At 38.9% G+C, this 144,179-nt stretch overlaps 4 protein-coding genes across 4 annotated transcripts in view; 1 reads left to right on the plus strand and 3 right to left on the minus strand.

Annotated features, from left to right (window-relative positions):
* Positions 1 to 962, minus strand: part of iqch (IQ motif containing H) — a 24,920-nt gene extending 23,958 nt beyond the window's left edge. Inside the window, exons 1-2 of the mRNA XM_084410001.1 lie at positions 857 to 962; positions 603 to 725 (exon numbers count right to left, since the gene is read on the minus strand). Coding sequence (XP_084266127.1) covers positions 603 to 725; positions 857 to 907 — 174 coding nt within the window. The 5' untranslated portion in view covers positions 908 to 962. The remainder of the gene's footprint in view (positions 1 to 602; positions 726 to 856) is intronic.
* Positions 963 to 1,168: 206 nt separating this feature from the next.
* Positions 1,169 to 5,989, plus strand: aagab (alpha and gamma adaptin binding protein). The gene is made up of 10 exons (XM_084409316.1): positions 1,169 to 1,391; positions 2,185 to 2,375; positions 2,458 to 2,554; positions 2,633 to 2,722; positions 2,810 to 2,893; positions 3,121 to 3,200; positions 3,663 to 3,753; positions 3,902 to 4,006; positions 5,284 to 5,333; positions 5,415 to 5,989. The coding sequence occupies exons 1-10, from the start codon at positions 1,298 to 1,300 to the stop codon at positions 5,490 to 5,492; spliced, it is 960 nt and encodes a 319-aa protein (XP_084265442.1). The 5' UTR covers positions 1,169 to 1,297; the 3' UTR covers positions 5,493 to 5,989.
* A 71-nt stretch (positions 5,990 to 6,060) lies between these two features.
* smad3b (SMAD family member 3b) lies at positions 6,061 to 26,364 on the minus strand. Its single transcript, XM_084409315.1, has 9 exons — positions 25,929 to 26,364; positions 14,647 to 14,840; positions 14,377 to 14,505; positions 13,475 to 13,549; positions 13,335 to 13,385; positions 9,667 to 9,879; positions 9,442 to 9,579; positions 9,139 to 9,283; positions 6,061 to 8,321 (listed from the first exon to the last, which is right to left on the minus strand). The coding sequence occupies exons 1-9, from the start codon at positions 26,129 to 26,131 to the stop codon at positions 8,198 to 8,200; spliced, it is 1,272 nt and encodes a 423-aa protein (XP_084265441.1). The 5' UTR covers positions 26,132 to 26,364; the 3' UTR covers positions 6,061 to 8,197.
* Positions 26,365 to 63,134: 36,770 nt separating this feature from the next.
* On the minus strand, positions 63,135 to 98,977 carry smad6b (SMAD family member 6b). The gene is made up of 4 exons (XM_084409829.1): positions 97,477 to 98,977; positions 94,522 to 94,578; positions 92,922 to 92,999; positions 63,135 to 64,076 (listed from the first exon to the last, which is right to left on the minus strand). The coding sequence occupies exons 1-4, from the start codon at positions 98,261 to 98,263 to the stop codon at positions 63,535 to 63,537; spliced, it is 1,464 nt and encodes a 487-aa protein (XP_084265955.1). The 5' UTR covers positions 98,264 to 98,977; the 3' UTR covers positions 63,135 to 63,534.
* Between the last annotated feature and the right edge of the window lie 45,202 nt (positions 98,978 to 144,179).

A 144,179-nucleotide genomic window follows, 5' to 3' on the forward strand; every position in this document is an offset into this window, starting at 1 on the left:
GGTTGAAAATGAAAATTGTGTTGACGTCAGAAACAAACATCAGTCGGGTTCTAACGTTTTAAGTGGCCAAGTGGTTAAGTGGTTCTAACGCTTTCATTTCCAACCAAAATCATCCCCTGACTACGTTACTACTTTCTACTCAAGGACCTTGACAGAAATGTAGTGGAGTAAAAAATACGATATTTGTCTTTCAAATGTAGTGAAGTAAAATGTTTCCAGAAAAAAATAATACTCAAGTAAAGTACAGATAACGTTACTCAAAAAGTGTACTTAAGTAACTTACAGTACTCAAGTAAATGTACTTTGTTACTGTCCACCTCTGACCACATTACACATATTTGTATGTTTTATTGCATGAATATTACAAGCCATGGACTGCAAGATGACCTAAATAGATTTAAATTCGGTTAAAATAAAATAATAAAAAAGTTGTATTTATTTATTTAGCAATTTTATAAACTCCCCACTCTTTGCACACTGCCCCCTACGGCAATACAAACATTTGGTCACGTAACGTTATGCTGTGTATAGGACATACAGACCTCAACTAAGTTATACAGATATATTCTAGTCAACTTGTCATAAAGTCGTGATTTATTTACCCTTATTCCATTTTCTGTCCTGCTAATGGCTGTATCCAGAGCTTGAATGTCCAAAACTTCCCCGTTCTGTTGCACAGTCATTCGAACAAGATTCTTTTTTAGTTGTCTCAAATCATCCTGCACCTAACACACAAGAAAATCCACAAGAATAGTCTTACAAACGTAACTATGTCATGATATTCAATTATTATATAATGTAACTAGCATAGTTTCGTATATTTAACACTTAAACAGCTGTCAGCCTGTTACATTACCTGTACTAAAATACGCCCAACTTCATCCTTATTTTTAAGCACGTCGGCCATTTCTCAACTAAATAACTCTTTTGGGTTTTCAAGACACATTTAAGTACAAGTCTTAATATTTTTCTAAACAAAGGTCTGGCCGTAACTATGGCAACACGACGCTCTGTGAGAAACACGGGCATTAAGTATAATAATTTTTTATTATTATCATTTCATTATTAAGTAGTATGTATCACCGACTGACTTACGCTATTTCTAAACCTATTCACTGAAAAGCCGCTTTGCTATAACTATAAAAGTAAACTTTAGATTTTCTATTCCACACACGACACGCGCAGACACGGAAGTAAGTTGAGGTTAGAGGTGAAAGGTTTCCTGGAGGAGGTTGACAGCTGTTGCTAACGTGCTAACTTTCATTTGGAGCTGTTTTTTAGTGTCTACACGCATAAAATGGCAGATGATCAAGTAGATGAAGTACCTGCTCTGCCGTCTATCTTAGTCACAAGTTGTGATTCCAGCTTTAAAGAAGAGGAGCTCATTAGACGTGAGTACAAGGGGGAAATGTATCCTAGAGTCGTTAGCCTTGCAGCTATGCTAACGTTAGCTGTCAACAAGAAACATCCATCGTAGTGTCTCTAATTGCAAACGCGATAATAACTATGTGATTATCAATTGCATAAAATGTACTGTGCATTAATGTATTGTGTAACTATAGTATAAAGCGGTATTTTTTGTAGAGATTACCCAACTGTCATCTTACAAATCTACATCTGGCTCTTTGCTCGTTTCATGTAACATGCAGTGTTTCATTAAAGTCAAATTTCTTTCTTTACACGTTTGTCTGTCATATTGGTTTTCTACAAATACCTTGTTCTTAGAGTATTGATACAACGTGATATAACGGGACAATATGTGTGAATAATTTCTGGTATTTGCTAATATTCTTCATACAGTGATACACTACATAATACGTGTGCAATATATAGCATGACACAAACATAATATATGTTCACACTGTGCATGTATGAAATCCTGTAAAATTGGGTGATTAAGGTGTATTCTTGTCAGTGATGTTTATATTATTTAGTCTAATAATAATTATCTATCTATCTATCTATCTATCTATCTATAAGTTAGCGCTTACTTTTAGTACATAAAAAAAAAGTAGTGATTCTTTATATCCAGTGTTTTTTTGTTTTTGTCCAGCAGGCGGCAGTGTTGGGCTTCATTTTTTTTACTTATAGCTTATTTTAGTGGTTGTTTTCACTGCCAGTGTTTTTTAAATTCATGTCAAATACACACTTGGTCAATAACAATTTTGTCTGTATTTATTCCAGAGATACTGGGCTCAGAATCACTGCCACAAGCTGCCAAAATAGAGGAAAGAGTTTCTTGGTTTCCATGGACAATTAACAACAAATACTACACAGCAAATGTCAGTCTATGTGTTGTTTCAAGTAAATTCGACATGAATGCAGAGGTCGCCCGGTCTATGCAAGCATTCATCGTTTATTTTGACAGCAAAACTGTGAGTGATGGACAATTAGACGTATTTGACAATTTCGCCATTTTATGCATGTGCCCATGATTCACCTCTTTGTGTATTTCAGAAAGACGCCCTTAACAATGTCAACTCCTGGTTATCAGTAGTGGAGGAACTGGCTCCAGAAGTGCTGATCCTAGTGTGTGACCATGTGTGTGACAGCGGTGAGTGTGTTTGGTATCTTTCATTGTTCATTACGTTTTTTTTTTTTTGCTAAGTTTGGTGTGAATATACCGTTGCAGGTGTTAGCAGACAGGAAGCCCAGCAATGGTGTCTGGCTCACGCATTTGAATTAGTAGAGCTCAACCCTGAAGATCTACCCGATGAAGATGGTGAGAGAGAAGACATAGTGAAGTCATGATTATGCACAAAAATGCTTTTGTTCACAGTCTTTTTTTTTTACTTTGCGTCTCCCGTAGATGACTTCCCAGAGTCCACAGGAATAAAAAGAATCCTGCAGGCCCTCAATGCCAACGTGTGGTCCAGTGTCGAGATGAAAGATGGTGAGATTGTACTGCCCTAATGCAAAATGTACAATGTCAAGTCACCTTTATTGTTATTGCATTTTATACTATTTATTTTAAAGCAGCTTCACAGTAATAACAGGAAAGTAACAGAATGTATTGCTATAAAGCAGTTCACATTATTCATCTACAGCAAACCATATTCACAGATTCATTCTAAGAGATGTTAATTAACTTGTCTTTTGATCATCATTTATTCCCCTCAGTACATAATCAGGGATTTGGGCTAATGAGCAGCCTGGTGGCCTCTCATCACAACAACCCACGGCCCAGTCAAGAGACACTGGTTAGTCTTTTCTCACTTTCTACTATTTAAAATATGTAGATGAACATTATTCAGCTTTGTCTGGGTATGTTAGAGTCTTAAATGGGATATTTCGCCCAAAAATGAACATGCTGTCATCATTTACTCACCCTCAAGTTGTTTCCTCAGAGTTTCTTTCTTCTGCTGAACACAAAAGAAGATATTATTTTAAAGAATGTCAGTAACCAGACAGTTGATGGACCCCATTGATTTCCATAGTTTTTTTTCTTTTCTTTTTTTCATCCAATTGATGTCAATGGTGTCCATCAACTGTTTGGTTACCAACATTATTCAAAATATCTTCTTTTCAGCAGAAGAAAGAAATTCATACAGGTTTGGAAAAACTTGAGGGTGAGTAAATGATGACAGCATGTTCATTTTTGGGTGAACTATCGCTTTGAGGTCATCTCGTTGTAACAGGCTGTTTTTTCCCCCTGTTATTAGTCCTCTCATTCCCCATCCAACAGTACAGATGAAGGCACTGAGAGCCAGAGAGCAGAGAATAACCAGAATAATGCAGTGGACACAGTAGTTGGTATGTACTTTTTATATTTATAGTCATTTTGGAGGTAAATTAATGGTAAAATACCATAAAAAGTACAAATGGAACAAGCTATTTTTATATATATATTTGAATGTACTTCTGTTCAGTGTTTAATTAACTATTTGCCAATCTGTCACAGATCCCATGATTGACATAGATATCCAAGAGTTGGCTAATCTAACAGCTGGGGATGCAGATGTGGAGAATTTTGAACGACTCTTTACAAAATTGAAAGAGATGAAAGGTTAAAAGGACTTATTTATACACTACTGTTCAAAAGTTTGGGATCAGTAAGATTTTTAAAGAAGTCTTTTATACTCACCAAAGCTGCAATTATTAGCAATATAATACTCCTGTAAATGGTAAAGCTGGCCATTACTCTAGTCTGATTTGCTGCTTAAGAATAATTTTTAAAAATTATTATTATTGTCAATGTTGTAATTTTTTATTCAATTGAATTTGTCCTTGCTAAATAAAAGTATTAATTTCTTTTAAAAAAATAACTTGCTGATCTCAAATTATATATACAGAGTACAGACCCTATACAAAATTAGAATATCATGGAAAAGTTTATTTATTTCCATAATTCCATTCAAAACGTTAAACAACTTAAACCATTTCAAGTATTTAGTTGTTTATTTGTACATAATTTGGGCTTCCAGCTCATAAAAAATTAGAATATTACATGAAATCACACAGTAATTAGTTACACAGTGATACCATGGTCACTGAACCAGGTTTTGGTTCTTTTGGCAGTGTGGGCAGGTGCAAATCCTGCTGGAAAATGAAGGAAGCATGAAGTGCTCTGAAAATGTCCTGGTAGACGGCTGCGTTGACTCTGGATTTAATAAAGCACAGTGGACCAAAGTCCTCTTTTCTGACGAGAGCAAATTTTGCATCTCATTTGGAAACCAAGGTCCCAGAGTCTGGAGGAAGAATGGAGAGGCACACAATCCAAGATGCTTGAAGTCCAGTGTGAAGTTTCCACAGTCTGTGTTGGTCATCGGCTGGTGTTGGTCCACTGTGCTGTCCACTCAACGCAGCCGTTTACCAGGACATTTTCAGAGCACTTCATGCTTCCTTCAGCAGACAAGCTTTATGGAGATGCTGACTTCATTTTCCAGCAGGATTTGCACCTGCCCACACTGCCAAAAGAACCAAAACCTGGTTCAGTGACCATGGTATCACTGTGTAATTACTGTGTGATTTCATGTAATATTCAAATTTTTTGAAATCCTGTTTTCGTGGGTTTTATGAGCTGGAAGCCCAAATTATGTACAAATAAACAACTAAATACTTGAAATCGTTTAAGTTGTGGGCCCTGAATCTATAATCTATGGAAGTTTAACGTTTTGAATGGAATTATGGAAATAAATAAACTTTTCCATGATATTCAAATATATTGGAAAGGGTCTATATATATATATATATATATATATATATATGTATATGTATATGTATGTGTATGTATGTGTGTGTTTTTTTTACAAATAGTATTCACTATTCTTAAATTTCTTTTAGACAAGGCCTCTTCGTTGCCACATGAACAGAGGAAAGTGCATGCAGAGAAGGTAGTATTCTGTAATTAACACTAATGTGAATACTTTTTCAAATCCAAAACTTGAACTAACAGTAGATTTACCCTCAATCAGGTTGCTAAAGCATTCTGGATGGCTATTGGTGGAGACCAGGATGAGATTGAGGGCCTGTCATCAGGGGAGGAGAGTTAATGCCCGAGTTACTCTCAACCAGCTTCCACTGTTGATACTCATCCAACCCTTCGAACCCCATCATCCCAAATCTGCTCAGCCCAGCCCAGCCCTGTCCTGTCCCGCCCGAGAAACCAAGATCCGGCATGAGGAACATGCAACCAGCGAGCAAAAACAGCAACTGAGATTTTCTGCTGTTACTATAATATGAACTTCCAACACCTCAATCAGGCAGTACAGAGTCATTATGGGCTTTTGGCTTTAAACATTGTAATCGCAGAGCCATCGAATGGGTTGCAGGGGGGAAAGATTGTTACGCTCTCTGGCGGTTTCAGTGCAAGCCACATACAAGGATGAAGCCCATGGTTCTGTCAAGAGTTGTAAATCATATGACAGATGAGCTGACAAAAATGGATTGTTTTTAAACTTATTTTTCCTTGATACAAGTCACAATTACGGACTATGCTTGAGCATGTCATTAGCTCTTCATCAATTAAAAGAATCATCTGTCGAATCAATTTAGATGTTCTTTTGTTTTGTTTAGAAATAGATTTAACGTGAAATAAAACAAAGGCAGTGCAAAAACTGATGCTCTTAAAACATTTTATTATTAAAACGTACATAAAAGTCAATTTAACAGTGAATGCAAGAAAAGCGAAGTCTTCGTGAGTGTACGTTACAGAAAAGCAAAGGGGAAATTCAGGGAAAACAAGAATTAAGCACCAGTTTAAGAATATGAATGAATTAACTAGACAAATTATTAGACAAAGAATGTTGTATTTGCTTCCAAATCAAGAGTGCAAAGAAAAGAAACAGGAGACAAGCAATATTCCAGCAATAATGACAAATCTAAATAATATCGCCAGTCCATTGTGTGCTTTGGCCCTGTTAGTCACAGATGAAGAGCCGGCAAGATTCAGAGCAAAAGACACAGCTTAGGGGAATTAAACACAAGCATCAGTTGTTCCATGAGATATCCGTTTGATTTTCAAAATCAAGGCAAAGATTGTCAGGATTTTCACGAGCAATGATTCAGTGCTTATTCCTTGAGAAACGCTTACGGACTGCTGATTTCTGACCACGCATCGAGTTGGATGTTAAATGTCAATACTAACAAATTCAGGGATTAAATAACCTAAAAAGCAAAGTGTACACATAAAAATCTAGCCGTTTACACTATTCTCTTGTGAAATCAATCTTTATGTAAAAATAATAGCTTTCCAAGAGCTGCCAGCAGTACTTGCCCTCCATTTTTTTTCTCTGGAAAAAAAAAAACAAGCCAATTTTTTTTTACCCTCTCAAAAATCACTGTAAAATAATGTAGTATGTAGAGATATGAAATGCTGTTATTTGTTAGATGACTTCATGAGCTCAAAAATCAGTTTAATGGATTGACAGTCCTGAGTCTAAACACATCTCTTTCACACACCAATCATACACAGAAGAGAATCGATGAAAGGACAATGAAATCAAGTGAATGTTTGAAAGAGAAATGTGATGCATCACATTTACCACTGTTTGGCAAATTTTTGCATGCAAAATCCAGTCATTTTGATATGAAATCCACACGATTGGGAATTTACGAAAGATTTCCCTACAGGTTCCAGTTGGTCACATGGATTCGCCCGTGAAAGTGACTTCTGTGTGAGCAGTGCTTCATACATTTACATTTATCAGACGTTTTTATCCCAAGCCTTCCATACAATGGACCATTGAAATCTTGCTAACATTTTTACCCCCAAATTTTGCTTATGTTTTCTTCAAATCCATGTATAATATGACAGTGATGACCTGCAGATCTGAGTGATAAATACTTTACTACACAATCTTAATTACAATACTCTAGGGCAGCGGTAAAAATAAACTTTCGCGATCTCCATTCGGTTTATTATGCAAAAATAACTTTTTACAAAAATGTCTTTGCTGAGCAAAATTCAAATGGTAACCATCAAGTTCAAGAAAGATGGCACTATTAGCATTTGTCGTTGACAAATTTCCAATACTATTTTCTTGTTCGCGGCGTCATTGGGTTGTAAAAACAAGTGCTATTCATAATCGAGGCAAAGTAACTTTATATCATTTTTACGCAGAAGTATAACCTGGTCGACCGTGTGCGTTTGAGACAGACAGCAATCGCAATTACATTGCATTGTCCTGTCCAGTGCAGTGCAATTTACTTGAGCACAACTACACACAAACAACTAGACAAAGACATACTGTAACAATTCACACAAGACCCCTTCACTGAAGGTGGTGGAAACAAAACACTCTTCTCTTGTCTAGTTCTGCACTAAGTCGCCAGAAATGTCTACCACGCAGGACATTTATGATTTTGAGCAATCATATTATGAGCCCATGATTCGAATACCTTAAGATCAAATTAAATGCGTGATACACTTCTTGATAAAAACAAAAAATGACAGAATCATAATTTCATTATCACATTTAAATTCACAATGAGGAAAACGCCTCATTTTAAACTCGTCGCACTGAGGAAATATAATCCGTGTTCCATGAGTGTCATAGTTCAAAGTGCTTCAACTGTACGTGTCCATTTTTGCCCACAGCAAAACACTGGGATCTGTAATTGATAAAGTGAAACTGAGGAGTCCAGCGGGTGTTTTCGGCCCCGTCCTTGATTTTGCGCTGTTTGTTTGCTTGGCATTAAGCAGCAATTGAGGGTGGGTCCTGGATGTCATTAAATGGTTATGGGCTGAGGGTTCGTCCTATGACACGCTTGAGCAGCGGAGGTTTGGAGAGCCCATCTGAGTGAGCACCTTGTCCAGCCATTGCAGGGGGCCGTTGAGATGCAGCTCTATCCAGCAGGGGGTGCTGGTCACCGTCTGCCTCCTGCAGGAAGGAGAATCTGGGTCAGTAATGTGCTTCCAAGCCTGCCAAGCATTTTTAACACACTACAGAGCAGCTCGGAATAGCCGTTTTACATAATCAAGGGCAACCATTAGCTTTTTGTGTGCTACTGTCACAGAAATAAAGTGATTAAATGCCATTTGTGTGTGTGTTTATTTTTTTTATTCAGCATTTACGTGTACAGAGCAATTTTTAAAAAGTGATGCAGATATGAACAGATTCAGAAAATCTCTAAGCCGGTTCTACATTTGCATATGCAAATTACATTTTAATTCATACACACATACACAAAATATAAAATAATATCAAAAACACACCAAAAAAAAAATATTTTAATACATTTTCAAATAGAGTTTATTCCTGTGACTGCAAAGATTTATTTTCAGCATCATTACTCCAGTCTTCAAAGTCACATGATCTTTCAGAAATCATTCTAATATGCAGATTTCTCACTCAAGAAACATTTCCTATTATAAATGTTGAAACTTAATATATAATGTGCTGCTTAATATATTTTGTGGAAACCATGATAACATTTCTTTCAGGATTTTTGGATGAATAGAGAGTTTAGAAGCTTTTAGAGAACAAGCATTTATTTGAAGTAGAAATCTTTTGTAATTAAGGTTAGGTAATATTTAAAATATCTTCACTGTCATTTTGATGAATTTAATGATAAATCAGAATAAAAGCTTTTATTTCTATAAAAAACATATTGACTCCAAACTTTTGAACGGTAGAGTATATATAATTTGTGTGTGTGTGTGTGTGTGTGTGTGTGTGTCTGTGTGTCTGTGTGTACCTGTATTCCGCCCCCCAGCCTTTGACAAAACTCATGCGAATGGTGCACATGCGGGTTAGCTGGTACACGGCCTCGAATCCCTGATTCACTGATTGGGCCAATAGAGCTGCAAATTCCTGATTATTGAAGATCTTCAGATTACAGCCTGAGAGGAAGCAAAAAACACACACAAGTATGTACGCTTGAGTGCTTCTATGAAACATAATGAGGAAGTCTGAAACTAGAACATGCCTGAGTGACTCATAGGATGTATATATACACAGCTGCGCATTCATCCAATCACAGCGTACAGGACTGACTCACCTGGAGGAATCTTACACACTGTGGCGGGGTGCCAGCCATACCGCTGGTTACAGTTGGGACTCTGGACGAAAATAGCACTGTCGCTCAGACACTCGGCAAACACCTCACCGCCGATGTAATACAAACGCACGCCTCGGCCTGGGGAAAGGTCATGAAGTTTATGAGCAAAAGCAAATTTGGTTCATTTCAGAATCTCTAATCCCAGTATTTTTTTAATAAATGTACCGATGTGTCTGCGAGTCAGCTCCACGGCTGCGTTGCGGTTGACGTTGGACAGCAGGCCCAGGCAGAAGCGCTCTGCGTTCGATGGGTCCGTAAAGCCATCCACGGTCAGAGACGGTTGCGAGGCGTGGAAGGTCTCGCCCACGCGCTGGTTCAGCTCGTAGTAGGAAATCGAGCACCAAAATGCGGATTCGCAATATGTTACCGGCTGCAGATCTAAAAAACACAAATATATGGGCATGAGAGAGGATCAGAGAAACAAAACAAGTGCAGAACAAAGTGTGAAACAACAGGAAAGGCACTGGGCTTTGGGTTCAGTGTGTAGTGATCACACTGTTGACAGAATGTGGCCCTTTGAAAACAGCAGGCTGCTCATGTGGAATTGGTTATTTGTTATTTTTATTACAGGGCCCTCCTGGTGTCTCACTGCAGAGGTAGAACAACCCAGCGACAGGATATTATTATTATTACATTATCCTGGGCTGACTGAGAGGACAGAAACAAAGGCTTCTTTTATATGAGGTTTCCTTTTGCACAGCTGAGAGGCAAAGCCTGGGACACAGGGTTCCCTAACTATTATACACAAGACTCCATTCAGGGATGGCTTGACTGTTAGCTTTGTAAATATATCTATATTCATTTTTAAAATTCAATATTTAAATCATTTTTCAATCATTTAAATAACTAGCTATTTATCCTATTTACTGTATCTACATTGATATGTATAGGATATATTACGTTTTTTTTTTAAATTATACTTTTATTCATCAAGGACACATTAAATTGATTAAACGTGACAGTAAAGACATTTATAATAATTCAAAACATTTCTATTCCAAATAAATGCTGGTCTTTTGAACCTTCTATTCATCAAATAATCCTAAAAAAGTATATCGTGGCAAAAAATGTTATTATGGTTTCAATAACAAAAACATTATGCGGCTGTTTTCAACACTGATAATAATGAAAATATTAATAATAATAAATGTTTCTTGAGCAGCAAATCAACACATTTTGAAGGATCATGTCATGTGACACTGAAGTCTGGAGAAACGACTGCTAAAAATTCAGCTTTGACATCACAGGAATAAATTAGCCCACATTTTAAAGTGTACTAAAACACTTGAAAACTGTTATTTTCAATTTGATCAAATTTAGCAATATAACTGTTCTTCCTGAATTTGATTAAATAAATGCAGCTTTAGAGAGCATCAGACTTCTTTCAAAAGCGTATTTTTGAAAGGTAGAATAAATCCTTCAGAAATGTATCTGACTGGCGTCTGAAACCATGACCCTATGCTCATAGGCGTCGATTTTGGGGGGGACGGAGGGGACGCGTACCCCCCAGATTTCGTCATGAGTCATTTTGTACCCACCACTTTTAACTTCCGTCCATATTAATTTGACTTTTGGTTCGATTTTTTTTTACCGTTTTCAGTGGTTGTGAGGAGCAATATGAGAGAGAAATTTGGTAATCATTGTCTGACCCAACAAAAAAACATCATAATATTCATTTTATTTTATTTTCCGTGTTCGCATTTATGAGGGAATAAACAACATGTCAGTTCTCGGTTACGGACGTGAGCGCTCTGAAAGCGGCACTAAAAGACTGCTTTAAAACTTTCACAGAGACCTCAAACAGAACAGCTGCCTTTCTTTAAAGTGAATTTCGTTTTGTATTAATTATATCTTCATTTTAATCAATGTTTCATGAACCAATTGCCTGGATTTAATAAATAAGAAGTAAATATAGCAGAATCACGACATGGAGGTGCCGGCGAGTGAACTGGAGTTCGTCTCATAAATGAACCGAAACTCAGCGTATAATGCACATTCACATTCACAGCGTATTTAGACACATTTAGACGCAGTCATAATCATTACTTTTACCGGTTCTTTGTGGCAAGCTTTATGCGTGCGGTCGTGCGCTTGAGTGCGGCTATATTATGTAAGCTCATTATCCTGTAGGGCAGGCTATATAAGTAATTCAATTAATATAAAGGGTCGATTTGTCCACGAATGACTTAAATGAACAACTAGCCTACTAGTCGACTAGGAAAAAAACTTTTAGTTGGAAGCAGCCCTTATTCCACATATTTTCGAACCAGGCAACAGGACATCTGGGTTGAGCGAGCAACCCTGCGGAATGAACGAGCGGAGCGGAATATTCAGAAATGCGCTCTCCACTCACGAGCTCTGATCGGAACAAACCCGAACCTCACTGTCTGCTGAACTTGCGCAGAAACATCAAAATATAACCAGCTATTTAAAATGGTTTTTAAAACTAAACACTATTTTAGCACAAATTATGAGCTTATTGGCGATTTTAATTTTTTTTTATAATTATTGACAAAATTAGAATATAGTAAAAAAAAAAAAATTTTTTTTGGGTGGGCCTGTTGAAAAGTGGGGCCGTGCCTGAGCTACAGGACATCGTCTTTCAAAACATAACCTGCACGAAAGAGAAAAAAAAATGAATGCGCCCAGCACTTCTGAAAATGCACTTCCGAATGCGTCTCTGTCCCCAGCACATTTCAAACCAAACTGACGCCCATTCCTATTCTAACACCATTACATCACTCTTCTTAATATGACTAGTTATTCAGAGAACCACCTCAACTAGCTGATTTTGAAAATATATGCACAAATCCAATTTTTATATGGCCAAATGATCCAAACCGCTAATGGGTATAAATAATATAATATATATATATAAAAAAAACGTTGTCTCTTTTTTTCATGCCTTGCTATTGTTAACAATTGTAGCCTTGCTAAATGAAGATAGTAGAGGATGCTGGTGATGTCACTCATCTGTTTTACCGGCAGTGACTCGTCCTAGTGTTTTCTCATGGGCTTACTGAAGCAGACTTCCGTTTTCACTAATCACCTCACACAGGACCAGGCAGGCACACCAACGTTATGGAGATAATATGTCAGAGATAATCCAACCAGATTAAACTCCGACTCACAGTGGGGTGGGAGTATTTACAGAAATGACTCTCCGGGGTTCCCATCGCAACAACACTTTAGAAGGAGATGATTGTTTTCATGGAACAAACCAACTACGCATCCAAGGGAAAAGGTGCCCAAAGTAAAAGCCAAAGTTGCCGCCTTTTGCAACAAACAGTGCGTTTTAGATTATGGGTGGCTCGTCCGTTTGGGGAAGTTCCACTCAAAAAGACTACAACTTCAAATTATACGGTTGCGCTGCACATAACACTTATCCATCAGTATGACTGAATATCAATCACTTTTAATGAACATTTTTGATTAATGCAATGTATTTTACATAATAAAGAGATACTGTATATTACTACAGTGCTATTTAACACGTCCATAATAGTGCTGCGTAAATAATCGGGGGTTATTCATGGTCTGTTGTAGAATTTTGTTAATGCTTTTACACTTTTAAATGTATTTTTAATGTTCGCTGACTGTTTACAGTTTAACGGAAGTTACACCTATAAAAAAGCATCATGGGGCGTAGGAAAAAGGTGGATAAGATGGCTTCTACAAGATTTGTTTCAAGTTTCAAGTATAATTCCTAAACTAATTTTATTAATTTGACAACTTTACTATTACTATTTTCCACATGTTAGAATAATAGTAAAGAAGGAGTAGATGTACAAACGTTTGGTCATCTATATGACTCTGACTATCTGGGATCTTACCTAGGTTGCTGTTTGCAGGAGAGACAGGGTTGGGTGAAAGATTTGGGGAACCTGAAAAATAGAATTAGAAAATTATAAACAAATATATTCAGCTCTGGTATCTAATAGCAACTGCTTGTTTGTGATCCCAGGGCTCTAACCTGTGTCCATGCTGTGGTTCATTTGGTGGTCACTGGTTTCCCCATCCTCACTTAGGTAGCCTGGAGGAGGGGTCTCTGAAGCATAAATCAGACACAGTGTTATTAAGCACCACACATACGCCAAATATACAATACAAGGCATAATTTGGTCTCCCTGCAGAGCACATATTTAAAGATTCAACAGTTAGTGGTGTGTTGACCATTTATTTACAGCCTTAAATGGTTAGATATTTCTGTCATTAATTACTCACCCTCATGATGATCCGAAGATGAACGAAGGTCTTACAGATTTGGAATGACATGAGGGTGAGTAATTAATGACAGAAATGTAATTTTTGGGTGAACTATCCCTTTAATTATGAATCGACATTGTCGATTGTCATGGTACCAGAGGCTGAAACTGTATCAAAGCCAAAATCGTGTGGATCCAACAATACTAGTTGCAGAATTAAAATATGAAAGGGTGAAAGCTCTCTTTGTAGCATGAGCTTGGCTTTATGAAGAACTTTACTCAAATGCCACAATGAAAATGTGTCCTATAGTGAGAAGGTTTGCCTGGAAAAAATATATATTTTCCTCAAGTCATGTGAAACACTTTACACCAATAGTCTTGAGCCTCAATATGATGTTACCAGTCATGAGATCAGAACTTTGATCTCTCCTTGTCTTATTCTCTTTTACTAACTTCATTAAGACGCCAGACTAAACGCTTTGATTTAGACAAAACAGCTTAAACGAACAGAGACACGACAAAATCAACTCAAACAGATGTGGCTATGGACCAGCGTGTGTGTGTGTGTGTGTGTTAGAGTGAGTAATGCCTGTTGTGTAGTCCTGAGGGCATGTCTGGGTGAAAGTTAATGTGTGATTTTTAGAGAGAAAACAGAAAACATGTTTGTCACCCGGTATATAGTTGCTCGGAGGCTCAATGCCCGCTGGGAATATGGTGTTCTCAGGGATGGAGTAATCATCCAGCGGAGGGAAATCTGTGGGGATCTCAGCATGCCGAGGAACCAGGACCGGAGGCAAAACTGCACACACACACACACAAAAAAAAAAAAAAAAAAAAAAAAAGGAATTATTCCCAATAAATAACTCAACGTAGTTTCATATGAAAAACTGATTATGAAAGTGACCAGTCATTCAATGACTGAAACACCTTCGGGACTTACCTGGTGTCTCCACACGTTGGTAATGGTAAGGGTTCACACACACCTCGTCCTTCTTCATGTGGAAAGCAAACTCGCACAAGTCTACGGCACGCAGTTCATGGTGGGACTGCAGGTCAGGCCAACGCCACAGCCGGCAGTAGATCACATGGGGGAGGCCTTTTCTGTGAGAGACCTGTAGACGGCCATCCAGAGACCTGCACATACAGTTCAGGAGACAATTAAACACCAGTCTCATGAAAGTTAACACAATAATCATTCATCATCTTAATACTGACAGAACGCTAAACATTCAACATGACTAAAAAAACAATGACTCTTATGAGCTGTTTTTTTATTATTATTATTGGACATAAAGACACATATTACTAGTTTGAATTCATTTAATGAGTAACTTGCTCACTGAATTACTAAATTGAAGTTTTTCAGTGAGTAATTTATTAATGTCCAATTCAAACTAAGAACTGTGCAAGTAACCATCCTGTTTTACTTGCAGCCCATGAGATCTAAATCAGTGTAATTATGAACAGTTTATAAAAAGTAAATATTCTGAACAGAGTTTTGTTGTAATAAATAGTATTCTAGTTAAAAGGGAATACTTAGAAATATGTACATGAGTCAAAATCTGCTAAGGGGTAATAATGGAACAACAGTTTTAAAAAGTGATTTTTCACTATTATTTACAACAGGATTTGCATTTTCAAGGGTTTAAATAAAATATATTTGTTAAGAGGCATTAAAACATAAAAACCCTTTCTTGGTATAAAATGAACTTGATTTTCAAAGGTCAATGAATTTGAAACAGCTGAATGTAACATTTTTGACAAGCCAAACATGTCAGTCTCGGAGCAACATGGAATTTATTTAAGCCACAAAATAAACCTCATTCCCTAAAATAAGTCAAATGAACTATGCAAAATGCATTTGAAAGTTTCCAGCACGTTTTATAATTACCCATGTTATAATGAACTTATCTCACCCCTCATGCACATTATCATGTCCGTCAAAAACTTTGGCTGGCTATTGGTTGGAATACTAGAACTAAAAGCATTGACATAACACACTAATGGCCATCAGTCACTTCACTGAATACTTGCCGGCTAAGAAATAAATAATCATTACCTTACGATCCATCCGTTTTCAAATCCACATCATTTAAATATCACAACATCGATGTCTGTCAAAAAATAACGTGCACAATTCGAGGTATTTACTGTACGAGAAGCATGAGGTGCAGGGAGTACACGCATTTCCTGAAAAACCCACACTACCAGATGTTTTGACTACATCATCGCTTTCCGTGAAGAGGGAGAAAATTATATTAAAATGATGTCTGTCCTAGACGATAACGTACGTAATACACGCGAGTATACATTTTTTCTATACTTGATGAAACTGAATTGGAATGATCAGGGAACTGAGTGAAATACTTCACACTGCATGCTAAAGAGAATAAACACCAATCCAAGTTAGCGAACATCATTCAACGTGTTGGTTTCACAAATTCAAAGCGATGGAATCATTAATGAAATTATTCAGTGGAACAGAATTTAAAAACATATTAATTAAATTCCTTATGATTACCATCCCTATAGTAGTTGAAAATAAACAATGACAAAACTATTAACATTAATTCACTGGTTTTCTATTCACAGTCTATTTGGATTACAAAACATTGTTATATAATATAAATATTATATATTTTAGTGGTGCAAGGGATCACAAAACTGACGGTTCAGATCATATTACGTTTTTTGAGTCATGGATCGGATCATTTTTTTCGGATCGGGGGGCAAATGTAACTTTACTGCCTAACTAATAAAGTTCAAACATTACAAAGACAACTGAACAATCAGAAATAATAAGAACACACTAATTACAAGCATAGATAAATACAATAAAACAAAGTTACAAATAAAGTAAAGTCTAACAGTAGTATTCTGGTACAGAACTGCAATAAGTGTAAAATAATTTAGTGTTCACAGGTCACTGTATAATTTAAATATAGATTCATCTTTGTTAAATCTTTTGTTGTTTGATTAACAGTGACAACAGGTATTTATAGGCTGCTGTCACTTTAAGAACTAATATACGGATCCAATATTATGATACACATCCTTTTTCTTTCTCCGCTGTTTACGTTCGACACATCCGACTGCATTTACTAGAACACTTGCTGAGATGGGTATTTTGACAATTTTGTGTGTGTTTATTTAAGTGCAAGGTACGGTGACCGAGAGAGCTCAATGTGCTGCAACTGAAGAAAACAATGCAAATAGAAAAAACACCAGCAAATTAAGAAAACATATTCATCAGTACATGTACAGTATCAACACATGTGCTACAAAAGTTCACAACTCAACCAAATACAGAAACGCGCTGCAAATAGCACAGACCGCAACAAAAATGTTTCAAGGGGACCCCAACAAGTGACGAACCTGGCTGGGACCGCTTATTTTTCAATGTCTACTCGTCAGTGGTGTGGTCAATGACCTGAAAGCTACGTTTTTTGTTTATCTTAACATCCTGATCGTATATGAGTTGTGAGTATTTGCAGCGCATTTCTGGAGTTGGGTGCGTTGAGTGAATAATTGCAGCGTGTTTCTGTATTTGTGTGCGTTGTGAGTATTTGCGGTGCGTTTCTGTATTTGGATGCATTGTGAGTATTTGCAGTGTGTTTCTGTATTTGGGTGCATTGTGAGTATTTGCGGTGCGTTTCTATATTTGGATGCATTGTGAGTATTTGCAGCGCGTTTCTGTATTTGGATGCATTGTGAGTATTTGCAGCGCGTTTCTATATCTGTGTGCGTTGTGAGTATTTGCCGCGCGTTTCTGTATTTAAGTGCATTGTGAGTATTTGCCGCACATTTCTGTATTTAGGTGCATTGTGAGTATTTGCAGCGCTTTTCTTTATTTGGGTGCATTGTGAGTATTTGCAGCGCGTTTCTGTATTTGGGTGTGTTGTGTGAATATTTGTAGCGCGTTTCTGTATTCCGGTGCGTTGTGAGTATTTGCAGCACATGTGTTGTCAAACTGATGAAGCTGTTTTCTTTATTTGCAGCGCATTGAGCTCTCTCGGCCACCGAAGCAAGGAGACGCGAAAGAGGAATCAATTAATTTTTCGCGCATCTAAAACGCACCTCTCTGTGTGAGCGCACTTTGAGAGTGTGCGGATAGCATTCTCTTTCGCCTCTTCTTGCGCTTGAAAGGTTTAAAATTGCCTGAATGTGTAAATTGGTCAGACAAAACACGTGCAAATGATACATTTTCACTGATGTGTGCCGAACCGTGGGGCCAGATCCGTGGGATCAACTGCGATCTGCTGCACCCCTAGTATATAACTGCAGAAAACAATTCAGTTAAAATGTTATAACCTCACTGTTTCTAAAACATAATGTGCTTCATTGCACAATGAACAACATAATTAAAGTGAAAGCCCTATAAATCTTGCCCTGTGAGTCTTTTAATAGCCTTGCAACGGGTCATTCATTTTTTCGCAGAAGTCAGGATATTCAAATGGTGCAAGAGACCCTTTTAGTGGAAAGTGAATCAGGCCTTATTTTCATATAGAGGGGAGAGGTCACCGGCTGTGAAAAGAGAAAGCCGCAGAAAAAGCATGAATCATCCTCATGCGATTGTGGTCTATGCATGCACAATGGCAGCCATTGCTAATGAATTTCATCCCAATAATGCATTTTCACCCTACATCGGGATTATCCTAATTCTTTAAAAAGCTCAGAGGACTGACAGAAGATGAACAGGGAAAGCGAGCGAGTGAATTTAGGGAAGTATCTAGCTTGAGTTCAGAAGGAGGGGAAAGACAGCGTGGCAGAGCAGACACTGAGACGAGTGTCGGCACACTTTTCCAATGTAATGTTTACCTATTCATTCAGCTATGCACCAGCAGTGTGAATGCCAGCATTCTGCACTAGAAATGTCTGTATTTGCCAGACAGAGGAAAAATATCAACCCCAGAATTTAATGTGCTGTCTATCATCTTTTACGTAATATGTTTGTGAATTTAGCTTTAACCCAATAGCACTTAAAAGTAGTGGTTGACTGAGTTTTATAATGGTGGAAGACTATAAATAGAGAACATGAAATGACTGACACTCTACAGAATTACCTGAATAAACCACTTTTTTACATCAATTTGTTATTTTTGCTTATAGAACAAATGTAAAAATATGTATTTAAGACAAAAAATATGAATTCTGAAACTCTGAAAATATGAATTCAGTTTAAAATTTCTAAATTACAATATTGTGCACCGCATTTAATTGGTCGTCCAATTAAAATATTTAAATCTTTAATGCTAAAAGATGGATTTAAAGGGATGTTTAGCCAAATTTTTTAAATACTTTCATTATTTAGTCACTCTTATGTCATTCCAAAATGGAATGCTGTATTTTTTTTTGTCCATGGAGCACAAAAGGAGAAAAATTGAAAAATCTTCACACACATGTTTTTTTCCATACAACAAAAGCTCATAGGTGACCACATCTATCAAGCTCTAGGAATTACAACAAATACTATGCACGACCATCACAAGTCCTCAGAAGCAATATGCTGTTTTTGTGTAAAATTTCACTGTCACTGCAAATCTTGCCCTCAACTATAGCTTTAAAATATGGAGCCTTTCAATGGATTGCATCAGGTTGGATGCCAATTACATCATTTAACCATAGTGGAGTTGAGAACTAGAGAAGGGAAGATTTTAAATAAGGATATCTGGATCCTGACTGTCACTATGAAGCTGCCTGATTATTTTCAAAAATGATCTTTTTATGTATAAAAGGGAAAAATAACAACACGACTGTTTGGGTGAACTATTCCTTTAATATTGCTCTTTAAACATCTACACCATTTAAAGAAATAAGTCAGCCGACTGCATATGCCTTGTATGCAACATCAGACAAGGCACAACAAGCTGTTGACCAGACCCTCTGTGAGTTTGCAACCTGACAAAGAGAAGACAGATTATCATGTTGTCTGACTCAGTCAATGGAGACAAAGCAAAGTCCTGGAGTCTCCCACAGTCACAACCACAGCTCAGCTGAAAACAGACACACAATTTCCATTCCTTCTGTTCAAGTTAAACTGACCTCCAGACTGACCTGAAAGTCACACACAGCAGAACTCATTCACCCTTCTGTCAAAGCCAAGAGCAGGCGTCTTTCTGTGCCACCCCCTCCAGTACACACACTGCCTCTCTAAAATCAACACTGGAGTCATACACGACAACAACATGACTAAAACCAGATATCAACATGGTAAATAAATTGGGTGTTTAAAAAAAAAAAAAAAAGGGAACCGGAGAGAGTTGAGGAGGGAAGACGGGGAGTGTGTGGCTCACCAGTAACCTCAGAGCTTCCTCTTCGAGCAGCGGTGTTTGTTGTCCCACATAGGCCTACCTCACACAAATTCACATCTGTGGAGTCACACTATCCATTAGTCATCATCATTGCCCCTAACCTGACCTCAACTCTAACCAGTTTTGCCACTGAATCTTAATGCTGTTGACATTAAGGAAAGTGTTTCATAACTGTCATGCTAAATTATCTGAAAGTGAAATATCTGAAATTACACTAATAATTTCACTTACAATTGCATTGTTGTTGTCAGTTCACACTTAGGGTTAGCAATTTCTATCCCTATCCCATAGTATTAGGGATGCACAGAAATTTCAGGCGTTGAAAATTATCGGCCAAAAACGGCATTTTGGGTTTTTGCGCCGAAAGGGAAATACATATATATTTAACATATATTTATTTATATATATATATAGGCCTATATATATATATATATATATATATATATAAACATCTATATTTATATAATTTTCATTTCGGTGCATCCCTACTTAGTATAAAACTTCAAAGCTTGTCCATATCATTTGTGCTATGAAAATGAGAAAAATCCAAACTTATAATAAAAATATTACGAACAGATAGAACGATAAATAGACTGACATACTACAATGATAGATTAGAATGATAGATAGATAGATAGATAGATAGATAGATAGATAGATAGATAGATAGATAGATAGATAGATAGATAGATAGTCCAGTGAGTTTGTTTCAGAAAGTCATGAATTACAGACTATAGACAAACTCAGACAATATTAAAAGACATTTTCAGCAGTTAACATGTCTCACTTTGGTTAGTGGCTCTCAGAATATCTGTGCACTATTTGAATAAGCGAGTGGAGCAGGAAGTAGCGTAACCTCAGAGAAGCCTATGAGCAGGTGATGATTTCCTGCTCTTGATCTGTTGCACACATGTGCAGTCTTCCCTTTGCCACCCAGCTGGCCACTATTGTGTAGGGACTAGTGTTGTCACCATACCAAAATTATTGTTTCGATACCGATACCAAGTCAAGAATTACGATTTCGATACTTTTTCGATACTTTTTTCCTGAGAAATGAGAAACACTCTCAAATATCATTGCTGTGCTTTATTTTAAAACCGGGACAACATTCTAATCATATAACACACTAATAAATGAACATATGAACAGCAGATTAAACATTTGAACAAAATATGAAATATCAAAATATACAAAATAAATTAGAATAATGACATTCAAGGTAAAAAATAAAATAAAAATGATCTCAGTTATCATAAGAAACATAAGAGTTACCGGTAAAAACTTTATCTTGATTCTGAACTTTGAATAAAAATATTCGATTATATTAAACAATGTTTAATATTGGTAACATATGATAAGCCTCATTGGTGATATATTTGACATATGGGGAGAGAGTTGTGGAAGGCCTATACTTCGTTATACATAAATATATAGCAGCAAAGACAACGTCGGCAGTGTTGACGGCAAAATAGGCTACAGAATATTTCGTTCTGTATTGAGAGGTACAGTATTTGAAAATCGATAATTGTTTTTTTTTAATTACATTTATATCTGCATTTATGTCAAAACCTAGACTTTCAAACATCAAAATGTCATTTATTAATATGTATTCGTGTCAAAATGACATAGAAACATCTTTTCCTATTCTATTTTGCCTGGAAACGCTTCCAACACGCTTGCGTGTCGCGTGAAAAATAGGCGTCGGATCTATTTCTAGCTTGCGCATGTGTCACGCAGGCAGTGTGCTAGCTCTTAACATGGGAGCTGAAATAAAAACGGACAAACCACGCAGCCAGTATGTCGCCGGCCTTACACATCTGGAACGCGATCATTCTTAGAAGTATCGATACTAATAAAATTTAGGAATCGTGACGTTTTTAATTTCCGAGAATCAGGATACTTTTGAAGTATCGGTGCATCGTGCAACACTAGTAGGGACTAGGGAGCATCAGGACCTCACAGATTGTATGTCACTATTGTTGAGTGTATTAAAACCAGCCTAACACCAACCTTTCACACTCAACCACAATCCAGAACAACCCACGCCCTCCACAGACCTTACACTGCATTCTTGATCTCTGAATAACCATGCCACATAGTGTGTTAAATAAACACACTCTCAGCTGTGTTTAAAGTACAGAGAAAGTCTGTCTGAGTTTGAGTGTGACACATCCAGGTGAATGTTTTGAATGGTGTTTTGTGGGTATTGGCTTACTATTTACAGGAGATGTCAAAAAAATAAATACCATGAGAGATGACACAGTAGTTTGGAGGTTTGCTTGACAGAGAAGAGATGCAACAGAGAAGCATACACAGTAATTTCCTGTGTAAGCGCTCCTTTAAAAGGGGCAGGATGTATGTGGTCAAACTGTAGAGTGCCAAAATTTAACAACACAGGCGCTCATGTCAGGCACAGCACTCAAACTTCACAATCCTCCTGACACACTTTTTTTAAAGTAGCTCAAGACACTGACAATGCACATGCTGCATAAGTGACAATTTACCAGAGTAGATCACAAATACTACATGTCAAGTCCTAAAGTTCAAGAGAGGTACAACAATAATGAAATTGAATATATTTCTGCATCTATCACGGTGAAATTAACACCTGCCACTAGCCAAATGCAGGTAATTTTTGCACAGGTGACTTGCAAGACCTGTACGTTTTCAAGTTCTGGGGTCTCAAGACTTTTGTCGTAATTGAGGTTCACTGACTTGGCATTTTTTTGGCATTGTTTAATTCCAAATGTTGTGGCTAATATTTGTTTAAAAAATTGTTGTTGTATTAAAAAAATACAACATGGGTGTAAATGGAAAGTTAAAAGATCCCAAAAGACACTGGAGTTCACTTTCAATGCCAGCGACAACGTAAATGCGTAGAAAACCGTTAACTCTTTCCCCGCCATTGACAACATTTTTCGTCATTTATGCCGCAACACTTCTCCACCATTGACGGGATTTTCCAGCAATCCATGTTTTCACTGTTACACGGTAGAAGGCGATATTAAGCATCTTCTGAAGAAATACAGAATCTCCGGATCAAAAGAAGCAGCAGAAACAAGTGATAAAAGCATTGCTTATGCACATGTAATACATGATCAAATATTAAACAGCATCAAAACTGCCTAACACATGAAGAGGTACAGGATTGTGAAGCTTCGGGGGTGTTGATGGATTTGATATACTCGATCTTTGTCCAGACACACAGTAGTCTTTGAAAAAAAAATTGTTTTTTTATTCAAAATGTTACTTTTTTTATGTGTTAATAAAATGTCTGTTTAAGTGTTAATAAAAATAAAATTAAGCTAGAACAAACTCTAATTTGATCGGACAAAAATGTGTGCAGTGAAAAATAATAATATTAATATTGACATATTGGTGAGAATCAATATTTGTACACTAGAAGACATCAAACAGATTAACTAAAAGCCTCAAAGCCTTTAAGGGGCAGTGCTGATATGATTCCTTTGCCAAGCTAGAATGGAGGGATGCCTGAGGAAACCAGAAGCCAAATGAGAAGAAGATGAACAAGAACATATCCCAGTGGGATGCAAGCACAACGAAACGATTATTCCAGCTGATCTGCCATAATCTGTGATCTATAAATATGGAAAACAAGTAGAAGATGAGATAAGATACGAATCGATACAGATTTCTCTGCTCTTATCGACACAGATGGTAAGGTATGCACTTACATGCTCAAATATGTAACCCCAGGCTCAAATGCCGCGTGCTGATATCACCTCTATTTATTAACTCCATGTTAGTCACCAGGGGAATCCCACTGAGATGTCTTGACCTGATTCTCAACCATTTATGTTTACACAGACCTCTATTGGCTTCCAATGAATATGAAAACAAGATAACCAAGAAAAAAACTATTATTGTATTGTATTGCGCTTTCAATTGCAGTGGTGTACTTACGTTCCTCCCTAAATATTATATGTGAGCGTGTACGTGTACGTGTATTTTTTTTATTCTTTTGTATTATTATTATTATTTATTTTGTAAATAAATTATTATCTATTTATTTATCTGTATTTCAGTTGAATTAAGCTATATTTAATTATGGTATATTAATTATATTTAAAATAAAGGACAGATCAATAAATACATGATGTGTCCTAAGTCAATGCGTAGGCTAATCATTTTTAACCATGTTCTCAGAATTGACCAAAATAACAGTGATTATCAATTTTCCTAAATCAAGCAGCCCTATTTATTATAGCCTATATATATTATATATACGAGGCTGAGGATGTGGAAGTCTAGTTCTCTAACCTGGGATAAACATTTAGTAAAAAGCTATTAGTAAGCCATTTGTAGGTTGATTTCCCAAAAAACTGCGGTTTACAGATGTTAATCAAAGAATACCTACCAGTGGAGACAACAACTTTGACTCAACCAATGGCACGAGTTTGGGGCGGGACTATCTGTTTGCCTGACCAATGGCATACAGAGGGAGTGATAGGAGAAACATGTTTGATAATAATTTTTTTATCAAAGTAAATGATACATTAAAAGCCACCTATGTGAAGCTTTTTTTTTTTTTTTTTTGAAATTAGCAACTTTATTTAGCTATTAATGGATCTAAATTATTGAATAAAAATGACATGTAGGCCTACTCTCCATATAAAACTTCATATTATCAAGTAAAAATATGCATATCGCTGTTCTCAACAGCCACAAAGGCTTTGCATTTTCATCTGTAGGGATACTAATTCTCCAAATCCTTTTACCCATGACAAAATGTCCTGAGTACAATTGGATAGAACTACCACAGTGGTTATGATATAACAAGATTTACACTCCTCCATCACCACCATCTAGGGCACAGAGCACTGTACACTGATTTACTGCCAAATTTAATAACACTATCAAGGCAGAGGACGATGTACTTTAGAGTAACACTAAAATACACAAAACAATAGGTAATTAAAATCACCAAATAACATTCAAATTACATAAAGGACCATCACATCGTTGCAGTTATTTGTTTTAATAGTCTTTAATCTCACCACTGGCTAAATAGGCTATTCTCTGAATAACGTTACTTCAATATTACCGCTAATTCTTTATGGTTTGATCTGTAAACAGTAAATGAATACGAGCTCTCAAAAATAATATTTGTAAAAAAAGCCTCAGTCTGGCCCAGATATCACAGACTGTTATATAACAGCTTAGCTTGGCACACAGAGGTGTTTGGCATTTTATTTACTAGTACGAGCCTGAACATTTAACTTTATCGCAGCCGCTTAAACTGTCTGTCTGTTATTATAGATGGGTGAAGTTTATGGTCATCCATATAAGCTTTCAAAACCAACTCAACGGTTAAACGTAACGAATATTTCACCAGAGTCATCAATTCTGGCTAGCTAACAAGTGCTTGTATGAATGCTAGCAAACTGAAACTGGTAGGCTAAATAAGAGAACGTAATATATTAACCAAAAACACTTTTTCTTTTCTCGATACTGTGTCAAACATGATATGACACTGAAAAGCAACAATGCAAAGCAATAATGGCTTTAGCAAGCTAGCCAACTAACGGCGCGCTCACTTCAGTGTAATTAAAATGAACGTTAGATGGTTTAACTGACAAATGAAACGTCATAAACGGATGACTTCATGACTAACGTACTCAACGCATTAACAATTTAAGCAGTGTTAGAAAAGCCTGTTAAAAGGAGAATATCCGCTGGCTTTCACTGGTTAGCAGCATTAGCCGCACAGTTTTTGGTTGTATGCAACGTTATATGTAACGTTACAGTATCTGGGGGGGACACACTAGCGAGCTGTCTACCTAGAGACCCTTTTTGGGAATTTACTTTCGAAACGTTCAGAATGGCAGAATGTCTACCATCTAGGTAGGCAGCAGCTCACTATGTTTTAAACACAGCCTACAGTGTGTACCTCGGTATAGTGATGCATTTGGTGTTGATATTCTGGGTGGTGATGGCCTTCTCCAACTCCTCCAGCTGTCCTGTCTTCTTCAACTTCTTCACCAGACTCTTCACTGCCTTCTCACACCATTTCTCCTCCTGTCCGTTCTGCTCGCCCTTCTTCCAGCCCAGAAGTCTCTTTACAATCGGTGGCGTGAAAGGCAGTATAGACATCTTTAGTAAATCAACAACAGCTCTAAATATATTCCTTTTCTGGGGACAGCAAGTCTCTATGCTTTTAAAGACGTGGCGTCGATGGACCTGTTAAATGGCCAGATCAAAAAGAACAGAAAGGTTTGTTTATGCCCATTAGAGTCACTTTGCCGGATTATGAGAGACGTTCAGCCCCTCATGTCTGTGGAAAGTGAACAGCACACACATGAATCCGGCGAGACGCAGCGCTGTCTGGACCCGCCCCTCCTCCTCCTCTTTACTTTAGAGCTTTAGACTTTAGAGATTTTAAAAATAAAAACATTAATATCCTATGTGTTTAACATTCATTCATTCGTTCATTAGGAAAAATAAGATATAATACATTATTGTGTAAAAATTATTTCTATATTATATTACATTATAGTATTTTAGTCAGTATTAACATATTAAAAGTATTTGCACATTATATAGGCTAATTGTCTTCTAGAAATCTAGAGATTCTGGAAATAAAAACATTCATGTCAAAAACCCATATCCTATGTGCTTGACACATTTATTTATTTATTTATTTAAGGCAAAATGAGATACATTTTGAATATTTTTGATATTAAATTATCCGCAACCCTAGTATCTTGGGAATGAATGCACACTATATTATATTATATTATATTATATTATATTATATTATATTATATTATATTATATTATATTATATTATATATAGTGCTGTTAAATCAATTAATCACGATAAATCGTATCTAACATAAAAGTTTGTTTTTACATAATGTGTGTGTATATATATATATATATATTATTATTTATACTGTATATATATATATATATTTACTTATATATTTCTGTGTGTTTATGTGTACACATACTGTATATACACACATTTATACAAATATATATAAACTATTTTTTGGTTATGCATTTACTTTTATTTGCAATATGCCTCACATTTAATACAATTTAATTAAATTCCATACATATGCTATTTTAGGTTGTAACACAAATCAAACTGATGGAATGAGTGGATGAGTTTTCTGAGACATCGTTATTTTGACCTGAAGCTCTGGTTTAAGTTGTGTACAATGGTTCTGGACTCCAGACGGGGGTGGGAGGGAGGAGCAGTCCTGTGTGCACTTGCATACATATTCAGGCCTGTTGCAGCTTGTCCTCGGCAAGCACATACTGGGAATGTCCCGAATCAGTTCACGTTCATTCAAGAGGAAGGCTGTCAATTCATGCCAGCTGGAAGGAGTACAAGGGCTTTGATTCCACAGAAATCCATCTCTGTCTGACACTGTCCCTCTGTGATACATTAATCAAGACATTTTAAAGATCACATCTATGTTTGGATGACTCAATTGGCCAAAACGGATAACAAAAATATGACCAATTTTATCACAGTCACTACTTAAATAACACCTGTTCTAAATAAATCAAATAACTTTAACTGAGAATCCCATAATTCTTTCAACATTCATAGTTTAAATATTAAGCAAGAGCAAGACCGGATTCCCTGAAAACACTGCCTTATCACCTAGTGAAACAAAAACAGGGTCTTTTTTAAAGCCATGTCCAATGAGATCAACGTGCTATCAGCATAGTAAAGAGAAATGGCATGTTGGTTGTCCCAGCATGTGAAGTGTCGACACATTCCCTGTTTTACAACCCACAATGTAAGGTCCTAAAATAGAGGACACCTCTCAGGCTAACCCTTTGATCCCCCCAATAAAAGCGATTTAATTTCACCTTGAATGCATCCTGTGGAAATTGTTAAGGTGACTGGGGTGGGGGTATTTTGATCTGTTTGTGGGCTGTTATTCATACTGAATACCATCCCCCTCCTCCTGCACTTAGGATATAAATAACTCTACCCAGAGGCCTAAACTGATAGTCGCCCCTTTCCTTTTATCTAATTTTATCGTACCATCAATGGACACCATGTAATAATTTCATGCTGTGCTCTGGCATGATATCATACCTCTTCAATCAGATCTAAAGAGAAACTCTGAAGTCAAATTATTCTCTCTGTTTTACAAGTATATCTACAAGATGTAAACAATATGATTGTTAATAAGATATTAGTGTGGGGAGAAAAAATACCTTACTAACCTTTTCTGTGCAAAGTTGTATCCAGTTTTACAGCTTCAACAACGTAACACACACAACACAAAACGACCATAAAAAGTGAACATCTTTAAATTACAGCTCAAAGAGTAAGTAAGTTTTAATAGAAGGATTATTATTTTCATATAATACTATGTGCTGCAAAAACATTTCTGCTTCTTATCCTCCAAAAATTGTCCACATTCACTTACATTGTAAGTACCTCACCGTAAACCCAATTTTGGCCTTTTTTAAAGAAAACAAGGGATGAGTCAAAAATATTTTTTTGAGGTAATCATCATTATGCCACAAATGCTGTCGACTGAGCAAACACTGTAAAAAATTTGTAACACTCCCCAATCAAAAATTTCAATTGACCGATAACATCTAAATTTTTCAATTGGCCCAAGTGAAAATCTGTACATTTAATTTTAGAATTTACAGAATTTCACTTGGGCCAATTGAAAAATTTAGATGTTATCGGTCAATTGAAATTTTTGATTGGGCAGTGTTACAAATTTTTTACAGTGAACCTGGTGTTGTGATTACTATCTTGTGTTGTGGACTCTTATTTTGAAGTATAGTTTTGTTCCTATTGTTCCTGTGTTATGACTTCCTGTGTTTAGTTCCTGTTTCCTTTGTTTCATTACCTGCCTTATTAGTTTATATAGTTACCCTTGTCGGTTGCCATAGCAACTAATCAGCTTCACCTGTTCCTTGTTAGCCCTTGTTATCTTGTGTTTGTTTTCCTGTCAGCCATCCTTGTCAGTTGTCCGAACCAAGTGAACCGAACTACAAGTGTGAACACACCCTAGTCCTTGTCCGCTTTATTACGTATGTTTCGCGTCCAAAACATTGCTGTGTGCTGGGATAAATGTGCTTGTTGTATTGTGCGTAGCCTACGTATGATTGTCCGCTTGTTTGGTGCGCACCAGAGTTCGGATGGCAGCGTTCACACTTATTCAAATGAACCGCACTAACAGAGCAATTGCACCAGGGTCCGTTTTAACCGAACCAAACGTGCCAAGTGTGAGCATACCAGGAGCACTTGATAATTACAGAGAGGTGCGTTGGATCCGCAAACTTTTGAATGGTAGTGTAGTTTTATTGCATCTAAAAAGAACTCCAACATCAAGTTCATGTGTTTTTGGGGAGGGTGAGGAGGAGGAGGCAGCGTGTGCTGCCTGCCATGTGCCGTCTGCTTCAGCCCGCACAAGTCCAGCACCTGTTTCCACCCCAGGGACTTCACCGGGACAGCTGGTACAGAGTGTGGACAGAGTGTCAGTGTGTGTGAGTTGGGGGCAGATGGGCTGAGGCCGAGCAGGATGGGAGAATGGCAGAGTTTTAGGTCCATGGCCAGAGTGAAAGATAGCTGTAGACAAAAGGCAGAGTGGATGGCCGAATGAGTAATGACCGCAGACAATCCGATGGATAACAATGGTATTGTGCCGGACTCCACACTGGGTATATGGGAAGCAGTTCGGATTTGATGGGGAGTGGGAGGATCAGCTGGACTTTACACAATGGTGTGAATAGGAGGGGGCAAAGGATTATGGGGCTTTTGTGTAACCACAATAAAACTTAATAACACTGATGGAAACCTAAAAGTGATTGTGTGCTTTACTGCGAACGATTAGATTAGTTTAGTTTTTAGTTTTTTTTTTTTTTTTTGCGTGTGCGTGTGTGTGTGTGATTGACATCCATAGATATATTTATATATCAATTAAGAGAAAATTGAGTTTAAAATATGTCAAGAAAATGTGTACCTGTTAAAATGTGAAAAATACAGATATACAGGTTTTAATTACACAAATTCTGGATGGGTAAGCAGGGCGCCACCTAAGACTTATAACAGACATTAGTCGCACCAAACTAAATCTGGGGCAGCATCAGTTTTGTCTGAGCTGTCCCCCACCCACACCCCCATCACATATCATTCTCCTCTGACCCCATAATAAACCCCTCAGACACACTCCTCCATCATACACACTGCCCACCTAATAATCTGTAATCCCAAATACCATATTTACTTATATCCTCACAGACTCACAGATAAAAACTAAGCTTTCTGCTGTCTGACTTTGTATCAACTAGCAATATAACCCAATGGGAACCTGATATTAATCAGTTTACTAATTTTATTTTTAAATAGTTATTTTTTTTCCTTTCATTGCAACACTTGTGTTCCATTTACAGTGATATTTTTGCTTAATATGATTAATTAAAAGCACTGAATATGTTACCTACTTTGCAAACTTATAAATATATATAACATACAAAGATATTAAGAGCTTGAAACTATAAGGACTAAAACTCAATTTATGTAAGTCATCCTGTTGCAAAGCGATATGTCTCCACCTATTGGCCAATTAAAACATTGCAATATTTTCTCACGTTATATTAAACATTTATTTTTAAAAATATTACATTCATTTTTTTTCAACAAGCATAATATTTTAATTCCCTTAATGAGAATTCTGTCATTAAAATGTTTATGAATTGTTATTTAAATATATATTGTTGTTTTTAAATGTAAATATTTAATTTGCATACTGTTCAAAAGTTTGGAGAGAGTAGTCGACTTTTTTTTATTTTTAAGAAAGCATTCTTTTTTATCAAAGAATAAAAAAATAAAAAAAAGTAAAACAGTTTCCACAAAAATATGAATGCAGCACAACTGTTTTGAACATTGATAATAACAAAACACCATCAGAATATTAGAATAATTTCTGAATGATCATGTGACGGATGCTGAAAATTAAGCTTTGGCATCACAGGAATAAATAACATTTTAAAATAGATAAAATAAAATAAAAGGTTATTATACATTTGTCATAATATCTTACAATATTACTATTTTTACTGTATTTTTGATTAAATACATATAAGAACATACATACAAAAACATTTTAAAAATGCTAACTAAATTTATAAAATGATCAATATGAATTTTCTATCACACTACACATAGTAGGCCAGCATAAACTGCACAAAAAGATCATGACTTGCTTATAACTGTGAGCAGTTACTCATAAACCTTCATACATTAAACAGATATGAACCTACTTAAATAAGCTTTCACAATCAACCAATCGATACAACCTCAATCAGAGGCTTTTAACTCCGGAATGATTTTTTCAGTAATTAGCCAAACATGATCGTTAACTGAAGCCCTACTGACAGCTCAGCCCCCTTTGATTACGTGTCGAAAACTATTTTAAATTACGTTAGTAGAAGGAAAATGTAGCCTATAGATATACAGTATGATCTAGGCCTACTTTCACACAGCGTTTCTAAAGCTCAAGTGCTAAACCACATTTAATTCATGAGCCAGCGTGTCTCTCTCTGGGGACATTTTAAACTTAACACCACTATTCAGATGTTAATTGTCAATGATCATGCCTATCCATCTCCAGAACAGGCCCTTTCACACTGTAATATCCCAGGAGGAGTCGGAAGGATAGGAATCGTGTTAATGCGTGCATCAGCTTACGCTTTATGGTAAATGAGCACATGACAGTGCGTTTACCTTCAGGCAAGACAAGACAAGTGATTAATGGGCGTCAATGACATTTAACATCGCCGAGCCATCGAAAAACACCAAATACCGTGATGCAATAAGACACGTATGCTGACACACACACACACACACACATACATATATGCAAAATTACCCAACTAACCTAATCATTGTGAAATTACTTTGAGTGCAATCAACCCCACCTCATCCCCCTTTCGCCCCATGCTAGGAGCCACAGTTTCCATATGCATGAAATTGCCAATGTTAAAGTGGGTTATGAAATGGGGGTAATGCTGTGGATAATTCCACTGCACACCCAGTAATGCTTTTTTCCATTAAATTAGGGCCTGTCTCCTTACTGAAGTGGCTGTGCCTTACAGCAAGACGCTTGTAAATTGCCATTTACGGATAATTAAGCATTCCTCATGAACATTAAAACATGCTTATTTTGGAGGGGCAGTGGCTGGGGACGTCTCCTCGTGTGGTGACTAATGTCTCTATGGTGTGAACGGCAGAGCTTCTTCATGGCTCATAGTTGCCGGAGGGCTGTAACAACATTTTTTCCCCCCCTAAAACAACACGGATTGTGTAATTGTGTGTCCTGCGTTTGACTAACTATTCGATTATTGGCAAAGACAGCCTGTCACCGCAGGTTTAGATTTGACTCTAAACGGCACAGCAAAACTAAACCGTCATTTTTGCTTTGAGATAAGTTTGGAAACAACACGTTTCTAAATGGTAATGTCGGTGCATATAAATAAAAAAACATTTTAGACGAAAAAACAATCCCTTAAGCTATCACTACACTTTTACCCTCTCATTTTATATCTTTCATCAGCTTTTTTTCTGCCTCGCTGGCTTGGAGAGGTATTCGGATGCAGCAGTGCATCAATAATCATTATTTTCAAAAAAAAATTAATTGATATGTAAATTGGTCAGCCACAATAAGACATTATAGCAGTTGATTGCTATACAAAAGAGCCACGAATGCATTGTTCCCCTAATCTGATTGATTTCGAAAGCTTCAGGCAATGTAATAAAAAATACTATGGCAATAAAAAGACCAATACTATTTTATGGTTTAATAAACACAATGGATGTAAATTGCTTTGCTTTCATCCTATTGCATATTGAAATGGGTTTTGGTGTCTATAAAGTATACCAGACTAATTCTATCTTGCTCTGCTGGTAGGCTAGTAGTGACGGGTTTAATCTAGTCTCTGAATCAATAATATCTCCTCTTTGGTTAACTGAGAAGTTATTTACAAAGCGAGTAGCTTTGAAAATATAGATTTTCTAAGCTTATTTAATTTTTACATCCACTTTCTTCTTTTAATGCTGCCCGAGGAGCCGCTCTTGGAGTACATTAATTGACTTTTTATGAGCGCATTTGTTCCTCTTCCCCGCTGAAAGGGAGGGCGATGACCTTTCGATGCTCTGCCCACCACAGTTATCCTCTTTACGCTGCTTTATGGGCGGTTTGCTGTTGCCTTCATCTCCCTCCTCTGGCAGAGCAATGAGCAGTCAATGGTATTTCCTGACATGATATGTGCCTGCGAGCGTGTAGTTACATGAGAGCCTGTGTGTGTGAGAGCATATGTGTTTGCATGTAGGGGTCAGAGGTTGAACTACGGTGCCTGGAGGAAAGCAGCTCGGGGTTGAGAGCACTTTAACTGGTTATTGCAACTCTACTGTTTATTTTAGCAGGAGACCTGTAAAACTCGGCTGGTTTGGACAATGATGTATGTGGATATAGCGATGTGGCGTTAGATTTTGCGACAGGGGGAGAAGTTGAGGAGGAGGAGACATGGATTTTGCTCCTTATTCTTTCATTCTCCATTTCTAACTGTTTTCCTGTTTGTTAGATTTTGCATAAACGTTAGAACGAGCTCGTGTGTGAGCTTGTTCTGTCTCATTACACACAGACTGCATAGCTGTGATGGTTGTATGCTCTCGGTTCCATATGTAAACCATTTCCCCCCTTCCCAAAAGCCTGGCCTCATTAGCGCAGCCTTTATGACACGGCTCTACCTAAATGCCACAGATTTTTCCATTCCCGTGCTCAGCCCAAATACACACTGGCACACCAAAAACTCACAATGCTTAGCAAGACAGAGGCACGAAATCAATTCATATGAACAACATGAATGGTCAATATCGCTTTACACTGTCAGTGTATACATATTTATAATTAATATTATATATATTTTGTAGTATATATATATATATATATATATATATGAAGAGTTCAGATGCAAAAGCCTCTAAGTGCCATCTGAAATTTTCTTCTAGAATGATCATTTTTATCAAGCTTGTATATTTAAGTTCAATAATTTCACTTAAATGGCAATGCAAATTACCTATTAATTGTCATTTAAGTGAAATTACTGAACTTAAATATACAAGCTTTATAAAAATGATCATTCTAGAAGAAAATTTCAGATGGCACTTAGAGGCTTTTGCATCTGAACTCTTCATATACACACACACACACACACACACACACACATATATATGCACACACATTGCCGTTCAAAAGTTTGGGGTCTGTAAGATTAACAGATCTTATGTCCATTAAAGTTGCATTTGTTTGATATATATAAAAAAGAAATATTGTGGAATATTAACATTTAAAATATAACTGTTTTCTATTTGAATATATAATAAATTGTCATTTTTTCCTGTGATAGCTGAATTTTCAGCATCATTACTCCAGTCTTCAGTGTCACATGATCCTTCAGAAATCATTCTAACAACCTGATTTGAAACATTTCTTACCGTGGTAAAAAAAGTTGCTTAATATTTCTGTGGGAACTGTAATACCTTTTCGATTATTCTTTGACACATTTCAAAAGAACAGCATTTATTTGGAATATAAATCTTTTGTAACATTATAAATGTCTTTACTGTCACTCTCGGTAATAAAATGATTAATTCCTTAAAAAATAGTGGAATGTCACCTATTCAGTAGAAATTATAATGGTTCTGCATTACATTGAAGATATTACTTCCATATAAAGAGGACTACATGAACTGTGCTAAACCACCAGAAGGTGGGGATAAAATCTCCTTTTAAAGCAGGATCGACGAAGACAATTTCTACAAGTGTGCCTTCAAAAGAGGGAGCCATGGTACTCTGGTAACATGTGTCAGTAACGAATCGTCCCCATGCGATGTGTGTTTGCCACTGACTTATAACAAACACAAGACAGAGTGCCACCTCAGCACTCTTCGCTGTTCTGAGTTTCTAGATCTCTTTTTATCTTTAAAATGAAAAGTGTGCACTTAATGTACATATGCATCCCTTTTCAAAACTGCATGATGGTTAGTCCTTCAAAAACCCACAAATGAGCAACTGAGAAACGAGAGACCCGTAGACTGCTAAGAGAACAAAGGAAAGAGTGAGAGAAAAATACAAATCTCTTTGCAAATTATGTGAGGGCAAGTTTTGTTTAAGGTTTCAGCTGGTTTAAGCATTCCGCTAGTTTCTTTTGAACAAGGAGATGGCATTTCAGCGCTTGTTTTTCCTCTCTGAGAGTAAGACTTGAACTGAATGTAGACCATTTTGAGAGACTTATCCGCTTTCTTCCTCCAACCGCCCTTGAACTCCACACATATGTTTCTGATAGACCTTAGCACTCCACAGCACTCCTACTCAGCCGCTCATTCAGAAAGAAATGGGGGGAGAGGGAGAGAGAGAGGAAAGAGGGGAGGTGAAAAAAGTTTCCACTGAAACACTAAACAGTTTATTTTCTCTCTGCCGTTCTCTGGGGCATGCTTTAAAGACTGCTCAATCACACGCTGATGTGCTCTCTCGGTCACACCGAGAAACAAACCAATGATTTAACTCTCCTCAAGGTCTCTCCATTCACATTTTGTTCCTCTCCTCCATCTTATTTTCATTTTTGCAGCTGAGCTCGGGAACAGTCTGAGTGCAATTTCTTATTAATTAAACATAAATGCATAAATGCAAAAATCAATCTTTTTAATCAGCAGCACATTTTATACATGCATTTGTGCATTGTGCCACAGAGAAATATGAGAACTGTCAAAAAAAAGCTTAAAACTAATTTGTATGCACTGAGTACAGGTATGCATTTGTTAAATATAAGAATATACAGTTTTGTTTACATATGTATTATTTAAAATAGTAAATAATAAAACCTCCATACACACACACACACAGCGCAACTTTATTAGGTACACCTGTTCAACTGCTTGTTAACGCAAATATCTAGCCAATCACATGGCAGCAACCCAATGCATTTAGGCATGTAGACATTGTCATGATGATCTGTTGAAGTTCAAACTGAGCATCAGAAATGGGAAGAAAAGTGATTTAATTGACTTTGAACGTGGGATGGTTGTTGGTGGCAGACTGGCTGGTCTGAGTATTTCAGAAACTGCTGATCTACTGGGATTTTCACACAAAACCATCTCTAGGGTTTACAAAAAGAGTAAAGTTTCCTGAAAAAGAGAAAACATCCAGTGAGTGGCAGTTCTGTGGGCGAAAATGCCTTGTTGATGCCAGAGGTCAGAGGAGAATGACCAGACTGGTCGAGCTGATAGAAAGGAAACAGTACTCGTAACAACCGAGGTCTGAAAAATAGCATCTCCTTGAAGCAGATGGGCTACAGCAGCAGAAGAACACACCGGGTGCCAATCCTGTCAGATAAGAACAGGAAACTGAGGCTACAATTCGCACAGGCTCACCACAACAGGAAAATAGAAGATTGGAAACACGTAGCCTGGTCTAATGAGTCTCGATTCTGCTGCGACATTCAGATTAGGGGGTCAGAATTTGGCGTAAAAACATGAAAGCATGAATCCATCCTGCCTTGTATCAACGGTTCAGGCTGCTGGTGGTGTTATGGTGTGAAGGATATTTACTTGGCTCACTTTGGGTTCCTTAGTACCAATTGAGCATAATTTAAACCACAGTCTACCTGAGAATTGTTGCTGTCCATGTCCATCCCTTTATGACCACAGTGTACCCATCTTCTGATGTCACAAAGCTCAGATCATCTCAAACTGGTTTCTTGAACTTTGCAATGAGTTCACTATACTCAAATGGTCTCCGCAGGCACCAGATCTCAATCCAATAGAGCAGCTTTGGGATGTGGTGGAACGGGAGATTCACATCATGGATGTGGAGCCGACAAATCTGCAGCAACTGCATGATGCTCATGTCAATATGCACCAAAATCTCTGAGGAATGTTTTCAGAACCTTGTTGAATCTATATGCGCCACAAAGAATTAAGGCAGTTCTGAAAGCAAAAGGGGGACCAACCCGAAACTAGCAAGGTGTACCTTCTACCTAATAAAGTGGCTAGTAAGTGTATATGAAATCGGCTATCGAAATTCTAAATTCTATATTTGTGTTATTTTTAAATGATAAAACAAAACAAAAAATATCTATTAATTTCACATGTTTTATTTATTAATTTATATTAATAAGAATAATGAAGAATAACTTTTCACTGGCAAGTGTATTTATAATAAAACTTGAATGTGTACAGCAAGATGTGTGGCATCACATATTTTACCAGTGTTTTATGTAGGCCTACATGCAGTCAGAGAAGCTGAATGCTTTCACACATAAATGTGCCAGAAGCTGCAGCACTGGCATGCTTACACCACACACGTCAACAGCGCTAGTATCTTATACACAAAGTAATTCTTCATGCTTAATTTCCCTTTATCGTCTATAAATCACTACAAGACCTGTGCAGACAGATAGGGAAGTGTAAACACCTGTTGTGGTGTATGTCAGAATTCAAACAGGCAGGAGAGGTGCATGTGTGTGAGCCAGGGAAGGTAGGGCATGATAGGTTAAAAGGGGGGTGTGGGCGGCAGATGGGTCAAATTAAAACCAGCCGAGACATCTTTGCTAGCAGGCTCAGCTGGAATAACTCTCTCTAAAAAGTTACTCTTTCTATCCTGAGTGTGAGCAGATTTGCCTGCATGTCCCAAAAGCCAGGAGGGCAAATCCTGTCTACCTTGTTCAACTCCTTAACACTGCGGCTCAGGAGCCATGCTGATTTTACTGACATCTATGGAGAAAGAAATGCACTGACTTAGTCTTGACTATCAGCACTTCAGTTGATCCAAACGGTATGTGCCTCCCTCCTAAATAATACATCAATTATGAGCTGTCACTGGAGTTCTATAAGTTTCAATAGCTTGTCTCTTATGGCTCAGATTACAGTAAAATTATTTTGGCCTAAAAAGAAGTTTGAATAAGTGCTTTTATGCAATTTCATGACAATTGGCTCTGGCTTTCACAAATGTTCTCGTTATATGATAACATTTTGTGTTACAAAACAGCTCCGCGTAAAACATCATGGGTTGTCATCTCGTAATTACGGTTATGACGTGGCGTGAACGCATAAGCACAAATAGATAGATAGATTAATATATATAATAGGGATAGAATATTAGATAGTTTGATATAGATTGATTGATTTGGGTGCATATAGCTCATTCTGGACAACCATTGACAAACTATTGACAAATTTATCTACAGACATCAAAATGATAAAACCAGCATGTAGTTTGCTAGATACAGTGGTAATATTGCGAGCTATTAGCCTGGCTAACGTCAGACCTCTTTCTCATTGAGACGTGGTCTGGGAACCACATGTTCATTTTCTCGTATTTGAGGCGTGGTTTACGAATGCCCAGAGCCGTTTATTGGGCGCTACGAATGTCTATCAAATGCGCCTGTACGTAGCTCATAGCCAATCGTTTCAATTATACCAGATGACGTATGTAGAGCGACAGAAATTCGACGAGGAAGAAGACGAAATAAACTCGCGTTCTAAACTACTTATCTAAGGCTGCATCGAAAGGTAACTGCTTCGGTGTGTCGCATAGACGTCGTCATCGTCTTGCTGCTCCCTCCCCGTTCTGTGATTGGTTCCCTTTTTGAGGGGAAAATCTGGTCCATGGTGTCCAGGCTGCCTAGCAGCGTGAATAAAATCGCGCTGCGCACAAGGCAGCATGGGGAAACCCAGGCTAGTGAGCTATGGCAATCTACTACATTGGTATATAGAGGCAGTTTTGAAGGGGACTTTTAACACTCAATTGATCTAAAAGACCTGTTTACCTGACCTATCTGTTGAACATATATCACCTACATCTGTAGAAAGATCCAAATTGACAGATTTCAGGACAGAATTTTTGGTATTATTATTATTAATACCAGTTCCTCATGAAACTTATTTTAAAGTATAATTTTTCCCTTTTCATTATAATTTCCACCATAAAAATACCAGTAACAGGCTACAACATGGGGAAAGCGGACAGCTTCATGTTTCACTTGAGTAAATGTCTTTATAAATACTAGAGAATTCCTAAGACTGGGGTTATTGTCACTAAAAACAAAAAAAAAACTAAAAAGAAAGAAAGAAACAGTGTTGTTTTATAAATATTTCTGTCAGATTATATGAGAGAGATAATGGGGACATGTTGACGCTGCTTGGTCATTTACTAGTCCCACTGCTCAATGATCCAAAACATAATAAATCTAACATTTCAAATATGCTAAATGCAAAGCTGTTTATGTCATTGTGTATTAGTATGTGTGCGTGTTTGTGGGTGTGTATGTCTATGTTATGGCCCGCAGGCTGGTTTAGCTGACCTCAGTGAAAGCGAGCCTCATGACAGAAGGTCTGGCATTGTCTCTGTGCCCAGGCTGCTGTGGAGCCAGCCGGTCTGCCGGCCGCCAGCTTTGCTTGCTTATAACTGCTGAGAACATCCGATCCCCTTGGGGAGGCCAGAGAGAGAGAGAGAGAGAGAGAGAGGGAGAGAGGGAGAGAGAGAGAGAGAGAGAGAGAGAGAGAGAGAGAGAGAGAGAGAGAGAGAGAGAGAGAGAGAGAGAGAGAGAGAGAGAGAGAGAGAGAGAGAGAGAGAGAGAGAGAGAGAGAGAGAGAGAGGGGAGACTCTATAGCACTCTACATTCTTTCTTCAGCCATTATCTCTTCTGTTTAGAAAAGCAACATACATTATCCACAGTGACAGTCATGTATGTTTATGTGTGTAATTATTTGAATAGAAGTGGAGAGAAAATCTCTATTACTAAAAATAATAATAGAGAAATATAAAATAAAATAAAAAATGATCCCCTTTGTCATTACTTACACTTGCACCAACACACCACATATCATTTTTGATATTTTTTTATAGTGGGTGCAGGACACTATAGTTCATTTATGTTGAATAGCTAGGTTAGGATAGCAAGGTGTCTGAATAAATTTTAGTTTGACTGTAACCAAAGGTATATATATACCTTCTATATATATAGATATATGATAACAGGTCCTGTTCAACACGCTCCAAATGGGATTCAAACCATGGTCTCCGGCGTGGGAGGCAAGCGCTCTAACAAGGAGGCTAAAGACCACAGCCTCTAGAACGCCTTTTGAGATCAGGGGAGTGAGGTTTACATGCACAGCTCTTTCTGGCCTACGACAGTTACACTAACCCCCCTAAACCTCACTGCCATCCGGATCATGGCACCAAATGTAACCGGTTCTGCTAAACCCACTCCAAACAGGATTCGAACCTTGATCTCCGGGAGGCGGGGGGTCCTACAAGGAGGCTAAAGACCGCAGCCTTTAGCGCCAGTCGTTAGAGCGCCTCTTGAGATCAGGGGAGTGAGGTTTACTCGCACAGCTCTAACTGGCCTATGACAAATACACATACTAAAAGCTGCCAGTAAGATTCGGGTAGCTGTTATTTGACAGTGCATTTGACAGTTCTAGGGGGCCCCCTTGTGGCCTGACAGGGAAAGAAGAATGTATTGTAATTCAGTTGTAGTTAGATGTGACATCATGAAACGCACCTACAAAAAAGGGAACAGTTAATTTGCATAGTTTATTGTTAAAATGTTTTGCATGTAGTTAACATTCTAATTTAATATGTTCAAATTTGTTTGAAAGTATCCCGACCAACCCAGCATAACAATATCAGCTCAATCAATGGCGTGAGTTTGAGGAGGAGCTATCTTGTATGTCTGACCAATGGAAGACATCATGCCATTTCAGGAAACCTGAATTTTTTTTTGTGCAATTTCTCTTTCAGACAGTAGTGCCACGGAAATTACACATTACATTATACTGTCAGTGTGAATCTCATCTTTAGTTGGAGGGCTCTCTACAAGAGCCTCGTTCAGTTACGCTAAATCATCTATCACAGGACAGCCGAGTAGCCCCACACTCTGACAGAAACCAATGAGCTCTAATCGTGACCAGACGCCCCTGTTAGAGCATGAAGCGCTCCACACAGTTTTGCTACTCAGTGTGCAGTTGTCAGCAACTGAGGCGCTTCCAGGACAGTAAAGAGCACATCTTTCATCCAGCCCCATGCCTCATAAAAAAACCTTCTTAAACAGACCAACATGAATAAAAGTATTTACAAAAAAGTGGAAGGGCATACAAAAAAAATCCCATCCAAAATGGAAAATGTTGTTTTTGTCATTACATAACCTTTGGAAGAAGGTACCTTTTTTCAGCTGTATGTTCTAGAAATAGTAAGTGGACTCATTCTTGGAGTTAAGGTTGCTATACTGAGCAGTGGAAAGTAAACATACGGAGAGATGAGAGACCTCTACGATCTCTATGGGAAAGGACAACCGAAGTAGTGCCACTTCTCTGAGCGCATGGAAAAGGCTTCGGCCAAGTGGAGAAGAGGGACACGTGTCCTTCAGTGCGGGACCTGAGGGGGGAGAATTTGGAAAGAGAGATGAGAAGGAAGTGGGAAGCACAAGGGGAAAGAGAGACAACATGACCTTACATGAACTCAGGTAAATGTGGATGATAAACAAGGCACCACAGCTTATTTCTGTGTCTATTTGTTTAGCATTTCTTTGTTTAGAGCACTGTATATGGAAAAAGAAGTGCAGAGCTGCGGAAATGTTGTGCTGTTGAATAAATGAGCAGTAGATGTTAATTTAAGAAGACGAATGGGAGACAAGAGCCCCTTGTGAAGTAGTTTGACTTTTAAAGGTGAGGGTTTTTCCATATCTATTCAATGTTTTCCAATATTTGTAACCAGCCAGATCAGGAGAGAATATCAAATGAAATCTGTCATATGCTCGGCAGACCAGCAGGGTCTGTTCAGGGTAAGTCCTTATTGTAAGAACATGATTCCACTGCCAGACATGGCCCCAAACAGAGCCGCACATCTGGGGTATCAGCTGGCCAGCAGCCCCCTAAAACTCTTGCCTGCTTCCCCTTCATGCTCAGTCAGTTGTAATGCCTTTGGATCTATAGCTCACAACAGAGGTCAGTGCAGGGCTCAGTGACTGATGGCTACTATCCATATCAAAGCGAGTTTTAAAGCTCTTCCTTGCCAACAACACACGGCAGTCAATCAAACCAAACTTACACTTGGGCTGGTTTAGACTGTAGCTTTATTTCTATAAACCTATAATGTTACACAGATTTTTTTGGAAGTCAACATGAAATCAAAATTGAGTCTATTTACTGTCTAACTGCATGCTTCTGGTCCTTTTCTGAACGATCCATCAATGAACAGTGTACAAAATAGTTTGTCTTTATCATTTTTAAGCAAATGTAGTAAATTGTTCAAACTATGAAACAACTATAAAACACTCAGGCATTAACTAACATTAAATAGGCATTAATTAATATTAAATAGTATGTTAATGCTTTAACTCATATTAAATAGTGTAACATTATTGTAAAGTGTTACCAATATCCTGTTTCACTCTGAAATACATTACGGATGTTAAATGGTTTGTGAATGGCAATTCGTATTAACTGTACATTTCAGTATTACAGTATAGTGGCCAAAAGTGATGTCCAGACTAGGAAAATTGACATCTTTATTGAAAATTTATCAAACATTTGTTAAAGATTTTGTAAGCATATTGCCTAGAGTCGATTGATTTATTTGTAGTAAATCGTGCGGACATAATTGTTGGCCAGGCTGTCATAAAACAGATGGAAAAAACAAGAGAGAACCAACAAAATATTAAATATATACTTTTTCCTGTGAGCTTTTTTCTATGCATTTTTTATTACAGTAAAATAAAACCTGTAGTGATAGTTTGCCTTTTTGTAAAATATTTTTTTCAGATAAATATCTTAAAGATGACATATTATTCCCCTTCTCACAAGATGTAATATAAATCTATAGCCCCTTTCACACAGCGCGATGATCCCGGCAAATTGCCAGAACGCCTTCTGTGTGAACGCAAACACGACCCGGGAATGATGCCGGCATCGATGCCGGGTTGAGGACCTAGTAACATTACCGTGTTCAGTCCCGGAACGCGCGCTGTGTGAACAAAAGCTGTAATAATGCCATGTCGTAGTGATGACGCTGAAGCCGGGATCGTTCGCCAGCTGTGAAACGGTACGTAAATGCGCAAGTTTATGATCGAATCAGAGCAAAAATGCACAAGTGTGGTTTCTCATGAGAGAAATCGCAGCTCATAAGCAAACTTAAGACACTGCTGAGACATTACATGTCACGTATGTCACGTGTCTTTACGGGATTTTTACGTGTTGTGTGTGTGAAAGCACTCTCTGATTTCCGGAAAATCACTGGCAGTGTGAATGAACCAAAATCAAACGAACCCGGGTCAAATCCCGTGTCACTTTATCCATGTATTTTCCGGAATCTCTGTGTGAAAGGGGCTTATGATGTCCTCAGAGTGAAATTTCAGCTCAAAATTCCCCCCAAAATGTGTCCCATTTGGTACTATCCAATCAGAATCGCAATATGGCTTCAGTGAGTCTGTGCACTAACATTTGCATTTGGAGCCTCTGTCCCAAATGGAATCAAGCCCTCGCAATCTTCCTCTAAGTCTACATTTTCGTGACATGATGCTGCTTTGACTGTTGGGTAGAAGTTTGCCGCGGAGCTCGCGGGCTAATTTTTTATATTTTCTCCAACAGCCCAAGCATACATACAGGCCTATAGAATAGTGCATAGAACAAATTCATAAGGGAAAAAAACTGTACATAATAAATTAGCTCCATTGCGGATTACATCCGAGTGAATGAAACGGAGGGAAGTTAGTAGGGAAGGACATACTTAAACGGAAATGAGTTCCTAAATGGAAGCCTAAGCCCCCGTGAACTTCCTCTGAGTCCACACTTTAGTGACGTAATGCCGCTTTGACTGTTGGGTAGAAGTTTGTCAGGTAGAAACTTGCGGGCTCAGCAAAAGTGCGCATCAAGAGTACATATCGGCCACAAAGCACCCATCTGAAACCTAAAATGCCAAATGAGACACCCTATGGTCTAATGGACTTAACGTCTATGCGCAAGCGGTGGCCATTGTAAGTTCACAAGACCGCAAGTGCACATGAAGTGTGCCATTTGGGACAGGCCAGGGCTTTAGATGTTCGAGATTTGCACTGTGAAACACTTCAAAGCAGACTTGCTGTTGTCATTGTACATCATCACTTTCTTCCATCAATGTTTTTTGTCAGAGCTGATGAAAATATTTCATCTGCAACATTGAAAATGAGAAGCACCTTGAGCGATGGATTCAGCATACATTGTCTATGCTATCAGGGTGTTTATGAGGATATCTGTCAACACTACAGTCATATTCCTTAGGCTACATTCAGGCTGATGAAACATCTTCTTTTTGACAACGTCTTCTTTGTGAGCAACTCAACAAGTTTTTGGTCTCTTGAACATTAGTGTTATAGATATATTGAATTCATGCAAGTCTTTTAAAGGTATCTGTTAAATGTTTGCGATGCAAAAAATTCAGTGATGAATAACACACCAACATGCATAAAGCAGGGCTTCAGCCAGAAAATTTGGCAAGGACGAATAATGAAAATGAAAAAAAGAAGAAACTTCCCTTACAGTCCATTAAACATTATTATGAATCAATCTTATATGTACAACAATAATATTAAATTTTTTAAAACAGTATACCAGTTATAATTTATTACAACAAAATTCTGTTATGTACTGTATGAACAACGGACATAACGTTGTCACAATCACGTTTAGTTTCATTTTCATGGACTTTTAGTTTGTTTCTCTTCAGTAACCTGTTTCCTTTGTTCTAGTTTCCCGTTAGCCATTAGTTGTCATAGACTCTCATTCAATCATCACAACTGTTCATTATTTTGTCATCATCACTGTGTATTTAAGTTCCTCTTTGTGCTCTATTCAGTTGTCCGGTATTGTCGTGTGTTTGTGTCCACATGCTGTTACGTTGCCTGCTCTTTATCTGTGGATTACCTGAGTTTATTTTATTTAATAAACCATTTTTGTTACATAAACTTTTTTTTTGCATCTTTATCATCATCCTCTGGACTAAGCGTGACAAATGTATACATCACGGTTCGGTTCCATGTTTCTTGACTTGAATTTCTAAACCTTGACTTGACTGTTTCAAATAAGACATAACCGAGAAACCGAGAAAAAACGAGTCGGTTATGGAACAATTCACTGACTGAGCAAGTTTGATTCAACCAGTTGTGAATCTTTTTGAAAAACTGCATCAGGAGTCAAATTTACAGTATTCATAAAAGTAGGAAAAAAGTACATTAATGACTACTTCCAGTGAGATTCCAGTACACATCCATGGATAATTTACTGTCCCATGATGCCATAGGAGAGGAGTTGTGAATGGTAGTGTGATATTAGAGACACAACTAACGCTGGTAGGTCACATGACAGTAACAAGATGCCGAATGTATGTCCGGATTATATTCATAATACACACATTTATACTCTATAGAAGTACAAAGTTTTTTAATGGCCGTGAAGTATACCTTTCAATTACCTACTCAGAGAGTATGCGATTTCAGATACAGCCATTGTTCAATTCTCGTGTTGTTTCGTTGGCACATTTGAGATGATATCTGGTGAAATAGCATTTGGAAGCACACAAAGGTTTCTCGATTACATTTAAAAGCTTTTTATAGCATTTGTGTCCATTTTAGTTGCATCCTTGGTTTTGTCTAACAATTATATACTATAATATGAGATTTTTGTAAGGCTTTAGATGGAAATGAAGGTGCTGGGAAAGTTGAAAAAAATGTTTTAATTGAATTGAACTTTGAATGGACATCTGACTTCAGAGACAAGACCAAAAGGGAAACACAACTCTTATTGCTCTTTTTCCTAGAACCATGGTGAAATACAGCTGACGTGACATGAGATTGTACATTTTAATTACAGACAATAAATAATACAATGGAGGAGCTACTCTGAACATGTTTTCGGGAGGAAGGTAAACCTCTTATTCTGTTCTCACCACACAGGTGCTGCACACCCCGAGGAGCTTTGAAGAAATAAGGATGTTGCTTTCGCTCCTTTTGTGTCAGTAGCACACAAAAACGTCCTTACACCGAGTTTTGTTTAGCGGTTGTGCAAAGTACAAAACAACACAAACCACATCCTCGGGCAACGCCTGGCAGTTGAGCAGCTTTTTACTTTTCAGCAACACAGGTCTCACTTAATCAGTCGTGCTGAAGTATGCTTTTCATCTCTAATATACCAGGGCACCGTTTAACCACTGTGAAAACCCTCCTCTCTTCATCCAAATGCCTTTGGGAGACTACAGCTATTTTCATGCTGTTAGAAGTCATGGTCTTGTAAATAACAAAGTGCTGGGGTGGTTTAAGAAAAAGGAGACCTTTGTTACCCACCTCTTGTCTGCCCCGACAAAGTGAAATTAAGTTATTCAGTTTCAAACCTGTGCCTGAACCAGACAGAGAGAGAAAAATCTCTTTTGTGCTCCACAGAAGAACCTCTCTCCATCCTGGTCTCTTTTTTTTCCTCCTCGCATCTCCCTTTCACGCAGAACAAGGGTTGACAAGCTCTTGTCGTCCCTGGCTGGTTCTAGAAAGATCCAACAAAAGCCCCCTTGTTCCTGACTTACTCCTGTCAGACAGTGCACTTTGATATTAAAAACTCTGGAGCGAGGGAGGGAGAGTGGGGAGTGACGGAGGGAGTGAAAAGATGAAAAGGATGAAAACAAACTCCTACTGTCTCCTAAGCGGGTGTCTGTAGGTGTAACCCCATAATGGACTCACAAATATTTGTCCAGTCAAAACAAAATAAAAATGGCTCTTTGACATTTTATAAAGTGGGCTTAGTCAGCTGCGACCTATATGTCCGTCCTGCTCCGTCTCCTCATAGCAAACACCTTCTGAAACCTGCAACACTGATGCCATTGACACATACAGTACAGTTCCCATCGGGAACTTCATAGGGTATCGCACCCTGACATCTACACGGTCGGCACTAAAATTGCTCATACACTGCAGCAAAATGTAACATTGTAACTGTGTAAATGAGGTGGCACAATATTCTGAAAGAAGCTAAGGCTAAATATAATAGTGCTTAAAGGGATAGTGTTACATGTGCTTAAAGGGATAGTTCGTCCAAAAATTGTGCCATCATTTACTCATCCTCAAGTTGTTCCAAACTTGTATGAATTTCTTTCTTCTGCTGAACACAAAAGAAGATATTTTGAAGAATGTTGGTAACCCCCCCCCCCCCCCCCCCCCCCATCCTATAGATTGGGGCCCATCAACTGTTCACACAGGACTTGTTCTTGTGTTCAAAAACAGCTAGAACAGGTATCATAAGACACACTTTAAAGAAGCAGTTTATTTTGTACTTTGTGTTTTTATATACTGTATAAACGTGTTATAGGGCATCAAACATCTAATTGTTTTAGTATCTGAAGGCAATGTTTTTAAAATGCCTAGTGAAGCCACATCTCAAGACACCTGTGCTCTGTTCCATTCATTTTAGCATTTTATGCATGCAAAAACAATTATCAAAGACATCCTAGCATGTTGACATAGATCGACCAATGGTTCTCAACCTTTTTGACTCAATGGCCCTCCATTGTCCAACACAAATATTCGTAGGCCCCCCCATATTTCTCCAAGATATTTCTTGTGGAATTTCTACTGTAATTATGCTTGCTTTCAAACTTTTTAATTAATAGAACCTGGTGCTGTTGATATATTAATTTTGTGAATACAGAAAATTCTAAATTCTCATTCTGTATGTTCTTCAAGAAACAATAGTCATTGAGGGCAAAACATTTTTGTGTGTGTTTTTAGTAATTTAATTAAGTTCGATTTTTTGCTGATCAGAAACATAATTTTAGTACATTTTAAGTGAATTGTGAAGGAATAACCTCAGTATTGAATATCAAGCATTATGAACAATTGGATAAGAACAGTTTTCACTTCAAATTAAATGCAATCAATTTACTTCTCCAAACCAACTAGGCCTACTGGTTTGACACGACATGGGCTTCACATCAGGACAGTAACGTTATAGATGCTGGACTACCTGTTGCACAGTTGACTGGTTGTGTGAACAGCAGAGAAGCGTGTTAGGAAGACAGGCTGCACACTTTCCAAACAGCAGCAGCAAGCCCGAGCATGCAGGACTCTCAGGAAGAATGCAGAGGCCCGCTTGTCTCCCTCTCTTTTCTCAGGCGCCTGCTATTATACTGACGCTGGAGTAGCCTCTGGGCAGTTATTACTGCATTTATATTAATAATCTTGCTTCATTTTGTTCATACAAGCAGAAGAAAACACAGACATAAGGGGAATGCCGACAGCGACGAAATGTACGTAAACACGAGGAAAAAATGAATTCATAGGCAAAAAGAAAAATGCACAACACTCTTCTTCAGACAGATTTGCTAATATTATGTAGACCCTACAAACTTTCCTATAGTAATGTTTATTTTAAAACCATATTAAATATTGTATTGCTAATGCCAAGTTAGCCTTCGCATAGTTACCATGGTAAATCACAGATACACTAACATTCAAAAATGTGGGGTCAGTAAGATAAAAAAAAAATAATAATTCAACAAGGTCACATTAAGTTGATAAAAAAGTGCAAGTAAAGATAATGTAACATATTTCTGCTTCAAATAAATGATTTTCACAAAAATATTTAGCAGCACAACTGTTTTCAACATCAATAACAATAAGACATTTTTCTTTAGCAGAATGATTTCTGAAGGATCATGTGACACTGAAGACTGGAGTAATGATGCTGATAATTCAGCTTTGCCATCACAGAAATTATTATTATTTTTTTTTAAATACCTTAAAATAGAAAACTATAATGTAATCAGATAACAAATGTTATTTTTTACTATCATACCGCTCTGGCAAGTGCAATGTTGTGTGGGTTTCGGAGCAATGTGTCTGTACATGCCGTATATTGAGCCCTAGGTTAAACCTGCTCTCTCGTACCTGCAGGGTCATTCCTAATAGGGATTCTTGGCCTTGTTAATGACTGTTTGAACATCGTGAGCGTCGTCATCCCTGACAGACTGCCGCCACTCGTACCTGCAGCCACAGGCGAGGGGAAGAACGCTTACATAAATCTCCCCGCTGGAATCCGTGAGAACCAGGCCAGGAACAGCCAATGTTCCTGTGACACATGACACTGGGGTTCTTTTTTTTTGTCATTTGAAGGTTGTACCTGCGAGTTTAATGGTATACATTCTACAGACATGAGTCTGTGAAAACGTGTGTTAGGTTTAAAAACTAAACCGCCATGGAAAGGGCCAGATGGAAACACTTCGCTGCTCCCTCTCACTTAGGTCTGCAAAGCTCACCAATGACATGTAATATATTCCTCCAATAACCTGCCTTAACAACCTCAAGGTCTCCATCAGGCCAAGACCTGATTACAAACTCCAGCCGTTTGAAATACATGTAATGCAATTATCATATGGCCAAAATGAAGCTAACAGAAAAGCTTCTGTCAGTAAATGCAGGACACATGAAAAACCTTCACTTGCCAACTGTGCATTTCGTTCTTTTTCCCCCATCTTACCTTTCCCTCTCATTCACTTGTCCCCCTTTCCGTCCCCCAAACCTCAGGTCTTTACTCCCAGGCGCTGACAGAAGTTAGCATTCATAGTCAATCAGTTCAGGCCTTAACAGGGCAGAGCTGACAGACAGGTCCAGATTAAGGCCTTAAACAGCCTCCAGTAGGATGGCACAAGACAAGCAAAGCAGTCAGGAGCTCCGGCAGTCTCAAAAGCTCAAAACGCAGTCAAACAAAAGAGAGAGGAATGCGAGCGGGGGCTTCGGTTACACAGCGGCTCAGGAATAAGACAGGTTATTAACACAGGGAGCTGCCAGGGCCTTTTAAAGCCTTCAGCAGAATTTTTCGTTCAAGTTTGGGGGCCCCGGGTTCCTCCGATGAAGATACGGCTGAGTAGAGGTACACAAAGAGAAGGATAAGCCCATATCCTCACCTTCTGCTCTTTACTTTGTGAAATAATGTATCTGAACAGGCAATAATCACGTCAGAGAGTGAAAATAGTGAAGCGTGCTCTTCTGCATTAAACTGTAATGCTGAACCTATGTCTATTAAAATGAAGCAATAGCAAGCAAGTGTATTGTTGTTGCAAATATCAGACAAGGTAATCATTTTTAACTCGATTACCGGTTATTTCCTCTATTTTTGCACTGCTGACGGAAACCATTCCAAACGAAGCGAAATAAGAAACCGTCACGTATCTTCAAGCAACACACAGTAGTGTTGTTTTGTTCCTGAAAGAATCTGTTTTTAGTTTAAGTGATTTAATGAATCCTAAAGGTCTCTTGTCACCTGTACCTACTGGCGAAATGATGTAACTTGCAGAAAGAGTAACTAATCATACATAGAAATGATTACCTACTATTGGCAATATGCAAGTTTATTTTCGTATAACCAAAGTACCCAAAGTTAATATATTTTAATACATGTTTATTAATCAGGCCAAACTACATTTGACATCTTAATGAAACATAGTTATATGTAAACAATATGATTTAAGCACTAATTCCAGCAGAAACTCTCAAAGTGATTCAAACGAGTCAATGATTCAATGATTCAAGGACTCACTCATAAACACAGGTCTTAAAGGGATACTCCACTTTTCATATCATTCACCGTCATATCATTACGCCTGCTGGACTCATGGTACGGCAGTAAAGTTTCTTGATTATTACGCAGGAATGAGAGTATAGTTCCTAGCCATATCAGCCTAGAAAAGCGCAACTTTACATTTTCCGTCGGTCTTAGTACACGATGTAACTACAGAAGAGTCAAGTTTTAAATAGGAAAAATATCGAAACTCTTTGGTCATTTTTTTGAGAGAGATGCTAATGGCCCTGTCTGATTCAATGATCTATGCTAAGCTATGCTAAAATTGGTACCACCAGACCCGGAGATCGGCTGAATGGATTCGAAAACGGTAAAACTCAACTGTTTAACTCTGGGGGAGTTGTAAAATGAGCCTATTTCCAAAAAAAGTGGAGTATCCCTTTAAATAAGACAGGGTAGTATGTCTGAATTTACAGTACTCGTAATAGGGTAGGCAAAAAGTTTCCCGGTGACCTACTTCTAAAGTGGGCATACGATGGACACTTTGCCATCCCATGAGGCCACGGGAGAGGATTTGTGAATGGCAGTGAAGTCACACAATGCTATCTGACGCTGGTGGTCACGTGATAATGACAACATGGCGATTGTAGTACATCCGGATTACATTCGTACTACACACATATTACATACAACATACTTTTTAGTGAAAAGTACTTTTAGTGAAAAGTTCAAAATAAGTACCTACTGAGAGTATGTGATTTCAGATGCACCCAGTCACTTGTTTCATTCCTGAATGAATTGGTTGATTGAATGATTCATTAACTCGCACATCAATACAGTCACTTGTCACCACCTACTGGTGTATCAATGTAACCTCTAGAAACTGATCCTCACCACTAATTCAGACTGTCAGTCTTTCTATAACACGCAAATAAACACAAGCAGAATGATATAAACAATCCAAAGTCCCAGTACTGTTGTACTAAATATTAGCCAATCAAATTTGAGCACTGGAACTAACTGTTGAATGATAATGATTATATAACTTAAGCCTTAGGTTACTTAGGTCTATGTTATTTCCTCTTTGGACTTGGTATTGAATTCATTTTTAGAATGTAAGGTCAAGTACAGCAAGCTTCATCTTATGTAAAAAAAGGAATGAAAATATCTAAAATCTCCAGCAAATCAGCTGTTTTGGATGTTTAATAAATACAAATATCATCTGTTGCATAGTTCCCTCTTGTTTCTCTGCCTAGAAGTCAGAAAATAGTAAAATAAACAGCATTGTTGCCTTAATCAAAGCCACAGTGTGGAAGGGCCTTGTCCTGCTCTCTCTCTCTCTCTCTCTCTCTCTCTTTCAATTACACACATACACACAGCAGTCCAGTAGGCACCAGCAGCACTTAAAGCCACTCCCGTGGTTTCTCTTACTGGATTCCTCAGAGTTTTAAGGGCACAAGCTTTTCCACAAATTAGACTAAAAGAACAGCGCTCTTTCTTTCCCTTCTTTTCTCTTCTCTTTCCGTTTCCTTCCCTCATGTAGTCCCTCAAATGCGATTGTTTATGACTTTCATTCTAGCAGATACATGTGGTAGTGAGCCTGTTACTTGCAGTAATGAAATCAGTTTGAGACTGTACACGTCTTCAGATGTTTACCACAAAATCTGTGATTCTCACACAATTGCGTTATCTATAAACAATTATCCATGAAATTGGAGTCTTTATATGATCGACTGTTTATTTAAAAAAAAAAAAAAAAAAAACAGTTATTGAAGACTTTCTATAAAAATGCAACAGATGGGTGTGGCTACTGTGACTCAGATATCAGAATGATTGAAGAGGGCGTCCAACATCTGGAAAGTCCATGTGTGGGGGTTGGTCCCTGGGGCTCTCTGGACATTTACAGCCCAATTACAGTGGCTGGCTCTGGGCTCCTCTCTCTCATTACCCCTCTCCACAGCACTGCTCTGGAGCCTGGCCCTCATACCAGCTTCATTCTCTCCCACAGAAATGTCAAAGTCTTCTGCACAAAAAACCCCTCCACAGACTAATGCAGAGTAATTCGCCTCTTACAATACTGTAATTATATGCTGGATATCATATCTGAAATGAGTGTGCGTCTGTGGATTTATGAAAAGGAATACTGTGTGTGTGCGTCAGAGAATTGAAATGCAGTTGTTTATGAAAAGTATGTGTACGGTTACATGCACAAATGAACAAACACACACACACACATACACACAGTCACAAATGCACACAGGTATTTTAGTGTGGAGACAGGCAGTATAGTGTGTGCCCCTGGAATGTGTAACCTGACCTCTAAGCTGGAGCTGAATCTATTCACTCATCTTTTTTCTTCTGAGAAGGACCCAAAACCCCCCTTTTCCCCTCTACACACACACACACACACACACACACACACATGCACGCTCCTCCTGAGGTGAAGCTGCAAACAGCCGAGTTGAAAACCACAATAAGAATATTATTTAAAGTCGGGAGGCACTTTCCTCGCGGGCAATTCTGCATGAGATACAGCCCGAGATAAAGACATGAATGAGAGCTACAACGCTCTGTCTAATTCCCCTGCAAGAAGCACTTCAGATGTTTGGCAGCAGAAAACCGGGCTCTGTGATTGATTAGCTGGAGTAGAGAAAGAGGGAGGTATTCACAGAACATCTCTGATCTCTTCTGCTTCGCTGAAGTGTTCTTGAAGTTCTCCAGATTCTCCCAGAACTGAGACTGGAATCTTTAGGATATGCGATGAATGGCATGATCCTGTGCACGTACAGAATTCTCACACCAAATTATTTGCAGACTTTTATGAGTATAACACAGCATTACTAAGCTCCCATAACTGTTTCAATTACCCTGTTGTACAACTGCACCTAATTTGCACAAAGATTGCATTGCAAAGCAGCAGCAGCAGCAGCAGAGAACAAACCATTCTGCATATAACTTGCAAAAACTGGCGACGTGGACACCTATTCTCCCAAGAGGAGGAAACCCGACACAGGCTTGCCCAGGAGCCCGGGTCCGCAGAACCACCGTCACACTGGGCCAAACCTCAGCCTGGAATCTTGGAAAGGCAAGACAGTGTGACTGCATTTCCTGAGTCCACCCTATTTAAACTCACAATATGGAACATATTAGGAGGGAGAAGAGAGGGAGAGAGAGAGAAAGAAAGAAAGAGAGAGGTGGTTAGCATTGTACATTTTCTATTTAATAGGCCCCCTTGGAAAAAAAAACTGTCTCTCTTACTGCTGATGGGACAGGCTGGTAGACCAGTATAAAAAGAAAAGCGGCTTTTCCCCCCCAAAGTAAAGCAGCATTACATCGTTTAAAATCAAGGAATGCTATGCCTTGTAAAAACAAACGGGACATGAGGGAATGTTGTGGCAAAAGTGCATAGCAGAAGAGGGCATCAAAAATGACTTGAGCGATTTACATTCATTTTTGTTTCATTGTTTCTACCCACAATCCACATTGACAAATTTAGAACCAGTCGTAAACACCAAAAACCTACTGAGTTTCCAAGTTTGCTGATGCAAAGTTGCCTTAACGGCCTCATTATAATAATCATGAAACCCCAGACAGAATCTGCAAACTTTTTTCAATCTGCAATGATTTTGATGGAAAATCTTTAAATGTGGTCAAATATGTTAAATTTAGCTGAGATTGCTACAGTCTAAAAGGAATATTATGAATGATTGGTGTTCAGATTCTGCAGAAATCTGTGGGGAGATTCTGTCTGGGTGTGCACTGATCTGGAATGCTCTACAACTGCTAGTGTGTCATACAAATAACACTGCATAAGATGAACACCACAATAGTCTAATAAATATAGCACACACAATACTAAACCCATCTCAGTGCATTCTTGGATTACTTTGTGGCATAAAAGAGGTATAAGGCATGATAATTAAGTTGACTATCTTTTGGAACAGCTTTTACACCAAGAGTGAAGCCTTATAATTCTGCATTCTGTCTCTTGATTAATCGGCCAACCAAATATAATACAATAAAAGAAAATTTACTGGAATCAACAACTGAACACAACATTGGGCCATTCACTATAATTTAGTGTATGCGTGTGCGCAGAAAACCTTCTTAAACGAAACATCCGACAGATTCACAACAATTGCGTATGCACATACATTTGTTCTTACCTTAGAAAATGTTGTTGAATCCAGATTACATAAATTAGCGCCCAAAATCTTGTCCATATAATGGCTTTGCTTACACAGGAGTAGTGCCGGGATGACGTCTGAACCTGGAAGACAATATGCCAGTGTTTCGTTGAGATTTTCCTATTTGGTTTTTCGATTTATATAGGCTAAGTCAAATAAATTCTGTGGTAAACATATGTTGACGATACTTTGACTTTTTTTCTACAACGTAAACTGCAAACTTGAACTTTGGAACGCAGCAAAAAGTGCAAAACTTATTCGCTTAAAGGGATACTCCACTTTAAAATGAAAATTCTGTCATCATATACTCACCCTCATGTTGTTTCAAACCTGTATGAATTTCTTTCTTCTGCTGAACAGAAAGGAAGATATTTAGAAGAATGTCAGTAACCAGACAGTTTCTGGTCTCATTGACTTCCATAGTAGGAAAAAAATATACACTGCAGTGAAGTCAATGAGACCAGAAACTGTCTGGTTACTGATATTCTTCTAAATATCTTCCTTTCTGTTCAGCAGAAGAAAGAAATTCATAAAGGATTGAAACAACATGAGGGTGAGTATATGATGACAGAATTTTCATTTTAAAGTGGAGTATCCCTTTAAATGAGCGTATCTGGTCTCCAGCATTTAGGCATTCATATGCTGCGAAAATAAATCACGACTTCAAAGTACCACGACTCACGACTTTGTAGCGTTCCAGGCCAGCAATACACTTTCACGACATACTTATTGTTTCAGACACATAACATTGTAATAGTATGTATTATTATCATTATTATTATATTATTATTAATTTGACTGCAACGTTATATTGTCCTAAAGTGTATTCTCACCGTGTACCGCCTGCAGAAACACTGCATCCGTAGGGGCTGCCATTGTTGTTTTGTATGGTTTCGCGGGCTATGTGACGTCAGAGCTCATAACTGGGAGTACATCGATCTAGTACGAGTTCACGGGTGGGAAGTCACGGGTTTGACTGCCGTTCCAGTGCACTTTCACGGGTATAAGGTTGGAAAAACACGGGTTACAGGTTGCCTGGAGGCTGGAACGCACCAATAGCCTGCATATGATGAAGTGGAACGAAAAGTGCAACTGCTTAATAAAGCAAAGCGTGCTATTCTCAGAACCAGTTAAAACACAATAAACTGTTTTATATAGGTAAAGACACACTCGTGTTTCGTACCTTACGTTTGTCAGTTTTATTTTATTAACTATTTCCCTGCCAGCATTAAACAAAAGTTGTCAGCCAGGTCAGATTCTTTTTTTCTTTTTTCTTTTTTTACAAAACATTGGCCCCCAGAATATTTTGTTGTATGAATATCTGAACATGCAATATTATCAAAAGAAAGAACAGCCTCTGCTTTAAAATAATCAAGACTACAACGTACATAAGCAATGCTTTTATCACTTGTTTCTGCTCCTTTTTTGCCTGTGTTTTGATCAGGAGATTCTGTACTCTTTCAGAAAATGTGTAATAGCCTACCGTATAGTATAACAGTGAAAACATGGAAATCTGGAAAATGTAGTCAATGGCGGGGAAGCATTGTCTCATGAATGACGGAAAATTCTGTCAATGGCGTGGATAGAGTTAATTGTTAAGGTCCATTCACACCAAGATAAATAACTAAAGTAGGCCTATATAGGCTAATCATACTTATTCTATGAGGATATGAAGTCCACACCACAATATTGTTATTGTTCTTACTGTGAAAGGACTTTTAGTCAAGAATGATTATTAGACACTTTTTTTTTTTCATTGTATTGTATGCAACAACAACAAACATAAAAAACGTGAATGAGTGATCAACCCATGGTCTGTGGCGGACCAGCCACTATCCATATGAAAAACCACCTTTCCGTTCTTTAAAACAAATGTTCTGACAAAGTAATTTAAGTCTGATTCCATTTTAATGGAGCCTTGTCCCCTGGTAGGGGTTAACTGAAAAAAGGAATGCCTTTCTCATTCTTCAGAAAAAGGGGGGTCCTGGCCAGGTTTCAGGAGTAGGGACACGGCCCACTGTCATGGCTACATGCTGCTGAATGGGAAGATTGTAGTGGAATCAGGCGCAGCATCTCAGTGTTAAGAGAGAGTGAAAACATACTAATGTGCTCCATTTTCAAATAAGACCCGAAGACAATGAGTCAGTCTTTAAAATGCAAAAAACCAAACACAAACCCGAGTAGTTTACAAAGCCGGCCCATTGTATCAGTGCTTGCGCTAACAAGGAAGCCCTTTAAAGGAAAAATTCTCAATGAAATTGTGCAGTGACTATAAATTATCAAAGGTCTTTAACATGGGTAAACAGCCAAACTGAAACCGCAAAACTAAACAAGGTCTATTGTGTGTTTTTTTGCCTAAAGAGAGATGAAGGCTGTGAAGATGTACCGGATGATTTATATGATCAGAAACTTGCCTAAGGCTGTGTGTGTGTGTGTGTGTGTGTTTTTGAGTGAGTGCATGCAGTGGAATGAGAGTGCATTTGTATTTATTGCATGTTAAACTCAAAACTCGATGTATGTGTGTGTGCGTGTGTATGGAGGGTGTGCTATGGCATTCTTCTAAGCTCTGTGGAAACTCACTAAAATAAATCCTGTGTGTACGTCAGTGAGGCCCCTCTTAACCCTGCAATTATAGATGGGAGGGAGGGAGCAGTACAGGAACGTTGCAGCAGCAGTGCTCTCAAAAGTACCTAAAGCTTTCGGAACAGGCATTTCACCTCTTGGATGAAACTCTGCAAGGTCAATTTGAACTCAAACTGAGCTGATATTGTCATAATATTACCCAATGTACTTGCAAACAACGCTTATTACCCAACATCCTTCTTGCAAGTCAGAGAATGCAGATAAGCAAGACTCAGAGAGAACAATATGACAGGAAGATGGCATTTTTATCAAGCTCCATTATCCGGGGTGTGAATGATGCGCCTCAGCCACACCAAGGCATGTTAATCCAATCTTACGTTTCATAATGGGAGGGAACATCTCCGGCATTGTCTTCTCTAATACCCTTAGTGTGGTCTCATCTCCTGCTCTGTACATCCCCGAACCATCAAGCGTGAAAGCGTGTGCGTGCATGTCCGTCTAACTGCTGTCAGTGAAGTTCTGTAATTAGAGCGCCCTGAGCCAAGGTGAGAAGACTTCCGCAGGTCTCGCTCATGAGAGAGAGCGAGCAGGAAGTCTTTCGGGCGCTCCATGTAATCTTCTTCTATCGCCTGCCTTCAAATGTGCTATTACTCCAGTGTGTTTGTGCCGGCGCCAGATGTGCTGGGCTGGAGCAGGTCATCAACTGCAGCAGCAGCTACTGTGCAGTAACTGTGCTAACTGCTCCTTCACTCCCTGTCTGTCAGAGCTAAACATGGAGTTTAAGCGGTGCAGTGCAGTGCAGTTTTGTTGAACGGTTGTCGCAGAAGAAGTAAATGCATGAGGCTGTTCTATTAAGTTGACGTTTTATTGTGGCTGTGTAAAGAGTGAGTGATTCACAGGATGTGACAGCATGCAATAAAACAGCATCTGAACACATTCCAGTGCTTTATCATCAAACACACTGATAACAGCCTTGGGAATTACCTGGGAGTGGTGTAAGAGTGATTTTACAAGAATAAACCTGACCCCTTGATATCATTTCACATCTGGAATTCTCTCAACACATCAAGGATTAGAAGTGTTATGATCTAGTAAAAATCAAGGGGTAAAGTGACATTTAGTATGAAGAAAGGGAAAAGACTGTAATAAGAGCTTAAACAGATAGATTTGTTCACCCAAAAATGAAAAATTCGCCATCATTTACTCACTCATCTGAATTACTTCTTTTTTCTTCTTCTGTTGAACATAAAATATTTTCTTTGTAAATGTCTTTTTCAATGGTAACCAAAATGGTTTAAAAGTAAGTCCTTCAGGTTTTGAATGACATGAGGGTGATTGAATGATGGCAGAATGTTTGTTTTTCGGTCATGTTAATATTTATTTTCTGAAACCTACCCACATTATCTCACGTGTTTTCCATAGAGTTTTAGAAGAGATTTCATGTTGCACACTGTGGTCAGGGTTGCAAAGATAACCAGAGTCTGCAATCAGAAGTCTATATATTAGATAATATATTTATAATATATTTGAGACCAAATTATCAAAGCAACTATGTTACATTCTTTTTAGCTCTATGCTCTCACTGTAAAAAAATTATGAACAATAAATTAGGACAACATATGGTTTTACATTGCTTTAACTCATCAAAATAAGTTAAGCAAGTTATACAAGATTCAACTCATTTTTTAAAGTTGAGAATTTAAGTTGAAATTACTTAAACATCCAAGCTGATTGTACTTAAAAATTTGCAGCGATTTATTATTTTTTTTTCAGTGTATGTGGTGAGTCATAAAGTAAGTCTAACCATTGTTTAGTTTATCGAAAGACAAACGTGGGTGGGTTCTGTGGGAACCTTTTAAATAATACCTTAGAAGTATACAATTATAAGTACTGTATGTCAGCAGTGCAACTGACTAATGCATGCATCTGTAAGGCAACCATCTGCACCTGGTGTAAAGATACTAAAATTCAGGATAAGGAGAAACACGTGAACGGGATTTCACCAAGTACAAAATGTCCCTGGATCAACTAACTAAAGTAGGCCTATCTAATCATACTATATAATCACACTAAAATTCAGGATAAGGAGAAAAAGATGAACGTGATTTCACCAAGTACAAAATGTCCCTGGATCAACATCTTTGTCGATCCTGGAACAGCATTCCAATCAACCAATTAGATTTGAGGGACAAGTTTATGCCAAGCTTAGGCTTGCAACCAGGGTCAGATCATGTGCTTCTATCAATGTTATTCACCTATCCTTTCTCTCTGATTTAGGTACAAGTTATGAGTAGGGTTAGGTTTGGACTATGGTTTCGGACAGGAATGTTGTTCCAGGATCAACAAAAAAATGTTGATCCAAGAACATGTCTTACTTGGCAAAATCACTGCGACTAGAAGAAAATGACATACAAAAAGGTAAAAGAAATGTTGCATTTCAGATTACACACTCAATAAAAACAAAACAAACTGTGTGTGGTTCATTCAGATTCTTCTTAGGGGCGAGTCTAGAATCAGCTTCATCGAGAACCAGACTTTGTGCTGGAAGTAAAAGGCCTGGCTATGCGAGACTACATTTGTAATAATTTCAGTTCACTTGTTTGCGACAAAAACAAGTCCATTCTTAGTGTTTAGCAGTAATTACCCTGTATGCAACAGGGGAGCAGACTCAAGGAAGGAGAGCATCCTGAACTCTGTGGCCTATGGAATTCAATGAGGGTTTGGCAAGAAGCACGTCATAATCACAAAGCCTCCAAACTATGCTTGAAAGAAGTAGTCAGATGTAAACCCAGGACACTCAAGAGCAAGCGCGAACACTCAAAGACAATTTTAAGAACACTTTTTTGAGACTTCATACTGTGTCAGTGTAGAGTAATGCTGAAAAAATGGTTGTTAAAGAGCCCTTTTTTTGCGTACAGACGACAACATTGTGAAAACGATCCCGTTCACACGGATCCACAAAAATGACTAAAATGCTGTATTATTCATGCCAGGCCAGTAGTTGGCGATGTCACTTTGTAAAGAAGCATGCGCATGACGACACCGTTTTCACTAATTTTTGTAGTTTACACAGAGACGATAATGGTATCGTTTTCAAAAACTTGCACTTTGAAACCCGTTTTTGTTTTCAGCCCCCCCCCAAAATAATGAACGGTTTTGTGTTTTTAGTTGAAAATGGTATTGTGTAAACGGCCCGTTAGTCCATATGTGTTATATTTGAAGCTATATGCACTCTTAAATGTCAAAAGAGTCAAATTAAGACCCAGAAGAACATTTTAATGCTCACACGTTTCTCATTCAAAGCTTATGAGCTTTTATGGAGATTTCAGTTATGTTTCATTAAGTACCAAGCTATCTAGGCAAATCCGAGACATTATTGAGATCTCTCCTGAATGTCTCTCCTCCATTTGAGAGACATAAGAAAAACAAGTTGATTTATAGAAAATATCAATTAAGGAAGAGGGAGAAAGGACATTCTAACGAGTTTTTGCAAGGCACAAAGGCCACTGAACTGTACATTAACAGGGCAAACAAAATGGCGTGCTTGCTGGCCCTCACCAGCTCATAGCAGCTTAAGACATCTTTGGCAGCGAGAGCGCTCTGAAACCCTGTTAATCAATACCATCCCTGAGGTAGTGGCACACTCGCAAAGCTGCTTACATGGCTTTTCCGTTTCTCCTTTTCTTTCTCCCCCATCCGTCCCTCTCTTACTCCGCGCTGGAGCTGCCGTTTTCAGGCCTGGTAGCTTTCTCTCTCTCTCTCTGTATTTCTCTGGACCTCACCCAGGCCTGGTCTAATTAGGCCCCCTTTTGTACCCGCTGAGGTGCCTTGTGTAATCTGCGTACTATGCGTCTCAGGATCTAGCCCTGCCCAGTATAATAGTCTGCCAGTTCCTCCCCGAGTGGTGATCTGGGCCCTCTTCCCATAAAGCAGACACAAAAGAGCAGGATAATGGCCCCCAGTTGCAGTTAGAGGAGCCACTCCTTTGGGCTGTTTGAACTCGGCACGGGGCTGGCGGCAGACTGCGTGTAGGGAGAAAATGCTTTGCTCTCTGTGTGAGATGGCAAAGCCGATTTTGCAATACCTCCAGTGTTGCACATCTATTTGTTTTCAAACTAGCTGCTGGCAGGTTTAGTCCCCAATATACTTCAAGCGAAGTTGAAGAACAAACTGGTGTGATGTAATTTCGAACAAAATCAGACCAAAATTAAGAGTTCGTTTCATGACAGAGCAAACTTTCTGGAAAATTTCGCTCCAGCTGGTAAACACTTTCGAACACACTGTTTAATTCTGTAAAGCTGCTTGCTTTAAAGCAATCTGTTGTGTAATGTGCTGGAGTGCTGAATTGCAGAGCTTGTGCAAACATATCCAAGTCATTATGATCAGATGCTTTCTTAACTGCTGTTTTCTAACCGCTGTCATTTTTGATGTGCGTTTATTCTGTCATCTAAGCGCCGCTCTCAGCAGTTGGGATGTTTGCTAACAGTATAGCATTGCTCAGGCATTTCAAACTTCTTTTTACCCCCAAGCAAAGAATGAAAAATAAATTAGCATTAAGTATATCAGGGACTTAGTCCATCGCCCCCTCCTCCTCTCTCCCAGCGACTTTGACAACCAACACCCACAATTAGAAAGGATGCCAGCTCTACCACATCCACCTTGGATGCAGTTTACTGGCCTGCGCACAGTTTCTTTTAAAGGTCTTGGTTTTGCCATGTGCATTCATGGAGATATATCAATGCACTGGGATGGGAGCCACCACCTCCTCTCCTCACAGAAGAAAGAAGCACAGCTGGGCCCATAAACCACTGACCATGGGCGCTGTGGAGGCTAGTCGGCTTGGAGCTGCAGGGACGGAGCAGAGATGAAGCCATGCTTGAGGATACATCATCTTCTCTTCAAAAAAAAAAAACTCCTCCCTTCTTCAACATCGGCCAGCAAAGCTCTCAAGGACCTCAAGGAACTCTGGCTGTAACCTCCTCTCAACCAACATGTAGATGTGAGCTTGGCTCTGGAGCGAAAAAACGGAGATTGATGCCTGAAATAACTTTGCACCAGCAAAACGACCTCCCTCGGTTTTAAAATGTTAATTCCAGAGGTTTGAACAGTTTATAAAATGACAGCCAATGCCCAAAGCCCCAGTTTGAAAATTCACTTTAAAAAGTGTGGATTACTTTTCACCACACAGTGATGAAAGTTTATTTCAACAGCAGGTCGTGCACAACACCACGTCCTAACCAGGCGCAATCAGGAGATTATTAATGTTCAATGTGCTGTTATGAGGAGCAGGATTCTCAGCCAATCAGATTTCATGGTGGACAGAATGATGGCACAAAGTAGCATCTGGTTAGGACACAGTGCAAATTATAACTGAGGATATGATAATGAAGCACAAAGCCTATTATCAGTTTTAAATGGTAGTTTACACTCTTAAAAATAAAGATTCTGTATTGGCATATATGGCTCCATGAAGAACCTAGAACATCCCTGGAACCTTTACATTGCAAAAAAGGTTATTTAAGGAAATGGTTCTTTAGAAACCAGTTATTTTAAGAAATGCTCAGCTCAAAGGTTCTTTGGGGAACCCAAAATGGTATCGCTGTGAAAGCCACCTTTTGGAACCTTTATTTTTAAGAGTGTACAGTACTCACTCACATTGTCTTGTATTTCATGTAAAAGAATTATTTAGAATCGAGTATTTTTTATGGGTGAAATAATCGCAGATGAGACAAAAAGCAAAACGATATTATGCGAATACTTTATTATCAATGTGTGAATGGTGTTAGCTTTTCATCTGGATATTAATAGTATATGAAAACTATACACCAAAACCAGGCTCTTCCTATTTTTGCTGTATAATTTTTCAAATTGGTATTGAAAGATTCTGTATCTTTATAGATATTTATATATATAATATATAAGCCAAAGTGCATTTCCCGTTTTTTCCTCTTGTCCATGTACACATTGCACCATACATAAATAATTACATCGTAAAAATGACTCCAGTATTTACAAGTATAATATATATTTCATATAATATATAAAACTTTATATTAAATCTAAGTAGATGATATTTGGGATAGTTTGTGGAGTCCGAAAGTCTCTCAGCACGATCAAGTCCATGTGTGTGTGTGTGTGTGTGTGTGTTATCTGTGGTTGTTGAGGAGGATCTCGAGCCAGCACGGGCAGGAAGTGATGAACTGGCGGGAGTAACAAGGGCCCCAGCCCTTCGCAAAGCTGATGCGCACACTGTTCGGGTCATACGGTCCATCTAGCAGCTCGGACTCGGCCCCTTGCCTGAGCATGGATGAGCGTTCGTAGTCGAACACTTTGATGGAGTAACCAGGCATCACCTTGCGCACCACCAAGCTACGGCTCCCCGGTACGTCCAAGGTAGGCGAGTTGACAAAAATGGGGTGCTGGCTGCGGTTGTAGGCCCAGACTCCGTCCGGCTCTTTGCTGAGGAGCAAGCCGTATCCGATCTTGCCGCGCGTCCGTTGCACGGTGCTGCTGCGCTGGTCCAGGCTCAGCTGGCCGAGGCAGAAGCCCGTGCCTTGAGGTAGGTCATAGAAAATGCTGACAGCCGGCTGGTACACCGTATAGAGGCGGCCCACCCGCGTCCGATGCTCCCAGTACGCCACGTTACACCAATGACTCTGTTTGGGGGCATCAGGTGACAGACTGGCATCTGAAACAAGAAAAGACAATGGGTCTGTCATTAAGCTTTCCCATGACATTATAATGCAAACAAAATGAATACATGTGCTGGCCAGAAAGACGGTTAGAGAAGGTGATATTATGTGGAGTTGAATGCTGCACTGTTATGTGTTGCCTCAAGAGGGCACTACTTCAAAACTTAATTCATTAAAGTTATATCCTAGTAAATTATGGGCAAAAGAAAAGTTGAAGGTGAGAAACTGTAAAAAAAAAAAAAAAAAAAAACCAGTCCCAAACAAATTATTTGACATTAAAAAATTCCAATTGAATCTTTTTACTCTCCCAAAAAAAAAAAGCATACCTGCAATTCAAACATTATACAGAACAACTAAAATCCTCCAAGCCCTCCATTCACTTTTATGGCTTGGGAGTTTGTCAGTGAACTGCATATGTTGCCAAACCCAGAGTTTCTATCTCAGCCACACACACACTTAAACGTTTCCACGCAGCATGCATTCTGTATATTTCTGCCCGCTCTTTCTTGATCCGGGGAGAAAGTATTTGTGGAAGGGGGGGATTTGGAAAAAGTTGTGAGCTCATATCCGGCAACAACTCCCTCCCCCGTCTCTATTTTCTTCCACATTCCTGTGAGTGGGTGATGGTGATGATGGCTTGGATGGAAAGGGAGCGTCTCCTCCCTGCCAGCTCCCGCTGTGGGCTTGGGGACAGCTTTCAGCTCCCTGACAACTTAGTGCAAGTCTGTGACCTCCTGACCCCTCAGGCTTCACGCTATCAGCTCAGATTAACTTGCACATTGAGTGATGCCATTATTTTGCTCTTGAGAAGCTATTGGCAGGGATATTTCAAGGGCCAGATCTATGGCTCCTTTTCATTCACTTGCTGCGACTCCCAGGGGCGAACAAATGCTCGGGTCATTAGGAATAGTTCACTTATGTCATTCCAAACCTGCATGCTGTAAGTTTAAGAACCTTTATGCGACAGTTCACAGTGACCAAAAATCACACACTAATATAAAAAAAAAAAAACGTCACAAAACTACACTCTTTAGGTCCTTGCACACTGGCTCCGAAATTTTCGTAAGCGTTCTTTCGTATTCAGTATTCAGTGGCTCTGAATTGTCAAAACACCTATTAAAATGCTTGCCACATATGCGAAAAACATAGAAAATCGAACCTGATCCGAATTTTTGAATTTTTTTTATTCAGGCTCAGTGTGCAAGGACCTTTAGAAAAAAAGGTTCAGTGAGGTTCTATAAAACCCTAGGGTTATTGACTCAATTTTAAAGAAACCTTTATGCCAAAAGATTCTACATAAGGAGAAATGTCTTACATGATTGCATTTTATGTTTAACAGGTTATTTAATTTTTTAGGTCAACTTCATTGTACCCGAATAAAAAATCAACACTCCATCACTAGCCGCTGGTTAGATGTCAATAACATGAAACATTGTTTCTTGTGTGCCTGTTGACCAAATGGAAAGCCTGAATTAGTGAATAATGACATAAATTTAGGTCTGTTCCTCAAAAAAATCCTTAGAATATAGTGTATACTGTCTGTAGGGTCAATATAAATGTATTCGGTTGTTTTATGGAGAAGAGGTGCATAAAGATTCTTCTTCAAAACTCTCATTTTGTGTTCTGTTGAAAAATAACATAACAGCATTGAGTTTGAAACCACATAAAGGTGAATAAACAATGAGAGAATGTTCATTGTTGGGTAAACCACCCCTTTAACCAGTGCCAAGATCTGATGTAGTGGAGGCCCGATAATTGACCCCATAAATCAAATAAGACAATCAATGCAAGCACACACAGACACACTCGAACAAACCTCCAAATTAAATGCACGAGAACTGCTGCCTATTCAAGCACAACTGTTTGGATATGAGGACTTCTCTTTACACACACTCTTACTTAAATGGCCCCTCACATTGGGCCCCTACGTGTTAAAATTACAGAATTCCTTACATCCTCTGAGCTTGCAAGGTGGTTTTGCTGCCTGAATGGTCTAATGAAACCATTGAACCGGTCTTGCCATCTAAAAACACATCATGAAGAATATTGCAACTAATTCAAAATAATTGTGCAGATCTTGCTTTGTAGATTTTTCTCTATAAAGTATCTATGGTGAGTAGTCAGTAGCTCTATGTTAAGTTAACGGAAAAGATGCAGGAAGACATGTTTCCAGCTATGCAGCCTAATGAGGGCTGAATTCGAACTTATACGCAAATCCATTAGATGCAAAACAATAAAACTAATGCTAAAGTGCTGTGATATGATTAATGCCCACATCCCCCCCCCCCCCCCCCCCAACCCCCTTTTTTATGTGAGTGAGAGAGAAAGGGGGGTGGTTGAGACTGAACTGCTTGCTATGTGGGTTTAAACAGAGGTGCAAAGATTAAAGGTTAATAATCTATTTAATGTTTAGCTTGGGAGCGAACAATGCTCAGCCGAGAGACCGGCCCTTTTCCTGAGGGTGTTGTGCATGTGTGTTCATGTGTTTTAAGTATATTAGAGCTGAAGAGAATATCAGCCAATGTTTGTGTTTGAGAGAGGAGTGTGTGTTTTGGCTGTTCTCGCCTGAGCGGTGCCGTGTGAGTGTGTGTCAGTGGGAAAGGAGACGGGGAAGGAAGAGAACAAATCGGGCAAACTCATTAGAATCTAAGAACTCAAAACCAAACAGTGCCATCGCTTTGTTTTTCAGATTTACTCTTCCTTAACACTCCCCGCTGAAATATCCAGCCTAAGATAGCTTTGCAACATGGTAGCTGGTTTCTAGTTGGTCTAAGCTGGTATACCAGCAACAAATGACGTACCAGAGTTCATACCAGCTCAAGGTGGTCAAGCTGTTTTTTGGAGCAGGGTGGTAAAAAAGTTCATTTCCAGTCAAAATATCTAAACAAAATGTTATTTAAGCTAAAACTAAATACATTTCTAAGTTGTTTATTTTTGAATTAGGTTTTTTTTTATTGTTTTTTTTTTATAAATCAAACAGGTCATTTATCTGCATAACTCATCTCAAGAAACAAATTCGGCCCTTGACAGAAATTTAAAGGCAGGGTAGGTGATTTGGTCCAGAATTTTTTTTGTTACGCTGGTTGAAAGTCTCTTCAAGTTAAGTGGTCTAAATGTATTTATATGTACTATATATATTTTGTCGAATGAAATGATATGGTGTATATATATATATATATTCGGTCTGAATGCAATGATATTCGGTCTTATCTGCCTGTCAGCGTATGTATTTCCATACCTCCGCCCATCCTGTTCACACTTCATTCGGTGTCTAATGCTATGCAGAGTTAGACAGACGTCGGACATCGTCCGAGCACGGAAACAGCAGCCGCCTTTTACAGTTCCTCTTGAACCAAAACAACGAGCTTATGCTGCGTTCTTCACGTCACAACTACTGTAATTTGGAAGAGATGGAAGCGGTTTGTGACTCGATCTTATGCGTTTCAATGGCAACGCTATCAACGCCGAAATTAATCTGCAGCAGTCAGGCGGTACTAGTCAGTACTGTTTAAGTTGTTTATGTACATTATTATTGTAATGTTACGTGCTTTGAGACATGAGGTAGTTTAACGCCGTCTCTTGTCTCGCGATGCTTTGCAAGCTCTGCTGTGCTTTGAAGAAGGCATGGCTTTGTAGAGTGCTCTGAATGGAGGGTGGGAGCTTATGCTTTCAAAGCTAACTTGCTATTGCTAGCCACTTCGAAAATTGCCTACCCTACCTTTAAATGATTGCACCTCGTGATAGTGTTTGTGTGTGCGTGCATGTGTTCAGGTAGAAGCTGGAAAATGCATATCAGCAAGCGCACAACAAGCAGGATACAAGAGTTCCTGTCTCCCCTTCCCTGAAGGCCTCACTCATGAGTCAGTGAAGAGCCTCTGACAAGCCGCCAGAGCTGGAAATACAGTCTTACACAGACCAGGAAAGACAGACAGACAGACGGCACCGCGGCTCTAATCGCAGCCAATGATGATACTTTGGTATAATAAACCTAATTTAGGCTGCATTCACTGCAGCAAGTAGGTGTTAGTTCAAAGGCGGTGGACATCTTAACTCATGTACCTTAATGACTCAGCAACGGTTTAGTTAACAACACTTAAGCACTGTGGGCCCATCACTTTGAGTACAAATAATAATGGCAGACTAAGTGCTAGCTTAAGTGAGGACACCTCAGAACTCTTCAGTTTTTCTCTCTATTTCGACGCACGCGCATTTTAGTAGGGGTGGAAGACAAAAGCTGGGAGCAATTACGCCGCTCTGCGTTCATTTAACCCCAGCACCTTTCAACAGCTCGGTTTATCCATTAGAAAGGTAGAGTGTGTTATTATTGTTATTATATTCTCAAAGCTGTCTCCGCCAGTGTCAATCTCTTAGGAGACACACGCTGTCATCGGCTCCGAGGGGATGGTGGCGTCTGACCCCTTCCCGAGCTCAGCTGGAACGACTGAAAAAACACAAAGATTCACAAACACGCTGTCATGCTGCTCGTGTGCTGTAACACATGAAAACGACATGGTTGAAAACAAAGCGACTACTTCTATTGACAGTTCAAGAGTGTGCATTATTCTGCACACAGCCCACAAGTGGAAAATTTGTCGAAAAACCTGACAGTTGCTTGAGGGAAAAATTATATTAGAGTAGTAAATCGCTCTAAGGAAAGCAAACATGTCCAGCCGAGATCAAACAACAGCGAGGGCCTTGTTGACTTACAAAGCGAGAGCTTAAGAAGGCTGCGAGACTAAAGGTTACTTTGTCAGAATGCTAAAGTCTTTTATTTAGTCTCCATTTTGTTTTCAGACAAATACCAGCCCTTGAAACGAACAAAGCACGCACACACGCTCAGCTAGACAGCCGCAGAGGTATTTCCTTTGAAATTCAGAGCTTGTATATAATGCTCTGGTGGACGTGCTACTCGAACAGTAAGGTAAACATGCAATTCACAGTCCGTTCTCAGGCCAGACGGCCACGTTCGCATCAAAGAAAAAAACTCTGTGTTGGACTGGACGGTGTTGTGGTATATGAAGTGTGCGGCAATTAGTGGGCAGGACTGCTTTACGTTATTTACACGTGCAACAAGGAAACGTGGAGTAATGCAAAAACACAGAGTGGGATGTGTCCCAGACAAGTCAAGACGAAGAATAACTTATTAATAAGGGGTGTTGTTAGGTACAATGTTAGGCGGAGTTTAGTTGTTTACGGTTGCCAAGCGATCGTGCAAGAAAACGACTGATGTGCACTTATGCAGTTGTGACAAGTGTTCCTAACTCATTTAATTTACAATAGGTTTACTATAGTCTGTTATATTAATGGTTATATTAGAATACGTATTAAGGTTGTCACTGTTAAAAACTAGACGAGTAATATTGAGAAGTGGAATGCAGATAATGCTGATCCTTCTATGGGTTGATTATTCGTCGATGTATTGGTAATGCCTCGGGGCTTCTGTAGGGGGATCGCATGCGCGCGCTTCTCTTCCTCATTCAATACAGACGAGTGAAGGCGAGAGCTGCGTCATGTGTGTTTCTTAAACCTTCTCCCGTTACTTTTTCCCTTTTTAAGGTAGTTACCACTCACAAAGCAATGTAGATATTAACACATGTTTATAATACATTTCGTTATGGTATTATTGTTTTATATGAGTAAAATAGACGTTTTTGCAGTGTTTAAAGAGTTTCGTGCTAACTGCGAAGATGTGTAACTTTATGCTAGCAGCTGGAGACCTCGTGGGTCCGTCGTGACCGAGTCTCGACATATACGAGTGTTTACTGTCATTTGTGTTTAAGCTAGTTACTACTACGTACACATATCTCTGCTGTAAAGTTTATTGTGTATTTATCACTATAAGGGTGATTTCATGTGATGCTGAGATACTGAATACTGCTGAATACTGTTAAACTTAAAAGTACAATTAATTTTAGTGTTACTTGAGAACTCATTTAAAAAGGAGTATTAAAATGTATTTTGATAACTTTGTTTAAAACAATTAACATTTCATATGGTAATTTAGTTAAAAAGATCATTTAGAAAGCATTAAAAAGGTTGTGACTGTGGTCCTGAATCTGATGAGTGCACAAATGTTGAAATGTATGTTTTCTTGTATACATTGTTCAAAAGCTCATTCAATACAGACGAGTGAAGGCGAGAGCTGCGTCATGTGTGTTTCTTAAACCTTCTCCCGTTACTTTTTCCCTTTTTAAGGGTACAACATTTGGAGGCACCGCTGGGATGTTTGGCTTGAGGATCACCCCTGAGCTGTAAGTGGAGTCCTTGCGTCGATCATCCCTTCAAACAACCCAGGTATCAGAGAAAAGAGTCCAGCAAGACAGTGGAAGTGGTCTTCAGACAAATCTGGCACCTTGTATCCTGAAGTGAGCAAAACTGACCACTAGGGGGTAGCAAAAAGCCAATTAAGTCAGATTAACCTTCATTTTACTGTCTGTGTCCTCTCTGATAAAATGGATTCTGAATTGGAGAAGCTGCAACTGGAGATTAAAGGAGCGTTGTACAAACTGACTATCGAACAGCTGATTAAAGTATGCAATACACTGCAGATTTCAGGACCAGGGAAAGAACATGTAACTGGTAAAACTCGCAGTCAAGTGATTTCACATGTAATAAAGTATCTTGAACGGGAAGAATTGGCCGACCTAGAGGATGAGGGTATGTCAGACCTTCTCAGTGTACACGACATAATAGACAAAATCAATACGGCAACGGACGGAAGCGAATATGAAATCTCCAGCCAAATTGAGTTACAGGAAAATCTACAGAAAGAGGTAGAGGCGCTAAGGCTTTCATTGAAAGAAAAAGAGAACGCAATGTATGACCTAATGAAAACAAGCATGAACCCCCCTGCCAGTTCCAGCAAGCCAGAAAAGAATATGGCCCCAACATCCCCTAATGGCTCCATGTGGCGCAAAGATTTTAAGATATCTGGCCAGATAGGCGAGCCAGGGCAAAAAGATAAGCTAACATTTTCTAGCCTGGCCAAACAAATTGAAAGTGGGCTCAGCAAAGGCTATCCAGAGTCAGAGATTATTGATGCTGTAATCCGTGCTATCACACCAGGTCTGCAGTTACGAAGTTACCTTGAAGGGAAAGACAAATTAACACTGCCTGCCCTTCGTAGGATCCTCAGGTGTCATTACCAGGAGAGAGGCGCCACAGAGTTATATAAACGACTCACTTCTGAGGTTCAAAACAGTAAAGAGACCCCTCAAAACTTCCTGCTCAGGGCAATGGATCTAAGACAAAAAATCCTGTTTGCTTCTCAGGAAGCTGATTCAAGTCTAAAATATGACCCAGTACTAGTCCAGAGTCTGTTTATGCATACAGTCCTAACTGGCCTCCAGAGTGACAATATTAAAGGTGACCTACAGCCCTACCTCCTCCAGACAGATACCTTGGATGAGCTGCTGTTGGAGAAATTGAACATTTCATGTGCCAATGAAAAAGAGAGGCAGGACAAAAAGAAACATGCTGCCCCATCACGTGTAACTAATGTGAATACTGTCCAGTCAAGCGAAGTTCCGGTGGAAAAGAAAAACGCCACCTCACAAAGTTCAGCTATACTACCCCCCGATCTGCTTGCTGAAATCAAAGAAATGCGCTCTGACATGGGGCTATTGAAAGACTTGAAAGCTGAGATCTGTCAAATCAGGGAAACCATCCAAAGACCCACCACTGCACCGCCACAGTGCCTCTCACCAAGCAGAGAACCAGCAATTGTGCCCTCCCCTTACCCAGTGTTTTCACCCTCACAATCCTCACCTTATAAGACTGATTCACATGACATACCATTTTACCACCAGCAGTCACCAACAGCAGTGCAGGAATATCGACCAGCATTCAGCCCTGGGCGGATGAGAGAGACGGCCCAGTTCCAGCAGAGGTTTGCACCGCAGAGGTTTTACCCAGCACGACACCCTCCGCCAAGGTGTCTCTCATGTACTCAAGCAGGTGAGGAGTACTGTCAGCATTGCTTTAGGTGTGGAAGCAGTGAACACTTCAGAGCAGGTTGTAAAGCACAGAGACCAGTAGAGCCCGCTCGGAGAATCCCTTTAAACTAAGAGGGGTTGCCCCCATGGGACATGGAGCAACCAGTGATATCGATAAGTCCCAGTTTTGTGCAAGCTGCGAAGAAGAGAAAGGAAGTGGGGAACTAAAGTGTTGTTCAGTTTGTAATATCACTCTATACTGCTCAAAAGAGTGTCAGGGAAACCATTGGCCCACACACAAAAGACTTTGTAAGCCATATGCATGTTCAGGTATCAAGAAACAGGCAACTCAGTCACAAGATAAAGTCAAGTGCAAGAAAAAGGGGGCTCCAGAGAAAACACCTACTGTAAGTGAGTTAGTGGGAAAGAAGTGTGTCATCTGGTGTTTCCTGCACAAACAGAAAACCCAGGCACTTTGGGATACAGGTTCACAAGTTTGTGCTATAGATGAAGTATGGAAAAACAGCCATTTACCTGATGTTCCTCTCAGAGACGTATCAGAACTAGTTGACCCTCTTGACCCTTTGCAAATCGAAGCAGCCAATGGAACAGAAATGCCGTACGTCGGATGGCTCGAAGTGTCCTTTAAACTTACTGCTGGTGATGATGAGCTGATAATACCCATGCTAGTGTTAAAAGGCAAACAACAACAATGTCCTATTATTGGCTTCAATGTCATCGAGCGTCTTGTCCTAGATAGCCTGCGAGGTCGAACGAAACATGTGGATAAAGACAACCTTGTGAAGGCAGTAAGAATGGCTTTTCCTCATCTCAGGCAAAACAAAGCAAAAACCTTTATTAATGCAGTGAGTGTAGGACAGACATGTGACTATAATGTGAAGACAGCCAATGAGAGAGTCAGTGTGCCTAAACGTACCTCCATTCAAATCGAGTGTCGAGTACAGGCCCCACTTTTCAGAGAGGATAAGACTCTTATCTTTGAACCTGATGATAACCCACGTTGGCCTGAAGGACTAGAGTTTTGTGACACTCTTGTGTCAGTGAAGGCAGGGATGACCCCAAAAATTATTGTCACTGTGCAAAACCCTACAAGTCATGACATTATGCTGTCAGGAAGGACTGTTATTGGAACTGTACAGTCGGCCGGGTCAGTGTATCCTGCCAATATATTTAAAACAGATAACCTACCAACTGCATCCATTCACCATGTCCAGGCTCAGAATTCTAGTGGAAGCACCCCTACCCGAGAACAATGGGAACCTCCTGTTGATTTGACTCACCTTAATGAACACCAGAGGCAGACAGTCAGTCGGATGTTAAGAGAAGAGTCAGAGTCATTCTCCAGGTCTGATAATGACATAGGCTGTGCAGAGAATCTGCAAATGGACATTTCACTAAAAGACAGTGAGCCAGTGTCAAGAACGTACCTCTCTGTTCCAAAACCTTTATATAGAGAGATGAAAGACTATTTACAGGACTTGATAGCACAAGGGTGGGTTGAAAAGTCGACCTCTTCCTACTCCTCTCCAGTTGTTTGTGTCAGAAAAAAAGACGGTACTATGCGCTTATGCATTGACTACAGGGAGCTCAACAAGAAAACCCATCCAGATCGCCACCCCATCCCCAGAGTGCAGGACATTATGGACACCCTGGGAGGAAACACCCTCTTTTCACTGCTGGATCAGGGTAAGGCGTACCACCAGGGATTCATGGCAAAGGGAAGTAGACATTTGACAGCTTTTGTTACCCCATGGGGCCTATATGAGTGGATTCGGATCCCGTTTGGACTCATGAATGCACCTGCTGCATTCCAACGTTGCATGGAACAGTGCTTAGAAGGCTTAAGGGACGAAATATGTGTGCCATATCTCGATGATGTTCTTGTGTTTAGCAGAACGTTTGAGGATCATGTCAGCGACGTCAGAAAGGTGCTGCAACGGCTGAGGGAGCATGGGATAAAACTGAAACCCAGAAAATGTGACCTGTTTAAGACAGAAGTGCGGTATCTTGGGAGAATTGTGTCTGCTGAGGGAAACAGAATGGACCCTGCTGATACTGCGGCGGTAAGAGCCCTAAAAGATAAGCAACCAGGTACTGTTGGCGAGTTGAGAGCAATTTTAGGACTGTTGAGTTATTACCGGCAGTATATCAAAGATTTTTCACGTATTGCCAGCCCCTTGTATGACCTGCTCAAAGCACCTGTCGAGACTGAGACCCTGAGAAATAAAAAGAGAAAGTGGCAAACAAAACGAAACAGTAGAGGAGTTCCATCCAACACAGCAATTGAGTGGGCTGATGTGCATCAGACCATATTGGAACGGTTGATAGACTGTCTTATTCAGCCTCCTGTTCTAGGTTTCCCAGAATTTTCCCAGCCATTCACCCTCCATACTGACGCTTCCAATCAGGGGCTAGGGGCGGTATTATATCAAAGACAGAATGGAAAGCTACGTGTGATTGCTTATGGCTCCCGTACTTTGACTGCAGCAGAGAAGAATTATCATTTGCACTCAGGCAAGTTAGAGTTTCTAGCCCTAAAGTGGGCGATCACAGAGAAATTTCGTGACTACTTATACTATGCACCATTCTTCACCGTCTACAGTGACAATAATCCACTCACCTATGTGCTGTCCACTGCTAGACTGAATGCAACAGGTTGCCGCTGGGTAGCAGAGCTGGCCGATTTCCATTTCACAATAAAATACCGCCCTGGTAAAGAAAATATCGATGCAGACAGTTTGTCCAGAATGCCTTTGGATGAGGAGACGTTTATGAAAGAGTGTTCAGAGGAAATGTCATATGATGTGATTGGAGCAGCGACACAAGCAGTGGAAAGTCAGGATGAGTCCAGCGTATCTTGGTCCATGGGTATCTCAGCTGAATGTGAAACGCTAGCTACAGACACATTACTCAGTCCACTAACAGCAGAACAAGTTAAAAATGACCAGAGGAATGACCCCACTGTGGGACCCGTGGTTCAGTTCAAACTGACAGGAGATAAACCATCAGGTCACGAACTAAGACAGCTCAGCCCACAGATCACAAGCCTTCTTAGAGAGTGGGACAAACTGAACATGAACGAAAATGGGGTATTGTACAGGAAAACGACAAGCAGAAAACAACTGGTGCTTCCAGAAAAATATAAAAGTACTGTGTTAAAGGAGCTTCACGATGAAATGGGCCACCAAGGTGTAGACAGGACTACGTCACTGATCCGAGACCGGTTTTACTGGCCCTATATGCAACGAGAGATAGAAGACTATGTCACAAGGAAGTGTGCATGTCTCAAACACAAGAAGCCAAGCCGTGAGACCAGAGCCCCGATGACGAGCATTGTCACCACTCAACCATTCGAACTTGTCTCAGTGGATTTCTTGCATCTTGACAAATGTAAAGGTGGCTACGAATATATTCTTGTAATCATTGACCACTTTACACGTTTTGCCCAGGCATACGCCACAACTTCAAAATCAGGAAAAACAGCAGCAGACAAAATATTTAATGACTATACACTGAGATTTGGATTCCCCACAAGAATACACCACGATCAAGGTGGTGAATTTGAAAACCAACTGTTCACACAACTGAAAAAGTACTGTGGAGTTGCTGGGTCAAGAACTACTCCCTACCACCCCCAAGGGAACGGACAGGTAGAGCGGTTTAACCGAACACTACTTCAGATGTTAAAGACCCTCACAGAGAGACAAAAAAGTAACTGGAAAGACTCACTAAACAAACTGACCTATGCATACAATTGTACTCGCAGTGAAGTGACTGGATTTTCCCCCTTCTACTTACTGTACGGACGCTCCCCACGGTTGCCAGTTGACATGTTATTCAACTTGACCTCAGAACAAGGAAACTGTAATCACCATCACTACATGGAAAAGTGGAAGGAGGGCATGGAAGAAGCCTATGAGATCACAAGAGAGAATGCTCACAAAGCTACGATTAGAAGTAAGAGACATTATGACAGTAAAGCTAAAAGCTCAGTGTTACAGCCTGGAGATCGTGTTTTAATCAGGAACATGACACCTCGTGGGGGTCCAGGAAAACTGAGGAACCATTGGGAGGATACTATCCACACAGTTGTGCGCCAAGTGAGTCCAGATATTCCTGTTTATGAACTCAGACCTGAGAAAGGAAAAGGGAGATCAAGGATTTTACATCGTAATCTTCTCCTCCCATGTGACCACCTGCCACTTGAAACGACAGTGCAGCCACGAGCAAGGAAAAGGAATGTGGAGCAAATAGAGGAAGCAGAGCAGTCGGACGAAGAGGACGATGGAGATGAGTATTATCCAGTGTCACTTCAGCAGCAATCTGAGCTTTGCTCACCTGAGACAATGAACCCTGTGTGTAGTACACCTCCGGAGCTCAAATGCACACAGGCTGAGGAAAACATGCCACCTGAGCCAGATAGAGAACAAGGAATGACAAACCAAATGGAAACCTCACTGGAGAGAGAGGACAGTTTTGTCGAGGGTATGTCTTTGGAGGAAGCTGTCCCCTTGCTTGTTTCAAGTGGTGAGGCGCTTCAGCGGCCCAGACGACAGCACAGACGGCCGAGGGTTTTCACATATGATAGGCTTGGATCACCAACTTGCCAAAACGTTAGGACATTACAACAACAAAACTGGAGGGTTCCGTGGACATACATTGCACAGCCACATCACTTCCAATACTTCCGGCACTAAGCGCATGAAAGATAGAAACTGAACTGAGTAAATGCATACACATTACACTCAAAATGGACTGTTCAGCACAGAATGCACATTCAAATGGACTGTTGAACATTCATATGGACTGTTGAACATAAGATGGACTGTGGTTACACTCTACACTCACATTCATATGACACTGTTGCAGTGAATCACACCACACCCATGGACCTTTTGTTAAAAGGGAGTGTAATTGACTTGAACATGTTGCACAAACAGAACTGTTAACAAGGCAGTCATGTGTCTAAGTGGACACAAAACAAAGACCAAAAAAAGGGAACAAAGACATTAAAGGATATTGGGTACTTACCTGTGCTTGAAGGAATGTATGAAAAGAGTTCCAGTCTGTAATATTGCACTATATAAGATACGATGTAGCAGAAGTGTTGATCTGAAATAACTGTGCATTGTGTGTTGATTAATAGAGTATGGTTTAACCCCTTTATTTGCACTAAAGGTCAAAGGTTACATTCGGATGTTGGGGACAACATCTATTTGGAGGGGGAGTATGTGACAAGTGTTCCTAACTCATTTAATTTACAATAGGTTTACTATAGTCTGTTATATTAATGGTTATATTAGAATACGTATTAAGGTTGTCACTGTTAAAAACTAGACGAGTAATATTGAGAAGTGGAATGCAGATAATGCTGATCCTTCTATGGGTTGATTATTCGTCGATGTATTGGTAATGCCTCGGGGCTTCTGTAGGGGGATCGCATGCGCGCGCTTCTCTTCCTCATTCAATACAGACGAGTGAAGGCGAGAGCTGCGTCATGTGTGTTTCTTAAACCTTCTCCCGTTACTTTTTCCCTTTTTAAGGTAGTTACCACTCACAAAGCAATGTAGATATTAACACATGTTTATAATACATTTCGTTATGGTATTATTGTTTTATATGAGTAAAATAGACGTTTTTGCAGTGTTTAAAGAGTTTCGTGCTAACTGCGAAGATGTGTAACTTTATGCTAGCAGCTGGAGACCTCGTGGGTCCGTCGTGACCGAGTCTCGACATATACGAGTGTTTACTGTCATTTGTGTTTAAGCTAGTTACTACTACGTACACATATCTCTGCTGTAAAGTTTATTGTGTATTTATCACTATAAGGGTGATTTCATGTGATGCTGAGATACTGAATACTGCTGAATACTGTTAAACTTAAAAGTACAATTAATTTTAGTGTTACTTGAGAACTCATTTAAAAAGGAGTATTAAAATGTATTTTGATAACTTTGTTTAAAACAATTAACATTTCATATGGTAATTTAGTTAAAAAGATCATTTAGAAAGCATTAAAAAGGTTGTGACTGTGGTCCTGAATCTGATGAGTGCACAAATGTTGAAATGTATGTTTTCTTGTATACATTGTTCAAAAGCTCATTCAATACAGACGAGTGAAGGCGAGAGCTGCGTCATGTGTGTTTCTTAAACCTTCTCCCGTTACTTTTTCCCTTTTTAAGGGTACAACACAGTCACAGTCATGTGTATATTAACTATTTTACAATGACTTTGAAAGTGCCTAAATATTGGTTTTAAAATACGTTTTTTAAGTCCTGTTCCTCTACTGTTAAAAAAAGTTAAAGGGATAGTTCACCCAAAAATGAAAATTACCTCATGATTTACTCACCCTCAAGCCATCCTAGGTGAATATGACATTCTTCTGCCAGACGAATACAATCGGAGTTATACAAAAAAAAAAATGTCCTGGCTCTTCCAAGCTTTATAATGGCAGTGAATGGAGGACGAAATTTTGAAGCCCAAAAAAGTGCATCCATCCATCATAAACGTACTCCACATGGCTCCGGGGGGTTAATAAAGGCCTTCTGAAGCGAAGCGATGCGTTTGTGTAAGAAAAATATCCACATTTAAAACTTTATAAACTAAATTAACTAGCTTCCGACAGACGGCCGTACACATCGATTTACGGCGAAAGAGTGACCTCTGCTCTGACAAAATGCATGACGCATTGATGAACGCGGAAGTGCAGAGGATAGAGCAAAACAAAACACCGGTCAGGAATTAGAAGTAAAAAATTAGCATTTTTAAAGAGAAATGTCAGAGGATTTCGAAATAAGAGGAGCTTGAGTTTGTTCCACATCCCTATTTGTTTGAACCGCGAGAGGCATCAAAAGCTCACGCTACTCCTACATCGCGCCACTTTAGCGTAAGTCGACTTGCGTAGGCCCTCTGCCGCAAGCTAGTTATTTTTACTAGCTATTATTTATTTATTTTATTCAAATTATTACTGTAAAAATATTATAAATTAAGTATTAAAAATATTAAATAATTAAGTATATTTAATAATTAAATGTGCTAGCACCTGGTTAAACTAGATTGTAGGTGCATGGTGAACAAGTAGTAGAGCGTGCTAAACTGTTTCATGTATTCGTCCGATTGTGTTTAGACCTTAGGCGGCACATTATAACCAAAAACAACAGGAATGAAGGAATATGAATTATGTATGAAAAAATGTGGACCATACATTGATCATATTGTATTTCAAACAATGTCTCGCGTTACATTTTTGCAGATGCGCAGGAGCGAGACTCCATTTGAGGTGGAACAACTAAAAGAAAAAGGCAGAAAAAGCGATTTGCAGGATCTGCTAGCACACACACCCCACCCTCCACACCACACCACACACACACACACAAAAAAAACATCATTTGGGGTGAGTTGGAGGTAATTAACTCTAAGTACAAAAAAGGGGGTTGATTTCAATGGTGATACTATGTGATTATCCACTAATGCTTTTAAAAACACCATGCAGGGAAGAGAAAAGGCAAGAAAAGAACCGCCTCGGGGTAAACACACGTCCATAGAGCTCTGGGCAGATCCAGAGCGAGAGAAAGATCGAGAGGAAAAACAGCAGCTTGTCATCTCTTCCCACCAAACTACAGGCCCACATCCCTGTCTTTTTCATCCCCTCTAATCCAGGGAATTCTGAAAAGATGAACTCATTCCTCCACAGCACTCCTGCCAGACCCTTTAACCAGAGAGGGAAACGGAGAGACAGGACAGAGAGAGAGAGAGAGAGAGAGAGAGAGAGAGAGAGAGAGAGAGAGAGAGAGAGCAAGAGAGAGAGACACTGTTGCTTTGGAAATTATGTGATCCTAACATTCATGGCAGCGAAGCTTTCTTGAATTGAACTGAACTGAGAGAGAGAGAGAGAGAGAGAGAGAGATGGAGAGGGAGGGAATGGAGGGGGAGTCTGTCTGAGTCTCTTATCCTGTGCCAAGGATTAGATTCCCTCCAGCTATTAGACTGTACCACTGCGCTGACAGGCAGAGGGGGAGAAAGACAAGAGAGTGTTTATGTGAGCAGGAGAAACAGAACAGTGAAGTTTTATGGTGGACAGAATTCATCTTTTGACGCCACTCTTGACAGGCCTGGGCATTCTTCTTCTCACTGGGGTCAGAGAGGGAAGCTGGAATTACGGTTGCCTGGACCAGGGGAAAAAGTGAAACATAACAAACAATGCAGGAATACTTTCCTCCCTCTCGCCTCTCTTTGGTACGGCTCTGATTTTTTAGACAACTATCACTACAGGGCGACTTACAACACACTAACGGGCCACATTTAGGCTGGCGTCTGTGCTATCTCTGCCATCAAAGACTGCTTTATCAGCCAGACGCACTAACTGGGGCGGCACTCTCACACAGATGGGTTTCTTTCTCTTTGACCCGTTCTCCTTTTCTTTCCTTCACTTCATTAATTTTAGAGTCTTTACTATTTTCTCAGGCTCCTTGTTTCCATTGCTGGGCTATAAAGTGGTCAGACAACAGAGTGCACAACTTTCTATACCATTTCTGTGAAAGGAAAGGAAACTATTGGATTAAAGACACCATGACAGTTTTGGGGCTGCTTTGAGGTTTGAAGTGCTAATTTAACTTTTAGTAGATATACATATTTAAAACACAACAAGTTGTTTTTCCTTTCAGGAAAACAGACAGAAAATACTGACTCATTTTGCACTACACAGATTTTTGCCCAATTAAATGCTCTCTAGAATGACAATGCGCTTTCCTTTAATATCACCTGCAACCGCCATCAGGGAGCAAAATCATGGTTCATGTCTGTGACATAACTAAAGCTAATTGGTGAAGTTGAAAAATAGCATATGTCCTGCCCCAACTTCCTGTTTATACAGGAAATACATCAACATTGGAATTGAAACTGCTCATCGAGCCATTTTACAGATTCTGTAATGGTGACAAAGTTAAAAAAAAAGTGAACAAAGAGAAAAACAACATTCAAATACATCCGATATATATGTATAGATATATACCTTTGTATGTATATATATATATATATATATATATATATATATATATAAACGGGATAAGGGTGACAAACAGTTAAAAAATAATATTAATTCACATTGGGCTGCACAACTGACAAAATTCACAGTTGTCGATTACTTATTATTGAAATCATGATTATTAATTTAGCTTAATATAATTTTTATAAAAATGTTGTGCAGGGCAATGCATGACGTATTCTTTTGTCCAGATCAAATCTGCAAATCTACTTTTCAAATCTACATTTCAAATAAATAATAATTAGTCACTGCATTGAAGCATTTACTTGTCTGTGATTGGTTACAATGCAGGTTAACATGCAAATAGACTATGACACAACAGGACGAGATAAAAATTAATTGCTGTAATTAAAAATGTTCATGATTCAATGCTGAAACCATAATTATTATTCCTTATTACATAACTTGTGCAGCCCTTAATTAGGCCAAGAAAAGACTATGCAATCTCAATATTTTTTCAATTTATTACAATGCAAATAAACAGAATTCACAGCCTAGAATTACAGACTGCAAGCGGATTGCACTGCAAATGGCGAGCATATATTTTAATCCCTTCGCTATGGCTCTATAGCGTTAATGACGACTTGGTCAAATGTGTCCAAGATTCACACCTCAGACCCATATAAAGCAGAGCTTAGCTAGTCAGATTCACTGAGTATCGCTGCTGCCCTGCCTCTCCGGATTCCTTAACACTCACTAGTGTTGACATTTCAACACATGGGCCATCTGAGCCCAGAGCAACAAATGAACGAATATGCGGTCTCCCCAGGTCAGATTGCTGGGCCTCAGCAATGATTTCCACAGCCGAGTCAAACGGTGCAAAGACCCACAGATCTGTGTACTGATCTCCACGGGTGAGACTTAGCCAGGACTGGGGGTTCCAAACCGAATTCCTTTACCATGAGAACAGACGGGGCAGTGTGAAGGACAAACTCCCAGAAATACAGACCTTGGCTTCTACAGCATGCTCGCAACATCACACTGCTGCTTCTTCTATAGGAGAGTGTGGGATAGGTTATTAGTTTGTGTTTGTATGGGAATGTTTACCACATTCTAGGTGCAATAAAGCAGATTAAAGGTGATTCTGCACAAAATCCAAGAAGCCATGAAAATATGTATTACTTAAAGGGATAAAAATTCTGTAATAAATCACTCACCCTCATGTCATTCCAAACCCGTAAGACTTTCATTCATCTTCGGAACACAAATGAAGATCTTTTTGATGAAATCTGAGAGTTTTCTGTCCCTCCGTTGACAGCTATGCAACTACCACTTACCGCTTCAAAAACGTCAAAAAGAGATTGTAAAACTAATCCATATGAATCGAGCAGTCTAGTCCAAATTTTCTGAAGAGCTTTATATGATGAACAGGTTGAATTTAGGCTTTTATTCACATATAAACATTCATCAACTCACACATCAGTTGTGGTAAGCAGAAGCTCAAGCATGTTCGCTTGTCGTGTCGAGAACCAATGAGGTTCATTCTCGTGTTACGCAGCACGTTTGAGCTTCCGCAAGAACCAATGAGATTTGTTCTCACACATCAAGCAGGTTCGGTTGATCTTCTGTTTATGTTTGCCGATCAATGTTTATATGTGAATAAAAGACTAAATTAGCGATCGAATCTCTTCAGAAAATTAGGACTAAACCGTTCGATTCAAATGGATTCGTTTTATGATCTCTTTCAAAAAAGTCAATGGAGGGACATAAAGCTCTCAGATTTCATCAAAAAGATCTTCATTTGTGTTCCGAAGATGAACGAAAGTCTTAAAGGTTTGGAACGACATGAGGGTGAGTAATTAATGACAGAATTTTCATTTTTGGGTAAACTAACCCTTTAAGCCATAAAGACCTGATGAATTATGAAACCCTTTCACTAATTACTCATCTGTCAGTTGTTAATCAAAACTTAAATCCAAAGCAAATTACATAGTATATTTCTTATGGGGACACTCCTTTTACACCACCCTCGAAAAATCAACCCCTTATAAAAAATAACTAATTACAACAATTTTAACTTTGTTTTTAGCAACAACAGCTTAAATGAATGCACTATAATTAAAAGAAACTGGCATGCAATGATTTATGATATTCAACCTCACAATTTGGACATGCACTACACAGCAGTGTTCCAACAGGCCAAATAATGTCAACTATCCAAAAACTCTCTCCCACTGGTTCCAGAGCAATCCTTATTGTTATTGAAGGAAAACAGGTACGGAAATACAGATACTCTATTATTCAAGTGATTATGATCTATTAAGTGTAACTTATCAGATAACCAGATTTTGATTACCGCAAATATCCCTGTCATAAAAGATATTTGCCATACATTAATGGAAAATGGGCTCTGGCAGCTGAGCGTTACACAGCAGGTACGGTTTCAGAGTATGGAGTCAGGCCAGTGGTTTTGAGACAGTTCTTGATCTCAGGTTAATTTAGGGCGAAAGCTGTGTATTTGGATACAGCTCATCTGCAAGGTGATGGACACATACTCAGCTCAGATGATGGCATGCTATTGATCGGCCCAATGGATCATAAACACTCAAGTCAATGCATCCTGACAGCCGTGCCGTCTTCGCCTTCTGTTTCAATCACAAAAGCTTGAAGCCACACACATGCGGGAAAGCTACGCAGCTGCTTTCTAAAACAAAGCAAACTGTTTATGTTCCCCTATTAAAAATGCACAGGTGAGCACTTCAAATAGTTTGTGAGGTTTCTGGCTTGTCAACATGAATGGAGAGACAGTTTAAGGCTCCAAGGCTTGGGCTTTGACCTTTAGAAATTGACAGCCTAAGTGATTATAAAGGGTGGGTTCTTCTCTTGCTTTCTGTTTATTGCCAATTCAAAATCTGAATACAAGTTTAGTTTTTCATGCTGATAAGTACACCACAAAGTTTCTGGATTGATAACCAAGTGACTGAATCGGAAACTTTGCTTTGATTGAGAGTGATAACCAATGGACAAGACAAAATGGGACAACATTTTAGTACTTAATTCAACAGGATTTGCTCTGGTACCGAAATTTTCCAGAAATGGTATTGGTACTGACTACTAAAATTTTGGTACCGTGACAACCGTAGCTCAAAATCCATGAAATATCCCACAATAAGCAGAAGTTAATAGGCTTGTTTACTGTGGGCTTTCAAAGTCCTCAATAAGGGCCACTGAGGTATGGCATGAACTCCCCATTGAGGGCTGTAATTGAATTTAGAAAGAGAGACCAAACTCTGGACACAGAGCAAATACATCCAGTTAGTGCGGATCAACTTAGTGTTCCTCTTGCTCTCCGGTGCTTACAAATCCTGTTTTGTGTCTCTGAGGGAGTCTTTTGTTCCACGCTTAGATTGACCAACAGGGCAAACTAAAACAGGTACAGTGTGCTTCGTCATACCACTAATCACATCAGAGAATGTGCTGCGGCTAAGTGAGTGAAAGAGTGAGTGATTGCAGTTTGATCGCCGGGCCTGACTCTCTCTGCCTCTCTTGCTATATCTCTATCTCTCTTTCCCTTATCTGTTTTGCAGTCATTAGCTTGAGAATCAAGGACTCTTAAATGTTAAGAAAAGCAGACGGATCCTTCTAGTCACTAGAATAAGTTGACTATTTTGAAATACCTGTGTGCTGTTTAGTGAAAGATTTTGTCAATGGCAAATGAATTGAATTATTTAATTATTCAAGTTACTTTCTTGACTTCTGTGAGGGTATAATAGAAGTCCCCCTTTTGGACATGCATATCCTGCTTGGTTAGTCTGAATAATATTTCCATAATTTTAAGCAGCAAACACAAGGGGGGGGGGGGACTCTCCTTGTGGAGTCCTGGAAAAATCCGAAAATATGCCAGTGCCAATATGAGTTAGCCTGACAAATGTGCGCTGCCTTCAACACTTTTGATCGTATAGCACCCGTTTCTAAAACAGGAGAACATCATCATTGCTTGGCCAAACTTGTGGAAAGAAAGAAAGGAAGAAACAGAAAAACAAAATTGAGAAATGAAACATTAAGAAGTCAAAAAACTCATTGCGCAAATGCACTGTGACAAATGTATCCAGTGTGAGAATAACATTACGTCAGAAAATTACTCACACAGTATCTAGAAGACATACACAAAACTGAAAGGAATAGTTCACCTAAAAATCACAAAGAATGAACGAAAAAATGACGGTGAGTGAACTAATCATTTAAAGACTAGCGCTCCTTTGTGCCCCATACACCATGTCTGTTTCTCTGTGTCTCTCTCTTAATGAAGGTTAACGTGAGGATGTTGGACTCCATGGGCCCCTGCAGTTAATCCACACAGTGCATTCTGCAGGCAAGAGGAATGCGTTGGCTCTCCCAGTTTTAAAAATACTGGCTGCCATAGGTCCCCACACAACTGTCAATGTTCCTCTGGGGAGGAAGGGGGGAAAACATTCTTCACTTTATTTTAGCTAGGCAATCAAACCGCAGGCCTAAATCACCGCTTGTTCGCCCCGGTGCCAGACTCGGGAATTTATAATTACCGGGAATCCGAAACTGGTTGGAAAATAAAAACGGCCTTTGCATCTACCACTGCCACCTTTTTTTGCCCGCTCCCCTCGGGGCGCAGGCCAGCTGAGGCCGAAAGCAAAAGCTTTTACGGTGACGGTCGCTCAACGGAGTATTGTTCCCCCTTCCTCAGCCTTGAGAGGAGGCTCGCTAAAACACTAAACTAACAGTTGGACATTCCATACATTTTTAATGGCATGGCTGCCTCTTTATTTGTTTCCCTAACCCCGTGGCCCGGACTGAATGAATGGCTCTATTGGAGGAGGCAGGCAGGCGCAGCGGCATACAGGGTGGAGGGAGAGGAGAGATGGGCTGCCCCAGCCTTCCCAGAGCGCATTGCAGGACTCGATCACTCACTCATTACTGGGTGGAGGTGGGGCAAGTGAGGAAATGATTACCTGTACAAATGGCCAGCATTTTTTCACAAGCTCTTCATAGGCGTGTCTTTTAAAATGGAGAGATACATTGGTCATATGTTGGATGATAAATAAGCATGCTTCATGTCACTGTGTAAGCCTGGCCTAAATTTTTTTATAATAATAAATAAATAAATAAAAACATTACTGGATTAGGGGACAGATAAATATTGCACCTGCATTTTGACGCTTTATGTAAATGCCTGATTGAAATGAAAGCCACACTCAATTACAAGAAAGAGTTATTATCATACTGCCAATAGTGACTCAGAAAGTCATTCTTGATATTGATTTTGTGAAATATGTGAAACTGATATCACAACAATACTGCATAGACAGACAGTCTGAGTTCTTTTGAAAAAGAAAAAAAAAAACTCCAATACTGCTTAACATTTATAAATATGTATAGCGGTCAAACCATGTGGATAGAAAACATACAATTTAATCAAATATTCCTCCTAACTCCAATTCCTCATTAAGAAGGCCGAGTTTCTTGTGCTCACACATGTAAATCTACAGACAAAAACACAATACAGTTTCAACGAGACATGATGAAAACAAAAATTTGCATGTCTTTTTCAGAATCTGTTGTGGGATACACTTTGTTGTGAATAATTCTGCTGTCTGCTACTGGCTGATGAGCATTTGTTTGCCTTGTTTATGTGTGTTATGTAAGGGGAAGAGGAAGTCGGTCATTCAGGACAGGAACACGCGATCAAGGAGAACTGTATGGATAGCCATGATTGCACGGTACCGCCTGTGTTATATTTACATACTGTGCATCTCTCCGTCAAAATTAAAAAAACAGAACATAACTTGAAATCAAACGAATGCCACACAGACACATGTATTCTCACACACGTATACGAAAGCACATCCTAACTCATCACCTCCAGACCGCTGGGCTTCTCTTCAACATTCCTCAGCTTCCCCCTGCCGTCAAAGGGGTAGTTGAGCAGCCACTGCACTACAAAACCCAGGCAAGCTTTTTAAAACAGGATGTTTGGCTGAGGCCTCCTTCCCCTCAAATAAACAATCCGCAGAACCTGATTTTCTGGAGGCAGGGTGGAAGTACTCCAGTCACATTATTTCCACATCCCGTATCCTGGAGCACTTGGGGCCCTGGGGGAGTGTGGGCAGGCTCTGGGGCTGCGGTGGAAACCCGAGGCCCCGTGCCAGGCAACGGGAATAGGGGAGAGGGAGAAAAAAGATAAAAGGAGGGAAAGAGCGAGAGGGGGAGAGATACCAAGGCTGGCCGAGTTGAGGGAACATAAGGGGGAGGGCAAAAGGGTGGCCCAGCACTGTCCACCCCACCGACCGTGGCTCATTTTTCACTGGCATAGTAACACCGTTACAGAGGCAGGGCAGGGTGTGCGTGTGTGGGACTGTTCTGTCTTTCTGTAATATGGACTGGCATGGGTTTTTAGGAAAGAGAGTGGAAACTGAACTGCAGAACTGTTTAGACGCATAAAGTTATATAACTCATCATCCGTAGTTTTGCTGTAAATGATGTAATACAGCTGATGTCACTCCCATGATCCTAGTTTACCTCAGCAACGGACGAAATACAGTGCAGTTAAAGTCTTCACATTCAAAAAAGGTCTGTAATCTTTCTCACACTCAGTGGTTTAAAGGAAACCGTCATCCTAAAATTCAAATTGTCAACTTACACACCCTCATTTCTTGAACGAGTGCTATTTTAATAATATCGATATACTATTATAGTTATTCATATTTTGAATAATCATATCTTTTTATATTTGCAGTTTTTGTCATTTTTATTAATTATTGTTTCTAAAGTTTTGGTTTCATTTCAGTTAATAATTGTATTATTTCAAATTAAACTTAGTTAGTTGCCAAGGCAACATTTCTTATTTTCATTTAGTTTAAGATTATTAAGTAACTACAACACTGTTTTTAATATGCAGAAACTCAAATTCAATTTGAGAAAGCAAGATTAACTTTAATTTCAAACTGTTACACAGGACAGTCATTTGGCTTCAGAATACTGGGGCGATTTTTATGGTACTTTCACAATGCTTTTTTTATTTTTTTACTGCTTGATAGTCACTGTATGTTCCTTGTCACTTTATGTTCTCATGTATAGAAAAGAGCAGCATATAAATGTTCTTTAAAACTTGGGTGATTAAAGGATGACAGAACTTTCATTTTGGGGTGAATTATCCCTTTAAAAGCCCAAACAAATCTGAAAGATTTAGGCATTGACAATGAAAAGATTCTGAAATACAGTCTAGGTGTATTCAGGCATCTGCAAGCCCGTTAATAAGTAGAAGGGAAGTCATCACATGCCTTTTTAAGGCTGTTCGAAATCTATGGATGCAATCAAATCAGTGGTAACCCGCACGCCGTCACATGCTTCGATTACTTTGTGTAATTGTTGTACTTCCAGATGCCCTTTTGATGCACTGTAGAAATGAGGTCAGGTCAGACTTAGACAGACTGGCATGTGTGTAGTGCTGCCAGTTTATCAACAACAACAACAAAAAAGTCTGTTTTGTGATTCTCTGAGAGGGAAAGTATGTGATTATGCTTGTGTCAGACTATCAGTCAAAACAAAACACATACTGGCCTGTAAAATGGCACTTTTATGAAAACAAAGACAATAAGTTGTACTGTCGATGCTGTGATCATCCGATGGTTCCTTGAGGCAGCAATGCTACCTGTTCTGCTCAGTTCGGATTCAACAAATGACGCTAACTCCTTTTCCACTAAAATGATGCAAATGTTGCTCTCTGAACCAGCAAGTCTGAGCAAAACCAGAATAGATCCAGAATGGACACCAACACCAGCAGTAACATTCTGTTGATTGGGGGGAGGTCTCACTGGCTTTGGTTTTCAGTGAACAGTTGAACGAGGCTGTCAATGCTTTCCATTTTTAAGACACTGATAGATCTCAATTAGGGACGCCATCCAGGCTGTGAGGGCAGTGTAAACATCACAAAGCACCAAGAGAGAACCCAGAGTAAAATTACAGAACACCAAACCAATACCTCTCTATACCTGACTGAGCCTTTCCTCCTACTCAGGCCAGAACGGCTCTTCATAAACCTACCCGCACAGCCAACCGACCGCTTTTCCTACTTTCCCAAGAAAAATAAACTCAACAAAACATAATGGCTCCACAGGGTTCCTCAGAGGGATGCGGGGTCTCTCTTAAAGCGATGACACAACCACAGTAAGTTCTCACTGTGATTGCAACGTCTCAGGGTATGAACGCATATGCATGAAAACATGTTGCGTTTGCTTCTTTTTTTCCCATCCGGTGACAAATTCTGGTGGGTTTATTAGGGTGCATCTCTCAGCTGTAGCACATGACTGGTCTGAAAATGATTTGTAAACAGCCACTGGTCATCACACAGACTAATAATCACTGGAAAAACAATTATACTGGGATGAGCATCATTCAGAATTCAATTGAGAGTTTTTCATTTCATAAGAAATTAAAGTAGACAGACAGACAGACAGACAGACAGACAGACAGACAGACAGACAGACAGATAGATAGATAGATAGATAGATAGATAGATAGATAGATAGATAGATAGATAGATAGATAGATAGATAGATAGATAGATAGATAGATAGATAGATAGATAGATTTTTAAAAACAATTATTAATATAAAATTCATAACTAATAATTTATACAATAAATGAACTTTCATTTTATGGACCAGTATAGAAAAACTAGAATACAATTATCTGTTTTAAATTTGTAAGAACTTCTATTTAAAATCCAATATAACGTCCAGTGAGCGTATCCCATTCAATTCAAAATCGTGACAAAATTGCGCCCACCATTATGATCATGCTGACATTCTCAGTCAGCATCAGAAGCACAGGGTACGAGGAGACCACCTCCTCCCAATACAGGGACTTGTGAACCTCAAAGATCACAAAAACCCCAATACAGAGAGGAAACACAAACTCACATGCATGCAGTTATACAGGAAGTAATGAGACCTACTTCAAAGAGCATAATTCTGATCTCCACACGGCCACAACAAGGAGTGAGGAAACAGGTGGGCTGCATTACAACCCAGTCACAGCTACAGAATGTGACTGAAACACACACACACATTTTTACAGACACACGTGTAGCACATCACGACCACATGTTTCGACGGCTATGCTTTGAAAACATAGTGAACACTTAATCAATAGCTGTTCGTTGACACAGTGTAGACATCAACTGACAAACACAGTTGCTTTTAAACGAGAGGAACTGCGGGTGAAACGGCGAGCTAGATACAAACAACACAAACAGACAGAGGTGTACCCAAACACACAGAAGCGCACACATCACAGACACCAACACAAACACGCAGAAATATTCACACGGATTCCAGAATGTGCCACCAAAAAAAAAAAAAAAAAAATGCAGGAAATCTTATGGAAACTCAAAGATTTGAGCTGAAAAATCGAACGCAGTGCGCTTCAAACAAACTCATTGAGGCCTCAAAGATCTACTACATAAATAGCCTCAGATCTCAAGCTTGGTCTTTCAAACCAAGACACCAAATTCTCTAAAATCTTGCCCTTGGGCGGCAGGGAGTTTTCATCAGACTCGTTGAGATGTGTTCTGTTGCTATTGTCAGACAGAGTGGATGAGTGTTCAGAGCAGGAGTTACACTCGCCCAGGGGGCTGCAATCTGCTCCCCTCCCACCTTCGGGCCCCCTGGCCTCACTTTTAAGAGCTTTACTAGTTCCTGCATGTGGGTGGGGTGGGATAAGGGACTCAGAGTGGGTGGATGGCCATATGCATGAACGCTTTTAGATCCTAGAGTTTCTTTTCTTTCTTTACAGGTAGCATAAAGGAAAGGGATGAATTTCCATAGGTCACTCTCTCCAAATCTACATACCTTATGTTGGTTTATTTGGACAGAGACGCCTATGGAATTTTTAACAAATTCAGGTACTGGCATTTTTGTAAACCTGTTCAATGCCTCACAAAAATGTATTATGAGCTGTGCTGAAAAATACTTTTCCAATTTCCAATTTCCTTGTACGGATACACCGGTATTAATATTCTTGCCAATACATTATTAAAATTAAAAATTACATTTAAAAAACAGTGTTGCTAAAACTTTTTAAAGGTTAAGTGAACATTAGACAATGGCAAAAGTAAAGACCTGTTCACAGCAAGAATGATGACTATAAAGATAACTATATTAGCATCCACACCAGCGAACGATATCGTTCTGTTTATTATAATCGCGCGCAGAAGTTTTGTCGTCTTCCGCTTTAAAATGCTCTAGTTCGTTAAAGCAGGATGGATTCTGATTGGCTGTCAATGTTTTTATCATTCATTAGCTGGAAGAAAATAATTTCTCTGTGCCCTTATCATTAAAGTTACAGGTGCGGACTGCTATTCTTTTATATTTAGAACTATATCTTTATCATTATAGTTATCGTCATTGGTGAGAATAGCTTTAAATTCAAAAAATTAATTTAGGAATCACAACATTATAAAAAAAGAGTATTCATTTCCCAAACATTACATTTAACAGTGATACTAAAACAATTGAAAGGTTAAGTGAGCATTGGATTATGGAAAATGTAATCTATGTGTAAAAAAAGGGGAAATGAGCATGCATAATTACATACTAAATAGCAACAATATTTGCCGATAACCAACATGGCACCCTATATTTTTTATAGTATAGGATAATAATAAACATATAGTTGAAAATGATCCTGCATGCAAGCTAAAAAGGCCTGACTATGAACCTACAAGCACATCATAGTTCACACAGACCCAATCCAGAGAAAAAACATCTCAGCAAGCATTTGACACATCATTTGTTTGCACAAGGAGTGTCGCCAGCCTGTGAAGTGGTGGTGACAGGGTGCACGAAGCCACAAGCTCAGGTAGCTCCTTCTGGGAAAGGGGGCAGATTGACCCGCTCGCTTTGAATGCTATTTCTAGCACTGCAAAACAAGGACTTAGCCTTTCTGTCTCTGCGGCCATGATCCTCCGCATACACTGAGCGGTTCCAGTTTTATGAGAGAAACATGTTGGTTTCATTCCATAAGAGGGGAGTGTTTCATCTCAAACCATGACACAAAACTGTTTCTCCTCTATTCTCTCAGTGTGGCCCTTTCACAGGAACGGAAAAAAAGCCCACTCCGGTCAAGATAGAGCCATAAAGGCTGATCCGTGTGTGCGTGTTCCGATACGCGCCGTTGTGTGCAGAGCGTATAACGTGACTCGGTGTGCTCGAGTGTGTGTGTGTGTGTGTGTGTCCCTGCGAGCTTGGATCTTATTACAGTTTGATCCCACTCAAATATTTCTGAAAGAAAACAGAGGAGGGGAGGCAGGCTCTATGGCCAGCCAACACGGCCCACTGAACCTCTGCTGGGCTCACAATGAGAGCTTTATCTCCACTCCTAATGGCCTTTAATGAGGAGGAGCAAAGCACAACATAAAAACCAAATTACCTGCAAAGTTTGCTCATTTATTCAAACACACTCCATGGGAACTCGCAGAACTTAGGACAGGGGAAGGAATGCCTTGCTGTTTTCTTTGCATTTTAGACTTTTACCGAGCACTTTACCCCTTCCTGACCCTGCAAACAAATGCAAAACTATGTCTATGGAATAACTGCTGCCCAACTTTGAGATTTGTATTACAAAAAAAGGAGACTAAAAGGGAAAACACCCGCTGCATGCTCACTGAAAAAAAGTGAGCATGCAGAGGGAAAAAAGTAAATATCTGGTGCAAGGTCACCATCACAGGCACGTAGCCTTTGTTTGAACAAAGATGTTACCACATGAGCTCTCCGGGACTGGAAAAAACAGCAACAAGTCTGACAATGGTATCACAGGCCATGCTGACAGAGCAACACTACATTTCAGAGCCGAAATATTTTTAAACTCACCTGAGAATTCCCCTTGGGTGACGTTAGGCGAGCTGGCAGCCTCTGTTTCAGTGTAAGACAGTGTGGAATCTGACAGATCTGAGGAGATAAAGGATCTGGTTAGAGTTTGTAGTTAATTCGAAATTTCAAAAAATATTTTTCATTTGATGATACAACTAGGATTGTTAAAATACTGGTAAAAAGCAACATGCCATTGGTTTAATTTAAATTATTAATATTTATATTATATAAATAATACAGTTTAAAAGATTGGGGTAAGTATGTGTTTTTTTTTTTACAAATATAACACTTTTATTTAGCAAGGATGCATTAAATTGATTATTAATTGATTACATTTATAATTCAATAATTTCAATAATTAAAATGATTTCAAATAAATGTTTTTTTTTGTTCACTTTCTATTCATTAAAAAATCCTGAAGAATCATTCATTTTTTAAATTATAATCATATTTCACAATATTACTGTTTTTACTGTATTTTTCATTAAATAAATGCAGCTTTGGTGAGCTTAACAGACTTCAAAAACATTAATAAATCTTACGACCCCAAACTTTGAACAGTAGTGTACAATTTATAAAGCGTTTTACATAAAGTTCTGTCAGGACCACTATCGTCAAATACGGTTGACAATTAGCATACAGTTTGGATTGGCGGAATGGTTCCGTTCTGGGCAAGAACTCCCTGCGCATCCATGCAGCCTAGCATGGATAAGGGGAATCAGAATGCCAAATCCTGACTGACGAGAGGAGGAGCTGGGGATGGAGGAGGGTAATTAGATCCTGAGAAACGCAATAGCTGCTGATAACACTGAAGGAGCTTATATATGTATACAGTGATAGGCGTCGTATTCGTATAGGTAGACGTGGATCAGCTGAGAGTCAGCTGACGTGAGCTTGACTAACGTGACCTGCCAGAACTGACGCTACACTTTGATAAGTGTGTTCACTAGCATATTAGTTATTGCTTTGCTATTGAGTATTGAGAAATTTCATTGGTATTGGTATAAACAGTAGAAATGTTGAGCATAAATATGTGTTATCAGGCTGCTCTCTGCCTTCTGAGATGTGGATCTCTAAAAAAAAAGCAATCACAATTAACAAGCCGAGCTGCAAACCACCAATGCATCAGTTCCAGATGCTACCCTCTCTCCACCCCACCTCCCGTCAACAGTGTGCCCGATGTTGAGCTATGGCACTGAGAGGATATCCCAGCCCAGTGCCAGGCCCCAGCATCCCTCACAACATACAGGGCCCAGCCCAGGCCGGCTCCAGATTGGCATGCTGAAAATGGGCCTGCCGGATACTGGCTGCAGCCTCCACTGGCTCTCAGTTGGTCACTGTGCCTAATTGCCACCATTAAAATTCTTCACGTTGTTCTACTTTTTGCTTCCCCTTTGGCTCTCCGTAAAGCCAGGGATTCAACCGGTGGATGACAACTGATGGCACTGACTTATTTTGGCTAGGTCATTTTGTTACACAGATTACTTTATTAAATTTGTCAGTAAATGATCTCCCATCATCTGTTCCCTCAGAATGTACATGCACAACAACTTAAATAAATACATATTTAATCAGCAATTAGAGCGTGTGTGAAACTTACCCAGTGGCTTGTGTTCTTCGCTGGGGGAAAGTCTTGAGTATGGAGGAGGGGGTGACTCTAAAATATAACAAGAGTATGATTATAATTGGAATAGAAAAATATGGGAAAATTAATTATAGATATATTATTTAATCCTGACAGACTATATTGGGTCTATGACAACAATAAAAAAAACTTTTATTTTAAATGAAAATACACAATGTTGACAACATGGAGTATTTTCTACGGCACTGTGGAAAATGTATGCATAGGTCCATATGGAATCTGCATACACAAAACTACATAGAAAGTATTTCTACAAAATTAAAACGCCTGCCATTTACAAAGATCTACACATTCCCTGCTCACGTACAGGATTATTAAACATTTTTTACTAATTTTATAATTCTCTGAGATATCATTAAGAGTGTACTACTCTTATTCATATTATTATTCACATTTGACCATGTTTAACACCATTCCGGAGTTCAATTCCCCAGAATCACACAGATTTTCACTAAAATCAGAGCAGATAATGTGAGAGAGAAAAAACGTAGGTGCTGCATGTTATACATCAACATTTTGCAACAAATATTACACCTGAAAAACATAAATCACAAATGCTCAAACTTAATATGTATATCTTAATAGCAGCTCAGTTTAAAACTTTAATTCTCTGGTGAATAGCCTATATTCTGACCACTATGGGTTTTTTTTTATTATTAAAATAAAATATTTTAATATAACAAACACCTCGGATAAAAAAAAACCTTTTATCACTGAATTTCGGTGGGCCTGTAAACAAACTTTTTGTAAACACACACACAATAATAATGTGCAGAAGTTAAATATAGGCCTATATACAAATATTTCATTCATTTTAGTCTTGAGGCAAATCTCATCTGAAGCTGAATAAAACACTGCCTGTTTTAGGTGATTCACCATTTAATGGCATGGACATCAATCAAAGATTTTTCCATCTAAAATTAATACAAAAAGCCTACTTGTATAAGCCTGTATATAATTAAGTTTTTCATCTTTTAAAAATCGCAAAACCTCATCTAGTAACAATGGAAACCACTAAAAGTTCGACGGCACAAAGGGGGGAAAAAATGTCTCTGGACAAGTAATGACCTCGCCTTATGGTAGTGGGGGAAAAAGAAAAGCATAATGTGGACTGTCTCTTTAAGAGTGGCGGCAGTAATTGCCAGGATCCTAAACTCAGTCACTCAGATACACAGCGAGTCAGTCTGGCGCCAGTTGTATGCAAACTGTATATTACCGCCACTCCTTCACCTAAATAGCATGAGGGGTCCTCCTCGGGAAAAAAGCGACTTTTAAAGTGCAACTTGAAACTGATATCATTTCAAAGCGATAAAGTCTTTGCAAAAAAAGGAAACGTAGCCTAAACACTGCCATCTTATAAAGCTACAACAAACACAAAGCAAAATAAAAGTATGTATCGCTAAACATTGATAGTAAAAGATAGTTTCTTTATAGCCCTTGCTAAATACATGGACATGTTTGCTTAAACACTGTTTTAGGCTACGTGATAAATGCTCTCACGGGCATAGGGCAACACCTGAACAATAGGATTTCTCTCTTTAACGTCGTCTGTGAAAATTAACCTTGAAAAAACCCGTCACAGCCATTGATGGAGTTTGAAGATTGAGAGGGCTCTGTTGTTCAATCGCATGAAAGAAATACCATCTTCATGGGGACACGCATGAGCGCCTGTGAGCTATGTGTGTCTCTACAGAGAACAGAGGGGAGAGAGAGGGGCTGCTGTCTCCCTCAAGCGTCTCTGCTCTGAGAAACTCCAATAAAACGCTGAGCAAAGAGTGTAATTGTCAGCTTGAAGCCTTTGATTAAAAAGTATCTCTTAATATGTGAGGATTTATTATGGAAAAACTGACTTATAGGTTGCCAAGTGCCTCAGGTTCCCAATGGTATCTTCACAAGATGCCAATCTATACTGTCAATGAATGCTAGGAATTCTAACCGTTAACCCATCAATCTGTTGGAATTTTACTTTTTTGAGACTGGAGATTTGGTTGAGATAGACTAAACATGTCACAATAACATCTGATATGTAGAGATTAACAATTATTGGTGATTATGGGCCTTGTGAGAGGAAATAATCCAGCAGTTGACAATAGCCTATTATTGCTAAATGACTAAGGACCTGGTAGGATTGAAAATGTTTTTTAAGCTTCTTGAACCGCTTGGTCTTAGATTTAAGATCTTTTAGGCCACACAGACAGTGTTCTCAAGGACAATTCTCAAAAAAAAATAAATAAAAAAAAATGCCTATATAGGCTATAATAACTACACTCTAACCAATTATTCTACTGCTCAACTATTTGAGGCAACTAATTGGAGAATATTACCTATTGACCAGCAAAAAAATTCATAAACCCAGTAGAGTAATTGTATCAAGGATAAGGTAACAAATGCTGTCTATCTTCAATTCAGTAGCTGCAATTAAGACGATTAAAACCGCCATGCATTTTTATGTAGGTTAATTATGTTTGTATTTTATTTCTGCCAATGTAGTTTCCTGGTAACAACTTGATTGTTGGGAAATAATGAAGAAGCAGAAAATAAAAACAGTACAGTACAGAGCTTGTATACATTATAATGTGCAAATTCAAAATGTAATTATTTAAGTCACTGTTGTCAATACTGTACATTTAAAGCACTGAAACGTAATTGCTTACTTTTTAATAATAACATTAGCCTTTTTTTTTTTTTACACTGAAAAGCAACGCTAAATTCTTCTTTGCTACTGCACTCAATTTTATCAATGGCATTCTGTAGTATATGAATCACTGTAACAACACAGCTCCAATGCAACTGTTGGGGAAACCCTGAGGAAAGAGCTTTGGCGTTGCAGCAGGTGTAAAGCAAAGCATAATAATGAGAAATATAGCTGAAGTTTTAGACATAATAATCGCCAGAGGGATCTTCGCTTACCTGGCCCACAGAGTCGGCTGTAATGATATGGATTGCAGCACACCACCGGACCGTCCTGAGCTCCGAAGCTCTTGCACTCACAGAGCGCTTTAAGCTGGGCCGTGTGCTGCAGGTCTGACCACCGATAAAGCTTACAGATGAGCAGCTGTGGAGGAGCCATGTGGCCGCCTAACCGCAGCTCGGTCCGCGATACCATCACGCAGTCGCTCGGCATCCCTCCTTTGGACTCCACGGCTTCCAACAAAGTATCCAAGGTTTTCTCCTTTAGCCTTTTTAATAGCGAATAGGTGGCGGTCTTGAGCTCCTGCTCCATGACGGAGCGAGGTTTCGTCTCCTGGCTCTCAAGAGGACCGGGGTCCCGAGAAGAACCAATGTTCCTCAGCACGAACTGGCACGAGCCAGGCTCCGGGTTTCTAGATCCAGAATGATGGTCCCGATCTTTAAATAAACAGCAAGTGACTGTTCTACAATCGCTGTCCTGCACAGACCGAGGGCTTCCCATCGTACACACCGTACCCCCATCTTGGTCCAAAACGCCCCCTGAGGTGCCACCACCGCTGCTCTCAGTGGGATTCCTCGTACACACTTCCCCATAGTCCACGCCAGGCGACCCGCTCGGGGTCATCGGTCTGAACTCCGTCTTGGGAATTTTCTCTGGGTTGGTGCCAAGCAGATCGTCTCGAGACCCCTCGCCGCTTTTGCCATATCCATCGCCCCCCTCTTTATCTGGAATCAAACGGCTTCTCCAGAGTCGCCGCACAAGACCTGAGCGTTTCGTCCTGAACATACGACAACTTGAAACTCTAGATGAGTTATTTACGTTCAGATCTTAGCGATTTAAAACTATTTCTGAGCTCGTGCAACATTAATGTTGGTCGAATGCCGTGCAGCGCGTGCACACAGCCGAGCACCATATATTGGTGGCAAAACCACAACATTAGTTTTGAAGGCACAATGTTATATTGCATTAAAAACAGAAAACGTCAAACAACCGCAAGGCTACACAGAAACGCATTCATCCTAGAAGAACGCTGTCAGTAGCCTACATGTGAACACCGTTTGGAAAGTTTTTAGATTTTAAATGCACTAAGGGTTTTAACTACAGCAAATACATTTGTTGTAAAAAAAAAAAAAAAAAAAAAAAAAAAAAGGCTACGCGAAAGGCTACACTAGTCGCGCGCTCTCAAATGTTTTCGGACTTTGAAACACGTTCAAATCCACTCTTCAACAGCGGGTCTGGTGACATGAATGAAGCTGCTCCTCGGCGAATTAAATCCACAGACAATTCCTCACAGAATTCACTATTCCGGTTGTTTTCCACTATTCCAGCGCACTCTTTTTTTGCGATCCAAAAATATCCTTATGCGCGCGCCGGGGCCAGAAAAAGGAACAATCCGTGGACTTATAGTGTGCTTCTGGTTCCGTGTTCAGACCTGGTCAAACTGCAACCCAGATCTCTCTCTCTTTCTCCGTTTCTCTCCCTTTTTCCTTTTTTTCTCTCCCTGTCACACACACACATACACACACACACATAGGGCCCCCGAGGAGAGCGATGGAGCCATTGGCTGACTACCATCATGTGCTAGTCTAGACACTTTGGCGGCTCTGAGCTGCACTGATTGTTGCGCAAACAAGGTTTCAAGTTTCTTAACTCTTAAAGGCGTAACATCCATCTACTTCTATTTCTTCATATATCCTAAGATGATTGTTTATTCTAAGCAGAAGAAGAATTGCGAGTAAATTAGAACTAATGTAAAAATCCAAGAATTATTTAACAAACATTTCCAAGATGATGTCAATGCGACTTTACTGCGGTCATAACTTTATTTCGAGTTTTGTGGAGTCGGAAGCTGTTTGCATGTGTCTACACTCTACAACTTACCGTTCTTCTTTTTTTAATACAAAAGATCATCTAATATATGCATACGACATTCTACAATGGGATCTGCACAGGATAATAACAAACCGTTCAAAGTCTTTAAAGGTGCACTCAGAAAGTTTTGATTTATATTTAGCAGCCTCTTAATTACTGCAAAAGTACCATACGTTTTGGACATTATACTGACACCTATAGGCTTGGATGCATTAAGTTTGTTTATCTTTATTTTTGTCTATATTTTCTCATATTACACATGAAAATATGGAAAAAAAGAGAATTAGCAATGTGGTGGCTGTAATGCTACGGTTTTAGTAGCCCATTATTATTTTTATTACTATTACTTGTAGTATTTAATTCACATGGATGACGTGGTGTCAACATGAAGGTGCCCATGAAGGGGCAACCTTCTCCATGTAGAATAAAACAGCTTTTTATGATACATCTTAGTGACATTTCTCAAATGTGCTATTCATTTCATTATCCATTATTTATTCTTTTTAATTAGCAAGAATTACTGAGTAAAAACATTTGTATCTTCTAAGGACCACTGATAACTTGTACACTATTTAGCTGAATTTCTTGCATTTCTTTTAATTTATAGTTGAGAACTGCTCTTATTTTCTACATATCTAATATCTGTCTTATATCAATAACTGCCATGTTCCTCATAAAAGTACCTGGCAAATACATCCAAATCAGATTCAACAGTTTTTGTTAGTGTGACGCAAAGTGTGCATTACCTGCACATGAGGAATTTTCAGTGGACTGGGAAGCTTGCAAATTCCATAGAATGACCTCATGAGGTGCAAGCGACTCTCATTCGGGTGTGAATTCTCGCAATGGGTCATGCAGAGACTGTGAGGTGCAATTAACCCCCCCCCCCCCCCCCCCCCCCCTTTAAAAAAAAAAAAAAAACTTAAAAATAATACTATCCTTACCCTGAGATGTAAACCCAATGCACCTTGTTCTTTGACCTTTTGGTTTGAGTCATTTCAATTTTAATGTATAGGCTACTTGGTATGGTATCCCTTTAACATGGTAACTCTTTATTTTACCGTGTCCTTGTTACATATGTAATATGTACTTACCATAGTAATAACAGTAAATTATGTATAATTACATGCAACTAACCCTCAACCAAACCCTAATACCCTAATCCTATAGCACATAGTTGATTAATATTACTCAGTAGCCTACTTAAATATATAATTACACTGTAACAAAGACACCTTAAAATAAAGTAATATATGTGTGTATATATATATATATATATATATATATATATATATTCAAACTATCACTTTTCTGTGCTATTTTGTATTTTGTTCACTCATGCACATAAAGGGTTAAAGACTGGCTGGAGTAGAGCAGGCGGGGCGACGACTCTCAGTGTATTAACGTGCTCAAAGTAGCAAAAGTTCAGCAATAAACCCTGCCGATTGGTTCCCCAACATTTACGACATGCCCCCTGGAGACAGGGATTGGATAGAAGAGGCAAAAAAAAACAAAAAAAAAAACACAAATAGACTCGCCCACTGTTGTTACAATTGACAGTGAATGAAATAAATTTCCCGGCAGCTTGCCAACAAGCAGAGCACAGTATTTGACACGCTTATTCGGCAACAAGCTATGTAAATACAGTCTTAACAATGGACTTGTGCTGACAGCCTTATTTATCAAGTGATCAAGAGGATGTGAAATTAAACTGTGTGGGAGGAGATCCAATTCCAATCCAAATCAACCAATAAGAACTCCAAGTATCCTAAAATGAAAAATATAGGTAACGCTTTCATTAATAAATCATTAACAAACACTACATAATGTTTAATGGATCATTAAATATTAAAATAGCTGGAAATATGAGATAATGTGATCATTATCAAAAGATCATTATTTAATGTAAATCAAAATGCTTACAAATGTCAGTAAACTTCAGTTCATATATTACCTAATGGACTTTCTTGCATTTGCAGGTGTACAAAATGCAAAAAGGCGTTTGGTAGCAATGAGTGATCCAGATGTTCAACTGAAAAATAAACAATATGACTGGTCAGACTTTATATAGGTGTCTTTAACTATACCTGTGTTAAAAAAAAAATGTACAAAAAAATTTGAGGTACAATGTACTTATTTTGTTCATGTTCTATTGCAAAACCCTTTTGAAGCTATTGAAGTGTGATACAGGGTGGTATGGGTTTGATTAAGGGGTCAACAACACTGTAAAAAAAAAAAAGTTGCTGCCTTAAATTTTTCATTTAAACTTTAATCACATTAAACTGACTTAAAAAAAATTATACAAACTTATTTTAATGATTTAAAGCAATGTAAAAACATAACTTATTGATATGATTTTTTCTTTTTACAGTACAGGGGTCAATTTGATTACTAAGGAAACATGGTTCAAACTGTTTATATAACATTGTTTTAATAAATGAACAAGAGCTTTCTCCTGTTGATGTATGATCCAAGAATATCCTGTTTAAGGATAAAGTTATAGTGATAAAAACATGTTTTGCACCCAAATTATAATAACAAAAACAATGTGTTTTGTCTTTAGCAAGCATTTAGCTAAACCTAACCATCTTTTACACAAACATTGTTACAGTAGCTAAAAGTCCAATGCCCATAATAGTAAACATTTATAAACATTAAAAATGATAAACAGTTTCAACTTTAGATTGGGTACTGCAAAACATGAACAAATAATTAAAAAAATAATTTGAAAAGATGTGTAAAAAAGGTGAATTCAGGTCATTTGGGACACTTTTGCCATTGAGATGACTGCCTATAAAGGTACTAAATGATTAGCAAACATTTATGAACATTTACAAATAATGAATATAGTTTCAACTTTAGATTGGGTATTGCAAAAACATGAACAAATAATTAATAAATGATTTGTAAAAATGTGTGAATAGTATAAGTGCATACACCACAAAAAAATGAATACCAAATGTATAACTTGGTAGACCGTGGTTATGAGTTGATGAAGAATATTAACATGAATAGTGTTTAATTGTGCTTAAAACGACTAATTAAGTAACATTTGTAAATGTAAAAAAGTGCATAGGTCATTTATTAATTGAAATTAAATGACATTTATTAACATTTTATTTACATTAAATAATGATCTGTTAACTAAATCCGTTAAGCGTTATATAATGTTTCTTAATGATTTATTACTGATTCTTTTAATCATTGTAAACCATGTCAAAATCATTTGAAGATTTTAAAAAAAATGCTTGATCATATGAATTGAAAGTTTAATGACATTTTTTAGCACTTCAGTCTACATTAAATAATGATCTGTTAATCATGATGTAATGTTTAATAAGTTCATTAGTAAACATTAACAAGCACATCATCTCAAATGTCTAGTGAATAAATATTAACTAATTATCTGTTAAGCATGTTTGTTAATGATTTATTAATGAAAGTTATTATAAAGTTTTACCAAAATATACCTATATCAAAAATTATAATAAAGAAAATTAAAGCAAATACGTATTCATTTATAGGTGTTTAACTCTTCATGAAACTAGCTCTAAATAAGAAAAAAATCTTACTTTATAATATTCATGGTAAAAAAAACCTGGACCATTAAGATACATATACAATGTATTTAAGCATTACAGGGTGGTACATTTAAGCATTACTTATTAAAATAATGCAATAAACATTAACAATGCAACATAAAACACAAACATGCAAAACTGAAAATAAAATAAAAACGCAATGCTATACATTTAACATCTTACTTTATAATGTTCAAATTACTAACACTTCATAAAATGTAGACTGACAACTCAATCATTACAACAAGTTACAGTAAGTCAGCTTACAGTTTTTCTCAGTCGCTTTGGTGCATTTCTCACATCACTATTTACATTTGCACCACAGTTAATGCAGTTCTCAAAACTATTAGTACAAACTGCAAAACCTAGTTGATAACCTGCAAAAGCGTGTCACTTGCTCAAAATGGGTAGCTCATTCCTCAAAAGCAAGTATTCATGTCAATGAAAGTGTCAGTGTCATCAAGATGAAAAGTCCTGACACCATTGTTTATGAACAAGATAGTCAAATGGCTTTGTCACGTTTTCATTATGACAGTTTACTCTGTAAATGTTTTCCAATGCAAAAAAGTCAGATCTTGGTGACACCACCTGAAAATGCTCAAGACAGCACTATATACTATTTGCACAGTCATTTGAAAAATACAGTAAAGTTACACATTACTGTATTCAGTGAGGTACCTGAGTACAAGACACTGAATATGTATGTTTCACATTTTATGCTCTTTGCAATTCTAATTTGTTCACAGCATTGTGCAAAAGAAAAAATACACCCTTATTTACAACAAACATAAACTCCCTTTGGGTAGAGCTGTGCACAACTGTAAACAATATTGCAGTACATATTGGAACTGAACATACAACATACATAGTACTGTAATCATTTATGCACATCCAGACGTTCCTCTCTGTCTGGCCACATAATTTCATTACATCACAGCGAATATCATCTCTTGCTCAATTGCAAATTGTTCAAATTAGGAGACATTTTCAGAAAAAAAAAAAAGATTAAAAAAAAATTGTAAAATTTGCTTGACAGATTTTGACAACTAGTTCAACATTTTTGTATGTAATGACTTAAGCAATGAAATGAGGACTATTAGTTTTATATGGAATGACTATTCAGCATTCACAAGTATAGTTAATTTTGACTGACATGACATAAGCAAATGATAATGTTATAAAACAGCAGAGAGTTGTATGAAAGCAATTGATGAAAAGTATTTGCATTTTGTTGGAAGGAATGAGAAACTGCTAATATGATGTGCACAAATGACTAAATGTCGTGGAGGTTGAACTAACTGTTGTGCAAATGTAAATAGTGATGTGAGAAATGCACCAAAGCGACTGAGAAAAACTGTAAATACAGTAATGTGTAACTTTACTGTATTTTTCAAATGACTGTGCAAATAGTATATAGTGCTGTCTTGAGCATTTTCAGGTGGTGTCACCAAGATCTGACTTTTTTTGCATTGGAAAACATTTACAGAGTAAACTGTCATAATGAAAACATGACAAAGCCATTTGACTATCTTGTTCACAAACAATGGTGTCAGGACTTTTCATCTTGATGACACTGACACTTTCATTGACATGAATACTTGCTTTTGAGGAATGAGCTACCCATTTTGAGCAAGTGACACGCTTTTGCAGGTTATCAACTAGGTTTTGCAGTTTGTACTAATTGTTTTGAGAACTGCATTAACTGTGGTGCAAATGTAAATAGTGACGTGAGAAATGCACCAAAGCGACTGAGAAAAACTGTAACATGGGCATAAAGTGAACACTTATTAAAGGTAGGGTAGGTAATCCTGTTCAGAAACACTTTTTTTTATACTGGGTGAAATGGTCCTTCCATCCTGATAGTAGTCAATACATTATGTGTTTAGAAAAAGGAATGAAAAAAATCTGACCTCTGTAGCAGCTGCAGGACAGTAAAAACTCTGACCAATCACTGCCATTCGGTGCGAATGTAAAGAACCAATCAGATGCCTTCATGTCTCGTGCCCGAGCCCCACTGCGCGCGCTGCCCTGCATGCACTCATCACATGTCACCGTTCCCGGAAATATTCAGCTCAAAGCACCTGCATATGCAGTCAGCGAAGGCAAACAAGGCAAAAACTACTTCCTCGGACCCTGCCCGCACTCTTGAACGACCTCCTCTGCTTCGCCCTCAACCCCGGACCTGTCCTCGAACCGACGATGCGGTACTTGTCTCCGGACTCGGAGTGTACGTTAGTCTTCATTAGAGTCAACAATGTTTTCATCATGGAAACTCTTACATGCAAAACACCGTATATGTTATGAATCTTACACGAAATTCACCTTCATCACAGTGTAACTGATGGTAATGGAAAAACGTGTATCAATGCAACCTGTTTTTAGTTTTGCCTTATAAATATAGCTCGTTACCGAATGAAACTTTACCATTATCGATATGCTAGCTTGATAGTGAGTACTAAAATAAATCTTATTTGTTTATATTCATAGTGATAAAGTTAGGTATTTTATTACATGTGATTCTGACATGATGTCACTGTATGTACTGCGCTCCTTCCTCTCCACTCGTCTCAGGTAATAAATGCGTCTTCCAGCTGAGCCTGAGCGTTTGGCGTCGCGCGTTCATGTGTTTTGGGGCCGTGGCTTTGGAAGGAGCTCAGAAGGGAGGGGGTGGGAGTGAATGGAAATAATGAGCTGTGTTTATTGCAGATTAAAAGGTCTACAGTCACTCGATTTTTATATTTTCTTTTTCAGAGTACTTACATTTTAATTATGTATTGGTATATAAAGACAGTTTAAACAAATTTGGAATGTTTTTTTTTTAGAAAAAGGATTACCTACCCTACCTTTAAACTATAAATAAATGAAAAATCATCAGATTTAATCATGAACCATCCCAAACGTCCAGTATTAGTCACACAGTGATGTACACACACACCTGTCCTCTACTTATGCCCCTTGCTCTGTGACTAAGAGTAGTATTTGCCTGTGTGTAAGTGGGAATCGGATTTCCCTGGCAGGTTCATGGAGGTTAGAGAGAGAGAGAGAGAGAGCATGGAGCCCCTCACGCCTGCTCTGTATTAGAGGCACCTGTTGCAAATACATTCTCTTTTGTAACTTAATCACACGTCAGACAGGGCAAAGAAAACTGTTATTGCAGCACTGCACTCCATGTTCAATCATTCTCACACTTTACTGAAAAATCTGTGAAAGCCCCACTCACAGTACTAATGATAGCTTTTCACCCACCTGTCCATTGACAGGTAGCAGTTTAGCTAGAATATCTGAAAAATGCCACTATTTTTAAAATTAAAGCTATACTGTTAATTCAGGAAGTGCTTTTTCAGACCGTATTGTTCGACTGTTTCTTTATGATCATATTGTGCAATTTTGTGCCTGCAGGAGGTTCTGTGATAAATGATTAGTGACTTCATTCACTGGCTATTGCAATACACTAATGTTGTTCAAATAAAATGTTTCACCCGAGGCAAAGTTTTACCTTTCAAACAATGATAAAGCAAGTTTTGTTTTCTGTCCAACACCATGTAAGCCTGGAGAGATTTGGCATTCAAATGTCTTTGGCAGTGATTAATTCGTTTCTCAATTCCAGTCACTTGATGATAAATGAAAAGAGAGCATTTTCAAGAGAAAATGATGAGAGTTATGCAAAAAAGTATACAAGGAATGGCATTAAGATTATGTTTTTGGCCAAGGAAAGACATTAGTGGTTTCATGGACATGATGTCTGTAAAAACAAAGCCTATTTTAAATACAAATCAGCGTAATTTACATATTATTAGAATATTTTGTACTTACATTTTTAAGTACAATCAATTTGGATATTTAAGTCATTTCAACTTAAATTACTTAAATTAAATTACATTAAAATGAGTTGAATGATCTTGTATATAACATAAAAAAAGTGGAAAATTGCTTATCTTGGTGAGTTAAAGTAATGTAAAAACATATGTTGTCAAAATCATAATTTTTTTTATCATAAAAAGTTATTTCCTGAGGTTGTCGCTGAATAATTCCTCCTCTATCCTACAAAAGTTAGGGGTTGTATACCAATTTTGCAATGACTACATGTTAAAGCAGCACTCAGTAGCTTCGGGATTTCTTCGCTGTATTCTCGCTTTTTGCTCGCAGGTTTCTCTCTAGAGCTCCCCCCACAGCTTCGGAATAGATATTTGACAACACTGTTGTAAAAACTCTTTGGTGATTCTCAGACACCAAAGGCTAGTAGATCAACGACATCAAAGCAGATGGGACATTCTTTAAAACGTCTTCTTCCTTCGGGTTCGGACAACGTGAGGGAGCGCAATAATGACAGTATTTGAGCAGATTTCTTTTGGCCGTAAAGCAGTTGTTTACATCGCGAGACCTGATATCACGCGATACTTCCTGCCGCGGCGGCCCGCCGTCTCAAAGTTGCAAGTGCGAATTTTCCGCTCACGGGCACCAGGGGGGTGCGAAACGACCACCATTCAACCCGAAATAAGTAATATAACCATTCCAATGACTCCGAAGCTGTTCAGTTAAGGTAAAAAAGTTACTTAGTTCACCTTTAAATGTTGCCTTTACATAGTCAAAAATATTTTTAAATATTGCTTTATATATTATATATTAGAGTTTTAAATTCATTTGCTTTGGTTTCATATTGTAAAGACAATGCATGAAATTTTATTGTAAAATAAATCAATTGCATACAATAAAAATACTGTTAAAATAATTTTTAAGTAATAAGTATGAAATAAATCCTCTACAACACGCATCAATGATTCCATGAAGAACCTTTAATGAATTCATGGAGCCTTATCACAAAAGGTTCTTTATAGAAGAAAAAGGTTCTTTAGATTATTAGAATGTTCTTTACACTAAGAATTTTTTTTTTTTTTTTTAAGAACTGTTCACTGAAAGGTTCTTTGGGAAACCCATGGTCTCTCTGAAAAACCCCTTTCGGAACCTTTGTTTTTAGGAGTGTATACTCTGTTGACCCTAATGTTTGCTGCATATGTGAAAGTGTGTAAGAAAAGAGCTCTTCAAAGAGGACGAGGTAATTGAGTCAGAGGGCTGAAAACAGGGCCCAGCTGTTCACACACACTGTCCCCCTGCCCCGCTCTTACATGTCCAGCAAAGCAGACTGTCTGCACCACTGGAGACCCCGGGGTAAGAATCCAGTGGTCACGCAAGCTTGGTACAGCACTGACACTTCAGAGGGAGAGGATATCAAATTAAACACAACCGAGAGATACATTCCCATCCAATTGTCCAAGCACCTCATGGGACACTTATGAGTAAGTAATAGTTATAACAAGTAATATATTTTATTTATTCAATATATAAAATTAAGTAAAAAGAAAAATGGTATGTTATGTCCCGGCCATTTATACATTTGTTGAAGAAGAAAATGTAATTATTTAATGAGTCTGTCACTCACAATAGACAGACAGACAGATAGAACGATATATAGAACGATAGATAGAGCGATAAAACAATCGATAGAATGATAGAAAGATAGAACAATAGATGGAATGATAGAACGATAGATAGAACGATAGAACGATAGAACGATAGCTAGAACGATAGATACGATAGATAGAATAGATCGATAGAACGATAGATAGATAGAACGATAGACAGAACGATAGATATAACGATAGATATAACGATAGATAGATAGATAGATAGATAGATAGATAGATAGATAGATAGATAGATAGATAGATAAATAGATAGATAGAACGATAGATAGAACAATAGAACGATAGATAGAACGATAGATAGAACGATAGATATAACGATAGATAGATAGATAGATGATAGTAGATAGATAGTAGATAGATAGAGCGATAGATAGAACGATAGATAGATAGTAGATAGATAGAGTGATAGATAGAACGATAGCTAGAATAGATAGAATAGATCGATAGATCGATAGATCGATAGAATGATAGATAGATAGATAGATAGATAGATAGATAGATAGATAGATAGATAGATAGATAGATAGATAGATAGATAGATAGATAGATAGATAGATAGAACGATAGATAGAAAGATAGATAGAACGATAGAACGATAGATAGATAGATAGATAGATAGATAGATAGATAGATAGATAGATAGATAGAACGATATATAGAACGATAGATAGATAGATAGAACGATATATAGAACGATAGATAGAACGATAGATAGATAGATAGATAGATAGATAGATAGATAGATAGATAGATAGATAGATAGATAGATAGATAGATAGATAGATAGATAGATAGATAGATAGATAGATAGAACGATAGATAGAACGATAGATAGATAGACAGATAGATAGATAGATAGATAGATAGATAGATAGATAGATAGATAGATAGATAGATAGATAGATAGATAGATAGAACGATAGATAGAACGATAGATAGAACGATAGAACGATAGATAGATAGATAAATAGATAGATAGATAGATAGATAGATAGATAGATAGATAGATAGATAGATAGATGTTACTTTACTAATAATGGTAAATTACATCCAGTATAATAGGGTATAATAATAAAAAAAAAGGTTATTTCTGGTCTGTGTTCCTGCGAGACCATCCGTTTTTGGTATATATTATATTCTTGAAGACAAACGTCTGAGAAACGCTAGAATAGAGGAGTGTGTGGAAGACTGTTTGAAGAAAATCAGTGGAGAAAAAGAGTACATGCAACATAACAATAAAATGCACCAGCCTGTGACAGCAGTCATATATTCAAAGAGCAGAAGGCATTAATTCTCCATGAGGAAATTGCGAGGGAGTTCAGTACGGACAGATACTAATGAGAAACAGGCTCACACACTTAGGCCCGTGGACGCAGTGGGGGTGGAGGGGATTCTGCAGATAATCTATTCACTCAATGCTACACATCCCCACCCCTCTATAGTCAATACTGTACAATCATTCCATTCTCTGTAAATGCCACAAGACATGTCTCTGCTATGAGACAAAGCACGGTGGTTACTGGGGGAAAAAGATGGTTGAATCTTTAATTGGAAGCAATCTGATTCACTAGGTTGTATTGGAGACAGGTAGACCAGGCAGACGGGGCCCGAGGCTGCGTGTGTCATCTTCTCTTTGTACCAGTCAGGGTAATTCATGCCCCAAGGGGAGGGCTGTCAGTGGCCTGGCTTCACCATCACATTCCTGCCGATAAGGCTTATTCTGGGTCCATGAAGGAGCTTAAGGAATGCAAGGGAATAAAAGTTACAGTTGCATTACTATGGTACGATTGGGATGTCTACTCAAACACACTAGGAAAGGACAGTTAAAAAGGATAGTTCACCTAAAATAAAAATTGTCATAATTTACTCACCTTCATGTCATTCCAAATCTATATGACTTTCTTCTGTAGGACGCACATATTTTGTCCATAAAATAAAAAGCCAATGGGGTTCAATGACTGTTTTGGACCCCACTGACTTTCATTGTATGGATAATCTAAACACAAAACCTTTTATGTTCAACAGAAGAAAGAAGGTCATACAGGTTTGAAACAACATGAGGGTGAGTAAATGATAACAGAACTTTCATCATTTGCCTTCAACAGCTCCTCTAAAGAACTACGAGCCCTTAATTCAGGGCAGGTTTAAGAATGTAGGCCATTTCACACACACACACACACACACACACACACACACACACACAAAATGAAATGTAGATTTGTATATTTTATGTTTTTTATGACACACTGACTCGGACTGAATAAATGTTAGGTAGATTTATAAGAGCAAAGGTTTAAGATGAAATGTTTTGCAATGTGATTCTGAGTTTGGAACCGTGGATCGAGTAATAAATCTGGAAATAATTTAGGTTTGTAGTACATTGCTCTTCCAAGCTTGCCTGTAAACATTCCTCACACTGCACCTTTTCCTCCCATGCTTTCTGTCACGCCGCTGTCAGAAGTCACGACCCCAGAAAGGCAGGAATGGCTCTTTAAAGACACACTAAAAAGTGACTAATAAATCAGAAATGTCCCTGTATACATAAACAAGTCCCGGGAAACACGACTAATTAATACTTGAACAAGGGAATCAAATCAGGACACCTGCGCTGTGTCTCTATCACATAGTTGGTTTTAGAGACTGGCGTCGCAGAATGCAGATCAATAGTTTGGTTATCTGAGTGTTGCGTGTTTTTTCCTATCTCTCTTCCTGACCGGCAGAGACGGCGAGGCTGAGCTCCATATGACTGGGTCACCAGAGCCCAAACCAGAGACACACTTATGTGAAGAATAATATTTTCCAGCTTTTTATCAGCATTTGTTCAGTGGGTCATGGAGACAGTCTGTCTTTGAGAGCCAGATAACCAAGTCAAAACCTCTAATTGCACTGTCTCTGCCAGATTGATTTAAACCCAGTCGCACACATACATACACACACATTCCTCTAGGCCCTAAATTAGAGGCTTGTTCACTGAGGAAAGGCAACCCCGATGAGAAAGACAACCTGTTCCTTCTGTGAACCACCCAAACTTTGTTTTTGACTTCACTGGCAGATTAATTGCTTATAATGATACCTTTATGAAACTTTGTGTTTAATTTGAATTAGATGTTGACTTAGGTTCGGGCTGACGTCATGTTTGACAATAACGTTGCAAGCGGAATCGCCACATCTTCAATTATACAACATATATTTATGATTCTTGAATCTGATTGGCTAAGGAGAGTTGATATAACAGTATAAGAGAACTGGGACGAAGGCAAAAGTCTATATCGGATTGGCTGACTTCAACAGGTGTTCCGAGCATAGACAGTAAAAGAAATGGACACAGCGACCCCATTGGATTCAACGGAGACAAAGTGAAGCCCATTAGAAACTTTTACTTCCTGGGGGTCCAGCGTACTGCGCAGACTCAAACTGAGCTCGACGACGTAGATGTGACGTGAGCAAACCGTCTGTCTTCTAGTGGCTGTGCCAAGATCAATCTGAATCATTACCTTCCGAAACTCGCAGAGACGGAGAGCGTGAGTAGGAGCTGTCCATGATCTTGGAGCAGGAGAAACTTTTTGTAGGTGTTCTGATTAATTACTTTGTCATTTTGCCTCGACGTCCTCCCGATTGCCCGCGAGCTTCTCTTCCTGTCCATACGGTAATTTCCTACTGTGCGACAGAGAGTCGCGTGGTTATGACGCAATCGTTAGCCTACTTTTACAAAAACTGCTTCTACAGGGCCATAACGTAAGCTACAAGGTAATGGAGCCTTTTATACATTTTCGTGTTTCTTTAGAAATAAATAATGGACAAATGGAGTCTTTAAACGCCTCAGATGTGAAGTTATTCGCTGTCAAAGTGACGCCAAAATGAATGGGAGTCAATGGGATGCTAACTGCAGGTGGGGTTCCGTTAGCCAATGGCGGCGTCCGGGGGTGCTTCAAAATAATACAAATCCCTGCACCCTTGGTTCCGAGAGCCTAGTGTGCTGGAATCTTTAACGGTCCACCAGGAAACAAAAGCCGTGTTTACAAGTTCCGCAACTGGAGTGATGCTTCAGAGGAGCAACTAAATGCTGGATTTAAAAAGGTTTGGGAAGTTCACAGCTTAAAAACTTTAAAAGACATTCAAGCGATTTGTTTGAGGCATTTAAAAGTCTGTGATATGGGGAAAAGTACCATTTTCCAAGCTTAGCCAACCCTTGGATTCCTGAGTGATTAGTTTGAATGTATAGTCCTGCTTTGAATATTAGTTTGAAACTATTTTTGTTGGTAACTGTAACAATATTATGTATAACATGTAAGTTACTTAGCCTGGGTTTCCCCATGCTGCCTTGTGCGCAGCGCGATTTTATTCACGCTGCTAGGCAGCCTGGACACCATGGACCAGATTTTCCCCTCAAAAAGGGAACCAATCACAGAACGGGGAGGGAGCAGCAAGACGATGACGACGTCTATGCGACACACCGAAGCAGTTACCTTTCGATGCAGCCTTAGATAAGTAGTTTAGAACGCGAGTTTATTTCGTCTTCTTCCTCGTCGAATTTCTGTCGCTCTACATACATCATCTGGTATAATTGAAACGATTGGCTATGAGCTACGTACAGGCGCATTTGATAGACATTCGTAGCGCCCAATAAACGGCTCTGGGCATTCGTAAACCACGCCTCAAATACGAGAAAATGAACATGTGGTTCCCAGACCACGTCTCAATGAGAAAGAGGTCTGACGTTAGCCAGGCTATAAGTTACTCACCGTTCATATCAATCAAAGCAATATCACACTAGCAATGGGCTATGCACGTTTGCTTCGGCATGTAGCTTCAGTGGCCACCGCAACTTAAGGTGTATTCCGGAAAAATGTTACGCTTGTGACACTGTCACATAAGATACATGTTTTACCGCTCTATTTATTACAATGATTTTATGTATAATAGAGTTTTAATTGTTTTCTTATCCATTTTTATTCCTCTTAACCATTTAATGTGTGTATGTCTTTAAATGTTACTGGGTCTGCCTGTCATGTGACTAATCACATGACAGGAAACAGGAAATAGCCAGCATAAAGGAAGCAGCATGGCAAACAAACAGGGGGTGTTTCTCAATATGCGTTCTTCAGCGATCTTGCGTCCTTGTGTTCTCGTTTTACGTCATCATTAACCGTCGAAGTTCAGACCAAATTCTCAAGAACGCAAGTACAGAGAACGCATGAAAGAACCCGGATGTGTTCTTGATACCGAGGATGCATCGAATGCAGACTTGAGCTAGTACTCGCCTGGTGTCCCAGAAGTCATTTCGGCCGGTTTCGAGTTCGTTCTTCCAAGGAAGCTTGGCAAGACCGGTCTCCACGAGAACACAAGTCCCTTCTCTGCGTTCTTGGAATTGAGAAACAGCCAGGGTCACCAGTACAGAATAGTCAGTAACTCCCGTTCCTTACTCCAGTCCAGTGGTGGCGGTAATGCACAAGAAATAGTTGCTAACCGCCAATAATAAAAAAAAAACAAGAAGAAGAAGAACAACAAACAGGGTCACTAACAAGTGTGCTGGAGATCACCGAACCTGGACTGTGGAGTTTTATTTTTACCTTTCCAGTTAAAAGCAATTGGACTATCACTTGGATTGTATTCACTCTTGGACACTTGCAAAAGGACAATCTGGGACACACTGGGATTCATTCGAACTGTTTTAGGGTATGGTGTTATGGACTCTATGCTTTTAACAGCTTGAGGTTTCCTGGTTTTACTAAGTTATATTTTATTAAGATGTTACATTTGTTATAGATAATCAAATTTACCCCCGTTTTCACAGACAAGGCTGAAGCCTAGTCCCAGACTATAATGCATTATAATGCAGTATACTACAAGCCGTTGAATTGGCTCAAGATGCACACCAGTAATGTTTTTTTCTAAGGCATGTTTATAAATGCTATACGTAAATATCCTAGTTGAACTAAGGCCTATTCCTGGCTTAAAGGAACACTCCACCGTTTTTTGAAATAGGGCTTATTCACCTTCTTTCCTACATTTAGATAGGTGGGCAAATGCATTTTTGTCTCAGTGCATGCATTGTTTTAGTTTGACAGGGTCGGCGCTAGCTTAGCTTAGCATAATGAATGGAATCCTTTGTTGCCAGCTAGCATGTCCTGAGTAAAAGTTATATAAAAAAAAAAAAAACCCACCTAATTACTAAATAGCGATGCAGATTAACACTAGGTGATTTCCTATGCAGATATTGACTTGGGACTATATTAGGGGGAAGCACAGGCAAAGCACTGCTACTTGGGCGCAGAGATATCACGCCCAAGTAGCAGTGCTTCGCCTGTGCTTCCCCCTAATATAGTCCTTAATATATAAGTCAATATCTGCCTAGGAAATCGCCTAGTGTTAATCTGCATCGCTATTTGTACTTGTTGTGAACACGCAGGCCACAAGAAGTAATTAGGTGTTTTTTTTGTTTTTTTTTATCACTTTTACTCAGGACATGCTAGCTGGCAACAAAGGATTCCATTCATTATGCTAAGCTAAGCTAGCGCCGACCCTGTCAAACTAAAACAATGCATGCACTGAGACAAAAAAGCACATTCATCTAAATGTAGGAAAGAAAGTGAATAAGCCCTATTTCAAAAAACGGTGGAGTGTTCCTTTAATCTAAGCCCTGTCTGTGAAACCAGGCCATAATATATTAGAATATAATTAGTTGTGATTAAGACAGATTGAGTTTGTTACCAAGTTTGCTATAAGAGACAACTACTCCGGAAGCACGAGTAGCACTGAAAATCAGACAGCTGAATAACAGCTAGTATTTCTTGTGCATTTAACTATGCAACCTTTCACCGAAGCCAAATCAATGTAGCGATACCTAATGTAAAAAAGTGTAAAAATGTGATCTTAACCAAGTGTATAAAAATATTAGACTCGGCTTGTTACGGCCAGCATGTTTATGTAAAGGTTTATACATTCATAAAGTTTCACTCAGGATTGCCTGCAGTAGTAACCAGGATCCATTACAGTAAGAATAATACTGCGTGAGAAAAGATGCCAACACATACAGAAGAAAAAGAGTGAGGGCCAAAATAAACTGGCACCAGGCAGACTTTCACACCTTGGCACAACCCAGTCCTCACACTCTGGCAAAAACATTCGCATGTAGGCCCTAAACACACTAAGCATTCCCTCCACCAATAACAGATTATTGACTTAGCACAACAAAGCATTCATAACACCATCATCATCATCATCATCATTGGTTCCTTCAGCACAAGGCGCATAAGGCAGCAAGCTTCCTCCAAAGAGTCTTATCTGAAGAAGCATTCTCGACATCTTCCTATCTGACGCCAGTGTTTTGCAGGTTTTCCCTGAATGTTTGGTACCATGTTTTACAGGGTCGGCCTTGTTTCCACTTGCTCTTTGACAGCTCCCATTGCAACGTGGTGTTTGAGTATCGATAATCTGGTAGGTGAAAAATATGACTAGCATTCAATGTTCCGCCACAATATCCTGCAAATGCCTAGATTCACTTTGTCATAAAATTTCCTCGTTTGTAACTTGAATGCACCAAGTTACACCCAGAATTCTGCATAGATCGCTGTTGGTATTGCCTGGTACAACAGTAGTTTTGTCTTGGTATCAACTGTTGAAGCTGACCAGATAGGTCGCAAGCGCTGAAACACCGTTGGATGCTTTACCGATTGTGCAATTCATAACACGCTTCATCCCAAAAAAAAAGGCCTACTTCTTCGGAGGGCGAAGAACGGGGTAATATCCTATTCCCAAATGGGTGAAATGAAAGCATCAAAGTCCTGAATGTTTTAATAAAAGTGTGTTTTTAATGTGTGCCGCCATGGCAAGGTGGCGGGGAGCAGAGGAACGCTGGAGAAAGCACAAGCTCTCTCAATGTGAACCACTGTACTTTATAATGTTTCCCAAACGCTAGTAAACCTAGCACTCCAAAAACCCATGTTGGAACCAAGAATGACATCATCCACAGACACTTTTTATGATTTCACAAACTTCATTTGAACAGAAAAAAAATGGGGCCACAGTGCCAGCTATGTACCCTGAGCTTACCCCATCAAACCGTGCATCAACAAAACCGGCCCATTTTATGACGGCACTAGCAGTTCTAAATGTATATGACTCAAAAACATGAGAAATAAAACATCAGTAGCTGTTTGCTCATTACAGTTTGCTTGTGCTAATGAAGACCATCTGTTGTTGGATTCCTGCTTAATTGATGAACTGAAGTGTGATGTGGCAAATCTCATCGCTCAAGTGCTAATGTGAGCCTCAGGGCTGAGAAGTTCATTATACTGCCTTGTTACTTCTGGAATTTGCTTGTTCCATAGGGTTTGTTAACGCAGATCAACAGCATTCCTGCATGGCAGAGTAATTAAGCATGTGGGCTGATGTTTGTCTGAGCATTCACAGGCCCTTTTAATAGCCAGCTTCTTCCATACATTGGCAGAGGGAGCCATTCTGATTGCCGCAGATCAAGTGTTTTTAATTTTTAATTGAAGGCCATATGCTTGAAGAGAAAAAAAAAAAAAGAATGATCGGTACGTAAAAACACAAAACGGCACGTAAAATCAAGTGAATAGTATAAACTTTTCTTTCAAGCTTAAAAAGGCTTGTTTTTATTATGAAACCATACCATATACTTATTATATGCAGTCACCATTGTGTACTGTAAAGTACAGTATATAGACCTCATGTAGCCCCGCCCCTTTTCAGAGCTGCACTTGTTCTGTTCTGTCTTCCGGTTTGTATTTCCACAGCATGAAGGTAAGATCTTACAGATTTATGAATGAACCGCTCGTTTTAAAATCTTCCTGGGTCTACTGATATTTGTTATGACATCTACTTCAAACATCATAATGCTCATAATAACCTTCTTTAACTGTACAATACAAGCAGTGTTGGGTAAGGTATACTCTAAAAAACTAACAGGGCAAATAGATTACTGTACTAATTTCTCTCTCTAAAAAGTGTTGCATTACTTATTACTGATTATTTACTAAATCCTATATCAACCTCAACTTTAAACAATAATGATAGATATGAAACTGCTCTTTAAATTCTTTCAAATAAATAATATAAAATTGCATAAATTATTTTTGCACTGACCAAAGTATTTAAAGGGAGAAGGTTACATTAAAAACACACATTTTTTGCAATTACATTTAATGCAATTACATCAAAACTAGCTGTAATTAAATTACAGAAAAAAAATCTTAGTAATCCCTTACTTTACTTTTTCAAGGGAAAAGTAAGAAAGAAAGAAGGCAATGCAAGTACTGTTCATCAGCGCAAGCGCAATAATTTGAATACTAAAGAAAGCATCAATAAAATAAAAAATAAAATGTGTGTGTGAATAACTTTTAAAATGTACATGTGTTATTACCTCTCGACTGAACGCAACACCACAACCCGTAACACTTGGGTTCTCTGGTTTATTCACTGCACGTGTTGAGCTTGGCTTGGATATCTGAGAGTTACTTAGTCACATCCTTTGGAAATATCAGGGATAGAGGATTATAAACATTGTTTATGGAAGAACTTGTCGTGGAGACTGAATTCTCATTGCTGCAAATGAGTAAAAATCCAATAACAACATGCGTTTTATACAGAGGGACCAAAGTTTTGTTTGTTTGTTTGTTTATAATTTAGTATCATGGCAGCTACCATATATATATGTGTGTGTGTGTGTGTGTGTGTGTGTGTGTGTGTGTGTGTGTGTGTGTGTGTGTGTGTGTATTAATATAACCGTTTATATACAAAAATATACAGTAGGCCTATGTATATAAAAGGTTAAACAATAATAAAAAAAAAGGTTTTAAAGTTTATCCGTTAACACTTTACCATAAGGTTCATTAGTTAACATTAATGTATTAACTAACATGAACTAACCATGAGCAATGCATTTGTTGCTGTATTTGTTAATCTTTGCTAACGTTATTTAATAAAAGTACAGCTTTTCAATGTTTCTTCATGTTAATTCACAGTGCATTAATGCTAACAAGATTTTAATAATGTATTAGTACATTTTGAAATTAACATTAACAAAGATTAATACATGCTGTATAAGTGCAGTTCATTATTAGTGCATGCTAAGCAATGTAGTAAACTAATGTTAACTAATTAACCTTATTGTAAAGTGTTACCGTTTATCCTTAATAAAAAATAAATAAATGTACAAACAAATATGGTCTCACTTTATTAAAAACCTTTAAAAAAAGAGACTGAGTTAAAACCATTACAGTATGCTTCAGAGATACTGAACTCTGATATAAGAGTCATAAAAAGAGGATCTTCACCCATTAACAAAAACGTTTGAGTTCAGAGGGACTAAAGAAAGCTCAGAGAATGTTCGTTTTAATTAATGGTCATGTCAATGATATCTTCAATTACTCATAAATCCAGATTAACTGTCCTGTTGTAATGTTATATCATTACATTATGAAAGGACAGCTACTGATTTAATCAGGGTTTTTTTTCCAGAAGTGTTTTTTTTTGTACCCTTGATGTTATTTTTGCTGCTCCCACATGTTACCCTTTCTTAAAATGCTCATTAGCGCTGGGAGCGGTTAATCTGGTGTCGGGGGTCCTGATAATGATAACTGGTTTGCCTGGCGTCAGGCTGGTAAATGGCAGCGTCTCCCCTTTAAGAGCCAGCAATCTGATAGGCTATCAGCAGACAGGCAGTCCTGGGGAGACAGGGCGTCCGGCTCAAAATGACCTCCCAAAATAGAGCATTATGCTGGGCCTCGCCATCCCCTTCGTCAGAGAGGGGCCAGTAAAGGGGCAGACACAGGAAGAGTATGTCATCAGGCCAATTTCTGTTAATGGGAGGCAGGAGAGGTGGTGGACACGACCAACAAGAGGTCAAGATTAACAGAGGTCAGCTCTGATAAAGGACACTTGCGTTCCCAGTTGCGTCCTGTCTTTCTCATGCTCCGCACGAAACCTATCAAAGACCATCTTTGTGATGGAGGAAGCTGAAGTGACACTGTTACCCCTTTCTCACCAGAATGGTTCGCGTTCTGGAGCCAGAGTCTGTTCTTGGCCAGGCAAACTGGAGCCTGTTGCGAGCCGGCTACGTGTTTCCATAGACTTGAGGAGCGAACGGTGACGTAACGCTGCTCTGTGATGTTTACCTGATTATAACCAGTCTAAAATCAAACAGTGCACATCCCAGACACTGCGGCATTTCTGTTTTGCTGTTTAGATATAAAGAGCAACTTTATTACATTGCTCAACGAGACTGACAGCGACAGCATTTCTCCTCCGCTCACCCCTCAAGACCAACACGCTTTTAGAGCCGGAGCTGAACTGATCTTTCAGGCCCAGAATTCCTTTTCTGCAGTGAAATGACACAGGCTGGGAACCCGCATCAGAACTGTGTTGGTAGGGGTAGCCAATATATGACATATGGGAACCACCAAACCAGAACAACCGTTTAGTGATCTCAGCAGGCAGCATTTTAAGGCATTCCAGCGCATACCCTCTTCAAACTAAATTATACTGCCTTCCAAAGTTTTTGCCCAATGTGTCCTTCACAAGAAAAGACATTACCAGAATGCATTGTGCCAAGTTCAGTCAAAAAATAAACCCACGATGGAGAAAAACCCCAGATAAATTACTGTTAAATAACTACTTGTATATATAATTTAAAGGGATAGTTCACTTTGAAATTAATTTTTGATATGTTTTAGCTTACCTCAAGGGCATCAAAGATGTAGGTGTCTTTGTTTCCGCAGTAGTTTCAATTTTGATATTTTTAGGTCAAACCGTTCTTGTCTGTCAGTCATATAATGCAGGTCTATGGTCACTGTCTCAAAACACAAGCACAGAGTCCAAATTAAAACAATTCCCCATCGTCCAAATGAAACAATTCCCCATCATAAGTACACGTTGATGGCCTAAGACACGAAACGAGCGGTTTGTGTGAGAAAACGAACAGTATTTATATCGTTGTTATCTCTTGAAAACAGCACACGTCCAAATAGAATCGAATAGAATCGGGCATTTATATAGCGCTTTCATATGTACTACTGTACACCCAAAGCGCTTTACAATCATGTCAGGGGATCTCTCCTCAACCACCACCAGTGTGCAGCATCCACTTGGATGATGCGACGGCAGCCACAGTACAACGGCGCCAGTGCGCTCACCACACACCGGATATAGGTGGAGAGAGGAGAGAGAATGATAGAGCCAATTCAATGTAAGGGGATTATTAGGAGGCCATGATTGGTAAGGGCCAATGGTGTGTGGCCATGACACCGGGGTTACACCCCTACTCTTTACGAGAAATGCCATGGGATTTTTAATGACCACAGAGAGTCAGGACCTCGGTTTAACGTCTCATCCGAAGGACGGTGCTCTTTGACAGTATAGTGTCCCCGTCACTACACTGGGGCGTTAGGACCCACACAGACCACAGGGTGAGCACCCCCTGCTGGCCTCACTAACACCTCTTCCAGCAGCAACCTGGTTTTCTCAGGAGGTCTCCCATCCAGGTACTAACCAGGCTCAGCCCTGCTTAGCTTCAGTGGGCAACCAGTCTTGGGCTACAGGGTGAAATGATCTGACGGCGCGGGCGGGTATAGATGTATACATAGATGTCGCCTTCGCTACTGCAGTTCATTGGAACGAAACCGTAGCCAAGCGACATCTAGTGTATATATCTATACCCGCCCGCTGGCGGGTATAGATGTATACACTAGATGTCGCCTTCGCTACTGCAGTTCATTGGAACGAAACCGTAGCCAAGGCGACATCTATGTATATATCTATACCCGCCCGCGCCGTCAGATCATTTGCACGTGTGCTGTTTTCAAGAGATAACAACGATATAAATACTGTTCGTTTTCTCACACAAACCGCTCGTTTCGTGTCTTAGGCCATCAATGTGTATTTATGATGGGGAATTGTTTCATTTGGACGATGGGGAATTGTTTTAATTTGGACTCTGTGCTTGTGTTTTGAGCCAGTGACCATAGACCTGCATTATATGACTGACAGACAAGAACGGTTTGACCTAAAAATATCAAAATTGAAACTACTGCGGAAACAAAGACACCTACATCTTGGATGCCCTTGAGGTAAGCTAAAACATATCAAAAATTAATTTCAAAGTGAACTATCCCTTTAAGTAAGAATAACAATTTTGTGATTAACAATTAAATTGATCAAAAGTGACAGTAAAGGTGGAAATGTATCACAGTTTCCACAAAAATATTAAGCAGCACAACCATTTTAAACATTAATAAGAAGAAGAAGAAGAGGAAATGTTTCTTGAGCAGCAAATCAGCATATTAGAATGACTTCTGAAGGATCATGTGACCTGGAGTAAGGGCTTCCATCAGAGGATTAAATTACTTTTCAAAATATATTAAAATAGATCACAGTTATTTTAAATTTAAATTACTATTGTTTTTACTGCACTTTTGATCAAATAAATGCAGCCTTTGTGAGGTTTTTATTTTTTATGAGGCAATATTTGTCACCAATATTGCCAATAAATACTTGACCAGCTTTTGGACAAAAATCCTTGCTGCTTCTGAGACCATGCAGAGCGTGTTGGAAAGCAGACCCTCTGTGTTTGAGCAGCAGCTATGGCAAATGGAACATGCTGTTTTCATTACGTAGCTCGCACTGTCTCTCTCCACCCAGGGAAGCTGTGTGATTTAAGCCCTGCTGGTGCTGCTGAGGTCATCCTTGTGACCCTCTCTCTCCACTCTTGATTTATTCTGGCATGGCGGGCACACTTTCCACCGTGACCCTCAGCCTTGCCCTGGCCTGATCCTCCCAGAAGAGCCACTTGTTTGGAGGTGCACAGAACATAGACAGTAATGACGGTGCTATGCTTCGATTTCCGGCCTGGCGAAATAAATCAGAGGGGAAAAGGGAGACAGAGAAATAGCAAAGAGAGGAATTTAGTAAGGTAGGGATGAGTCAGGATGGTAGTTTAAAAACAAAAACAACTCTACATTCTCTTTTGTCCACTTTTTTAAATGCGAACACTCCAGTAAAAAAATTAATTTCTCAAATATTTTTTTTAAATTATTCTTTCAATTTAATTTATTCTCTTATTACAATTTAACCTTTTGGATTATTCTGACATTGATGGGTTTCTATAAAGCATGTTATAAAAAAATTCAAGTAAAGCTTGGCTCACAAAATGCAATATCAGCCTCATTACACAGGGCTCCCTTACCAATCATTCAGATGACCCACAGATGACTAGTTGATTATGAAAATATGTACATTTGCACAGTCCTAGCATAGGCTGGTTTGGGAGCGCTCGGAAAAACAGGGAATGTAAGGCTGGCATGGAGCACTGTTGGAGCCTCTGAGAGTTTTCTAACCTGAAAAGGACACCACAGCCTTACAGAAAACAGCTGGCAGACACTCTCAACATATTTGCAAAGCTCCAGAGCTGATTGAGCCAGGCCTCATAAGCAGCCCATTTAAAAAAACTTGCTGTATCCAAACCAAAAATAAGTTATCTATTCCTCTTAAGCTATCTCTTACTGCCGCAGATTACACCGAACGTAAACAGGTTTCTCAAGTGACTGATTAACCTTGAAAAAGAGTAAATGACACAACAGACGCCGAGACCCACTGCCATTAGCACATAACGTTCATAAGATATCAATCAACAAAACAGCTAAATGACAAAAAGGAATGTGCAATGGGAATTTAGACTATAGCAGTGGTTTTCAACCAGGGGCCCGGGGCCCACTAGAGGACCTGAGGATGACTTAAAAGTATTTCAACTCTATTCCAAATTCAAATGCTAAAAATATGGAGGGGTCTTCCAAATCGTGTTGAATAATGAGAGGCCTGTAACACTGCAGACAAACCACATAGAAAACCACATCTTTGAATAAAGGTGGCCAAAGTGCCTTAGATCAACCCTCCTCCACACATCACAGCCAATATACCAATAAGCCACTGGCACAGAACAGATTAATCTCCATATGTCCACTCTCCTGAGTTCCCCTGACATGGGAGCCATATTAAAATCAATTGGTTTGTCTCTTGTCTTTATGGTCTGGGGAAGCCAGTGAAAAATGGATCTCTTTGAGAGGTGATAGAGTAACAGCTTGACACCAGAGGCCATGGATCTCAGCAGCTTAAAGGGACAGTTCACCCACGTCGTTCCAAACCTGCATGATTTTGGGGAAAATAATCGCATTTCTGATAAATAAATAAAAAAAGTGCAATTTAAAGTATGATTTTCAAGATAAAAATTGGAAGAGCCAGGATTTTTTTTTCAATATAACTCCGATTGTATTCGTCTGAAAGAAGAAAGTTATATACACCTAGGATGGCTTGAGGGTGAGTAAATCATGGGCTAATTTTCATTTTAAAGTGAACTAATCCTTTAATGGGCCTCGTCTGTTGGGCCTTTGTGCTTTAATACCAACACAAACACTTTCAGCCTTATTTAGCCTCAAGTTCACCACACCAAAAGAACGCACGTCAGGGGAACAAATACACAAGAAATGCTTGTTGACACGGCCTCTTCAAAGATTCTAAACAGCACCTTTTTTCCCACAGTAGGCCGCCTCTCTGGTCCCGTCGGGTGCTCAGCGAGGAGTCTCAGTCATAAGGGCTCCTGAAGGGCTAACGAGTTCTAATTCTGATTTACTTGATCTGGTATCTCAGAGGAAGCCGCAGAGTGCCTGCCAGTCTGGCTCCCCTCATGACCTCAGTGCACAGGCCTGATCACAATGGGCGGCCCAAAGTAGCCCTACAGCCTCATGGGTAACTCACAGTCAGTGGCAGGGGAGGATATCCTTGTGGAGTTTATGTACTCAGAAAGGCCATCTAAGACAGACAATGTAATGAAATAATTAGGGGCGGCCTCTCTGAAGTCTTCGACTATCAATGGCTAGCTTTATTTAGAGGTTGTCTGCTAGTCAATGTTATTTTAGTATTACCGAATTTCTTTTGTTGATTCATTGTTGCTTCCTTCGGAGTTGAGTAAACTGTGCTTTTTCACTGTTGATATAAAAACATCCTTGAATTCATTTGATCCATAGAGTCTTGAGGACAATTTGTTACAAAAACATGGTCGCCAGGGGATCGTTTTTTCTACTAAGTTGTGAGTCACTACCGAGAACGCTGCGTAGCCTTGCCATGGAGCCCAAACGTAGAGCTGCACATTAAATTCAGCATGATATTGTTTTATGTAGATCTGAGTCTGTATGGATGTACTATCCAGGAAGCTCATATCCAATTGCACAGTCTCCAATACATCATAAAATCAGATTAACGGCAAATGTAAGCATGTAAACCAAAAACGGCAATTATGCATGCGGTTTCCGAAAATGACTGATGTACTGAAATTTTGTTCAGAAAAGATGTACCGCACATGTTTGGAGTACATATAAACAGATCTGTCATATTCTGAAATTGGATTAGATTAATTCAGACTGACAAAAATCACTGCATGTAAACATACTGAAAAGTGTCCCTTTGAAGCTTATGACTGCTTTCTATTGACTGCCTACAAACACTGACTAAAGCAAAGCATTCAAAAAGCTGTGGAGAAGCTTTTCATTGGCCGAAACGATTAGGTGTTTTCCCAAAGAAAATGCTTAATTTTGCTTAATGCATTAAGACAGTAACAGTAGAAGACCAAATTCAGTATACACCTTATATAAAAATAAAATCACTGGCTTAGTACATTAGGACACGTTAAGCGTTTTTCACGTTTAGCGCTTTAGAATGTCCCTCTTTTTTGATTGAGTGAAATACTGCGGGAGATTATGTAAATTGAGTGCAAGTGTCCCAAACTTGCAGTTCGTTCACATATCTTTGTTTTTGTTCTTTCGAGAGATGATCTAAATATTCATGTATTGAACCAGATGGGGAATTGACAGGCCTGTGCCGCAGTTCTATGAATGTCCATAGTTTTATGAAATGATCTATAAGGCTGGTGAAGCTTATGGCAGACTGAGGTTTTACTTCTCAGAAGAACAGTAATGAATCCTCCTCTTAATGTGCTTTATGGCTTCCTCTTAAAAAGACTAGTAGGATGGAACCACACAACCTACTCTAAAAGTGTAAGATCTGAACATTAAACACCAGCAATCATTTTCAGCAGAAGAAATCTGAAACTTCAGTTCAACAGAAGTGATACATAATGCTAGAGTTCATCTGACAGTAATAATACTCCTGAGGATCCAGAGCTGTTCCACATCATGAATGAAATGTTCTTACACCATATCTATATGTCAACCACACTGAGGAACCTCTTCTTAGTTAATAAGGGCTGCGATCGGGGCCAAGATTGAGACATTGTGCTGCATGAATGCCAGAACCAGTGAGGATTTTCCCCTCATTTATCTGTTCATTTTCTCAATAAGCATGTGTCTGGCTTCACATTGCCAGGGAGAGAATATCGAGGAAAATGAGGAAGGAAATGCAGTGGAAAACAGAGGAAAAGGAAAGAAACCCTTGTCGATAGCAGGCTGCCCCCACGCCGTTCCTGAATACGGCAGAGGGGCACAAGTGCATGGCGCCATCATAAGCGGCCATCCAGGCGACTGTACGTGGCAGACGGGGGAGAGGAAGACAGGCGGTGACGTCCACTAAATACCAACTGGAAAGGCTAGTCGGTGAGCCAGTCTGAAGCAGAGTTTATATATTTTAGATGGTGCTGATTTGGTTTCTGTCAGAAAAAAAAAAACAGAAGAAGATGAACTCCTCCCAAAGCCAAGTGTTTTGAAATGATATAACTTAAGTGTAAGTGTTGGCAGCCCTCAGATAGCAGAGTAAATATTATTGTGCTCATCTGAAGTATTTTGAAATAAGAAATGCCCTTTAAGAACTCATACGTTTTACTTCAGGAGCATTACAAGCCTCAACCTTAACATGACTATAACATATTCATTCATGGAAATCAATAATTATAAATATAGAGATTTATTTACAGGATAACGTGCACAAAATATTGAAACATTAAAGTCGCAATGAAACGCAAGTAGATACAGATCTACATTAAGTAAAAGCATAATATAAATTACATATTGTTCTAAGATGCCTGATAGAGATTTTTGACTGCACATTCATTCGAAAACAAAAACTGTTTATGCAAAAGAATGCTTTTTTGAGTACACATAACATGCAATGCTTAGTTATTTCTTTAAAGATCCATGCAGACCCATACATTGTACACTATTCGGAAGTCCTTTAAGGATAAACATTTCATGCATCCATGGGCATGTACTGTAAGTGTTGACGCATTTGTGTTAGCGTATGAATACGTGTGGATATTTCCTGTCTAGCTGCCATATTAGCATGTCCTGTCTAAAAGGAGGCTCTGGGGATCTCACTGCCGTCGATTATGCAAATATCTCCACTGTTCCTTTCCCATAGTTAGACATTCGAGTTAGAAATTGAATATTTTTGGTCCAAAACATTTGCGAGTGTCCGTGGAGACAACATTCCAGTCTCTTGCACAAGTCATGGCAATGACAAATGGTAATCTATATGGAAATTAATATGAAAGTTTACACAAACACACTTGACAACAAAGCATGAATAGTTGTGCTGAATGAAGTAAAAAAAAAAAAAAAAAAAAAGGAGGCCGGAGGAGCCAGGGACCGAGGGAGGCGAAGTTTAGCAGAAGTAGGAATGAAGAGAAAAATCAGCAGTACGGATTTTAAACAGGAAGAGAGTGGCGTCAGTACAGCCCAGAGATAAGAGAGCCGCGCTGCATACACAAACACAGAGCTCAGTAGCCTAGCAGCTCCCAGCTCTACAGGCGCCTCGCAGTAGCGCTGTCCACCCACCTAGACGGAGCTCCAGGCCCCAGACCACATCACACACACAGACACACACACACACAAACTGCCCTCCTATCCCCATTCAATGGATTAAAGGCATAATACAAACAGTTCAGGCCCTATAGAACACAGGGACTGCATTCTTAAAAATAAAGGTTTCAGAGGTTTTTGTCGGGTTTTCGCATATAGCCATATAGTATATTGCCATATAGAACGTACAGTTTACAAAAATAATGTGTTGGCTCAAAAACAAAAAACAAATTATGCAACAGTTTGCAGTTATGACAACTTTGAATGAAATTATTTTCAGCCAACAAACTATATTGAGTTAGAGGAACTTAACAATCTGTAACATAAACACAAATTTTTAAGTTGATAACTCAAAAAAGTTGTAGCCCTTGGACCAATTAATCGTATCAATTTCAGTTAAAATCCACAGCTATCCTCATAGCACATGGTACACGTAACTTATTTTGTGTTTATATATAATTAAAAAGTAGGATATTACTTATCACACTGGCATTAGCGCAGTCATCGCTTATAGAGCAAATTTAGTATTTACTTTCATGTCATCTACTCTTCTGCACAATGGTAACCACAAAAACTCTTTTAAATGTCAACATAACAGCATTAAACAGTAGGCGCGTTTCTATTACAGATTTGCGCAAAACTTTTGCGATTTTTTTCTAAATGTCGACAAAAAACTATTGCGAAATGACGGTGTTTCAATTAACGAAGGAGATGTATGCGTGTTATCCAAGCATTAATGGTAAGGAAAGACCCTTATACTTGGAGCGGCTGGTGTTTCTCCCTCATATCTGCTTCGAGGTCTTGATTGTGGCATTTCTTTGAGGCTTAGAATCCAGTATTCCTGTAATTCTTTTGTCTTTTATGAATTTAATAAAGAACTCTAAATATACCGCGTCATCTATGTCAGGTGACCTATAAATGCGCAAATACTGTTTCCATTGCAGTTTTGTGAAATATTTATTTTTCGAATTGCCTGAAAAACCACCTCATGCGAGTGTAAAAACTTTTTTGCGATAAATGGGAGTTTTTGCGAAATGTACGTATTTCCATTGGGCGTATTTTCAATTAGCAATTTCAATTTGCGCAATTTGAAGGGTAATGGGAACGCGGCTACTGTCAGGTCTTTCCCTTTACTAAAAAAACACATAAAATAACACTCAATTTCAACATTTATTCTCCTTATCCAGTCCTATACAAAGCATTCTGGGGACTAGAAAACCAATTTCCAAAGTTATAAAGATATAATTTCATTAAGTTACTACAACTTTTTACAATTAAAAAAATGAACACAAAAAAATTACACGTAATATTAAGATATTGTAATTATTTACATTATTATGTCAACTGAACTCAACAAAATAATGTTTGAAACTTAAATGGTTTAATTAAATAAATAAATTCGAATTTTTAACTTGCAACCATGCATTTAAGTTGTGGTAACAGATAGACCCCCTGAATTGCTTTTTAGAATTTTTTGGGGGGCTTCCCAAATAACTTTTCAGTGAACAGTTCTTAAGTATATATTTTTTAATATTCTAAAGAACTTTTTTCTACTATAAAAGAAAAAAACGTTTCTTTCTTTTTTCTTTTTTTTTTTTGGCAAAGGAAATGTTCAATGTATGTTAAAGGTTCTTCATGGAGCCATTGATGCCAATAAAGAAGCTTTATATAAGAGTGTACGGAGAGACTTTCAAGCTTCATAAAAAGCAAAGCACTGTAAAAGTATCACAAAAGTAGTCAGTAAGAATCACATATATTACAAGTTATGTTATATATGCTATATTACAAGGTTTTTTTTTTTTTTAAGTGATACAAATGCTCTCATGAAAGACAATGACAGCTAGGACGGATAATCTTGATTTTGAATATAGTTTTGGAACAACAGGAGGGTGAGTAAATCATCATAGAATTTTCATTTTTGGGTAAACTATTATGGAATACTGAATGTAATTTATGAGGGTTTGATTAAAAAAAATGTATGATCAAAACAGATACAGATATGATATATTTTCTTTCTGTTAGAGTACGCTATCCCTTTAAGTGACTCATAAAAGTTAAATCATGATGCCTCTCTACTGACAAAACTAACATTCATACATCATTCTACTTTTCTGACACTGAAAGACACTGCATAACAGAAGATGAGAATATTAACATGTCTTTTTCCATACTGGCAAGTTCAGCGAAAAATAGGTAAAGACCATTGTTCTGAGCTTAATGAAATATGAATTATATATATGAAAGACAGGTACTGATAAAAAGCTTAGGATACACAGTGGAGTATGTATGAGATTGCAAGACGGGTTAATAAAAGTGGCCTGCGGGGCTCTGTTTTTCCAGCAGCTCTCTGTCATTTCTGAATGTGAACTCATAAAATCTTTCATTGCGCTGCCACAGAGGGAGTCGTGCCAGAGGCCTACATGTGCACACACTCACAGAGCCACAAACTAACAATCACCCTGACAACAGTTCACGCCAAGTGTTGCATGTTTTATACCTATAAGAAGAAGAACATTCTCAGAACTGCTACTTGTACAGTACAGTATCCTTACTTCATGCAGTAACAGACAAGATATTAATAATGTTTGAAAAGATGATTTCAACAAATTATTAAGCAGCTCAACTGTTTTCAACATTGGTAATAATACAAAATTTTATTTGAGCACCAAATCAGCACATTAGAATGTTGTCTGAAGGATCATGTGGCACTGAATGATGTACAGTAATGATGCTGAAAATCCAGCTTTGCCATCACAGGACAAAATTACATTTAAAAACATATTTAAAAAGAGAATAGTAATTGTATTAATATTTGATAATATAATTTTTTCCGTAATATTTTTACTGTTTTTACTGTCACACACACATCCAATCTCTCATGCTCACAAAGATTGTACATTTTTAAAGAATGTAAATGAGATGTTACAGTCGTACAAGAACATACTAGTGATCATCTCTGATAAATATCAAAGTGAAAAGTGTGGACTGTGTCTCAAGAATCAGAGAACAGATACCACTGTGTGCAAGGAGGGGCAAAATTACAGCTGAAGACAAGCTGAGAGCACTCAAACTGGGTCAGGAATACAGAACCACTATGCTTACCCTGATGAGACAGGACTGAGAGAGAGTCTGGCCCTGAAAGACTGCAATCTAAGGATGGTAATTAGAACCATGCTCTTCTGCATGATTGTGGATTTGCATTTCCCAAACCAGCGGTAAAAATACGCCTGGATCCAGTGGGTAGGAGTCAGATCTACCCACTGGGCCATTTATGCAACATCCAGAAGAAAATAATTAAGCTCCCTCTGAGGACCAAGACTTCTGGGAAATATGAAGGTCAAGGATTAAAGACAAACTTGAACTTTAGCAAATTCAAAACAGGGAGGCAGTGCAGATATCAGCAGATTGACAGCTTTTCATATTTACCAGCAGATTCCCTTTGATGGGGATTGATTCAAATGGGGTAATAAATAAAGGTATATGAGATATGTAAATAAATATAGTGAAGTAATACAGCACACAAATGTGCCGCAACTGTCTAATACATTTTCTTGTGTCTGTTTTTTGGTCACATAAGACCAAAGCCTGTACTTGACATGTCTCTGTCATCATTTGAATGATCAGTCATTATGCATGCAGGCTCTCAGACGTGTTATGGCGCTTGATAAACACAAACGGAGTCATTTCCTCGTCTCGGAATCTCGTGATTATCAGCAGGGAGACAATCAGTCCATCTCTATCCTGCCCACTGTTTAATGGTTGCAGCCGGCTCTTGAACTTGACTAAGTAAACATAAGATCACTGCTCTCTCAGTATGATTGCTAAAAATTTTGGTGTGGCGCCTTGGAGATGTTAGCTATAGATTACATATACCTGATTCTATGAATGAAAGGCTTTTTTGTCAGCAGTTGAAAAATCAGATGAAACTGAAATGTTAAAGCTGAAGTATGAGGCAAATAATATATAGCGTGTAGAGCTGCATATTGGCAACTGAAGCATATAAAGTAAACTATAGAACAGAGGCTCCAGCTGAGGGTCAGTTGATTTCCACACACACACTTTTTTTTTATTATGACATATACATCCAAAGTCCCACATACACCCACAATGGAACTGTGGCCACATTTTAAGTATAATTTTCCTTGATTTAATTACAGCGGGTTAAATAGGTTCTGAAAGCATTGCGAAAGTCTCAAAATTGTGCAGCACTGTCTGTAGATACAAAGTGTCAGCCTATGTATACTGTATTATCTACGTCTCATCAGTTAAAATTCTTTTAGGTTAACTAAACAATGTGGGTCAATGCAGTCCTGAGTGTGTTTTTGAAAACTGGCGACAGTAATTATGTATATGTTGACCACAGATGTTAAAAAAAGCCTTGTCTCTTGTGAAATGTTTTAGGTCAAAATCTATGCCAAAATGCCCACAGGGACATATTGGATATAAAGAGAAAACCCTTTTGCTTAGTAAGCTGAATAAAGTGTAGGGGCTTTCGCTCTGGGTAGCCCAGTTAAAGGAACTAGCCACCAAGGCGGTCCCCTGAGAACTACATTTTCCCCTATATAGGGCCATTTTCCTGTAGGAACGTTACGTAAGCCGGTCAAAAACGTAATTTAAGTGCGGCATTCAACAACGGCAACAACTGGAGGATGAAGGACGTCGTGATCGGAGCTGTTTTTGTATTATTTGTTGTGGGTTTCATGATAACGGAAATGGAATGTAGACATATAAGTTATGTTATTGAAAGAGCAAAAAGGAGGGCTAAGAGACTTAATCTCCTTGCAGTGCATAGCATCCACACTTAGAAAAGAACACAACGCCGTAGACAAAGGCCACATGTAAACGTTCTCTATTCCTGTGTTTCATGTTCATGTTAGTTCGTGGAGTAAGCATGTAAACCGTGTGTTTACTTGGCTTTTTAAAAATGGCGAGTGCTAGTGTTTCGTATTCTGCTTCTACATTTACGTCACTGGTAGCTCCTAATGTGCTAGGTTGGACCCTACTCTGAAGTAAGAGCTTATTTAGTTCCCCCAACAGGCGTTCCTATAACTAAAATTGTTCCCAGTTCCTGCGGTGTGAACACGCTAAAAAGTGGGAACTTCCACCAATGGTTACAGGATCTATAAAAACGTTCCTCCGGTGTGAAAGCCCCTAATGTCCTAAAAGTGCAAACATTTGAGCCATGAAACTTGTTATGCCTGAAGTCACCAAAGTCACACATCTGTGATCCAATCTCAAGCACAAAGGGTTAAATAAAGGTGTAAATGAGGTTCAAAATGTTTTGGGATCGGATCACTCAAACTACATTCAGAGGTAGTTAAAAACACGTGTGACCACGTACAGATGTAACTGTCAATCATACAAAAAAGTGCTTAAAGTGTGCTTTCATTTATGTTTTCAGTGAGACTTTCTTTCCTCAACATTAACCATTCAAATAAGTCGTCAGTCTCTATCTTCCTCTCAAACTGCTTGTTTAGTAAATGAATGCAAAACCAGCAGATAGCTGGAGCGTATCTTTCAGACTGCCAACGTGATAGTAGAGGAATTAAGGGTTCTCTTTTTGTTCACCCCACATCTCAGGAATGCCAAGCTGAAGGCATTTTGAAGCTTATTGAGATGCATTGATAAATGACTACGTCAGAGTTTAGCATTGACAACCATATTTACAGGTGTGACTCTCAAATTGTCCTGTTATAGGTAACAGAAGTCAATCCCTTTCTCTAACTCTATTGACAGATAATGATATTAAATATCACTTGGTACTGCATCTTTAAGCATTTACATTGTATTCTCAAGTATTTTGGGCAGCACCCACTGCTTTCAATAATGTCATGCATATATGTCAGTTTCTCCGCTGACTAAAAATGGTCCTACTAAAGAGAGGTGTAGAACCCTAATATACTGATAAAACATGCCATACATTTTTCCATATTAATAAGACCATCAGCTGGTTTTCGATTGTCTGTTCTGTTTATAGAGCTGGTAAGTCCCGCCCCCTTCGCTAACCCCGCTGGATGGACCTCTAGGTTGAAAAATCGTCAATGCAAGTGAATGGGAGAAAATAATTATTTTCTGGTCCCGTTTGAATTGTGCCATGAATGTGAACATATGTTGTCTGTGAATTTTTTATATAATCTTTCGTGTGAAGAATGCTACAATTTAGCGGGTAGAAGTTTGATACGGTTAGACTTTGTGTGAGAGCACTTTGTGGACTACAACTCTTCGCTGCTTTCGACGCGTTTGAAACGTCACCACCATTCGCACACGGACACTAGCTCACGGATCCCGCTAAACATGACTGTGTCTTTGGTGCACTTCACCGCCTTCTTTCAGGGAGAGGACAAAATCGTTGAGGTTGGCGAAAACCACGGGTAAGTCAACTTTATGGGGTGACGTCACATAGGCGACATGTAGCTCTTTCTCATTATGTCTTTTCCACAACTGCTAGCCGAAGAATCATACCATATACTGTCAAACTCGTAACATGAAAGATTATATAAAAAATTCACAGACAACATATGTTCACATTCATGGCACAATTCAAACGGGACCAGAAAATAATTATTTTCTCCCATTCACTTGCATTGACGATTTTTCAACCTAGAGGTCCAGCGGGGTTTTACGGAAGGGGCGGGACTTACCAGCTATATAGAGCATGCATCCACCCAACTCAATTGAAAAATTCAATTTGTCAGGCCTTTGGTTATATGATGTTTTTCATTACCATTACTGTTTATGAACCGTATTTAGCCTTCCAAACACACGTCTGACAGCGAGACTCATTTACAGGTACAGGTTTATAAAAAGCCATTGCAACATTATCCACTGCCATTCATGGTTAGTCTTATTTACAACAGCAGAATCAATCAGTGTTATTTTAATATCATTTCAGTTAAGGTTTTAGTTATGTTTTTTTTGTTGCTATTCTAGTGGAATTTTATAAAAATATGTGTGTCAATATAGTTTTTGACAATTTTTATTTCAGTTTTAGTTAATTTAGTTAAAGTTAAACTTAATAAATATGAGAAATGTTGCCTTTAAGATTAAATAAAATACGTTTTTTATATTTTATTTTATTTCAGATCATTTATTTTAAGTAGCACTTTTTTTTATGGTTTCAGTTTTAATTAACTAATAACGCTGATGCAAGTAATCCCATTCACGAAAAGATCAACATACATGCGTGCGTAGAATATTTACGTCCAAACATGCTAGCTTTGTTCCTTTGTTTAAGTTCCCAGAGAAGGAAACAATGATGACAGGACAGAATATAATAAAGACAAGAACCGCGCACAGAGCGACTGTGGGATAGTGAAGCGTGGAGACAGAGGGGACTTCTCTATTGATTTATCCTTCTGTAACCTCTTTCTGTCTTTTTTTTTCCCCTTGCAGACTGTGTTTTTTGGGAGCTGGTCTGGCCAGGCAGATTTGACTGGAGCCAGAGTGTAGATACAAGGCTGAGCTCAGATAAACAGCTTCTTGTTTGAGCCGCCGCTGCGCTGAGCTTCTCTGTGCTGAGCTGAGCAGGCTGATAAGAAAGGCAGTGGCGGCAGCCAAGAGAATGGACCAGGGCCTGGGGAAGTAGACACTCTGACTGCACCCTGCCCTCCCCTGACCGCTTCTCCTCCCAGCCCTAATCTCTCCTCTTTTCTTCTCTCCCTCGCTCTTTTCACAGCAAAAGGGCAGAGCTGCCTAATTGCCTGGTGAGAGTGAAATGTATCAGTGGGCCACATCAGTGCGGGGAGCAGGGGAAGAGACGCAGACATTGCTAGCTGGTCAGACTCAGGAAGAGAAGTGACTAAATAAGTGACTCATATTATATTATACTCGAGTTGAAGTTATTCAATGAAAATTGAAATATTTTTTTTCTTAAATAATTTAAAATAGTAAAATAAAGTAATTAAAACCCACTATGATCCAATTTATGACTTGTCCCATGTGTGACGTCAAACTTGGTGCTACAAAATGTAAATGTGACCAAGCATGACTGTGATTTAAGACCTATTAAAAATATCTTCTTTTGTGTTCCATGGTCCAAAGTAGGTTATGTGGGTTTGGAATGTCATGAGGGAGAAAAACTTATGATAGGATTTTTGGGTGCACTATCACTTGAAATTCCAGAGCATCCTTGTCTGTTTTTATTTGATTTCTACAACACAAAACATGCCATGTTCCCAATGCCTTAAATTCTCTCCCAGCTTTAAATACCTCCTACTATCACAATTGATCATCATGCCTGAGAGACGCTGATAGGCCAAACATGCCAGAAGATTGGCAGTCAATAACACAGCAAGAACGCTTTGGCTCAGCTCTGGACTAAACCCACATCTGCTTCAAATATCTCTGTCTCTCTCTGTCTCTCTGTGTGTGCGTGTCTAAGCAGCATCACTCCTTAAAACAGTCAGCTATACTGAGATTCACTCACATTCTTTCAATGCTCAGGCAGAAGAGTGCAAACAAATAAAAATAATACTACCATGCTGCATATACAAATAATGCAACAAAGTCAAGGGGACATTCTATAATCACTCTCTATGATAGTTCACACAACTGAATCATAGATATGTGGACACTACTACAAAAAAATCACTATCAAAAATCAATCAATATATTTTTTAAAGCCAAATTGTGAGTGAGTGAGTGTATATTGTCATGTCAAAGTCATAATAAGGTATTTTTGTATTTTTTTCTCTATTTTCATGTGTATATATATACTAAAATACTTGTTTGCAGTTATTATGACATTGACATGATTTTTTTCCACTAAATAAACACATCAGGCAAGGTATAATACAGCTCATGCTGCTGTCAGGTCAGATGATCCTTCTCAGACTTGGCACCGAGTCTTTCTTTCTCTTTCACTCTCTCCCTCTCTGTCGTTCTACCTCACAGTCAGTGCCTGAGGACTGACGGCGGTTTCTTTTGTGCTCTTGCTTATTTTTGCTGACCTGGAACAGGCAGACAGACACTGAACAGAGCCTGGGTAGGGGGCGGAGGAAACAGGGGGCTCTCCTGAAATACGGTCCTCTGCATTCGGGAGGGAGAGGTGGAATAACAGCATCATAGCTCTCAGGTGTCATGCCGTCTGGCACGGGGATGGGAATGGGGGGAGGAGGCAGAGAGGGGGGCAGAGATGAAATGAAAGCACTACATGGAGAATAATTCATAATTGTTATGTGCTATATTTTAAACACTGATTAGCATAACTTTGTCTGACATTAAGATGTATTACTGCAGGATGTCAGAGTTTCACAATTACAATGCCAAAAAAAAACATTACTCTGTATTTTTGTCTTATTTTCCATTAAAAATATCAGAACATGCATAAAGCCACATAAATTTACTCAACAAGATTTTAAGGCTTTTCTGAAAAGTGTATACACTATATACACAATACATATTGATACTAGTATAGTATATAGAAGTGCTCTAGAAGTATGTGGTTTTGAAGATAACAGTCATCTAATAACGTAATATCCCAATTTTCTAAGACAAGCCCATAGCAAAGAAGACCCTTCGCTAATCCTCATTGGCCAATGGGTTGAGGTCTTAAATTCCATCCAATAACCCATTTCACACAGTCCACTATTACACATGGTGTGGTCCTAACCATTCCTTCCTGTCATGGCACCGGATCAACTCGTCAAACCCAGAATGAGGTCAGAAAGGAGAAGCTAACGTGGTACATTCAATACAAAGAGGCCACAGTTTGTTTATCCTAAAGAATCTGTTTTAATTCAATATCTTTTAACAAGTTCCTCTCAGAGGTGGTCCGTCCACGAAAGGAAAAGTCATTCCAAACAACCACCACTGAAACATTACGGGATCCAAATCAACGACCAGTTAAACCTGCCTGAAAAAAAAAGACAGTTGAAATCTGTTGTCTGGCAACACAAGCAAAAATTTCGCTCAGGAAAATTGCAACCACAAACTGACAATTAAAAACGAAATATTTCAACCAGATTCCAAACATCGCATTCTTTTTCCTCTTTCAGGAGCGGTTTAATGACTGTACCAGTCCAGACTGGTTAATCCACAGTAAAGCCCCAACATACTCACTACCTGTTTTTCTGTTTGCATAGTTATAGGGTGTTCACTATGAATTTCCGTATGATCTGAAGAAAGCCCATTGTGATTTTACCCTCCAGCCTCACTTATCCCTAAATATGTCTATCTAAAACCATAAAAACTGGAGAGCTTGACAGAAGAGTGATATGATTGCTCAACCCAGTTTATTAGGGTTTAAAGCAGGCAAGCGTACAAGGTCAAACAGATTAAGGTACAATTAAAAGCAAACAAACGATTAAAAGAAGTTAACAGTGAACTGACACCCTTTGCACCTTCAGTCATGCTTCTGCCAGCAAAATATATATTAACAGGAAGACATGGGTGGGACAACATACTGAAGATGTTCTTTAAGAAGAGTAGTAGAAACAGAACAGTTTGTTATGAGGAAAAGGTGTGGATCAAAATGGGAAACAATGAAAAGTAGACTTTGTTCACACTGCACATAAATCCTATTTGGTTTTTTTTATCTTATTTTAGGACTGATTGTCTGTATTGTCATTTTGCAAGTTATTAAATTCCATCTATTTGTTCAGAAAATGACATTACAATAAACACACCTGCAATCAGACTAAACATAGCCTATATATTTTTTTAAAACTGATTTAAAAACTAAATTGCATCATAAAAAAGCAGCATAATCATTTTCAACATTGATAATAAGAAATGTTCTTGAGCAGCAAATCAGCATATTAGAATGGAGTAATGATGCTGAAAATTCAGCTTTGCCATCACAGGAATAAATACATTTTAAAATACATTACAATGTAAAACAGTTATTTTAAATTGTATTATTCACAAAACTACTATTTTCGCTGTATTTCTGATCAAATTAAAAGCAGCCTTGGTGAGTTAAAAAAATAATTATTCCAAAATCTAATTTGTAAATAATTCAAGTTAATTTGAAGTCTGCCAAATAATGATACATTTGAATAATAATAAATTATATCTACAGGCACCTTTCACGACGGTCACGGTAGGCTCCTGCAAGGACACTATGCAGGAGAATAGATACAAATAGTCTTTAATTCGAGGAAAAACTCAGGAAAACTGATAATACAGCTATGAAATATCAACGACACGGAACAATGAGCAAACAAAACAGGAAGTATATATACACAGGTTAACAGAAGGAACTAAACAGGAACAGCTAAACCGAATGGAAACTAACAAAAACGAATCCAGACACGACAGGAACTATACAGAACTTGACCGTGACAACGACACTCAAGGTCACCTTACAAACATAGATGTCATCCTAGAAAGCATTAATACTTACAACATTAAACAAACGATACGGTCACACTTTATTATAGAAGTCTTTACCTACTATATACTTGCATCAAAAAATAAGTACAACTTACTTATTGTGTTCATATTGTAGCCTATTGTAAAACACTTTAGCTGCTTTTGAGTTGAGATACTGGTACAGGTTTGGTGGTATGGGGTAAAGGTGAGTCAACAGTGTAATTATAGAAGTTATTACAGAAATCAATTACAGCTGTAATTAAATGCAGGCATTTTGTAAAAACATCGTACACAATAAGTGCATTGTATCAAATGACTAATTTAAATGTTAGTACATAGTTAAAGACACTTAGGGCCCTATTTTAACGATCTGAAACGCAAGTGTCAAAGCGCAAAGCGCAAGTAACTTTGTGGGCGGGTCTTGGGCGCTGTTGCTATTTTCCCGGCGGGATAAATGACTCTTGCGCCTGGCGCAAATCTAAAAGGGGTTGGTCTGAAGTAGCTTCATTATTCATAGGTGTGGTTTGGGCGTAACGTGAAATAAACCAATCAGAGCGACATCTCACATTCCCTTTAAGAGCAGGCGCGCTTGTTCTAAAGCGGATTCCTATTATAACGGCGGATTTACCAGGCGCACGACAGGAGCGCTTCACAGCCGAGGAGACCGACGTTCTCGTCAGGGACGTTGGGGATGGAGAAACACACCCAAATTAACTTCGGTTAAACAGGCGTATGATAATTTGGGTAAATGTGTAAGCTAGATGTATGCTTTTATAATAAAATGTCTATCTATCTATCTATCTATCGTAATAATGTATGATTTGCAAAAATAACTGCTGCGTCTGTGTGTAGATGAGAGAATCAAACTGTATGCGCGTTTTGCACACGCTACATTGATTAAGGCCAAGCATGCGCCCTTAAAATAGCATATGAATAACATGCGCAACGCGCCACTGACTTTAAACAGTTTTTTTTCGGTCAGTGGCGCAATTGTTTTCTAAACCTGTAAAATAGCATGAGGGAACGTTTGCGCCGGAACACGCCTCCTCTTTGCGCTGAACCGCCCCGGGGAGCGCAAGTGTATTTCTTAGTTAACCGACGTGCATCTGTGGAGGGAAAAGTCCGCTTTGCGCGGGTGCAAAATAGGAATGATACATGCGTCGGTGTACAAAGTCATTTGCGCTGGGTGCAAGATAGGGCCCTTAATATAAAGTGGGACCAGCGATACTATGATATACAGTAAGACCCTGAAAGATACAAAAAGCAAGCTCAAAACATGTGCAGTCATTAAAAAAGTCTGTTTAAATAGGTGAGTTTTGAGATGAGATTTAAAAGTATGAAGACTAATATCCAGAGGAAGGAAATTTCATAAATGAGGGGCAGCATAACTGTTCTGACGAATACTTGTTAAGTTGACGAAGAAGATAGTACGAGTAGGAGTGTGGATATGAAGATTGGAGAGTTATAAATAGCAAGATATGTAGGCAAGAAGTAAAATTTTAAAATACATTCGATACTTAACCGGAAGCCAGTGCAAAAAATGTAAATATGATATAAATCATAATCGTATTAAAACAATAATATGTTGATTTGCTTTTCAAACTGCAAACAATTAAGAAGGAACTGAGTCTGATAGGCCAAAAAATATATATATTTTTGCTACTTGTCACCTATCTGACCAACATGAAGTGAGACGCCAGTCTTTGGATTGGTTGACCAACCAAGGATATATTTTCAGGGTAGTTTTAAGGGGTCTTCCTCGACTAGTTTCCGTGCTGCCTTTTAAGGAGCGGGCATGCATGATGGGGCCAGAGGCGAGATGTCCTCCTACTGAACACACCAAGATCATAAGATCAGCCCTGCTAACTGCGGCTCACCCTGCCTCTCCGGGCCGCGAGCAGGACGGGCCATGACTCAGCGGCAGACAAAGAGTCCGATGACGATGGAGATAAGGGCTCATCGCGTCACCAGAGCGCACAGAGCCGGTGATAATACCACTGGCCTCTCCCTGCTGGCTCCAGTCTGCTCTGCCCTCCCGCCAGTGCCATCTTGTCTTCATTCTCACACACAAAAACACAGTCACACACACACACACTCCCAGAGGCTAGCGACTGACTCTGCACTGTTTCTCACGACAAAGGGTTCCCCACCCCCCGGACAGACCGCCTCCATAATGCCACGCTCCGCTGCCCAGAGAAAGAGAGATAGAAAGAGAGAGATACTGCTCCTGACAGCGATCACAGGCTCAGACGCCAGTCTCTGCGCTATCATCAGGGCGCGATGAGGAGATAATTCATGGAAAACTCGAAAAAAAACTCCCCCAAAGCCATTGTTTAAAGATAGTCGGAGATGCTCAGACACGAGAATAGACACTGAGATCAGATCCTTTGCCATGTCGCCAGTTTTTGTTGCATCATCACAGTAATGACACATCATAATAATCTGACTCTCAAGGTTTGTTTCTTCCTACGCAATTAGCCAGACATTACTTGAATAAATATGTCTCCTGCGCTCAAAGTCGCCCAGATATCGTCATGTATGAACAAGTGAACGTGCCTGGCTACACGTTGCAGTGCTGAACATGAAAATTGGGGTAAAGTTCAGTTCAGGGGTTGATGACTTGCCTGCTGCCCATGTGTCCTCCTGTTTCCTCTTTCTGGAGGAGAGAGGTCAGCGGTGATGGCTATGTAACGTGACCCCTGACTACACATACACACGTAACCTCCTTTCCATCCTGCCACAGTGACAAAGCTCACGTTCACGTCTCAAGGAAAGCCAAAAAGACCTTGACACATTCTTTTGAAATGACCGTTTAATTGTTGTGGATGCAATGCCCTATTAAAAAGGTGGAAGTAAGTTTGTACATATGCATTACAAAGGAAGCGGTAATCAGATCTGATCGTGGGATGCAATACAGAGGAAGACGTATGATTGTTGTAATGTTTTTACGTTAAATTTCAGCATCCTTTGAACCCGATCAAATGTGAGCCTGGGCGGCTGACTTATCAGATTGTGGAAAACAAATCCATGTTGGGAGAAAACATGCTGGTTTTAATCATGTCATTCATGTCGTACAACTGGTATGATTTTAGGCATTAAATTACGCAAAGTTAATAAGGTCTGCCAAATGTAACCAACTCCCTTATTTTTCTTCATTTTTGAATGTTTTGTTGGAAGACGGTGCAAAAAACAAATCGATTCCAGGTCTTAGTGGTTCAGTGAACTTTGTGCTCGCTTTAAGGCACTTTCAGAAAATACTTTTTCAAAGGCACTTTTTGGGAACCTTTTTTGTTATAAAATGGGTTAAGTTGATATTACCGCCATTAATCAACACAACATACCCTTATAAGGACATTATAAAATGTAAAACATGTTGAAATACCTAATATTTCACACTTCATTATGCTACAAAGCGTCAACACAACACAACACAACCACAGCCCTCTGAATGTCCTTAATAACCCAAAGCTTGGATTTTGGTCCGCACTGAAAAACTGAAGAAATACCAGGCCGCTGAGGTCCCTGCCAAAATGGTCCAGTTGCTTAACCCACTCTTTTCCAATGAACAAGGCCTGTACAATGAAATCCATGAAATTCTATAAACAAGAAATAGAGGGAACGGGAATAGGATGAGAGGACAGGAGACAACATAGAAGAGCAAATCTAGTTTTGTGTGTATGTGCATTCTAGCCTAAACAAACTGATTTAAAAAGGTGATTGGTTCTTTTAAACGAAAGGTAGGCTGCCTTTGCTACAACCTAATTGTCACAATTTCTCCCATTCAAGTTTCAACAAGAATTCGGACTCCTCTGCTATAGAACTAACCAAATCTTAGCATGCAACGCTGCCCCGTTCCCCATTCACCAAGTCACAGTGTCCATACTGATCTATAATTAATTTAAAAAGGCTTGTGGCCCAGACCACACTGTTGAAATGCTCTTTGTGTTTGGCTGGCTCACTTCCACACTGTCTGACAAGGATTGCATTTCTCTGCCTGACACGGCCATTGTAATGCTAAAAGCTGAATAATGCACACAGAAAGCTGATGTAACGGGCTTGTTTAGCAGGAGACACTCAGGCCAGTCAATTTTGATTTGGTACTTAAGAGGCTATAGGGATATTCAGCACAATTCACAGTGTTCACACAGTGTAGGCTCTGTTGCTCTTGCTGCCTATAGCTAGCTGCCTTCAAAAATAGCATCCTAGCCGTCATGGAGACTCATAAATGACTCAAACTCGACACACTTCACACATATAGCGTTCCGCATCAGAGACCCGGCTTGCATCTGATTGCAACAGAGTTTGAAGCGAGCATGTGACTAAGATAACAGAACCAAACTCTAATAATCATAATCATATCAAGTTTCTGGCAGATACCAATAAGGTGGTATTTATTTCAATGTTAAAGATGATAATTATTTATACATCATCATCAAAAAATTTGTTCAAATACAGATAAGGTGATATTTATGTTCATGTTAAAACGTGATAATAATAATAATAAACTATTAATTATCATCTTCATCATCATAAAATTCTACAGAAAGATACAGATAAGGTGATAATAATACATTTTAAATCATAATCTACTACCGTGATACTTTTCAGCACTGAATGAAATATGCTTATTTATAATCAACCTTTCCCTTTGTCCGACCTATTTGCTCCAGAGGTTTCTGATATTCTCAATCTGCAGCCATAAACGAAATGAGTTTATGATGCTCCAATACAGATATGCAGTATTATAACAGCCCCCATCCTGAGTAAAAGACGTAGAGAGAGAGAATAAGAGAGGGAGAGAGAAGGAAAGAGAGAAGCAGCGTTGATGGCTCTTGGCAGGGTATGATAGGGGCAGTGGTGTAGTCATTGGGCAGAGTCATCATCTGGCAGCACATTCCTGCCCTATCTATGCAGTAAACTGGATCTCCTACTTCCTCTTATCAGCTGTCAGGAATTCTCTAACTGAGGCTCTCCCTACTGCTCCCTCCCACTCTCTCTTTTCTCCATCGCCTTCTCTCCCTTTGACATAGAGCAATGATGGTTAATGGTCATTAAGATAAGAGAGCGCCACGGGACGTCGGACGCCTCTGAGGACACGCTGGAACCCAAACACTGGGAAGGGATGCGTCACATCATCACCGGCCCAACATCTAACATTCCTCCAACCTCCATCAGCCAGTTAGTTGCCATTAGTGTCCAACAAATACGTGCTCATTAGACATGGAAATGGTATTGTAAATGCAAAGTGTGCATGCCTTAAAAATGCAGATTCATTAATAAATAATATGTTTGGCCGTTTTTTTTTTTTTAATGGTAAACAATAGAACATTATACATTAGTAATATTGCTCCAATTACTATTGCATATGTGAAAAACAAAAAGGATTGTTGAAGTTTAAAAAAAGATTTTAAAAAAGTCAGTATTTATCATTTATAATTTATAAAAGTGCATGAACACCAGAACCAGGTTTTGTGAAACAGGTCAAGTTCAAAATTTAAAATAATCGTTTCTCATGAACTTAAAATGATGTTAAAATGTTTCAGGAAATAACGACTCAATTTTAGGCCTTTTTCTAACACATAGCTATTATATGGCTTCAGGATACTTGGAAATTAGTGCTTGAATGAGTCACATG

This window comes from Rutilus rutilus (genome assembly GCF_951802725.1).
Source record: "Rutilus rutilus genome assembly, chromosome: 5".
Classification (NCBI taxonomy): Eukaryota; Metazoa; Chordata; class Actinopteri; order Cypriniformes; family Leuciscidae; genus Rutilus; species Rutilus rutilus.

Coding starts and splice junctions, on each gene's coding strand:
- aagab (XM_084409316.1), top strand. CDS start 1,298: ATGGCAGATGATCAAGTAGATGAAGTACCTGCTCTGCCGTCTATCTTA. Junction 2,555..2,632: donor TGACCATGTGTGTGACAGCG/GTGAGTGTGTTT, acceptor ATACCGTTGCAG/GTGTTAGCAGACAGGAAGCC. Junction 4,007..5,283: donor AAAATTGAAAGAGATGAAAG/GTTAAAAGGACT, acceptor AATTTCTTTTAG/ACAAGGCCTCTTCGTTGCCA.
- smad3b (XM_084409315.1), bottom strand. CDS start 26,131: ATGTCTATACTGCCTTTCACGCCACCGATTGTAAAGAGACTTCTGGGC. Junction 9,880..13,334: donor TCCTGCAAACAGCAACCTAG/GTAAGATCCCAG, acceptor TGTGTTTTTTAG/ATCTGCAGCCGGTAACATAT. Junction 9,284..9,441: donor AGTGTGTAAGATTCCTCCAG/GTGAGTCAGTCC, acceptor GCTTCCTCTCAG/GCTGTAATCTGAAGATCTTC.
- smad6b (XM_084409829.1), bottom strand. CDS start 98,263: ATGTTCAGGACGAAACGCTCAGGTCTTGTGCGGCGACTCTGGAGAAGC. Junction 93,000..94,521: donor CGAAGAACACAAGCCACTGG/GTAAGTTTCACA, acceptor TTATCTCCTCAG/ATCTGTCAGATTCCACACTG. Junction 64,077..92,921: donor CACCCAAGGGGAATTCTCAG/GTGAGTTTAAAA, acceptor TTCTTGTTTCAG/ATGCCAGTCTGTCACCTGAT.